This window comes from Amborella trichopoda, chromosome 8 (assembly GCF_054954075.1).
Source record: "Amborella trichopoda isolate Santa Cruz 75 chromosome 8, AtrichopodaSantaCruz75HAP2 v2.0, whole genome shotgun sequence".
Lineage (NCBI taxonomy): Eukaryota > Viridiplantae > Streptophyta > Magnoliopsida > Amborellales > Amborellaceae > Amborella > Amborella trichopoda.
The window spans coordinates 25260569-25382464 of record NC_142343.1 but is presented as its reverse complement, the minus strand read 5'-3'; the positions used below and the strand labels follow the sequence as shown (position 1 = coordinate 25382464).

Below are 121896 nucleotides of genomic sequence, written 5' to 3'. Positions count from 1 at the left end.
GGCCATTTGACTTCTTTGTTTTCTAGGCTTCGAAAATTCCTAAATAAAATTACAAGTACAGTTGCATTCCTCTTTTCATGCAGAAATGCAAATATTAGGTTCCATGTTGCATTTGTTTCTACTAGGGTTCTTGGAGAAGAATGATCACATGCGGTTCTTGGAGATGTTTGATCACATGCAAACACCTTTTGTTTGATTCATTACATCATTTTCTGCATGTTCTTGTTTTGTTGTCTTGCGCAAGTCTGAGCCTCAACTTTCTTCAGTGACAACACTAAGTCTTGTGTTGGTAATCTATCTATGGGAGTGACTTTAAATTCGAGAATGGTTAAGACTTCTGATGGCAATTCCCATATTGGCAGTGCTCCATGAAATTCTGGACTGTATTTTTGGAACATGGACTAGGATAGCTTTTGCCCCCCCCCTTTTTTACTGTGTAAGGTGTGAAGCTCAACTGTGGAGTATGGTCATGAATCCATGATCACAAAACAGGTAACCATAATTTAGAACTCGGAAGCCAGAAACTCTTAGTTATTAATGGCATGCCTTGTCTGAAACCTCACGTTGTGTGGTTTGGGAGTCGGAAGATGAACACATTTTGTGATTTGTTAAGTCCGATATGGTATTATTTCTATACTTGCGCTGAGACAATTATTATGGTATACATAGCATATGTGCGTGTACATGGATATATATAAATTTGTTCTAATGATGTGCTTGATCTCAATCATTTCAATATGTATGTACATCTGAAAGTTGTTAATATAGCAGATGCTCTGCCTTTTTTTGAATATGGAATGTCATTTCCATAAACTAGTTATGTCTTGGAAGATTCAGCTTGATATTTCATTGAAATAGTTTCGTTGTAAACAACTGAGTTTGGTAGATTCATTCACCTGATGACAACCAACATGTATCGTGCCATCACTAGTGCGTACTATCGAGGGGCGGTTGGTGCACTGCTGGTCTATGATGTCACCCGCCACATAACATTTGAGAATGTGGAGAGGTGGCTCAAGGAGCTGCGCAACCACACTGATGCCAACATCGTGATCATGCTCATGGGGAATAAGGCTGACGTTCGCCACCTGAGGGCTGTCTCCACCGAGGAAGGCAAGGCCTTTGCAGAGAGAGAGTCCACATATTTCATGGAGACATCAGCCATGGAATCAACTAATGTTGAGAATGCCTTCACTGAGGTGCTCACACAAACATATCGAGTTGTAAGCAGGAAAGCCCTTGATGTTGGAGAAGATCCTGTGGCTGCGTCATCCTTGAAAGGCCAGACCATCAACATGGGTGGCAAGGATGATGTTTCTGCAATGAAGAATGTGGGCTGCGGCTCAACATAGCATCATTCTTGGCCAGACTAGGTAAGACAGTATGCGTCTTTTAGTGTTTATTACTCGTTTTGCATTGTAGGCCCTCCATACTAGTCTGTTGTGCAGATTTTTAAAATTTCTATGCTTCCACTAATTGGGATCAGACTTCTGTTGGGAACTTCCTTGCAAGAATGTATTTTGCTCCTCACTGATAGTAGTCTAAATTTTATTTCGACGTCTTACTATAGATAGGTCTTCAGATTTCTTTTTTTTTTCGATGTATTATAAAATCCATTGGTACGAGTGCAGTTGAACCCATCGTTGTTTGTCATGAAAGAGAGGCACAGAAGGAAATGTCCATTTTATTTGTCAAATGCTTTTTAGATTTGTTTACCCCCTTTGGCAAGCCTGCTCCCAAGCCAAAATATGGATCCTGTATGATACAAGTGTAAGCATTGCTCCAGTTGCAGACTAGGCTGGGGATGTGTGATAAGGTGAAGGGTTTATTGGATCAATCGATTTTGGCTGGGAAACATATGCCTTTGCGCTGCTGGATGACGATTTTCACATTCCCGTCCGTTCAAATGAAGTCCTCTACATGAATATGTTAATGTAGATTTTCTGCAAGGGCTAGTGAAGGTGCCATGAAGTTTTCCTATGTCGGGAATGCATGGATCCCTATTTTTGGTATTTTGAAGTGGGAAGGCTATACAGGTGGCTCAACCCATAAATAAACTTATGGTTGTTATTCTCGGCTCCGATTTGAATGCACCTTTGAGATAGCTTTAGTCATAATGTCACACGTTAGCCTTTGCGTGTTCGATCTTGAATGGACAATTCATAGTATTTTATTTTTAATTTTTATTTGAGAAATCATTTTGACATTAAAGTTGGGCTCTACCCACATCATTTTGACATATATATATATATATATATATAGAGGTAAAAGCATATGTTAGCCAGCTCGCACACCCCTTTCCTAGGTGCCAACGGCGGTCAGCTTATGTTCGATGGACGGTCTTGAAAGAATTTGCCTAACGTGGCCTTTTCCATTCAAAATAAATAATTTTATAATGTACTCTGACACTTCGTGCACTGAGTACTGACTCAAAATCAGATCTCTCTCTCTCATGAACGACCTTTCTCTTTGCCTCTTATCTCTCACGTTTTATTTACCCAAAAAAAGGGCGTTTATCTCTCCTCTTCTCCAACAGAGAAGAAGCTATGTTCCTGCCTCTTCCACTTCCATGTGCCAAGCTGCTCCTCCCTGTGCCAAAAGAAGGGCTTTTCTCTCTTCCTCTTCCCTGTGCCAACCCTCTCCTCCCTAATATTCCCTTTTTCAACTTCTCGTTGTTCCTTTTTTTTTTTTTTTTTTTTAAGTTTTCTGTCGGGTTTTTAATTTTCCGGTGAGTTAGGGAATATCTGATTTTTATTTTTCTTGTTCTTGATTAGGCGGAGGGATGGAGGTTATTGCAACTTGGCTGAGGCCTCTGGTCTGATTTTGGTTAGTATTTTGAGCTCGATCAAGCTTTTCTGACTACTGTTCGTTCATTTTTCAGACTGCATCTCGTTTTTCGGCTATCATATGTTTATTTTTCAGGATAATAGTACTGTTTTAATCTGTGTATTTAGTTTAATTATGCGAATATTGTCAATCATCCTGTTGATTTTTTGTCTTTTTATGTTATTATTGTTGATTTTACGGCGATTAGTGCAGTTTTATAGTTGTGATTCATTTTTTTAATATAATTGTTTTGTTCTTGATTGATTAGGGTTTATGAAATCTACACGGTAGGGATTTTCTCTGAAACGGTTTTACAAAGTTGATTTCGCAGTCAAAATTGCCGCTTCGTGTTGACAGAGATTGTAGTTCAATTTTAGCAAGTATTTTCATTTTTATCTTACTTTCCCATTTCATTTATCAAAGAGTTCAATCTCCGTTACTTTCAAATTTAATAGTTTATATATTTGTACAGATCCTCTATCTCTCTCTATCACAATGTTTTTTGGGCATGGTTTCACATATCTACCTCTCTACCTCAAAAAAATTTTGGGCTTGATTTTTTCTCTTTTGAGGAATCTATTTGGGGGGAGTTTGGGTATGGTTTTACCAATTTTCCGCTATTTCTCTCTACCTCAAACATATACTCGTTGAATTTCTTAGAAATTACAATCTTTGAGTTCTCAATTTCCATCATCGATTTGGGGGGAGTTTGGGTCTTTTAGTGGAATCCCAAACAATTTTGGTGGAATCCACCAAGATTTTTTTTCTCGCTTTACCTCTGATGGTTTTTAGGGCATATTTGTACAGATCCTCTATCTCTCTCTATCTCAATGTTTTTTGAGCATGGTTTCACATATGTACCTCTCTACCTCGAAAATTTTTAGGGCATGATTTTATATTTGCATTGGAATATAATTTATCGGTTGAGGTTTTGCCATTATATAAATGGGTTGGTCTGTTAAAGTGGCTCTCAATTTCTGAAGCCTGGGCTTTGTAGTTGATGATATTTGTTTCCTTCATGAGAGTGAATTATAGGAGTGAGGCCATAACAAAGCTACTTATTATACCTATTATATACCTATTATGGAGAAGGTTGTGTTATATTTTGCATACACAAACACAATGAATTGGTGTGACTGGATATTTGTGAGTGCAGGGCAAGTAACTTGGATAGATACTGTGTAATTAAATTTTTTCTTTCTCAGTTGTAAATCTCTTGCATAGACCACTGCTTTCAATAGTGCTTTGGTTTTTCATGCATTTGATATATTTGTTATTGTTGAAATACGAAAAGGTTAACAAAAAGCATTGTGTTTGGGAAACTCCAACACAACATGGAGAAAGAAATAGGTTGGATTCAATTGTGAGTTTTTCTTATGGGGTTTGAAAGGGTGCTTGCGTTTATGAAATTTACAAAAACAAGAAAATTGATTTCAGTGTCAAATTCTAATCTGACTATTGATTGTTATGTCTGAATCGAACTTGTTGAGTTCAACAAACCATTGACGAGGTCACTTCTATGTGCCTTGTTTTTTATTTTCCTCATTACTGTTATTATAGTGCTTTTGTTTTCATGCATTTGATATATTTGTTATTGTTGAAATACTAAAAAGCTAACAAAAAGCATTGTGTTTGGGAAAGTCCAACATGTGCTCCACGATATGGAGAAAGAAACAGGTTAGGTTCAATTGTGAGTTTTTTTTATGGGGTTTGAAAGGGAACTTGCGTTTATGAAATTTACAAAAACAACAAAGCAATCTCAGTGTCAAATTCTAATATGACTATTGATTGTTATGTCTGATTCTATTCTGATCAGGCAGCCCATATTTCCAAAGAGAATTCAAATATGAATTGCTCATCAAGATATTCTGACTCATTAGATTTAGGGGGTCATAGAATTGATGAACCACACAAGAGTAAAGGGCAGATATTCTGATGCTCTGCTGCCTCAGCACCTTTGTCTAGCAATGGCTATTGGGAAAACCACTCTCGTGGCTTGGTCTTGAATAATAAGCTCCCATATCAACTCTCAAACCAGTTCTCTTTTATCATCGTTACTGGCAAATAATTATCTTGAGCCAGTCACCTGCAGGCTCCACTCTCACATTCATAGGCACTGACTGTGAGGGTGATCACACAAATTAGAAGAGCTACCCTCTGATGCTCCGTTCATTTCTATCAGCCTTTTACATGGCTTTGCACGTTGCCAGAGACCAACCCTGGAGGGGCACAAAAATTCCTAATCCAGGAATTTTTCCACCCAGCCATCATTCCAAAGGAATTTCCTTTTTTTCAGGGAAAGAGAAACCCCCCATTTCTTTACTCATACTTTATCATTCTCATGTGGTACCCTAAGGAATGCAGTTGAAAGTTGAAAATAGCAATAACCATCAGAGTTTCCCGATTTCGAGCTGTAACCAATCTTCCAGGCCATAGTTTCCCACAAGCTGAGCTTCCACCTCCACCAAGACAACAGGAAGATATTGGCCTAATGAACAGGGTCGTCGTTCTTCTCTTATTGACACCATATCTCCTACATTGTAACAACATTTAGATTTTGGGACATTTCGTGTTTGCTTGAATTCACCTCAACCTATGTGGTTCTTGCTTACTATCTTCTAGTCCCCTTGTCTGCCTAACAACAACTATTTTTGTAACAAGTAAATGTAAGAAGCCCCACAAAAAATACCCAAAGTTTTACTTTTATCAATATTTCTATATTGATTGTCGTTTTTTTAGGGAGAACATCTGTGTGAATGGTTTTATCTATTGTTTACTTTCTAGAAATTTTAATGGTTTGGAGATAGGCATAACATATACTCGTTGAAATTCTTCGAGAACCAATTGGGGCAATGTGGAACCCTTATTCATTAATTTAGAAGTTTGTTTTTTATTTGGTGTCTTACGCTCATTTTCTTAATCTTTCCTTCTTCCTGATGAATTTAATTATATCTATGAGGTTCGTCATTGTTAACCATCTTAGATAAATGGATTAAGAATGGTTGTGATGATTTTTTTAATATATTCGTTATGATTTCTTTATAGAATGGATCTCGACAACCAATTCCCTCCAAGGATTTGTAAACGCAAACCAGGATGTGGTAGCAAAGAGATCTGTGTGAATGTATGATAACTACAATAGGCATTTCTAAAAATGCTCTAATTGGAAGGTATGTGATTTATTCATTGATATAATAATGTAGAAGTATATTGGTATTATAAGCATATATCTAACACACATTTATCTTATCATATTAATCACCAGAATGAGACTGGATACGGCTATCTAGAGTGGTGTGATGAAATTCTAGGTGAATATAGGAAACATGTGGTTAAAAGGTTCGTGTCTCAGAGGTTAGATGTTTATGTTTCTGATGGAGTAGATGCATCTTTATCTGAAAAAGAGAAGTGCAAATCTGTTGCTATAGTCCATGAGAAAGCAGACCTTCAAAAAATTATTCTCATATGTGTAATTTTATTTTTGATATTTATGTTTGCTCTCCTATTTTTTGTAAAAAGAATGGGTATATGTTTTATGATATCCATATATTTATAATTGTATACACTTATCGTTCTCTATCTTTTATGGAACAACAATGTTCAATTGAGTTTATTTGTACATTAATGTTCAATTTAGATATTTTTAAGTGGTTTGAATCTCTATTTCAAGCATCATATATTCTTAAGTAGTTTGAATATCTCCCTCTCTCTCTCTCACACACACACACAAAAATCAGATATTCTTAATTGGTTTGAATGGTGAAAGCACCAGATAGACCTACAAAGTGACAATGAATATTATTTGGTGATACCACATAAGCAATGCCTTCTTTTCGAGATACTTTGGCATGGCTTCACGTTTCCCTTTTCATTAATTTCAAGTCTCCCTGATGAGAACCAAAGAGTCCCAGAATAAACAAACCTTCACTTTCAAACAAGGTTGGGCGTTCCCACAAAAGATTTACTTTAATAGCGATGCGTGTATGTTGCTGCCATCATTTACATATCCCTTACTTCCATGATTTGCTTTTTGGAAACTTGTTTTCATTATTTATTTGTAGCTTTGATGCGGTATAGAGTTTGGGATTGTCACAACTGTTTGGGCCTGAGTTCATGTACAAACTTTTGAGAGCGAGGGAGAGAGAAAGATTCTAGGCTAGATCTCAGCTAGTGGAGTACTGCTTCTTCTAAAACATTATATTATGAATGTTTTGATCAGGCAATTAGGGTGGTAAAATGCTCACTCCAAATTGTCCACACAAACACACTTGTAAGCCCTATCTTAATAGTAAGAGTGATGTTCTCTCAAAAGTGTAATTCAAATGTGTGCATGTTGGTTCCACAATTTTTGTGATTATAGCAAAAGTATAAGATTGAAAAAGCACTCCAAATTATCCAAATTGTACACAAAAAAGAAAAAATAAAATAAAAGAAAAAGCATAAGTATAAGGCTCTTACTCTCAGACACACATCCTCAGTTATAATTCAACCAGAAAAGCAATGATGGTTACAAAGGTACCAACTGATGATAACTACAATAGGCATTTCTATAAATGCTCTAATTGGAAGGTATGTGATTTATTCATTGATATAATAATGTAGAAGTATATTGGTATTCATTTATAAGCATATATCTAACACACATTTATCTTATCATATTAATCACCAGAATGAGACTGGATACGGCTATCTAGAGTGGCGTGATGAAATTCTAGGTGAATATAAGAAACATGTGGTTAAAAGGTTCGTGTCTCAGAGGTCAAATGTTTATGTTGCTGATGGAGTAGATGCATCTTTATCTGAAAAAGAGAAGTGCAAATCTGTTGCTATGGCCCATGAGAAAGCATACCTTCAAAAAATTATTCTCATATGTGTAATTTTATTTTTGATATTTATGTTTGCTCTCCTATTTTTTGTAAAAAGAATGGGTATATGTTTTATTATATCCATATATTTATAATTGTATACACTTATCGTTCTCTATCTTTTATGGAACAACAATGTTCAGTTTAGTTTATTTGTACATTAATGTTCAATTCAGATATTTTTAAGTGGTTTGAATCTCTATTTCAAGCATCATATATTCTTAAGTAGTTTGAATATCTCTCTCTCTCTCTCACACACACACACAAAAATCAGATAAGCACCAGATAGACCTACAAAGTGACAATGAATATTATTTGGTGATACCACATAAGCAATGCCTTGTTTTGAGATACTTTGGCATGGCTTCATGTTTCCCTTTTCATTAATTTCAAGTCTCCCTGATGAGAACCAAGGAGTCCCAGATTAAACAAACCTTCACTTTCAAACAAGGTTGGGCGTTCTCACAAAAGATTTACTTTAATAGCGATGAGTGTATGTTGCTGCCATCATTTATATATCCCTTACTTCCATGATTTGCTTTTTGGAAACTTGTTTTCAATATTTATTTGTAGCTTTGGTACGGTATAAAGTTCGGGATTGTCACAACTATTTGGGCCTGAGTTCATGTACAAACTTTTGAGAGCGAGCGAGAGAGAAAGGGAGAGAGAGAGATTCTATGCTAGATCTCAGCTAGTGGAGTACTGCTTCTTCTAAAACATTATATTATGAATGTATTGATTAGGCAATTAGGGTGGTAAAATGCTCACTCCAAATTGTCCACACAAACGCACTTGTAAGCCCTATCTTAACAGTAAGAGTGATGTTCTCTCAAAAGTATAATTCAAATGAGTGCATGTTGGTTCCACAATTTTTGTGATTTTAGCAAAAGTATAAGACTGAAAAAGCACTCCAAATTATCCAAATTGTACACAAAAAAGGAAAAAAAAAAAAAGCATAAGTATAAGGCTCTTACTCTCACACACACATCCTCAGTTATAATTCAACCAGAAAATCAATGCTGGTTACGAAGGTACCAACTGATGATAACTACAATAAGCATTTCTATAAATGCTCTAATAGGAAGGTATGTGATTTATTCATTAATATAATAATGTAAAAGTATGTTGGTATTCATTTATAAGCATATATCTAACACACATTTATCTTATCATATTAATCACCAGAATGAGACTGGATACGGCTATGTAGAGTGGTTTGATGAAATTCTAGGTGAATATAGGAAACATGTGGTTAAAAGGTTCGTGTCTCAGAGGTCGGATGCTTATGTTGCTGATGGAGTAGATGCATCTTTATTTGAAAAAGAGAAGTGCAAATCTGTTGCTATGGTCCATGAGAAAGCAGACCTTCAAAAAATTATTCTCATATGTGTAATTTTATTTTTGATATTTATGTTTGCTCTCCTATTTTTTGTAAAAAGAATGGGTATATGTTTTATTATATCCATATATTTATAATTGTATACACTTATCGTTCTCTATCTTTTATGGAAGAACAATGTTCAATTTAGTTTATTTATACATTAATGTTCAATTCAGATATTTTTAAGTGGTTTGAATCTCTATTTCAAGCATCATACATTCTTAAGTAGTTTGAATATCGCTCTCTCTCTCTCTCACACACACACAAAAATCAGATATTCTTAAGTGGTTTGAATGGTGAAAGCACCAGATAGACCTACAAAGTGACAATGAATATTATTTGGTGATACCACATAAGAAATGCCTTCGTTTTGAGATACTTTGGCATGGCTTCACGTTTCCCTTTTTATTAATTTCAAGTCTCCCTGATGAGAACCAAGGAGTCCCAGATTAAACGAACCTTCACTTTCAAACAAGGTTGGGCGTTCCCACAAAAGATTTACTTTAATAGCGATGAGTGTATGTTGCTGCCATCATTTACATATCCCTTACTTCCATGATTTGCTTTTTGGAAACTTGTTTTCATTATTTATTTGTAGCTTTGGTGCGGTATAGAGTTTGGGATTGTCACAACTGTTTGGGCCTGAGTTCATATACAAACTTTTGAGAGCGAGGGAGAGAGAGAGATTCTAGGCTAGATCTCAGCTAGTGGAATACTGCTTCTTCTAAAACATTATATTATGAATGTATTGATCAGGCAATTAGGGTGGTAAAATGCTCACTCCAAATTGTCCCCACAAACACACTTGTAAGTCCTATCTTAACAGTAAGAGTGATGTTCTCTCAAAAGTATTATTCAAATGAGTGCATGTTGGTTCCACAATTTTTGTGATTATAGCAAAAGTATAAGACTAAAAAAGCACTCCAAAGTATCCAAATTGTACACAAAAAAGAAAAAATAAAATAAAAGAAAAAGCATAAGTATAAGGCTTTTACTCTCACACACACATCCTCAGTTATAATTCAACCAGAAAATCAATGCTGGTTACAATGGTACCTACTGATGATTGGGCACAAAATGTTTTTCAAGGCAAATAATTTACACAGCAATAGCATTCTCTCCAATACATTGAAAATAACTAATAACATTTAGAGAATCTTATCATATGCCACTCAATTCTGAGGTGGAGTTGCAATCCAGGTTGGGATAAACAAAAGTCATTCTACATAATTTCAAAACAACTAATAACATTTAAAGCATCTTCATATGTGAGAAAGTTCGAGCAACTTTCACAGGTTCTCATAATACGTTTAGAAGCTTTCCATTTTAGCAGAGCTTTTCCAAAGCCAAGTTTTCATCCCCTCCACAGTTTTCTAATGCAGTGCACGTGGCTCTCTAGAAACCCATCTCTACCAACTTTTAAACCTGTTCAATAACCCACATCATGCTTACAATGAAATAGAATGTTTCATGATTATATGTTAACGTATTCTGCCTTGTGAAAAAGATCAACCAAGATTAGACAGATGAAAAAAATTGAGAGAGAGAGAGTCTGATATTACCATAGGCAGCTAGAAAAGTACAAACATTAAGGTAATTTTGGGCATCTCACATTGTAAAAAGTTTGCCCAATCAATTTGCTTAGCAAAAAAACTGATAATTATTCCGACCTCATGGAAATGCTCATAAAATACAATATTAATCCCCTAAGTTGCCATGAATGAAATAATATTATTTCAGTTTCACTGCAATGACTGATACAATTATGATTCATTAATCCCCTAGTTTACCAAAAACCATTTGTTTCTTCCATTTATCATAATAAAGACAGTAATAACGCAATGATTGTTATGCAAAATGATATATATATATATATATATATATATATATATATATATATATAGAGAGAGAGAGAGAGAGAGAGATGTATCTCAGTTAGAATTTTATATACACATACAATGTCTGAGACATAAAATTTGTATCCCTACAGCAACATTGCCCCCTTCTTTGAAGTACTCTATATGAATTTTTCCGCTCTGTCAGAGATATAAAATGCATTATGAGTGATAATAGTGTTCCAAATGAAATTACCAATAAGAACTAACATGCATATAAAAATGTTTCAAATTGAATTTAAAAAGATGAACATTGTAGTACATCTATTGCCTTCTTATGGGGCCAAAGATTACGATATGTTTTGTCCTTAGCCTTGTAAGAAGAACATAAATTCATATGTTAGCATTTCAATTAAAGCAGTTGTCCTTAGCCCTGTAAAAGTATGCAGTTGTACCTATCACAAACAAACGTTAGACAGTTCCTTTTGTCATGACTATTGCCATTGTAGACTACACATTTCTTTTGCTTTCTGTTCAACGTCCATCCCTCAGAACGAGCTTTCAATCTTTTAGTGGTTGGTCGTCCCTTTGTCCGTGCTCGTGTAGGTTCAAGGACGTTGTGGCAATGGTTACTTCCACTTGGTGTGTTACTACAATTAGCAGAATTGTCATCTTCATTGACATGGCTCATTGCATTATCCTGTGGACCTTTATTGCACACAAACTTTTCATCAAACTAACGAATTCCATTTTGTATTATGGACATTACAAACTCATAACCCTCTGTACTATGTGAAGCACGCTCAGCAAAGGAGCGACTTGCCTACATAACCTCATTATATCTAATGGAGTGTGGTAGTTTAGATGTTACTTGAATTTGTTCCCCAATGTCATCAAGAAAAACTCCCTTCTTTCCATCCTTGGTCCAATGCTTCATTGTATATTGTGGAGGGATTTCAAACACATCTTTCACCATAAAAATATTCAATACATGCCTACAAAGAAGGCCCTTTCCCTCAAAGAAGTGACAACTGCAAGAAACGGAATTGTTATGACAATAGAATTTCACTAAGTATGGTCTAGATCCGTTCCCCGAGACTGCCACCTTAAAGGTAGCAAGCTATCCATTGTCTTCAACTGTCTCCCTCTTAAAATTAAAGCAATTAGCCACCTCTTCACCAAATATCTTTAAAATCTTTTTAGTATAGATTTTTTATGCATGTGACTCAATGAAAGTAGTTGTTCGCAAAATATATTTCAAGTCATTTTTCCTCTCTTTTCACACCTTCTTATCATTGACTTTTGCAACTACTTCTAATAACGTGTGCAACCTTGTTGTGGGTGTCAAGTACGTCTTGAAGTGACAATTCATCCCTTCACTCCTTTTAGCCATTCATTGTTTTCCAGGTTATAATTATCAATCATTGATTTCCAAGCCAATTCAAATTCGTCAATAGTTGGGCTAGCCACACACTTTCGAAAGGTATCCGAATAAGAAGGATGCATACGCAAAACATGACACATTTTTTCTTTGATCTTTGCAAATATGTGCCACTTATAATAATGATGCTTACTTTGGTAAAGTACTTGCCTCACTACATATGAAATTGCAGGATCTTGATCAGTGAGAATAACACCTGGTTCTCGTCCACCTATGGCTTCCAACCAGTTTTCAAATACCCATATAAATAATTCTATCTTCTTGTCAAACATGAGTGCAAATCCAAAGAAAGTTGTACTGAAATGGTGATTTACACCAAATATAGGTGCAAAGGGCATACCAAACGCATTTGTCTTGTATATGGTGTCAAAGGTAACCACATCAGAAAAGCACTGGTAGGAAACTCTAGATGTATAATTTACCCATAAAATATTGCGAATGCGATCCTCATCATCTAATCTCAATTTATAGAAAAATGATGGGTTTGATTGCTTCTCTTTATAGAGCCATTGCAAAATTAAATTGCCATCTTCTCCTCTAAGTTTTCTTCTAGTGTTTTCTATTTCATTTTGAATATCCTTTTATGTACAAGGGACATTGTCTATCCCTCCAGCCTGCTCTATGAATATGTCATGAATATGTCTAAGCTTAACCATTGTCGAGCTCATTGAGTATATCAATGACTTTGTAACACTCGACATTGATCGATACGTACGAATTAGACGAGCTTTTCTTGGACTAACTAGAACATGATTATGATCATTAACAACGCTAGTCACATTCTACTCGCCGTCTTCTTAACAACTTATGCACATCCTAACTTTGCACCCACACCTTAATTCAGGGTAAACCTTTCCACTTTTATTAGGTCTATCTTGTTTAACCCCTTCCTTCGAGCACACATAAACCCTATCGATCCATTTACCTTCCTTGTTATGAGTAGTCCCCTTGCGAATACCAAAACCTTTGGTTAATGCATAAGACTTATAGAACTCATATGCATCATCCTTTGATTCAAACATCATTCCTATACATGGTTCTTCTATTTCTTGGCTTATCTTTGGTGAGCCACAACCACCATCTAGGATTTCTTCAATGCTAGCTACCTTTGGGCATGTGCTAGATGTCACACAGACTGAATTAGTGGCATCCATCTCTGTTTTTTAACTTAAACTACAAAAATAGATGTATTCAAACCTTCATGTTAAGAATAGCAATTATATTTTTTTCAACCCACCTTGCCACATGCAAAAACTGTAACAAATAAATACTACATACTTTTAATATAAACTGAATGCAGCAGGGGCAAAAAAACCCAAATAAAAAAAAAAAGGCAGCAAAAAAGCAAAAAGGGAAAAAAATGGGGGAGAAACACACAATTGTAAAAATAAATAAATTTTTACAATAGAGGTATTCTAATTTCTATGATTCAGTGATTTACTATATGGTGCATCAGATGCCACATGAAGATATTGGACTTGGACACAATATATGATATATCAAAATGTATACAAATAAACATAACAGAGCTCAAGAAATTTGTAAGCTCTCTTGCGTAGAACATAGTTCTTAGTAGATACATAAACCAAATTCCTTAAACTTAACATCCAATCTATTCATCATCATGAATATCTCTTTCTTTCTTGGGTCAACAACCATAGGGATTGAAGCATAAAGTATGTTCAATCTACAATAACAGCAATGAGGAAACATAAAGCATGCTCAATCTATAATAACAATAATGAGAAAAATAAAAAACAAGGCTTATCATAACGAGGCGCATAGAAGTGACCTCGTCAATGGTTTGTTGAACTCAAAAAAATTCGACTCAGACACAACAATCAATAATCATATTATAATTTGACACTGAAATCGCTTTTGTTGTTTTTTGTAAATTTCATAAACGCAAGTTCCCTTTCAAACCCCATAAAAAAAACTCACAATTGACTTCAACCTGTTTCTTTCTCCATAGCGTGGAACACATGCTGGACTTTCCCAAACACAATGTTTTTTATTAACTTTTTCGTATGTCAACCATAACAACTATATCAAATGCATGAAAAACAAAAGCACTATAATAACAGTAATGAGGAAAATAAAAAACAAGACTAATCATAACAAGGCACATATAAGTGACCCCGTCAATGATTTGTTGAACTCAAAAAGTTCGACTCAGACAAAACAATCAATAGTCAAATTAGAATTCGACACTAAAATCACTTTTCTTGTATTTTTAAATTTCATAAGCACAAGTACCCTTTCAAACCCCATAAAAAAAAACTCGCAATTGAATCCAACTTGTTTCTTTGTCCATATCATGGCGCACATGTTGGACTTTCCCAAACACAATGCTTTTTGTTAACCTTTTCGTATTTCAACAATAACAAATATATCAAATACATGAAAAACAAAAGCACTATTGAAAGTAGTGGTCTATGCAAGAGATTTATAAAGTGAGAAAGAAAAAATTTAATTACACAATATCTAACCAAGTTACTTGCCCTGCACTCACAAATATACAATCACACCAATTCATTGTGTTTGTGTATGCAAAATATAACACAATCTTCTCCATAATAAGTATATATTAGGCATAATAAGTAGCTTTGTTATGGCCTCACTCCTCCTATAATTCACTCTCATGAAGGAAACAAATATCATCAACTACAAAGCCCAGGCTTCAGAAATTGAGAGCCACTTTAACAGACCAACCCATTTATATAATGGCAAAACCTCAATCGATAAATTTTGTTCCAATGCAAATATAAAATCATGCCCTAAAAATTTTCGAGGTAGAGAGGTAGCTATGTGAAACCATGCCCAAAAAACATTGAGATAGAGAGAGATAGAGAATCTGTACAAATATGCCCTAAAAATATCAAAGGTAAAAAGAGAAAAAAAATCTTGGTGGATTCCACCAAAATTTTTTGGGATTCCACTAAAAAACCCAAACTCCCCCCAAATCGATGATGGAAATTGAGAACTCAGAGATTGTAATTTCTAATAATTTCAACGATGATATGTTTGAGATAGAGAGAGATAGAGGAAAATTGGCGATGCCTCAGCCTTCATAATCTACAACATGAAGATCAAGCAAATACACCTGAAATTTGAACTCGAGTCACATACTTAAGTTTCAACCCTCAAGCAATATAATAAGGTCACACTATATTTCAATTCTCAAGCAATATAATAAGAGCTTTCACTATGAATAGAGAAGAAGAGATGCACATTGCTTCATGGACAAGTACAATAACTCACACATCAAACTCGGAGGACAGTAACTCACACCTCAAACTTGGAGTACACTATCCAGGCACATTGCTTCATGGGCTTGCCCACAAATGAGATTCATTAACTTAATAGAAACATGTGTAACAAATGCATAGGTTCACTTGATGAAAACGATGCATACAAATCCATGAATATATGAAATCACGCAGGCCAAGGTTGTAACAATCTTAAAATTTCAAAAAAAAAAAAAAAAAAAAAAAAAGGAGAAAAGATGCTTTTAAGTAGGTGATGGTCTGTTTGAGTATGATGGTCCTTGGGGACCATCACTATTTTCAAAAACTTTTACTTGGTTTAAAACTTTTGCTGCAGCTTTTGTTTGCAGCCTTTGCAGTTGCTGCTTACAGCTGGCAACGTCCTTTAGCGGACGTGGTTTACGTATGTTAAAAGCAGACTCTTGACGCGACACCTCAGGTATGAGGTAGAGCGTAATAAAATAATATAATAATACGTTATAAAAATTTAAATAAGGGAGGTGAGCACTCCCACCCTAAACAAAACATTTTGAGATCTCTCTCTCTGTGGTCGAAACACAGTGAACTCCTCTCTCGAACCGAATTTTTTATCGGAAGCTCCCTCTCAAACATTTGTGGGTAACTGACATCGTCTTTCTAAAAAATAGTCTACTTTTAATAAATAGTGATATTTCCGTCCAGGATCTTTATTTTATAAGTTTTGTGTGTAAGTGACCCCATTGTCTCGAAAAATAATCCATTCTTTTTAAAAATGAAATGAAATAATTATTTCTACTTATTATCATGAATTTTAGGCGCGATAAATTTTATGCGCACGTGACCTCATTATCTTGAAAAATAATCTTTTTAATAAAAATTGTGATATTTTATCTATGCTAGAAATTTTGAATGCTGTAAATTAGAAAAATAAATTTATTTATTTTTCTTGTTTATTGTTAGAAATAAATGTGATATTTCTGCTTTTAGTAAAATTGTGATATTTCTTTCTACTGTTTTGAATATTTAGACATTGTAAAATTCTTGTGCAAATGACTGCCTTATTATTTAAAAAAATTGACATTTTTGCAATTGATTATAGTATTGTTGTGAAATGTTTATTTGTGAATTGATATCCCATAAATTGTGATAATTCCGTATTCTTGAATTTCTATAAGAGTTTTTCTATATATATTAAATTGGCAATTATGCTAGAGCATCTTTACGAACTGCTACCTTTCTAAATTTGAGCCCAAAATATTTGATTGGTTATTTTAGAAATGTTATTGAAAGTGACTGTTATTAATGGTTTCAGTGAAATTCATATTAATGATTTCAGTGATATATTGAGTACATGATATTGCTACTTTCGAATGTTTAAAGAGATTTAGAAATAATTTAAGTATGCAAGTGGACTCATCCGGTTCGTCGGTGAGGTATAAGTGGACCTATCTGGGACGCCGGTAGGGATTAAGTGGACTCATCCGGTACGCCGGTGAGGTATAAATGGACCTGCAGGGATTAAGTGGACCTATCTGGGACGCCGATAGGGATTAAGTGGACCCATCAGAACGCTGATGGGGTATATAGGTGACCTACTTGGGACGCTAGTAGGGTATTTTGTGAAATCCTTTGAATTATGTACTGTCGTTAAAAGTGTTATAAGCATTTCAATTACTCGGATTATACTTAATTATGCATTTATTGTAAGTGAAACTGTTGATGCATTTCTGTTAATAGATCTCATTTTGGAAAATATTGATATCTTTCAATCATAATTATTTTTAGAACTATGATGATCACTTACTGAGTAGCCAAACTCATCAAACTATGGTAAACATTTTTTCAGGATAACTGCGGATTCATTTTGAGTGCTAGTCAAGATCAACCTTGAAAGATATTGTTGTTGTGCTAGCTTTCTTTATTTACTTTGTAAGACCTCGCCACTGTAAATTTATCCTATCAATAGATGTATATATGTTTTGTCTGTCACATCTCAGGAATAACAGTATTGTAAATTTTTGGGGTGTGACAATTATGGTATCAAAGCAATAGGTTTAAGATCCTTAGGAAATTTAAAAAGAATGTACTTAAAAATCACATTTATTGTGTGTACTGATCGGGCTAAAGTCAAGATCCAGAATAGCTGAAGCCAATATGGAAGGAATTCACAAAGCCTTGAAAAATATGGTTGCTCTAATGCAACATCAGATGGAAAACAACAATCCACCCCGGCAGTCAGTTACAGGAAATGGTGGGAGCAATATCGAACAATTTAAGAAATTAAACCCACCTTCTTTTAAGGGTGCTGTAAACCCACTGGAAGCCGAGGGATGGATTATGCAATTGGAAAAAATATTCGAGGTTATGGAATGTCCTGATGATAGGAAGGTGGCCTTGGCAGTTTTTATGTTAGAAGGTGAGGCACAACACTGGTGGCGAATGGCAAAAGGAGTATTGGTCAAAGAAAATAAAACCTTGACTTGGGAAGTATTTCTAGAGGCATTTAATGAAAAATATTTCCCAGCTTTTATTCGAGACCAAAAAGAAATGGAATTTCTAGAATTAATCCAAGGAAATAGGACAGTAGCACAGTACGAGGCCAAGTTTACTGAATTGGCCAGGTTTGCACCACATATGATTAACAATGAGGCAAGAAAGGTGAAGAAATTTGAAAGGGGTCTCAGGCCAGCTATTAGAAGCAGAATATCAGTCTTGAAATTAAGAACTTATGCTGAAATAGTGGATCGTGCCCAAATTATCGAAAAAGATTTTGAAGATTACCAAAAGACGAAAAATCAGAACAGTCATGTTAGACTTACATCATCTAATCGACAATAGTTTGAAAGGCCAAACAAGAAGCCAAGGCCCTAGCCATTTCAAAACCCAATAGAACCATGTAGAAAATGTGGGAAAAATCATGGATCAAGCCCTTGTTATTGGAATACCGGAGCCTGCTTTAAATGTGGAAAATTGGGACACCAAATTAAATAATGTCCTAGCTTACAGACACAACAGCTTCCAAATCAGGGAAAGATAGCTCCAAAGCCTCAGATGAAGGGAAGAGTATTTGCGATTACCGAGCAAGACGCTCAGGCCTCAAAATCAGTGATCCAAGGTACTCTTACTATCTTCCAAAAAGTAGCTCATGTTTTGATTGATCCTGGATCTACTCATTCATTTGTGTTACAACACTTTGCATGCCACTTAAAGGTAGAACCAGAACAATTAGAATACATTCTAGAGGTAGCCACACCGATGGGAGATTCAATTAACATCAATATAAAGTACAAATCATGTGTAGTAAAGATAGAAGAAAAGGAACTGTTGGTTGATTTAATACTCCTAGAAATTCAAGATTTTGATGTAATCTTAGGCATGGATTGACTTTCTGCATACCATGCAAGTATTGATTGTTCTAAGAAAATTGTTACCTTTAGTATTCCGAATCAACCAGTATTTTACTTCAATGGTGTCAAAGAAGACTCCCCATCATATTTAATCTCTTGTATTCGAGCTAATCGCCTCCTTCGAAAAGGGTGTCAAGGCTTTCTTGCCTATATCAAAGAAGATAGGAAGGAAGAAATAAATTTGGATACCACTCCGGTTATCCGAGAATTTCTCGACGTTTTTCCTGAAGAATTGCCAGGATTACCGCCTGACAGGGAAATTGAATTCTCCATTGAATTAGTGTCAGGGGTAGCACCAATTTCTAAGGCACCTTACAGAATGGCTCTTGCAGAACTTAAAGAACTGAAACAACAATTGGAAGAATTATTAGATAAAGGTTTTATCAGGCCCAGTGTGTCACCTTGAGGTGCTCCAATACTGTTTGTCAAAAAGGAGATGGGACTATGAGATTGTGTATTGATTATAGACAGTTGAACCAAGCGACAGTGAAAAATAAGTATCCATTACCTAGAATTGATGATTTATTTGATCAATTACAAGGATCACAAGTGTTTTAAAAAATTGATCTTAGATCTGGATACCATCAGCTTAAGATTAAAAGTGAAGATGTACTCAAGACAGCTTTCAGAACAAGGTATGGCCATTATGAATTTTTAGTCATGCCTTTTGGATTAACCAATGCACCAGCTGCATTTATGGATTTGATGAATCGGATCTTTAAGCCCTTTTTGGATAAATTTATTATGGTATTCATCGATGATATTTTAATTTATTCTAAGAATTAGAAGGAACATGAGCAGCATGTAAGAATAGTATTGCAAATATTAAGAGAGAAGAAATTGTATGCCAAACTTAGTAAATGTGAATTTTGGCTTGAATAAGTGGCATTTTTAGGACATGTCATATCAAAAGAAGGTCTATCAGTTGATCCTTCAAAGGTTGAAGCCGTTGTTAATTGGAAACAACCAAGCAATGTGACTGAAGTTCGAAGCTTTTTGGGATTGGTAGGATATTACAGAAAATTTGTAGAAGGATTTTCTTGAATCGCAATCCCATTGACTCGATTGACACAGAAAAATGTCAAATTTGAGTGGACAAGTGAATGTGAGGAGAGTTTTCAAGAACTAAAAGTTCGATTAACTCCAGCACCTATTTTAACTATTCCTGAGGGGAGTGGGGGATTTGTGATTTATAGTGATGCTTCACATAAAGGTTTGAGCTGTGTATTAATGCAATATGGGAAAGTAGTGGCATATGCATTCAGACAGTTGAAAGAATATGAGAAAAAATATCCAATTCATGATTTGGAGCTAGCTGCAATAGTATTCGCTTTGAAAATATGGAGGCATTATCTATATGGTGAGCAATTCGTAATATACACGGATCATAAGAGTTTGAAATACCTTTTCTCTCAGAAGGATTTAAATATGCGGCAGATAAGATGGAAGGATTTCTTAAAAGATTATGATTATACAATCCATTATCATTCAGGAAAAGCTAACATTGTGGTCGACGCTCTAAGTAGAAAATCTACGGGAGTCTTAGCTCATCTAATGATCAAAGAAATGCGATTGTTAGAGGAAATAGTGGATTGGCATCCAACTCCGTCCATTAATGGTGTGGTAAGTATGATTGCCAATATTAAGGCGGAACCCCAATTAATCCAACAGATTCGATTGGCACAAAAGAAAGACCCTTAGCTTATAACAATTATAGAAGAGGTGAAGCAAGGAAAGAGAGATGAATTCTCTATATGTAGTGAGGATTTGCTAAGATTCAAAGGTCGGGTTTGTGTCCTGAATGATAAGAGTGTAAAGAAAGCTATCTTAGAAGAAGCACATCATTCTCGTTATACGATACATCCCGGAAGTATTAAAATGTATCAGGACCTGAAGAAAACCTTTTGGTGGAATAATATGAAAAAAGAGGTAGCACTATTTGTGTCTAAATGCCTAACATGCCAGCAAGTAAAAGTTGAACATCAAAGGCCCGCTGGGTTGTTGCAGCCTTTACCCGTGCCAGAATGGAAGTGGGAGCACATCTCTATGGATTTTGTCTCTGGCTTGCCTAGAACAAATTCAGGACATGATAGCATTTGGGTCATTGTGGACCGGTTGACCAAAGCTGCCCACTTTCTACCGATTCGCACGACGTACACTTTGGATCGACTGGCTCAGTTGTACATTAAGGAAATAGTGCGATTGCATGGAGTTCCTGCCAGTATTGTATCGGACAGGGATACTCGGTTTACTTCTAAATTTTGGGCTAGACCACAGTCAGCCATGGGGACGAGACTCACCTTTAGTACTGCCTTTCACCCCCAAACTGATGGACAATCGAAGAGGACCATCCAAACCTTGGAAGATATGCTGAGGGCTTGTGTTATTGACCTTACAGGAAGCTAGGATGACCATTTACCCCTGATTGAGTTTGCTTATAATAATAGCTTCCAAGCCAGTATTCAGATGGCACCATATGAAGCCCTGTATGGAAGGAAATGCAGGTCACCCATATGTTGGGACGAGGTTGGTGAAAGAAAGATTTGGGGGCCAGAAATTGTCCAGATAACCACAGATAAAATAACAATAATTCGTGAAAGGCTCAGGACAGCTCAGTGTCGGCAAAAGAGTTATGTCGATAACCGAAGGAGAGATCTTGAATTTGAGGAAAGTGATCGAGTTTTCCTAAAAATCTCACCAATAAAGGGCATTATGAGATTCGGCAAGAAAGGAAAGTTGAGCCCAAGTTACATCGGACCATTTGAAATCCTGGAAAGAATCGGAGGTGTCGCTTATAGACTTGCCTTACCACCCGAATTGGCAAATGTCCATAATGTCTTTCATGTATCTTCACTACGAAAATATCAGCCCGACCCATCCCATATCTTAAAATATGAACCTTTACGGATCAGGAAGGACCTATCCTTCATTGAGCAGCCAATTTTGATACTGGATAGAAGGGTGCAAGTGTTGCGTAATAAGGAGATTCCTTTGGTCCGTGTATTATGGCAGTACCATTCAAGAGAAGAGTCGACTTGGGAACGAGAAGACGAAATCAGAGAAAAATACCCCTATCTTTTTCAGTAATCAGGTACACAAATTTAGAGGACTAAATTTCTTTAAGGGGGGAAGAATGCAACAATCCTAAAATTTCAAAAAAAAAAAAAAAAAAGAAGGAGAAAAGATGCTTTTAAATAGGTGATGGTCTTTTTGAGTATGATGGTCCTTGGGAACCATCACTATTTTCAAAAACTTTTACTTGGTTTAAAACTTTTGCTGCTGCTTTTGTTTGCAGCCTTTGCAGTTGCTGCTTGCAGCTGGCAATGTCCTTTAGCAAACGTGGTTTTCGTATGTTAAAAGCAGACTCTTAACGCGACACCTCAGGTATGAGGTAGAGCGTAATAAAATAATATAATAATACGTTATAAGAATTTAAATAGGGGAGGTGAGCACTCCCACCCTAAAAAAAAAATTTCGAGATCTCTCTCTCTCTGGTCGAAACACAGTGAACTCCTCTCTTGAACCGAATTTTTTATCGGAAGCTCCCTCTCAAACATTTGTGGGTAAGTGACATCGTCTTTTTGAAAAATAGTCTATTTTTAATAAATAGTGATATTTCCGTCTAGGATCTTTATTTTATAAGTTTTGTGTGTAAGTGACCCCATTGTCTCGAAAAATAATCCATTCTTTTTAAAAATGAAATGAAATAATTATTTCTGCTTATTATCAAGAATTTTAGGCGCGATAAATTTTATGTGCACGTGACCTCATTATCTTGAAAAATAATCTTTTTAATAAAAATTGTGATATTTTATCTATGTTAGAAATTTTGAATGCTGTAAATTAGAAAAATAAATTTATTTATTTTTCTTGTTTATTGTTAGAAATAAATGTGATATTTCTGCTTTTAGTAAAATTGTGATATTTCTTTCTACTGTTTTGAATATTTAGACATTGTAAAATTCATGTGCAAATGACTGCCTTATTATTTAAAAAAATTGACATTTTTGCAATTGATTATAGTATTGTTGTGAAATGTTTATTTGTGAATTGATATCCCATAAATTGTGATAATTCCGTATTCTTGAATTTCTATAAGAGTTTTTCTATATATATTAAATTGGCAATTATGCTAGAACGTCTTTACGAACTGCTACCTTTCTAAATTTGAGCCCAAAATATTTGATTGGTTATTTTAGAAATGTTATTGAAAGTGACTGTTATTAATGGTTTCAGTGAAATTCATATTAATGATTTCAGTGATATATTGAGTACATGATATTGCTGCTTTCGAATGTTTAAAGAGATTTAGAAATAATTTAAGTATGCAAGTGGGCTCATCCGGTTCGCCGGTGAGGTATAAGTGGACCTATCTGGGACGCCGGTAGGGATTAAGTGGACTCATCCGATACGCCGGTGAGGTATAAGTGGACCTGCAGGGATTAAGTGGACCTATCTGGGACGCCGATAGGGATTAAGTGGACCCATCAGGACACTGATGGGGTATATAGGTGACCTACTTGGGACGTCGGTAGGGTATTTTGTGAAATCCTTTGAATTATGTACTGCCGTTAAAAGTGTTATAAGCATTTCAATTACTCGGATTATACTTAATTATGCATTTATTGAAAGTGAAACTGTAGATGCATTTCTGTTAATAGATCTCATTTTGGAAAATATTGATATCTTTCAATCATAATTATTTTTAGAATTATGATGATCACTTACTGAGTAGCCAAACTCATCAAACTATGGTAAACATTTTTTCAGAATAACTGCGGATTCATTTTGAGTGCTCGTCAAGATCAACCTTGAAAGATACTGTTGTTGTGCTAGCTTTCTTTATTTACTTTGTAAGACCTCGCCACTGTAAATTTATCCTATCAATAGATGTATATATGTTTTGTCTGTCACATCTCAGGAATAACAGTATTGTAAATTTTTAGGGTGTGACAAAGGTATATAAATCATAGAACACAAAAGTTACCCTTTGCATGATGTCTTAATTAAGAAAATCAACAATAATGAACAAGAAGAGGAAACTTTGAGGGGAAAAAAGAGCTTAAAGAGAAAAATAAGATAAGAGTAGACAAGATAAAATCTAAAAGAACCCGCATCAAATAATCAAGTTACATTGTCAAAAAAAATATACAATCTCCAAAAAAAAAAAAAAATGTCACTTTCTCTGCCTCAATGCTTTTATTGGCCAACTAAGGAGACTCTTTCCGCTCACATCAAGTTCCTTGTCGGCACTCCCATCTCTTCGCGACTGCAAATTCCACCTTGATTCCTCTTGCAATGCCGGCGCTTGAAAGGGATCAGCTTTTTTCTTTGTTCTTCTCTCATTTTCATGCTCACCATCACCATCATTATTGCCTTCAACATCCTCTGCATCATCATCCTATTCTCCATCATCATCCTCTTCTCCATCATCATCCTCTTCTCCTTCATCTTCTTCTTCTTCGTCATCATAGTCTTCTTCTCTTTCACTTTCATTTTGCACTTCTCCCCTCATAGTCCGCGTTATGTCCTCGGCACCTGTCTCTACAGAAGTGCTATTCAATAGCAGATCATGAGCCACCTATACATAACACCTGGATTCCTAGGCTAATACTTCATTATTAAGTGTAGCTTGTAGCAACTCTATACAGGTATATCGCTGCAAGTAGAGAATAAAAAAAAACAAAATTGACCATTAGATATCTTTTTCATAATTTTAATATATATTAAGATGATAAAATAAGAATAAATAGTATACCAATATATGATCCTGGGATTGGCCTGCTGAGGCTTGTACATGGGATTGGCCTGCGGAAGTTGGTACATGAGATTGCGACTGCGAAGAGGGGCGAAATGGGGTTTTTCTTCCTTGTGTAAACATGTTGTACCAGGCCATGTACTCTGCTGTTGGTACTCCATCAAATTTATCCACGGCTCCCTTAACAACATTAAGTTATCGTGCTTTCCAATCTTTTATTTGCGTATCCAATTCTACAGTCCAATTTGTAGGGTGTAAACCGACCTTCTCTCTCATATCCCACTTGGGTGGCATAACACGAATACCTTGCAACTTTCCAAATTGTCACAATACGCGATCTGACATATAGTACTCTGTAATATTGAAACTATGAGGTATCATCGACAGATGAAGTACTCTGCAATTTCATGTGATGCCTTATATGGTTGCCAGGTCACCTACAAAAGTAAGCATGATACGTTATCAAATAACTAACCACAGATTGATTAACTACTAGATTATAAGCACATAAGCCAATAACTAACCATGTTAAACTATATGTTATCAAATGAGATGTTTTTATGGCGTGCTTGTTTCTTCCACATGCAACCCTTAGGCATTCCTGGGCTTATGACTAATGTAGGCTTGGTGGCTAGAGCTTGAAGATCCAACACTGTAAAAGAAGTAAAAAGTAAGAAATTGTAATATTCCAAAATTAAATAATAAAGAGAGTGAGAAATACCTGTAGTAAGGTCGTTGACCCACTAAAATGAATATTTTCCCCAACGGCACCGACGACCTTAGGCAACGAACGATACAAAAAAGATAGTGCCGCCGCACCCCATGCATACTTCCATGCCTCATCAAAATCTCGAAACAATTGCAAGTATATTGCAAGGGTCAATCCTTTAGAAGAGTCGGCAAATATAGTTGTGCCGACTAAATAAAGGAGATATGCTCATGTGTGTTGCGTGAGTTGTAATTTGGTCGGATTTTTTGGTAGGTGGGCGAATCGACTCCTCAACCATGTATGTTTGAGATGCATCGGGGTGATGTCTTTAGGGCAATCTCCCAGATACTTCTTAACGAACACAACGTAGTCTTCAGGCCTGACGTCAGTTATAGGCTCATCTGTCACTGGTATCCTTAATATCTGTCACACATCGTATAGTATTGGAGTCATTTCACCCATGCTTGGAAATGCAGTATTCGTGTCCTTGCACCATTTTCCTATAAATGCCATCACTAGATTGCAATCGATATGCGATACCCTAATATCCATCAATGGGCTCAACCCGGCCTTTTGAATTAGAGGTATCCGTCGTTGATCTATCTTCCATTTTACTAGGACTTGAGTTGATTCGTCAATATGAAGTACATTTCTCTCCTAAAATGAATAATAACAAGAAATTGTAATAGTCAATAACATGAGAAATACCTAATCAATGTAAATCATTAACTAAAACAAATAGATCACCATACCTCTTGCCTTTGATCTGATGAAGAGGATGGCTCCCTTGTGTCTCTTAATTGTTCCGGGTCTTGCATTGCTAATTCTATTTTCATAAGTGACATAAGAAAATAACTAAAGTAGCATATCCAATAAAAAAAGAGATAGGACAGTTGTATATCCAATATATGTACGGTAATCTCTCAAAATGAATTAAAGTGGAACAAACACTAAAAACAAATCAGTAGCATATCCAACAAAAAAGAGAGAGAAAAGTGGCATATCCAATATATGTACTGGCAAAAAAATATGTAATGGTAAAATTTTCCACAAGTGGGTGCTACAATTTAAAAAGACAGAACAAAGAAGATAACTACAAAAACTAGCAAAAATATATGTAATGACAAAATTTTCCACAAGTGGGTGCTACAATTTAAAAAGACAGTACATAGAAGATAACAAAAAAAAATGCTTTCAAGTGAGTGCTTTACAAGTTGCCCTGTTGTGACCAGTTCCTTTGCACCTACTACAGTGAATAGGTCGTACTGGTGCTTCTTGTGACTCGATGCGCTTCTTTTTAAGTCTGCCAGGGGGCCGTCTTGAGTGAGGTGGAAGTACTATTATTCCATCTAGAGGAAATTGTCCATGCATACGCCCAGATAGATCGATCAAGGTAACTAGCATGATAGGTTCAAAATATGTTTCACCAAATTTTGCAACCATGAAATACTTTTAACAATAATCAATGGGATCCTTATTCATCCATTGAGGGATTTTACAAGCATGTTTGCAGGGCAAGCCAGTTATTTGCCAACCCTGTCATTCACATTCTCGTGCAATTACCGTCATTCACATTCTCGTGCAATTATATCTACCTTATAATTCATGCGAGCACCCATTGCTTCAACTACTGCTCCACTTGATACAGTGACGTTAACAGAAAGTGATTGCTTTATAATCAATCTGAGTTCATTTTGCAAATGCGAGGTAAGTGTTGTAGTCCATGTTTCAGCTTCCAAGTTACGGGTGGCCATTAGTTTCATGATTTGTCTTCTAATCAAGTCAACACACTGGAGATTTGGCATGTCTCGTGCTGCTATAATCCAGCTGTTATATGACAGCCACATTGGTTGTTACTTGATTATATTGTTTACCCCTGAAGAGTGATGTGGCCTAACGTTGGTGGTGCTTCCATTAACCACTTGAATGCGTCCTCAGAAATTGACCTAATTTCACTCATCTTCTCAAAATACTCTTGCGGCCTATATGCTCTACATGCTCCGACAAAATATTTAATAACTGTCTTCTTAATATCATTAGGTATGTCTTTTGCTTCCTTTTTGAAATTCTCCACTAAATGATGCTCACAGAAGGCATGATGGGCATTCTCAAAAACTTGACAAATAGTATCCACTAGGTCAAAATGTCTATCAGACAACAAAGTAATTTCACGATCTGTCCCAATAGCAATCTTTAGAAATTCCATAAATCATACCCAGTTGTCGGTACTTTCGGCATCCTCAATAGTGAATGCAACAGGAAACACTTGTTCTTCCCCATCTATTGAGTTGGCAGCAAGTAAAGTTCCAAGGTATCGTACCTTCAGTAATGTCCCATCAAGAAATATAAGTAGTCGACATCCACTTCTAAAGCCATGAATTGAGCCATAAAAGCTTATGAACATTCGACGAAATCTGCCATCTTGCCATACTTGTTTTGTCGCATAACTACCAGGATTCGTCTTCATCACACGGTTTACATATACGGGTGACTGGTTGTATGCCTCCTCTTGCGAACCATGTATGTCTTTGATGGCCATTTCTTTCCCTCGTCATCCCTTACAATATGGTATTTGTAGCTCATAATCTTGAGACAAATCATTCATGATTTCTTTAGCCTTATAATGCGCAGTGTCACTTATTTTATCCTTGATTAAAGATGCAATAAATTTTTGTGACACTCTTCTCTGTACATCATTGCTTGCCCCAATATTACATGTTCTCTTTTTCATGTTTTGATGCTAAAAAAATTCGTCCTGCCTAATTTCGAAGCATATATTTTCCATTTGCATCCATCACCCTTGCATTTTGCCCTTATGCGGTACCCCTCATTTTTATTTGAAATGATGTGCAATAGCAAACTTGCTAAGGCCTTCTCGAAAGTCATCTAGAGACTCAAATTGTTGCCCTATACCGTTAAGTGCATCCTCCTATGAACTAAGCAACCTCAGTGAATTGCTTTATTTAGAACCAAAAAGCAACAAATTAGATCTAAGAGGGGGTTTAACCTCTTCGAATACACTATTATTACGTGAAGTACTTCCACCCCTTTGTTCACTCCCATCAAATACATAAACGAAGAGATTATTCTCTCTTTCATGTGCATTCAACATCCTCTCAATATCATCGTCAATGAATACATTCACGAAAAATCTTCTATTTCCCGGGACAAAATACCTCAATGATACCAACTGTATATCTAGCGAGAAACGCTCTGCTACATATTTTCGCAGGTCATCTAACCTAGTTCTACTTTCAATCATAAATGTACATGCATCACCACCAATATAATCCAAAGTCCCATCGACATTTGATTGGACTTCTCCACCAAAATTACAATAAATCAATCTGCTATCGCTTTTTTTTTTCCTGCACAAGATTTGTAATAATTTACACTCCACAGATAAACAAACCCAATTATTATCTGACTACAAAACTAATGACATTGGGACAAACTTAGTATATATCATGAAGATAAAGGAAACTGAGAAAGGTTACAACATTTGAGGTTACAATTTTATGGATCTCCATCCCCAAATAAGTCTGGCGATGCAAATTGCTCAGATAAATGATTAACATGATAAGGGACCAATTGTGGAAAATAGAAACCAACAAAGAACAAGTGGGTTATCATTAAATTGGATGTTTTTTACTACCCAATTGTTTCTTCACCATGCACTCAATGTTAACATCCCAATACAAACACAATGCACACAAAGCATGAACATGATATATCAAACAAAAGAACTTGAATAAAGGATAAATATCCAAAGGTAGCAAGTAACAATCAACCAGAAAATATAGCAGGTTTAAGTATAAGAAGCACAACAATAAAATTTACAAATAAATGAACAATGCTACCTTACAATAAATCAATAACATGATGATTTAGACATAACATGTACAATAGAAATAAATATTCATTTCCAAATGGATGAGATTTTAGGTTCCAACATTGACATGCCTTTGCAGAATTCAGATTTCCAGCCCTCCATTTAAATAAAATAAAATTTATAGATATATCAATATGCAACTATAAAATAGCCCAAAAAATGTAAGTAATTTGACCTAAATCATTTTGATGAAGTATGAAATGCTAGAACATATAATAATAGAAGCAACAAACCCATTAAAAAATGCTTAGATTGGTGAACCTGAAGAAAAGGAGATCAATCAAAATAATACATCAACAAACGAGATAAATAAACAGTGTATCAAGAATTTGAAGCCAGAACATGAGGCAATTTCACATGTACAATGCAGCAAAACATTGAGATAAAACCTAATTGTACTTGACAAATCCCAATAAAAAGGGAAAAATTGAAAAAAATCATAAAAATATCCACAACAATATGTTAATTTAGATGGAAAGGCCAAACTGAGCTACATTCATCATACAAGAAATCATTCTGATTTTTAATTTCTTTTTAGAAGATATTGAGCTAATACTGATATGGGATTGCACAAAATAATAAGATGCAAAAAAAAAAAAAAAGAAATCAAGAGAGAGAATGAGGAACAGTCATGTACTTGAAAAAGGCAAAACCCCCACAAATCAGGCCTTTACAGAGAACCCAGAGTTTCGTGGTCTCTTTTGTAAAGAGAGGGAGAGAGCTAAGGCCTTCTCTCTGTGTGGTAGAGAGGTTGCCCCAATGTTCCTTCGAAGAGAGAGAGAGAGGGACAAAGAGATGGAGAGGGAACATGAGAGGTGGGAGATAGGGCCGCAGAGAGATCGAGAGGGACCTCATGCTGGAGAGAGAGTGAGAGATGGGCTGTAGGTGAGAACAAACCTTGGGTAAAAAGCCCTTTTTTCTTGCGTGGGTAAAAAGAAAGGCAAACCGGAGAAAGAGAGAGAGAGAGAGAGAGAGAGAGAGAGAGAGAGAGAGAGAGAGAGAGAGAGAGAAACGGGGTAAATAAAAAATGGGAATTAAGAGAGAGAAGCCGTGTGAGAGGAAAAGAGGGTATTTTAGTCTTATTTGACGGTTGGGGGGATTTTTAAGAGAAAAGGTTATTTGAAAGAAAAACGTGTGAGAAAAAATTGGGGTGGGGGTAATTTACATAGATAGTTCATTTGAAGGGGTTTTTTATAATTTTCCTAAGACTTTTCCATATATATATATATATATATATATATATATATATATATATATATATATATATATATATATATATATATATATATATATATATATATATATATATATATATATATATATATATATATATATAGAGAGAGAGAGAGAGAGAGAGAGAGAGAGCAATGATTTCATGCAACGGTTGTATCATAGTATAATGCAACCACATTTCTAGAAAACCATGTTTTTGGCATTTGTATGACTTCAAATTTTACATACACATTCTCTTCATCCGCATTACAATCATATGGGAAGAAAAAAAAGTCAATTTGCACCCTAAATATGGTAAAAATGAGTACCATCTAACAATAAATCTCGACCGTCCATTCGGTGAATTTCAATATCTAGGCCTTGACAAATTCAAAATCATTTTTGTCTTTTTTAATATTGTTAATCTAATGATGATAACACTATATAAAAATTTTAGGAATAAAAAAGTCCTTTTGAGGCATATATCTAACCTTCTCACTAAAATGGATGGCTTATATTAATTGGGTTAGAAAAACACTTTTTAGGGCTTTTTTTTTCAAAATTTCCTTTTTTGTGATTATTCTTTAGAATGAAAATAATATACATCTAAAAAATTGCGTCAAACAAATATCTCTAACATGGTCTTTTAATGTGGTTGCATTATATTATTATACAACCATTGCATGAAATTTCTTACTACAAAATGCCTATAGGCCTAAATGAATAGTGATTTCGCCTACCCTCATCACTATCCAAACTTCATCGCACAGTCACAGTTGTCCGGTAGTATTTTAATTTTCACTTTTTTTTACTAATCGGAATATTCTGAAATTTGGAGCGTGTGTACATTTTAGTGAGGCGCACCTAATAAAAATATGAAAATAATAATTCGTTAAAAATAATTCACTAAAAAAATAATTTTCATTACGTTTTTCATATTTTTATTTGGTGCGCCTCACTAAGATGTACATATGCTTCAATTTTCATGTAATTTGGATTTGTAGAAAAAAAATGAAAATTGAAACACTACCGGACAATTGTGACCGTGCGAAGAAGTTTTGATGGTAAGGAGGGTAGGCGAAATCACTGTTCATTTTTGCCTATAGGCATTGGGAAGAGTTTTGCATAAATAAATAAATAAATATATATATATATATATATATATATATATATATATATATATATATATATATATATATATATATATATATATATATATATATATATATATATATATATATATATATATATATATGGGAAAAGATTGGATTAGCCCACTAGCTCATATGAACATATGAGCCCAACGGCCCAGATTGAATCTAGGCCGATCTGACGATCACAGATGTCCAGTAGTACTTAAATTTTATTGTTTTGTCTACAAATCCAAATCACTTAAAATTTTAGATGTGTGTTCTTCTCATCAATGCGCACCTAATAAAAATATAAAAAAAAATTATTCGTGAAAAAATTAATCTCCAAAATACCTCTTGAATCTTTTCAGGGGTATTTTGGTCAAATTATTTCATGTAAAATATTTTTTTGATATTTTTAAAAATTTACCTATTTTTGATGAACAGACTTCTAATATTTTAAGTAATTTGGATTTGTAGAAAAAAAACTAAAATTTAAATACTACTAGACATCTGTAATCGTCAGATCGACCTAGATTCAATATGAGACGTTGGATTCATATATTCATATGAGTTAGTGGGTTAATCCCATCTTTTATATATATATATATATATATATATATATATATATATATATATATATAAAGTCCAATTTTGTCCTAAATGTTATGTAGACGTTCTACTTCTTTAGATCCTTATTTTCCAAATTTACATCCCGATTTGAAAAGTTGAAAGTCCGAAGCACATGGGCAATCTGAGGTCACCACTTTTAAACTAGCCCCTTCTGTCCAAAGGGGTCTTGTTGGCCCTATTTTTGGATTTTTAATTTAAGAAGAATAGAGAAGTCAAAGCAAAAGACCACAAAGAACAGATAAAGAAGCTTTTCATTTTTATTTTTATTTTTATTTTTATTTTTATTTTTATTTTTATATATTCAATAAAGGAGGTTGTCTGGCTTCTCCGTGATGAGAATCTTAGACAATTATGAATGTCCATAAGGAGAACCCCTTAAAGCTTATTCAACTTCCCGATGTCGATCCGCTTTCGAAGTAGTTTGCACTCAATTAAATCTAGGATAATTGCTATCCAGATTAATGAATTGAATCTAAAATAATTGCTATCCAGATTAATGAATTGGAACCAGGTTCGACGATATCACTAAGAACAATCGAGTAGAATAGAATAGCTACCCATGCTTGCATAAGCAAAATTGTTCTTCTTAATTGCACTAAATGTGTTTGTTTATTTTGAACTGGAACATAATGAAGGGTTGAATGAATTTCTGACCCAATTCTCAAAAGAATGCTCCACAACATTTTTTCAAAGCTTTTGTAACTTCTTAATGTTTAACAAATGAGAACAAACTTTTAGATTCATGCCCATGATCTGCTTTATTATTTTATATTCACGTGTTCTCTTTCTCATTTAAGTATTGTTCATGACTTTTATAGTAGAAAGATTTCCTTGCAATTTATTTATTCCCATCTTAAAGGATGGAGGAATTCGGGGTACATTTTTTTTTTTTTTATAGGAAAATGATGGAAACTTTCCTTAGACTCGACTTTCTTTGCAACTTCTCTACAACAACCTTTTCGATCTTAACTTTTACCTAAAACCTAACTTTTATAGCAAAGATTACCTAAGTAACCGAAGTAAAAAAGGCATAGTTTGGAAGACGAAAATACCCTTGCTCGTACATGAAGGCGCCACATTTATGTAGACACTCAATCACCAAAGACGGTCTGGTACCTATTATTGCCAGATGGAACCCATACCACAATAATTGCCGAATTACAGCAACAATATGTCGGACCGCATGCAACTTATTACGAACCGAGGCATCATAGCGTCGGATCGACAAAACTGTCAGACCGTAGCAACAATCTAGACCGCATTGGCAAGTATCGGATCAAGGCAGCATAATTGCCAAACCACATTTACAAGTGCCGGATCGACGGCATTCAATGATCAAGGGAAGGGCATTTTGGTCTAAAGAACTATGACTTTTTGACTTGGGGGTATTTGCTATAAATGTTTGTTTTGGAGTAAAAATTGTGATAAAAAAGTTGGTTGGGGGAGGTTGCAAAGAAAGTTGAACCAAGGAGATTTTTGTAATTTTAGGTTCTTTTTTTTCTCTTTGTACAGTAAAATCAACATATCATTTAAAATAGTACAAGGGCTAATTTCATAAAGCCCTTTTTGGTTCATTAGAAATGAGTCTTTGGGAGGCCCGTTTCTATTGTCCTCCTAGGGCCGGTTTGACTCCCCCGGTCTCTAAGAGACTCATTTCTATAGAAACAGGCCATAAATGCTCTTTGGATCCTCTCCTAGAGCAAGAGTCCCATTTCTGCATGGACACTAATTCCATGTCTTAAGCCTATTTTTGTGGAAATGTCATTCCATCAAAATAAGTGGAAATAACATTTCCAGGGCATTCAAGGAGAGCTGCGGGCTCCAAATATTTGTGGTATGCTATATTTTATAGAGTGGGATGAGGGCATTATAAAAAGAGACCTCAAACCCTAGAGTAGTAACAATTATAATAATTATTGATATAAATAGAGGGAAAAGTTTATATAAAGTTGCAATCTTAAAATGTACAATTATAGATGCACCTCTAAAATCTATCGGAAAGGTTATTTTAACGTTGAAAAACCTTCTATTTGATCATCTCGACATCGAGATGTATGAATATAAAAAAAAAAAGTTTTTGAATATAAAAAATAGTGCATCTTGCAACACATTATCTAGGCCGTCTATTTTCAAGATTTTTATATGTTTATAAATCTCCTTGGTTTTAACTATTTTTGGCATTTAAAATCTTCTAATTAGATATGAAAATAGATTTTACGATAATCTCAAGAATTTTTTACAACAAAATTACATGTTATGATTAAATTTGGAGGTATGCCTTAATTGGATTGTTTAAAGTTGCAACCTTATAGAGACCGCCCATAATAGATAACATATACTATGAATTAATGTGTCAAATATATAATTAACATGGTAATTATATGTAATAATTATATAGTTATGATTTAATATATATATAAAAAAAAATAAAAAAAATGTGACAAGTAGTTCGGAATAATTACAAACTAATATACATCAAATACGTGGCATTCAAGATATACGTTAGCAGCTTCGGACATGTGGTACGGCTCAAGGAAAAATCAGAAAATAGCAAGTTGCGTGCCGTTTGTTTAGAGCCGAGGCTCTAAACAATCAAATTAGAACGCACCATCAAATAGTATCGAGAAATATAGTTTTAATATTGAAATTTTTTGTAATAGCCTTGAAATATATATATTTTTTTAATTATAAAATTTAAAGCTTAAAAAATAGTGTAGATCAAGAATATCTATGAAAATACGAAAATCTTGAAAATTGACGGTCAAAATGTGCATTACAAGATGAACTATTTCCGAAACTTGAAATCCATTTTCTTCTTATCTCCATGCATCTTGATATCAAGATGATCAATTTGATGAAATTTAATCATCAAAACAACCTATTCTAATGAAATTTTTTAGGTAGGTTCTAATTTGATTGTTTAGAGCTTAGGCTCTATATAAACTTTTCCCTAGCAAGTTCGGGTGAGAAGTGGGGTAGGGTGCAGTTTGTATGGAGCCGAGGCTCGAGCCGAGGCTCCAAACAATCAGAGTAAAGTGTACTTTCAAATAATGTCGAGAAATATGGTTTCAATACTAAAAATCTTTGTGATAGCCTTAAAATATATTGTCATATTTAATTATAAAATTAAAAGCTTCAAAAATAGTGTAGATAGAGCAGATCTATGAAAACTTGAAAATCTTGAAAATTGTCGGTCCAAAAATACATTATAAGATGCACTATTTTCAAAACTTGAAATCTATTTTTTTTTTTTTTTTATGTCCATGCATCTTGATATCGAGATGATCAATTTGAGTATATTGACGCATCAAAATAATCTCTTCTAAAAAAAAATTTGAGATGGGCTCTAATTTAATGGTTTAGAGCGTTGGCTCCGTATAAAATTTCTTCTTTAAAGTATATTGCGTGACCCACTCTTTCTCTCTTTTTGTCAGTTATCTTCTAGTGAATCCAACTATCTGCTCTCTCTCTCTCTCTCTCGCCCCTTTTTCCAGCAAATCCGACTCTCCCTAAACTGTATCACACCATAATTTGCTAATAAATAAATAAACTCTCACCATAAAAGTTTATATTGATACTATCTTACTCTCTAGAGAGGGCAAGCATTGTGTTGTTGCCATTGATGCAAAAACAGCATGTCAGGATCGTCCTTTCTACAATGTAAGTAGGGCTTTTATATAGAGGCTTTTGTTAAACAAAATCTTAATTCATCTCAAATTAGTGGTTCACTCCGAAATCACCTTTTGTAAAATCAGGGTTATATTAGAGATTATGGTTTTTTCTTAAAGTTAGAGTTTGCTTTGAATTAAGTTTTTGTTAGGTTTCTCCTATGAAATAATGGTTTTTTATGAAATTAAGTTTTTATAGAGTTAGAAATTAGGATTTTACAGAACGAACGTTTAAACATTTATAAATTTTTCTGGGATTTTTTCTACGATTCTAAAATTTGCAATATTTTGTCCTAAGAAAATTTCCGTTCAGTTTTTTCTTTGAAATTACGGTTTTCTAGGGTTTTATAAAGCTAGAAACTACGATCTTAACAAAAAAAATTTAAAAAAAGTGTCCACACATTTATAATTTAGGGGTTTTCTCTAAATTTTAAAATTTATAGTATTTTGTCTCATTTTAACAAAATTTCCACACATTTGGCGTGAATAACCTAATTTAGGGTATTTTAGGATTTCTCTCCGAAATTAAAGTAACTCAAATGTACACTAATGACATGAACATCGATTTTGGGGGGCTTTAAAAAAACTGAAATGGTTTTTCAGGTTTCCCAGCAGGTGTGTGCATGGAGTGTAGAAAGAAGCACACTGAAGTGGGTGTAAGAGTTGTAGCAACACAATAAAACATGCAACAGATATCTTATTCAACTAAAATATAACAAGTTAAATTTTCTACTAAAAATAAAAATATAACAGTAAACACAAAACAAGCAATTATAATAGAAAATAAAAAAAAGAAATTTGCTACCTAATTTTTTATATATATTTTTTTTAATGAAATCCAAATATAAAAAGAAATTATACAACAAAATAAAGAGGAAAGTGACGATTTTTTTTTTACATTTTTTTTAATATTTCAAAAAATTAAAAAACAAAAAGTAGAAGAGGAGCTGCCAATTGGATACTACATGGCCCACTGGAGAATTTTAGGGTTTCCTACTAACAACGAAGTGCCTTGCAAGAGCAACTTGCATGAGAGAGGTGAACTGCGCTACTGCCTCTATGCAGGGCGCAAAAGCTTGAACAATCCAATGGACTTTGAGGCCTTGACTTGCTTTCGTAAGCCACTCTTAGGTAGGTTTCAGAATTGTACGAGAAAGCTAGTTGTAGGCTTAGGCCTCACAATGACCTAGAGTCAAGGGTTTGGGACATGCCAAATGCAAATGCTTTCCGATTGCCCTTGAAATAGGAGTGCTGGTGACAGGCGAAACAAGTATACAAATCAACCGAAAGAAAATAAAAGATCGAGATCAGACACATGTAGGTCCCTGAACCTTGGATTAGGGAACTCTCGATGTTGGTAGACTACGGTGACGCCTATTGCATCATAGGTAGCAACTACTCCAATGCCATGCTAATCAGTTTACAGAAATTTGAGCTTAACGGGGGCCATATGGTGGTGCCAAACTATCCACACATGAAATCTAAGATGAAGTAGACTACTTAAAGTCCAACCCAACCCACTTTGCATGAAAACTTGTTACTTAATACTTTGTAGAGACGGTTATTGTCAAAATTTGATATATGAGAAATCGACCATGAAGGAAACCGCTCTCTCATAGATCGTCGACCAAAGATTGGCTCAGATTTGTGTAAAACTCAAAAAAGATATCAAAAGAGTAGGGAAAATAAGAGAGCAAGTATTGAAAGAGGTTTTTGAAATAGTGAAAGGTAGGGAAAATAAGAGAGCAAGTTTTGAATGAGATTTTGAAATAGAGAAGACAAATAACAAGAACTAAAAACAAATGCAACAAAGAAATGTAACTGGAGGCGGGGCACTCAGGCCTAGCACCCAGAGTTGAGGCTTGGATTAGACTGATGGGGCAAGTCTTTATCCCTTTCTCATTCAAGAATTCTAATCTATAAATTTTTTCGAAATCTGAGGAGAGATTTGTACCTAAGAATGTTCCTCTAGGGATTACTGGCTAGTAGGGATGTTTTTATCAAATTTGTATTAGATTTTGGGTTTAACTGGATCTAGCGTTCTCTGAAATTTCGAAGTTGTAGTGGGTTTACAGCTTATTGTGGATTTCTAGGGTTTTCTCAGGATTTTCTGGAATAGGCTGAAGACTAGGGATGGATTGGGCTCAGAGTCCACGGTTTACGCTCTCTCGATCTTTTAAGGCTCTAAATGGCTTTTCCCTGCTCAAAAGAGCCCGAAATAGGCCTTTTATAGACATTTCTACGTGTCCAAAAAATGTCATTGGGATCAACTCATGTTTTTATCCCGTAAAACTAGAGATGACCGATCAAAAAGGGAAATGCAACGCATTTTGCGATGTCTCGAGGGCCATGCGACACATTCACAGATAATTCTTGGTGGACAAAAATCAATTTTTTTTGCGAACAAATATGTTCAAGCAATAACTTTCAAACATGTTGAATTTGAGAGATTCTTAAATTGTTAGAAAGCTTGTGATCTCCTCAACAATTTGGAATCAAATTTTGATCCAATTTGAGTAAGTTTTGATTGGTCACTAGGACTATAGGATGTCGGTTTTTATGCTTCTAGGTGTCAAACTAATGTTTGAGTTAATTTCTATATTTATTATGAGGGAAAATTTCTTACAGTCCTAATTCCCTATCATATTTCACGGTAGACCCTCATTCTATTTTTCTTTCAAGTGGCATAAAAAAACCCTTAAGTATTTCATCGTACCCCCTCATCTCTTATCTCTCAGGTTTATTTACTTTTGATCATAAAAATTAGCCCAAACAAGTTGTTTTATTCCATCTCAATCCAAAAACTTTTTAAAAAAGTGCAAAATAGGGTTAAAAAGGTTTTTGGATTGAGATGAAATAAAACAATTTGTTGGGTTAATTTTTGTGGCCAAATTGAATAAATGTGGGAGATAAGATATGAAAGGGTACGGTGAAATATTCGAAGGTTTTTTTATGCCGCTTGAAAGAAAAAAAAGAGAGTCTAACATGAAATAAGATGGTGAATTAGAAGTCTGTACAATATTTTCCCTTATTATGATCAAGGGTCTAGGATGATTAGTTTGGAATATTGGGTCGGTTTTCAGGGAGTTTTTAGGGATTTTATGTACAATTAGATTATGATTTGTTGGTCCAATGGAGTACATGGTGCACTGGCTTGCTTGCTTTTTTTTTGGTCTCCCTGCGTGTCTTTTAGGATGATTAGTTTGGAATATTGGGTCGGTTTTCAGGGAGTTTTTAGGGATTTTATGTACAATTAGATTATGATTTGTTGGTCCAATGGAGTACATGGTGCACTGGCTTGCTTGCTTTTTTTTTTGGTCTCCCTGCGTGTCTTTTTGTTCTTGGCCTCCTGTTTGTCTTTTTTCCACTCTATGTGATTGGGTACTTCCACTGGTGTGACACTTTCTCATTGGGACCAAACCTATAGAAATTTTTCAATTTACACGAAGGTCTATTTTTTATTTTTTTCAAAATTGCCCTTAGTTCAACCTTCAACAGTCGAATTACAATTATTTCACGTTTTCTTTTTTTTGTTTGCTCTCTTTGAAGGGTCGAACTAAATTTTAGCTTTTTTTCGAGAAATGTAAGCACAGATCCCTTCAAATTCATGTTATTGAAAGTATCCCTTCCAAATTTTTATTTTTTATGTTCACACCCATTTTTTATTTTTAATTTTTTAATTAAATTACTCCTACTTCAGACCTTGAATGTTCGAAATTTAGCTCTCAAAACCAAACTTCTCTAAAGTTCCTAAATTAACTCTATCCCAAAAGCAAGGGAATGTTTTTATTTTTTTTGGCTAATTTTTTGGGAACTTAAACTTTGAGCCTTCAATATTGAAAGTAGGATAGTTTGGTAAGAATTTTTTAAAAAGAGGGCATTTTTTAAGGGAAAAGTTTATATAGAGAGGATCTAAACGATCAAATTGGAGCCTACCACAAAAATTTCACTAGAAGAAGTTGTTTTTTTATGCCCAAATATCCTCAAATTGATCATCTCGACATCAAGATGTATGGACATTAGAAAAAATGGATTTCAATTTTTGGAAACATTGTATTTTATAACACATTTTTGGACTATTAATTTTCAAGATTTTTCATATTTTCATAGATCTATCGATCTACCCTTTTTTGAAGCTTTAAACTTTATAAATAAAGATGAAAATATATTTTAAGACGATAATAAAGATTTCCAGTATTGAAACCACATTTCTCGATATTATTTGAAGGTAGGCTCTAATTTGATTGTTTAGAGCAACCTCACCCATTTTTTAATATGAAGAATTTGATACATACACGTGAATTTCCTCTTTTTTCCTTAAGAAGTAGTTCAACGCATTAATGCCAAAACTACATTTCTTCACTTTCACATATAGTTTGAAGTTGACCCTCAAGGGCCAAGCTAACTAACGTCGGTCAAACTAGGAGAAACCAAAAACTAGTTTGATCCTTCAATGGTCGAATTCGTTTTTGGCAGGGTAGTTCGACCAAGGATCGAACTAGAAGCTTGGTTCAACTACATGTGGTTAAACTAGAAGTGGGTTCAATGCTTGCAGCTGGACCGATGTTAATTGATCCTTGAAGGTTTGTTTAGCATAGTTCGACTTACAAGGGCAATTAAAAGAAAAAAATGCAATTCGACCCCTTAAAAGGAAAAAAGAGAGGAGAATATATAGTTTGAGCCTTCAACTTCATCCACTTTTGAATTGTAAAATCCTAAATGTCTTAGATCTCAAACGTTTTTTTTTATCTTAAACTTTATATCCAAGAAATCAATCTTGTGCTCTAAGAAATACAAGTACATTATACTCCCACAGGAGTACCATTCTAAGCACCCTTTGGGCTTTCTATTCGTTTTCCTTTCTCAAATTTCAAATGGTTTGGTATATCACCATCTTTTCTAATTGCTTTGGTATATCACCATCTTTTCTAATTGCTATGTATGATAAGGAGAGAGAGAGTTTTGAAAGAAGTTAAGCGGAGAGAGTGAGGACTACAAAACTTAGAGACAATATGTCACTTGGTTTTGCCACTCCAACGGTTAGTTTCCACCCACCATTACGTTCGAAATAGTTTTAGCTTTACCCCGTGTCGACCGTTGGATGAAACAAAATTCAACGGCCAAAATTGATGACCGTTTAACGAGTTCTTCGTCTCATTTGGAACCCAAAGTCTGCGCGCTGAGAGAGAGAGAGAGGGGAGCCCCTCTTCTCACTGTGGTGAATGCTGATTTTGAACACCCCCTTTGAGAAGTCGCTTCCAATTTTGGATTCCACTTGAGAGTCTTAGAGTTGTTGCTTTTGTGCAAAATCCGGAAGTGGAGATGGCAGCGGCCAGGATTGATTTTCCCAAACCAGAGGTAATAAACAATTTGAGGGTTTATTTTATTTTATGATGAATGCTTCTCGGAAATTTTAGTTGCTTGGTCATCGGATTTACTTCGTTTATTTTATTTTATTTTTATTTTTATTTTTTTATTTCTTATGGTTTTAAGATGATAAGAAATTACTGTCTTGCTATGCAGTGTTATAGGGGATTGCCAAAGTAATTTATTAGTACATGAGTACTCTGGTGAGCAGGTTTCTTCGATAATATCATTATTTGGCGAGCAACTATCTTTCATATGTTTTCCTGTTAACTCTGTGGGTTTTTGTAGTGTTTGAGCGATAGAGAATGCATTTGAGTGAAGGAGAATGAATGTCTAGTTCTTGTCTAGTGATTTGGGTGGTTTAGTTTGTATATGGAAACCAAATGGTTGAAAGGTTTATATGGGATTTAAGAGGATTATTTATGTTGGCAGGACCTAATTTGTGAGGTTTTAGATATTTATGTTGGCAAGACCTAATTTGTGCGGTTTTCCTGAATGTTTAAAGGCCTACTAAACTGTCAGGAAAGATGGGTTTCTTTTATGAAAATTTAGCTTTTCTCATATTTGCCGTTATACTTTTCTCCAAATTAGTTTCCTTGAGCTGAACAGTGAACTCAAAATGCTGCATTGTAGGGAAGTAATGTATAGGACTGTTTCTTCTATAGCGCTATTTAATCTTATTTCTTAGAATATACATCTAGCAGTATTACATGGACAATTTAAAGTCTGTTAACAAAATAAAATATAGAGTACCATGAAATTTGAAAAATGCTATGAATGTTATATAGGCTATGAACTCAAAATGCTGCATTGTAGGGAGGTAATGTATAGGACTGTTTCTTCTATAGCGCTATTTAATCTTATTTCTTAGAATATACATCTAGCAGTATTACATGGACAATTTAAAGTCTGTTAACAAAATAAAATATAGAGTACCATGAAATTTGAAAAATGCTATGAATGTTATATAGGCTTTCCACATTTTGTGATTTTATATTATTGCAACATGTTATGTTTGCATCTATTTAACATTTTAATTGTCTAGCTGTAAGTCATATTTTTTAAAATAATTGAAGTTTTAAATTTTGTGTACTGTCTATTTGTCAAAAAAGGGTATCATTTTGAGCTTTCTTCTATTACAAATTTGATTTTCACCATGCATATAATCCGTCTCTCCATTGGCAAAACTATATACGCCAAAAGCCATTGGAAATCCACATTGGAGAATCCATGTCCCTTGAAAAGAATGGCCCCGCAAGTGTAATCTCTGTGCATACGACACGATCAAGCATAAAAATTAAAAAAATCCCCAGTAAATCGTATGGCCTAATGATCCAGTGTATCTCTCGTCATCTCCTGCTCAACCTCATAAATTACACTAAGGATGGGGCAAGTTTCCTATCACACAAATTTTTGCAAACTCACATTGTATATTTTTTTCTTTTCAATCTTGTTAATTAATTGTTTATGTGCCCATATGCAATGTTACAAAATTTCACACAGTAGTACAAATTTTGCTTATCAAAACAATAATGATCCATTTTCTGTCACAACTCTATGAATAGATAATGTCTTCCAAGATGAAAGTTATACTAGTGAAGAACATGACATTCTTAGGACTAAGGAAAGATCAAAAGTTTTCTCCAAGAATTTTGACAAAAATGGTAATTTAAAGAGCAATAAGACAACGGTCTGCAGCCCATTTGAAGAGGGTGAAAATAAGATTTGACTTCCAATGGTTAGGAACCAGATAATTTATGAAAATGCAGTGATTTGGAAGGCTGCGAGGAGGATGTACAATAAAGTTTCTCTGTTCGAGTTATCTAGTATAATGTTTTTGATGTAAATTAGAGAGGAATAGACTAGGCATTTTACTTCCAAAGAAAATACAAAGGGAAAGGTTGAGAAGTGGGTTTCTAGTAATCCCATTTTTTTCTTTTAAAGATTACTACAGATAGAAACCCATCATTTAAGAGCGACATAAATAAATGAATGGAACTGATTTTCCGGAGGTTACGTATAATAAGTGGAATGGTACTGATGAGAACCATTTTCTTACAGAGATTGGGAGTAATCATTGAATCATATCCTCGTAACTTCAATCCACGATTGAGTTAGGTACTTCAATTTTCTATTATGTTATCTTTATTTTTCCTTGTATTCTATGTCAAGTTGTTGGCGATATTAGTTTTTCTAATGCTGAAAATAATCTCATGTAGGAATACTTGACTCAGTTGGAGGAAGCGAAGAAGAAATATGACCACATAAAGTACTTGAACAAAATCAAGAGCTTTTCTTTTTCCATCCTCTCAGGTAATCTCTTTGAAGTTGCAGTTGCTCCTGTTCCATCCTTGTAAGGATTGAATGTTTGTTCCAATCTTCTTTTGCTTCAAGCTAACTTTTGGTGGATGGCTCATATGGAAAATGGATTTTTACATTATTATCAGGTTGTCAAGGTTTGCTTGTGTCAGTCGTCTTTGTTTGTCATTCTCTTATAGTAAGTTGTTGACCATGAAATATGCTTTTTTGCATTTGAGTCTTGGAAGTTGTTTCTTCTTGCCACATGGTACTAGAATATATAACAAATTGATGGAATTCATACAAAATTAATATATATATATATATATATATATATATATATATATATATATAGAGAGAGAGAGAGAGAGAGAGAGAGAGAGAGAGAGAGAGAGAGAGAGGTTATCATGAGGTTATTCTCGAATTGGGAATAAAACCTTATGACAGTTTTTCTGGTTTTATCACCAAACATATACAACATTAGGGCATGCTACGAATATGAAGGAAAACATGTTTATTTTTTAGGTCAATTTTTCATTTGTTCTAGTCAAATTCTAGTGGTATACATTTTTTTTTATTTTTATTGTATAGATTTTTTGTGGTAAGGTTATTGTTTTGCCCCAAATGTATTCCTATGAGAATGATAAAGGCAAGAATAGAAAGATGACAAAACAAAATAACTTCAACCAAAACAAGAGCATAAGGATACAAATAGGAAAATGAGTCCAAATTTTATTAGAACATGAATTGGGGTTCGGGAAGAGTTCCAGATTTCTAGATGATCATCAAAGTTCAGTTACAGAGAACACCCTAGATAAACTAGCTCGACAAGAAAGAAAGAGATGATATATATATATATATATGCATGGGCCAATTTAGTGTTTGAGGACCCTTCTCATGAAATATGGAAAGAGTAGATTGTCACTGTGGCCAATCCAGAGTAGAAGTTTCACTCTTTTTCCTTACTGTAACTGGACACTTGTCGCAATGATGTAAGACTCAAGAGTGATCCTCCTCCCCTAGCCCTACTGTCCGAAGTTCTTTACATAACCATTTTTGGGCAGGAAGATTTGTTGTAACCTGATCTTTTCTAGCTTTGAGTAGATGACACTTTCCCTTTTATCTGGTCAACGCCATCCCAGTGTTTCAAAAAGCGTTAGGCGATCTTAGGTGGCCTTGGGGGGTCCAGTTCACTTATAGCCTAGGCTCTATAGTAGAAACAAAAAAGGGCTCTATAGTCTCTAATAATATAAATATAACTGTATATTGTATATAATATAACAATTAGTTATTTAGGGCTGTTTGAACACATTTTTCAGCACCTTGGTCCCTGATGCAGAAAAAAGAGGAAGCCGGTCAATAAAGCTTGACAAAATAGTGGAAATTAAAACAGTCTCAGAATGGTCCCAGAATTGGTCAAGATCTTCATAAGAACTCCAAAAGGTCACCTGCCAAGTTTTGTCGCAATTCAACATGTCTAAGGCATTGGACACAAAGAAACAATTTTAGAAAAATCGGCCTCTAGCACACTGAAACGGACCCTGTAACTAGAACTTTTGGTGCATCAAATTGCTGTGGGACCACCGCCATTTGATCCGGCACGGTCGAAAACCCGTATGGGTCAAGTTTCGGCTTAATCGGGCGCTCCAAGACAAAGTTATGAGTAAAATACTGAGAAGAAGTAGGCCTCACACTAATTCCCGTGCGGCCTCACTGCACTAAATCACCATTAATGGTGACTATTTTCACAATTTCGGACAGTGACTTCAAAAACACATATCTCACTCGTTTCGAGTCAGATCGCGCTCAAATTTTGTAAGTGTGTTCGTTTTGTTGAGACGAGCGTTTCGATATATGGCACGCCCCGTGATGACACCTAAGCAAGGAGAAAAGCTAGAGAGAAATTGCTGATCCGTAAAGAAAGATGCAGGAAAATCAGTAGCGACACGCCTCGCTCGAGCGGCCAAATCACGGTGTTTGCGCATCAGATTGATGCGAGAGCAGTTCCATCGTGCGCGTAAGGTCTTCGGTTCAAACCCCCCTATATAATGAACGGTCGAATTTCGCACACCAGGTTGCTAAAGTGACTGTAAATTCCGGTCGCCGGATTTTAGAGTCCGGCCAAACCCAAAAGTTGCGAAATCTTCATTCGGGCTCCAAATCGTGTCCGGTTAATTGCCATGCGTTCGTGACGGCATGCTCAGTGCACTACGACGAAGAAATCATGGAAAAACCTCAAGGATCGAGCGTGCTATTGATCCAAAATTTTCAAGATTCATCCAAATTTCAAGTCGCATGATCGTGGCTTAAAAACACGATTCATGGCTCGAACTTAGTATCAAATCGATCGTCATGTCGAGCCCTCCAAGAAAACAATCATCTTTCGATAAAACAGGCATCAGAGCAACCTTGGATCAGTCATGGAAGATCACGCAAGTTCTTCGGGCAGCAGCAAGGACCGTTTTGAAATTTTACATATTGTTAGACAGGGGCAAAATAGTCCTTTTGTACCTATTTTTAGAATATCTTTAATTTAATTAAATTGTAATTATCTTCAATTTAGGTAGTTTTTGGGCATCCACCCATGTTTAGGCCCAAGTTTATATAAACATGCTAAACCTAATTGTAAAGGGACCTTTGTGGGTACGTCTTGGAGAGAGAGAGAGGAGAGAGAAGAAAAGAGCCGATACCCTTGATAAAGTGATTTTCTTTCTCCTCTTTTCTCTCTCATCTCTCATTTCTCTTATCTCTTTCTCTTATATTTCTCTTTTCTCTTTCTCTCTCTCTTCCTTCTCATGATTGAGATGATGGTTCGAGCCCCTCCCAAGCGATGGGCCCCGTAGTCCACACAAGTGGTAGGGCCAGCCATCACCTTTGCCTTCCTCATCTCTCTCCTCTCTCTTTCTCTCTCCTCTTTCACAGACGGCAGACCCCCATTGCCATCAGTGTTTTTCTCCTTCTCTTCTTTCATATTTCCTTCCCTTGTGGTCTCGCATGACCACGACCCTCCTCATCTCTCGTCCCTGTGGTCCCATTGCCGTCTGTGTTTTTCTCCTTCTCTTCTTTCATATTTCGTTCCCTTGTGGTCTCGCATGACCACGACCCTCCTCATCTCTCGTCCCTATGGTCCCTCAGGACCGCAACTTTCTCCTCTCCTTCATTGTGGTCTAGCAAGACCACAATTCCCCCTCTTTTCTCATTCTTTTATCCCCTGCAAGTCCACCAGCTCCATGTGCACTCTCGGGTCTACCTCCTCTATCATTTCCTGGTTGTCCCTCACGTTTACCTCCCTTTCTCTTCTTTTTCTGTGATCCTTCATATTACCCCTCTTGGTGCACCTTCGCGTCCCTTCTTTCCCTCTTATGTTCCATGGTCCTGCGTGACCACCATTTCTAAAAACTCTTTACCTCAGCGCCATATGTGCAAAACATACCTTAGCATCGCCTGTGCAAAATATAACCTAGCGCCGTTTGTGCAATTTTCTTCCCATTGCCGCCCGTGTTAACCAAAACCTATTGCCGCCCGTGTTAACCAAAATCTATTGCCGCCTGTGAAAACTCAATCCTATTGCCATCTCACCTCACCCCACTTCATTCTCTTCCATGTTTTGTCTTATTATCCAACACACTTCTCTTTCATTTATATAAAATCCAATGATTCCCTTTTTTAATACTATTTTATGTTACCCTCTTTCAAGTATCAAATCCTCCCTCTCTTCCTCTTAACCAAATCATTACCCTTGTTTTTATTATTATTATACTTCCTTCAGCCCATTCCAATAACCAATCTATTTGTTTATTTTATTCTATTAAAACATTTTCTCTCTCCTAACTTACTAATTTACTAGTCTTATTTTATTAGAACATCCTTCTCTCTCTCTTAACAACTTTATCCATTTCTTTCATCTCACATTATCCTCTTTCATACACGTAAAACTCAATACCCTTCCCTCTTTCTCTATCATCCATTAACCCAAGAAAAATCTCTCTTTAAATTTTAAAAACCCATTACGCAACACAAAACGTTATCTCTCTTTATTCATATAATACCCAAATAGTTTAATAGTAAACCTTCCCTCTTCCTTTATTAATTTACCGTTTTTTTTTTTTTATTTTATTTTTTCCTTAATCTCATCTATCCCATCATCTTTGTTTATTTTGTTACGTTTGTATATTCATTTTATTTTATTTTTCCTCATCATAGGTGCCTTGATCTTGCCCTCCGGGTCGGGTTGACCTGTTGACGTGGTTCCGGGTTCGAGATGGACTCGGGACCTGAGATTGCTCTCTCGGGAACCACGTAAAGAAGACGTGGGCAGGAGTTCCAACCGGTGAGAGAGGAATTATGGTCATGAAGTGGGACTTACCTCACGTGGGTCCGTGACACGCTCGAGCTGGCTCGTGTGGGTGCCCTCTTAGATCACATTGGAATGCCCCCCGGCCTATGGGCGGTTTGGAATCGCCTGCCTTGACCTATTTCTCTGTTCCTGCAAACACACATTAGAAGTACCGACAAGTGGGGCAAGGTCCTCACCTTGTTACAGGATGAAATAAAAATGCGAGAGATGAATTAAAATAAAAATGAAATAAAATTAGAAGATGGAATTGGGATTGAAATGGAATGAAGTGAAGTGAAATGAATAAAATGAAGTAAAATAAAATAAAAGGGATGGAAGAAAATAAAATAAGATGAGATAATTAAAATAAAATAAATGAAAAAAAAATAGAGTAAGGGATAGTGGAATAAAATAAAAAAATAAAATAAAATGGAATAAAAGAAAATGAAATAAAGTGAACGAGGTGAGAAAAATAAAATAAAATAAATCAGGTAAATAAAATAAAGAAGATGAAGATAAATTAAAATAAAATAAGTGGGGTAAATGGAATGTAAGGGAATAAATTAAAATAAAGTAAGGTAAGATAGAATAAATGAAATGACTAAAATAAAATGGGGTGATGGAAATAATATAAAAAGAGATAAATTGAATAGTAAAATAAAATAAAGTAAGTAAAAATAAAATATGGTGACAGACAATAAAATAAAATGAATGTAAAAACATAATAAAATAAACTAAGATGATGGGATAATCAAAAAATAAGTAAAGTGGGATAACGTTAAATTAATAAAGGGAGAGGAAAGGTTTACTATTACACTATTTGGGTATTATTATACAAGTAAAGAGGGATAACGTTTTGATAGAATAAAGGGGTAGGTTAGTTGAGAGAGAAAAAAAGCTTGTGTTGGGTTAATGGGTTTTTAAAATTTAAAAAGAGAGCTTTTTATTGGGTTAATGGATGAGAGAGAAAGAGTGAAGGGTATTGAGTTTTACGTGTATGAAAGAGGATAATATGAGATGAAAGAAATGGGTAAAGTTGTTAAGAGAGAGAAGGATGTTCTAATAAAATAAGACTAGCGAATTAGTTAGTTAGGAGAGAGAGAATGTTTTAATAGAATAAAAATAAGCAAATGGATTGGTTATTGGAATGGGCTGAAGGATAATAATAAAAACAAAGGGTAATGATTTGGTTAAGAGAGGGAGGATTTGACACTTGGAAGTGGGTAACATAAAATAGTATTAAAAAAAGAATCATTGGGTTTTATATAAATGAAAGAGGAATGTGTTGAATAATAGGACAAAACGTGGAAGAGAATGAAGTGGGGTGAGGTGAAACGGCAATAGGATAGTTGAGAGAGAGAAAGCTTGTGTTGGGTTAATGGCTGAGAGAGAAGGGTATTGACTGTTACGTGTATGAAAGAAGATAATGTAATGAAAGAAATGGGTAAAGTTGTTAAGAGAGAGAAGGATGTTATAATAAAATAAGACCAGTGAATTAGTTAGTTAGGAGAGAGAGAGATTTTAATAGAATAAAATAAACAAACTGGTTGGTTATTGGGGTGAGTTTGAAGGAAGTATAATAATAATAAAAACAAAGGGTAATGATTTGGTTAAGAAGAAGAGAGGGAGGATTTGACATTTGGAAGACGGTAACATAAAATAGTATTAAAAAAGGGAATCATTGGGTTCGTGTAAGATAATGAAGTGGGGTGAGGTGCGACGATAATAGGATAGAGTTTTCACAGGCGGCAATGGATTTTGGTTAACATGGGCAGCAATGGGAAGAAAATTGCACAAACGGCGCTAGGTTATATTTTGCATATGCGGCGACATTAAGGTCTGTTTTGCACAGATGATGTTGAGTTAAAGAGTTTTTGGGAATGGTGGTCTCGTGGGACCACGGAACGTGAGAGGGAAAGAAGGGATGCAAGGTGCACTAAGAGGGGTAATGTGAAGGATCACATAAAAAGAAGAGAAAGGGAGGTAGATGCGAGGGACCATCGGAACAAGATAGAAGAGGTAGATTCGAGGGTACACATGGAGCTGGTAGACTTGCAGGGGATAAAAGAATGAGAAAAGAGGGGAATTGTGGTCTTGCTAGACCACAAGGAAAGAGAGGAGAAAGTTGTGGTCATGAGGGACCACATGGGTGAGAGAAGAGGCGGGTCGTGGTCATGCGAGATCACAAGGGAAGGAATTATGAAAGAAGAAAAGGAGAAAAACACCGACGGCGATAGGTGTTCGCCGTCTGTGAAAGAGGCGAGAGAAAGAGAGAGGAGAGAGATGAGGAAGACAAAGGTGATGGCTGGCCATACCACCTGGGAGGGGCTCGGACCATCATCTCCGTCATGAGAAGGAAGAGAGAGAAAGAGAAGAGAGAGAAAAGAGAAATAAAAGAGAGAGAAAGAGATAGGAGAGATGAGAGAGAAAAGAGGACAGAGAAAATCACCTTATCGAGGGGTACCGACTCTTTTCTTCTCTCTCCTCTCTCTCTCTCTCTCCAAGACGTACCCACAAACTTAAACCAAAAATTGAAATTTTATTGAATGATCGAAGGTCCTTTTACAATTGGTTTAGCATGTTTATATAGAATTGGGCCCAAACATGGGTGGATGCCCAAAAACTACCTAAATTGAAGATAATTACAATTTAATTGAATTAAAAGAAATTCTAAAAATGGGTGCAAAAGGATTGTTTTGCCCCTGCTTAACAATATGTGAAATTCCAGAACAGTCCTTGCTGCTGCCCCAGAACTTGCGTGATCTTCCATGATTGATCCGGGGTTGCTCTGACGCTTGTATGATTGAAAGATGATTGTTTTCTTGTCGGGCTCGGCATGGCGATCGATTTGATACCAACTTCGAGCCATGAATCGTGTTTTTAAGCTATGATCATGCGACTTGAAATTTGGATGAATCTTGAAAATTTTGGATCGATAGCGTGCTTGTTCTTTGAGGTTTTTCTGTGATTTTTTCCTCATAGTGCACTGAGCATGCCGTCACGATTGCATGGCAATAAACGGGACGCGATTTGGAGCCCGAACAAAGATTTCGCGAGTTTTGGGTTTTGGCCGGAATCTAGAATCCGGCAGCCGAAATTTACAGTCACGTTATCGGCACCGTGACCTTTCATCATGTACGAGGTTTGGACCAGAGATTGCCCTAGACCTGACGCACACTATGGAACTGGTCTCGCAGCGCCGTGATTTGGCCGTTCGAGCGAGGTGTGTTGCTGCTGATTTTCCTGCATCTTTCTTCACGAATTAGCAACTTCTCTCTAGCTTTTCTCCTTGTTCGGGTGTCGTCACGGGGTGTGCCACATATCAAAACGCTCGTCTCGACGAGACGAACACACTCACAAAATTTGAGCGCGATCCGACTCGGAACGAGTGAGATATGGGTCTCCGAAGTTCTTATGAAGATCTTGACTAGTTTTGGGGCCATTCTGAGACTGTCAAAATTTTCACTATTTTGTCAAGCTTTATTGACCGGCTTCCTCTTTATTTCGCATCAGGGATAAATGTGTTCAACAAGGGCATATGAAAATTCAAAAGCATACACTCCATAAGCCTAACCATAATTTGATCCATATCCAGTTAAAACTTAAAATTTCCCGACCAAATTACCAAACCAAAGTTACCAAACAAGCAAATACCAAACCAGTGGTAATACAAATCCGGCCTAGTACATTTTTTTTTGGTTGGTTATCTCTCTCTAAAGTAGCCTCTAATAAGTTTTAGGTTTCAAGTCAACCTTCAAGGAGCGGCATTTCTGCCCCTGGGTGGGGCGCAAGCCTTGAGCGGCCGCCCAGGCGTTGGGCGGTCCGCTTTTTGACACACGGTACAAATCCACTATCCATAGTATACAACCAAAAGGAAGAATACAAAAATGAAAGTAATACTTGAAGACTCAAAAGAATTTTCAATCAATGTTCAAAGTTTAATCATCCTTCATCACTCATCATCAGAAAACATAGGGTCAACTACATTTGCATCATATCCATCTGAGTCGTCACTCAAAAGAATCTTCAATCAATGTTCAAAGTTTAATCATCCTTCATCACTCATCATGAGAAAAAGTACGGTCAAACTACATTTGCATCATATGCATTTGAGTTGTCACCCTCCTCGATATATTGGTCGTTCTTCTTCGTCTCTTTTGAATCTGCCTCTTTTTCCTCCTCCCCCGTCCTTTGTGCAGAAGATCTAGTGGCTCTAGGAGGGTCGGCTTATGTCCTTGAAGCATTCATGACCATGTCCCATGTCAATCTTTCATGCCTCTCGACCTCATCATCATCAACCAACCACTCCATAGCATTGTCTATATTTTTTGATCTGAGGGGGTCTCGCTTATCTCTCTTAGCAAACCTATCCTTCAAGAATCGATTATACTTAACATAGAACTAGGTCATTGAACCTCTTTGATTTAAATCATGTTCCTTTTCTTTTCTATGAATCTAACAAAATCAAATGAAACTAATTAATATAAATATTAAATAATTAATATTATTAAATATATACTAAAGTACTAAATTACTAATAAAATTATACAAATTATCCTTACCCCTTGAAAAGTATTCCAATTGCTCTCACAATCAAATGAGGAAGTGGTTAGGTTTAAGATCCGAATGGCCAACTTTTGTAAATTTGGAGAACTACACCCATGTTGGCTCCACCAATTGGCTGGAAAGATATAGAATAAAATCATAAATAAATAATAAAATTATAGAAATGAAACTTGATTTCTTGAACTTGATGAAGTTAAGAATATTATTTAGATCAATTTTGGTCCTTTGGCTCTTCGCCATTAGACTCTCATCATCATCTAAATTTTGGGCTTTCTCTCTCTTGCTTTTCTCTGTAGCCTCATATATGTAGCCCATAGCCTCATATCAACCATGCAAAGGGACTTTTACAAGAGGAAAAAATACCTTAAGAGCACGCTTTACCATTCACCAAATATCCTTAGAAAGGATAATATCTCTCACCTTCTTCCCAACCTGATCCTTAGACCACTTGCATGTTCTCCAGTCATTCGAGGTAAACGTCTGCCTCAACTGCACTCTTCTTGAATGTATGCTGTATAGGCATAAGTACACCAGGTCACAAATCTCGTGACCCTAGACCTCACAATCACTTTCTTCTTTGTAAATCTACGCATCATGCTGAGGGTGAGATGGTGGCTTTAAATGAATTGTAATTGAATTTGCCTTCTTCACTACACCTAATATCTCGGTTAAATCACTAAGAGCCTCAAGCATGAGGTCTATACAATGTGTTGTGTGTCCAAAAGATTCTAAGATAAACTATACAGTAGAGCAACATTAGGAGCAATATTGTCTATGACAACTTGTACAACAAGATGCTCCCCCAACCTACTTGATTCTCTTCTCTATAACTTGGAATATGTAATGGCATTGTTTTAAAAAGCGCTAGGTGGCACCCAACGCTTAAGCAAGGTGCCTAGTTGAAAAAAAAAAAAACTGACGAGTGATGACTGATAATGATTAATCCATAAGTATTTTGATAATCCATAAGAACATAATCCAAGTTAAAAAAGAGATAGAAGTCGAGAAGAGAATTTTGATAATCTATATTTTCATACAATGATAAAACAGTAAAACCATACAAGCATACACTAATAGTTTGATACACTGTAGACTGTACACAAAAAAGTTAGATAGTAGAACTAGAAACTAGAAAGTAGAAACTAAAAATAAGAAAAAGAAAATATACAAAAATTTAAAATATATACAGTCTCGGACACAATAGTCAACACTCAACAGTCAATACAACAGTCAATAGTCAACAATCAACACCAACAATCTTCACTCTTCAGTCATCATCATCATCATCATTAGAAAGAATAGGGTAAGCTTCATCATATGCATTAGAATCGAGGCCATCATCATCAGAGTCATCCCTCTTCAATATAACGCTCATCGTCTTCCTCCTCCTCTTCTTTTGAATCTTCCTCTTCCTCCTCCTCTTCTTCGACCTCCCTCTTACTATATATGCTGATGAGGCCCTAGGAGTCTTGGCGGCTCTATACTTTTCTATCTTTTTGTGCTTCTCTGAACTCAAATATTGTATAATTTCCTCCCTGATAGCCTTCAGAACATTTTAACATGGAGCAACATCCCCCTTAATACCGGCAAGGTGTTTTTTAAACCTGTAAATGCCCCTATTAGTATCTTTTCCACAATAATTACATTTAATACGATTTTTGGCATTCGGATTCGGGTTATAATTCCAGCCTAGATCACCACTTCTAGAAGAACCTGGAGAATATATTTCCACAGAAAAAAGCTCATTTTCATCATTTTTTGTTTCTTTTAAATTCAGAAGTTGTCTAATCTCATCCTGAATAGCTTCAGAAACCTTTTACAAGAAGCAACATGCCCTTTAATACCGGCAGGATGTTTCTTGAATCGGTTAATACCCCTATTGGTATCCTTTTCGCAAAACTTATACCTTATACAATTTTTATCGTTTTGTTTTGGGTTATAACCATACTTCCAACCCAGATCACTTCTTCTAGAAGTAGCTGAAATGGACCTATTCAAATGACAAGCATTTGGTTCATGTTTTTGTTTTACAGAACTCACTTCTCCTCTTTGATAGGTTCTGGAACCCCTTTACAAGGGGCAACATCCCCCTTAATATCGGCAAGATGTTTTATAAATCGGTTTATGCCCCCTTTCGTATCGTTTTCACAAAAAATTGTTGTTAATGCAATTTTTGTATTTTGGATTCAGGTTATATCCATATTTCCAACCCGGATCTCTCCACTTTGACTATATCCTAAAGAAGACATTTCAAAATTAAACTAGCAATCTAAAAAATAAATTTTTACACTTTGATTGCTCGAACTTCAAACTCCCACATATGAGATTTTTTCTGGTGCTAAAATAATAAAAAAAACACCCGCTAATGGATTTTAAAACTCCAAAACTAAATCAAATCTACCTGAGTGATGTTTGGATCCGTTTTCTGCAACTCTGAGAAACACTTCGATCCAATGAAAGTCACGAAACTTAGTTTTTTTGAGTTTTCTCTCTCTAAAATGGGTTTTTTATGGGTAGTTTTCTTGAGGTTTCTTTCTCTTTCTAAAATGGGTTTTAAATGAACCTAAAACTCATCCTTAAAACCCTTCATGTTTCAAAAAAATCAATACAACGAAAAAAAAAAAAAATTCTGCCCCTTGTCGGGGTGCAGGCCCTAGGCGGCCACCCAATGCTAGGCGCGCCTAGGTGCTGGGTGGTCCGCTTTTTTTAACACTGTGTAGTGGGCATCATAGTTATAATCAAATAAATCAATAGACTTAAAAAAATAACAGTCCCTAAAGGACAATTCACAAGCAAATTCATCTGACTTCTTCCTATCACTCGAAGCGTCAGTCATAATAGAAACTCCATATTGAGCCCATACATTCTTCTTAACTTCAACAACATCGTTCGTGACACTCACAGGCTCTGAAAGCTCATATGGGGTTGGGGGTTTCATCTCAGGCCCAAATTAGCCAATTGCTTCTACCAAGGGATAGAAGCTTTGACAAGCGGTATTGAAAGGAATGCTCGCCTCATAAAACCATGTAGCATTGTAAAAAGTAGCTCTATCTCTTTATTCCTTCTTCATTCTATTTTCAATGGTGGTTTTCTTGTTTGTTTTCTCTCCTGCAACCTCAGGGTCAGAAGAGGCTTAGACAAGTGGTATTGAAAGGAATGCTCGCCCCATGTAGCATTATAAAAAGCAGCTCTATCGTTCTATTCCTTCTTCATTCTATTTTCAATGGTGGTTTTCTTATTTGTTTTCTTTCCTGCAACCTCAGGGTCAGGCCGGGGCAAAAAACTATCTATATGGCCTATAATTTGAGGCTTCTTACTCCTAAAACCAGAAGCAAATACAACTCCCTTTCTTTCCCCTTAATAATGGATTGTTCTACATCTTGACATCCCTCTCCATCCTCATCACTATCATCACCATCATAACTAACCCGAACCCCAGACTTAATCTCTGCTATGGAGGCAAATTTAATATCTTTTTTCATTGTTACCATACTAAAAAAATTAGTTATTTCCTCTTTAACAACATCAGAAGTTTTTTACATGGGGCAACATCCCTCCTGATACCGACAAGATGTTTCTAAAATCGGTTTATGTCCTCCTTTTTGTATCCTTTTCACGAAACTTGAATCTTATGCAATTTTTATCATTAGGATCTAGCTTGTAGCTATATTCCAATCGGGATCACCACTCCCATTAGATCTCGTAGAAAATATCTTAACTTATTATACTTGCAATAAAAAAAAATCACTTAATTTGATTACTCAATCTCCAAACTTCCACCTCAAAGATGCTTCTAAGGACACAAAATATTCTAAAAAACCATCCAATAGATTTATAAAGCGTCAAAAATTAAATCTAATATCAATGGGTGATGTTTTGGTCAATTTCTCATAACTTTGAGAAACCCTTCAACCTATAGAAATCACAAAAAATTAGGTTTTTGGGTTTTTCTCTCTCTAAAATGGTCTCTAATATGTTTTAGGTTGCAAATAAACCTAAAAACAACAAATTTGGCCCTTTTGTATAAAAAAGACAGACAAAAAATGGCCCTACCGAAAGTGTTTTCCGCCTCTGGGTGGGGCGCAGTCCTTGGGCGGCCTCCTAGGTGGGGGTGCCCAGGGATTTTCGCCTTTTTCTAGCTTTTAGGCCTGGGCGATGTGCCAGGCCCCTTTGACCGCGTAGGTAGCTGTCCTGGGCACAGGGCAGTCTGCTTTTTGAAACACTGTGCCATCTTATTCACTTCATTCCCGGTTGAAAGTTGAATTTGAACTTCACCTGTCCCTTCTTCTGGTGGCAATCCCTTATTCATATTTATCCGCTTTAATATTCATGTTGTTTTATATCTTCTGATCTTTATCTTCTTATCTCGTACTCGGTTCGAAATTTGAAGGTCGCTTTTCAATTTGCTGCATTGGGAATCATTTCTCTTGCGGAGATTTTCTTTACCAGTAGCTTTGTCACCCTTCATCTCATCTTCCATTGTATGCCCTTGGCACCTGGTTAAATGTTTTTACCATTACAAAACACAACAAAACAGTTACGTCTTGTGAACAGTATACAATATAGTTACGTTGCGAAATTCCATCTTTGAAACTACTGTTCACCTCACTGTTTTCCTTGAGAGTGGATAGCAGCTGCCCTATTATATACCAAAATAGTTTATGTTTATTATATTCAACCCAATTTAATGTTTTATACATGATTGTGCTTCACATTATCACAATATGATTTATCTGCTAGGAATGCAGTTTGTGGGCACTTTTCCTGGTTGCCTTTAAGAATGTTTTATCCATAAATTGTTTTTGCTTTTGCATTAAAATTGCTCCTTATGTTACATTTTCTTGGTTTCTTATTCTGATCTTGATCTTCATTATGTATTTTGTGTAGGTTGAAAAACAAGGAATATGTTATATACGTGATTGTGCTTCACATTATCACAATATGATTTGTCTGCTAGGAATGCATTTTGTTGGCGCTGTTCCTGGTTGTCTCTAAGGATGTTTTTATCCATTAAAATTTTGCTTTTGCATTAAAATTGCTCCTTAGGTTAAACTTTCTTGGTTTCCTATTCTGATCTTGATCTTCATCATCTATTTTGTTTGGGTTGAAAAACAAGAACTTGCACTATAGCCGATGAACTGCCCTGGGCAATGTCTTATGTTTGAACAAAGAATTCAGTCATTTAGGGGTAGCTTTATTTTTAGCCGTGTAACTTCACATTTCTGGATTCCTAAAATAAATAATTACTTCATGCTTTTGATTTAGCACTTGATTTGAATGCTTTGTTTTGGATCAATGGTTTATGACTATGGGTGCATGTCAGAATCCGACATGGGTATGGACTGTCGGATTCGTCATGCCATGAGGAAGAGGATATTATGAAGAGAACAAATTTTGACAATGTTTACTATCTTATCTAATGATAAGTAGCTTGAAATAGTCAACAAAACTTAATTGGCTGAGTCCATAACTTATTTTAAAATTCCATGGACACTTTCAAAGTTCGCATACCTCTACTCAAATCAAAAAAGAAGAGCAAGTCTCTAAAATTATGTAATAATGTTTAGGGAACGAGTCGAAGCTAGAAGAATCCGTAGTGGGTCAATACGTGTCTAACTTGGGTATGACACCCAAGCAAAAAAAATGCATGAAACATAGTTGTGGAGTGGAATGTTTCGTAGATTGATTATGCATCACTGTTTTAGAAAGAAAAGTGTCAACTTCTTCCTATTAGTGATACTTTGTATAATTCCATTATTAGTATTATTAGTATAAGAATATTTCGTTACTAATATGAGAATATTTCTTTACTAGTATGAGAATTTCACCAACTCATATTGGCCTTGTAAAGCGCATGGCAGATGTTGGTGTTTTGCATCAAATTCACTCAGTGGTGCTCTATTGGTTGGGGTTTTGCATTGGAATGAACTCGTGTTTGGAGGTTCCAACATGTGCATTTCCGTAATCTTTGGTTGACATATCTTATGTGTTTCGTTGCAGATAAGTGCCATAATTGATATAAATATATTAAATTATATTGTTAAGGCCCAATTTGGATGTCAAAGAAAAAAATAATCACATTGAAAAAAAAATGCAATTGTTTCCCTCCTCAATTGAGAAACATTATCGTTTTATTTTATTATGTTGGTAGACTGTTTGGATGTCTATTAAAATATGAGAAGAAACTTTCATTTGCCAGATATGTCTGTTTGGATGCGTTGCAATAAATTCTAAATTTATATTTTTTCTTTGTTTTTCTCATTACATAAAAAAGTTTTGACCAACCTTAAATAACATGCAGTTTGTATGCCTTAGACTCTGGACAGGAATCACATGCCTTAAGCATTATAAAACTGTGAAATAATATGCTTGAGATTGCATGGTTTCAACATGTAAGACTTCAGAATTACATGTTTTAATTATGATCAACCTTTTCTTTTATTGTGCTATAAAACCTTCCAAATATATTTTAACATAGCTTCGAATAAATATCATATTTGGAAACGAATTTCAAAAACTGAAAAAAAGTTGGGAGAAGCCCTTCAAGCATTATTTTTATTAGTCTACTATTGTGGTTACGTTGTGTAATTTTTATTGTATTTTTGTTTGGATTTTATACTATAGTTTTTGTATATATTGATTCCTCTCTCTCTCTAGATCTGCAGTTTATTCCTATAATTGTACAAGACAGAGAGAAGAAGAAGAGCCCAGAAAGCAGGAGTAGGGAGAAGTTCAATATTATTATTGAGAGAGTAACTTGATGGATAGGCAAAAGAGGTGAGACGTCATTTACAAACCTTTCTCTGCAAATGTTTTGAGGTTGTAAAACATCTCCCTCTGCATACTCAGAAAACCACTGCATTAAATTTAGATAGAGAAACTCTATGTTATAGAGAAAAACTTCACTCTCAGACCTGAATAATCACTGTTCTTAGAGATATCGAGCAAAACCCTGAATTTCAAGAGAGTAAGAGAAGGGAATCTAGGAGTATATTTCTAAAGAGAGTAAGAGAAGGGAATCTAGGACTACAACCGCTCTCCGGCAACCCCGTCAAAATGCTAGGGAGAGCTCTGTGAAATTAGGGGTTCGGCTTTCTAGAGAGAGAAAGATGGAAATGTTCATTTTTTAGAGAGAGAAAAGTTGAACTAGTACTGGGAGATGGGATTTGTATAGTTGAAGATGAGAGAAGGAAAGAGCTGTGAGACCTGCTTGAGAGTGGGAGAGAGGCTTTTGTAAGTGTGACTCAAAGCGGGAAGGTTTGGTCGAAAGGCGGGAAGTGAGAAAAATCTGCATACTTGAAGATGAGAGAAGGAAAGAGCTGTGAGTTTTGCTCGAGAGTGGGAGAGAGGCATTGGTAAGTGAGACTCAGAGAGGGAAGGTTTGGGGGAAATGCGCTAAGAGGAAAGCGAAAAAAAATTTGAGTGAAAAAAATTTGACTATAACTCAAATTTTTTTCGTTCACGTTTTTGGGAAAATTTGGCTTAGCGTCATAATTTGTTTTGTTGGGGAATAAAATCTAATGGGGTTATCCAAACGGTTCCCAGTTGCTATTTCAATCCTTTTTTCTTTTTGAAAGTATTGCAATTTGGGTACATCCAAACTGGCCCTAAATTACTGGCTTTTCTTATGGATCCTTTGTATGCACATGTTCCAAAGTTTCCATAGTTCTTGCAAGTCTAATCATCTCAATAATTAAACGAACAGCCAACTCTTTCTTGATTTTGAGGGCACAAGTTTTCACTAGACCTATGTCACAAACTCTTTCTAGTTAATGTTGCAAGGAGATAGCTTGTTTGAGTATTTGAAGGTTGATATGTGAATACCCCTTCTTAGCTAATGTGTCCTTCATAAAAGTTGAATGCTATCTAAAGAGGGGTTAGTTGTTTTCCAACTTTATGAGTAAGTCCATTATTGTGGAACAATGGCTAAACAAATATATCTTTTGAATTGTCTGATGATGTATATGAATTTTTCTCATAAAATATTAGTTTATTTTCTTAATTTTTTTCCAAAGCTAATGTTGCGGCAATATGATTACCTTTATATTCCTTGTTAACTTATTTGGTCCTTGAAATATGATTCATGCTCTGTATTTCAGATGGTCTAAGAGCTTGGCTTTATGTAACAAAGAAACATACCTTCCATATAAAGACCCAACATGATTTACTTATTGTTTGCATGGTGTTTTGGAAGGCCCATTTGACAAGTTGCTAGGGAATGGTAGCTATCTCGGGTTTCAATGCCTTCCTGATTTATCACAGTTTGATTTAGAAGCCCATTTTTAGAATACCCTAGGACCATGGCATTTTGAGGAATCAGATTTTTTTCTTTCATTGAGAGAGAGAGAGAGAGAGAGAGAGAGAGAGAAGGAATCTTCCACGCCCTTGATTTCCACAACCAGCGATCAAAACATTGCATTCTAATGGATCTTTTTGTCATTGTTGGGTGTACTTTTAGTCTTTTTTTTGGGTAACTGGTGTAGTTCTAGTCTTATACAAAGACTAGATACATTTCAATGAACACCTTTAAAATATATTTCTTAGCCCCCATACAAAAACTAAGTACATTGTAAACGAACGCTTGATTGAAGATGTCAAGTATGTAGCAGAGTCGGTAACGGACATGGAAAAAGGTGAGGCCAAGGTTGGTAGATGATGATAATGGGGTAAAGGGATGAAGACTGTGGTATGTCAAGAAAGATGGGGCCCTAAATCATGGATTGAATGAAAAGGATACATGACATAGGGCGACTTAAGTATCTCATTATAAACACCAACATGCCTAGGTGCTCATGGCATGAACACCTTGAAAGAGTGAGGCATAAACAACCCCACAATAGAGTCTGCACCATCAAGCGTGAAAGCCAAATTTTATTTTCAACTCTTAATTGCATTTAGCCACTGGCGTGTATGATGCATATATAGTGGTTTCCCTATCTTGAAACAACTAAAAATAAAGACCCCTGAAGACAGAGATACCAAACCTAAATGCTATTAAAAATTTATAAAAATAACCTATTAACTATAGGAGATCACTTAAATAATACAAAAAAGGACAAAGTGGAGTCCTAATACAACCCTAAAATAGAGTATTCTGGGCACAGAACATCCGATTGAGATCACCATACCTTCTACCATTAGAAGAACCTTTCTTCTTAGCACACTTTTTGAGCCATTAGATTAGAGATCCCTCTAGAAGAACATTATGACATTGAAGTTTTATTAGCTCGATTCTTTGCCTTTTGTCTATCTTGGAGATAGAATATTCTTCCTATGAGGCTCACAATCTCCTTATCTTCCTTCTTGTTCAATGGACCAAAAGTGTCCATATTTCACACTTTGATACCGAGCTGGGCATGTTGGAGTCATCTCATCATAGAGATGCCTGCCAAACCTTTGATTGCACTATTCCACCAAGGAACATGTTCTTTTGGAGCAAGTCAATCGGTTGTAAATAATGTTATATTTGTAGTAGGCAAATGATGTGGCAGATAAATTAGACAAGGAGGGTTCTGGGATTGTTGCCTTTATTGTGAAGGACATCAGCACATTCACTGACTTTATATCCTGTCATACTCTCTCATCCTCCCTCTCTCCCCATCTTCCTCTCCCTTTCTTCTCCCCCGTGGGAATTGTGTTTCTGTTTGTTTGTATCGTGTCAGATATCTTTACATATACCTTCCCTTTGATATATATCCTTTTTAGTAAAATGTTATTCATTGTTGCTTTCATTGTTCCTTTTATGCAGTGTTACCTATTTAAAAATATAAGGGAAAGGAAAACAAAGCTAGTTGCTTATGAACTTAGGATGATCAATTCTTGTATTATTTATCAAAAAATAATCAAGGTTATATTATTGGCCAATGATCTGAACCACATTTTGGATTCCATGTTTGTTCGCTCTAACAAACATATATGCCACATCCTCCATATGAGTAGTTTCGCCAACCTGATCTTGACTATTTATTGGTGCTGAAACATGTGATTGTGAGACTCCTTGGTTACTTACTTCCATCAACTCATACTGTTGATCAAATCTAAAAGCTAGGCCAAATGGGTTACAATTCTTTTTGCATATTTAAATGTAGTCCCTTCATATGTAACAAGGCTCGCATACTCCATCTCTATCCAGAATTCCTCTATTCTATTTGGAGCATTGAGATTGCCTGCTATTGTGACCTGAGAGAAAACATCTACCATCAGTCTTAAGGTAAATAGACCAGACATGCACCAATGAATAGATCACTTTTGTGATCGCGAATTCAATAAATTTCCTCTTTATTGAATTATTAGAGTTAAACTAAGGATTTAAATTACTTCATTTTTCTCAACTACATCTTGAATGTAGTAGTATTGTACCTCTACATTGTATTACTTTAATTGCAGATTGATTACCACAAAATATTTGAATCGGCCTGTCGATTATTTGCATTTTCAAGTCATCTATGAGGAGCTTTCTTCAGACGGTGTAAGTACTTGCAATGTACTGTGCTTCATGTGTGTTCCTAGCAACACACTTTGGCTCTTGCTAGACCAAGAAAAGGTGGACTTACCATTTGATGTGATATAGAGTTCAGGGTGTTCTTTGAGCAAAACCAAAATGACGATACAACTCGAAATTTTTAATAAGCGGTCTTGCTTAAAACAAGTATATAAACAATTACAGCCACTCAAATCAGACGTAAGAACACTTTAAGACATGAATACCACTTAAAAATGACTCTATGACAGTCCCCTTATGGGGCACAATACATATCTTTGCCTACAAATCAAAACTGTCACATAGCATGACATTTTTACAAGAAATATTGAATCAAATGGCATAATATAAATACTTGAAACAAAAATTACAGAACTTTTCTAGACTTATAACAGTGAGTTGAGTGCCAATATTTAGTGGGAAAGCCAATGGATTCGAACCCTCATGCCCGGGTCACAACCGGACCTTTTGAGGACTTAATATTGTCCCAAGGATGAATGCAAGAGGGGTTTTGTAATCACAAGGTGATCAATTTAAATGGGAAGCTTAAAACACTTTTAAAACAACTAATAAAGTCCAATGAGAGAGATTAAATTTATGGAGATCAGTTTGCAAAAGGAATGAGAGAGATCAAACTCAAAACGAGCCAATTATGAACAAACTGCTCCATATGGTCCACTGGTCCACCAATGTTTTTCTCAATGTAAAAACTAAAAAGAGGAACTCTAAATCAACAAATGAACTTTTAAAATGGATATTAATTTTCTAATATTCAAGATTAATAAAGGATGTACTCAAGAAAATTTGGATGGAAAGGATCTATAAGAAACTAGACATGATTCATAAAGCAATCAAGGTATTGAACTCTAAGGGGCATACCTTATAACTCTAGCTTAAAGATCAAGAAAAAGCAATGATAAAAGGAAGTTAAACTTCTGTAAATATGAATTTACAGCATGCTTAGGTCATGAAGAAGTGAAGCAATGAAGGAGAAACTCACAAATAGATGATGCCTTTGTGGTGACATATGATGGACTTGACTTTGTAGAAGGAAGGAGCACTATTAAAGATCATCTTGTGATCAAGAACACGAACCAAAAGGGGCTGAACGTGGAGCTCAAGTTTTGATCTCTTTTCTCTCTTTGATTCATGAAAAGTGTTTTCTTAAGGTTTGAATTTGGGCTTTAAGTGTATTTATATAAAGTGTATGAGTTATGAATTGATCATGACCCTTGATACACTTTATCAATGGCACATGAGAGGCTAATTATCCTAGCCACTCATCCCCATCCAACCGCTAGGATGAAGGGATGAGATTTAAGCATCATATCATCTCATAAACCCTAAATTAAAGTCACATTACTTTATTGTCCTTGTCCACATTTATTAATTCCAATCATATCCAAAAGGGCTTTACATAAAGATCTTTGAATTTTAGTAAATATATAAGTGTAGAGAATGTTCAAGGGTAAGGGCATTTTGGTAAGAGGTGTCAATCATATTGGGAAGGTAAAAAGGGCTTATGACCACCAATAGAATTAGCTCAGCCCACACCCTTCACATGCACCTTACACTCTTCACATGGGTCACACCAATGGGGCACATCCATATGAAATATTCACATGGCATATGTCCCATATGGATAATAATATTTTAAAATATTATTTTATTTTAAAATTGCTTTGTCTCTATACAAGCCAAGCATGTCACATGTGTGACATTTAAACATGTGACTAAAATCCATATTTAAGTCATAACAATATAATATAAGGTTTGAAATAAAAAAAAGGAAAGGTTAGTGACCAAATGCCATAGGGTCTCCCATGCATGAGAATCTTCTCCCAAACAAGGGGGGCCCATCGTGAGGGGTCCATGGTGCCACCTGGCCACCCTATGGCCACTCGGGTGCCATATGGCATCTACATGGATGTCCTCACATAAGCCCGCACAATTTTGAAAATCACATTTTTGGTGATTTAAAAAAATAAAAAAAATTCTCCAAAAATTCCAATAAATATTTAAACATTTTTACATCATTTCTCATTAAAATAAAATTGGACAAAAGGTATGTGAGATCTCAAGGTTTTGATTTTGGGTATCGAGGTACTCCATTAGGCTAGTCTTGAATGATGTTCCACTATGTCTCAAGTTGACCCAATGCACCTATGCTCTACAGTCTATGGCAGGGACACATAATTGGACACATCAAAGTTATTGAGGCAGAGCTTCCCATCATCGGGTTTTCAATAGATTACAGGCGCCCCCTCTGTGGGATGTATTCCTACTTAAATACAGGGGTCCTCTCAAAGCGCATTTGTACTGGCTCTTCTAAGTCGGATAAAACTTAAGAAGAGTGGCTTCCCTTGCGAATGAAAGTGCACATGCTATGAAATGGTATCGTATCAGGTTACGGACTCGTGTCCCATGTGTCTTGACCATCCCATATATGGCCAACTCTCAACAATCACTCGGGTTCTATGCTATTCGATTGGATTGTCCAAGCCCTGGCTAATCACAACTAATCATCAGGCATTCTAATTAAAATTCCTGACTAGGAGGTGACCCTCACACCTCCTTAAGAAATTGATTTCTCAAAATGTAAACTCTCAGTGCCTCAAGTACTCGGGGTATGAGACTCTGAGCCCCAATTCGCAAAGTACCCAGATTCTATCTCTCTCACTCGCTCCCACTAAGAGAAAAACTCTTGCTATTAAGGCCTTGAAAGGCCATATTGCCAACACTATTGTCATTATCCCTAATAAAGTCTGCATCTGAAATTCTAGAACTTCAAGCTTATATGCTGAAAAACATAATATAAGTTGCATTGTTCCCGTGATTTACCTAAGAATCCTTCCTAGATAACTTCACTGCCTTTTCAATAGAAAATAATTTTCCATTTTAAATCTCTTAAGAACAGAGTCAAGATATGTCTCTTGGCTCAAGTATAAAATTTGAGATTTTCTTTATCTAATTATTTTTATGTTTAGGACATAAAAGGCTTCTCCCATATCTTTCATCTCGAATCGAAAAGAAAGCCATGACTTAGTCTTATCAATCATTTCTAAGTCATTTTCAGCAAATAGGAAAGCATCTACATATAATGAGAGTATTGTGAATGGCTAAGTCTTTAGTCATAACTAGCATTTTATCATTTCCCAACAATGGCTAAGTCTTTTGCCATAACTAGCATTTTATTTATGTTCTCCACTACATTATCACCCTCATTCATTTTAAATGAGTTGTATTGCTCCAATAGCAATTGGAGGTGAGTTTCAGATGTTGTGTCATATTTTTCTTTTATTGCATCTAGCATTTTCTTAGATGTTTCATAAAAGTTGGCATTAACGTCTTAGCTATGAGGTCATCTTCTAAGAATTTTTTTAACGTTTTTTTCTTCTTCCATTGATTATCACAAATTACTGGTGGATCTTCTTTTTGTACACATAAAGTTCTTTCTTGGATGAGGAGATATTTCATCTTCTTCTTTCACATGCCAAAATTGGACTTATTCAGTTTTTCTATTTTTGAAAGTTCAACCGTAACAATTCTACTAGTCATGTTGTAACCAATATTTTCTAAGTTATAAACAAATATGATTGTAAAAAAAATAAAATGAGGCACCAAAATTATTTAATATGTGGTCAATTCCTACAAAGAGAGAGCCACAATTACTTGATAACCAATATCAGTTACTAAGAGATAAGTTAAAAAAAAAAATAGGCAAGCTCCCATTCGAGAGTAAATAAGTAAGCACTACATATAGCTACAGTATGAACGAACCATATAAGGGAGAGAGTATATAAGCAAATATATGAGAGCCTTTATATTAAAAGGAAATAATAGTCCAATTGAAATTGGGCTTTCAACCAAATCAAGCAGAAAAATAATAGTAGGCTAAAAACTGACTGCTCTCAAATTTTAGTGGTTAAGAAAAATAATAGTAGATTAAGAACCTTGAAAAAAAAAAAAAAAACTAATATGAAACCAGTTTAGTGTCACTAAAGATGGTGAAGATAGGAAAACTGCAAAAAAAAAAAAAAAAAAAATTCCCGATAAGCTCATGTTGTGGGTTTCCAGTGAGCAAGATTCGAGAGAGAGAGAACAATTTTATTAGTTTTAAAGAGAGAGAGGGAGAAAAAACCCAAAAGTAAATCTATCAGAAACTTGAGATTTTATAGTAAAAAATTAACAAGGCTTCATAAACAAGTAAAATGTTAGGTTTTGTACTTGCATTAAAATCTTTTTCATCTCCATGGGACTCGATCCAAAGATTGATGATACTTGGGTATCCATGAGAGAAAAAGAGAGGAGAAAATTTTCAAAGGATCTTGTTTCTTAGAAAAATATTGAATCGTAAACTGTAATTATTCATGATCAAAAGTGGGAGAAGAGAAAAATTTTAAAGGATTTTTTTTTTTTCAGAAAAAATACTAAATCGTAAATTTTAATTATTCTTTATCGATGGTGGCGATATCGGCATAAAGATTGAGAGAGAAGTTAGTCAGAGTACGAATACAAAGCGAGAATCGTTTTGGGAGAGACCTCGAGAAATTTAAAAGATTACATGAATGCATGTTCTAGAGAGATGATTTTATTACTTTTAGAGAGAGAGGGAGAGAAAACCCAAAAGTAAATCTATCAGAAACATAGGATTTTATAGTAAAAAATTAATAATGTTTCATAAACAAGTAAAATGTTAGGTTTAGTACTTGCATCAAAATCTTTTTCATCTCTATGGGATGTCGATTTAGCGATTATCATAGTTGGGTATCCATGAGAGAAAAAGAGAGGAGAAAAATTTTAAAGGATTTTTTTTCAGAAAAATATTGAATCGTAAACGATAATTATTCATGATTGAAGGCGAGAGAAGAGAAAAATTTTAAAGGATCTTTTTTTTCAGAAAAAATATTAAATTTTAAATCGTAATTATTATTTATCGATGGTGGCGATATCAGCATAAAGCTTGAGAGAGAAGTCGGTCATAGTACGAACAGAAAGCGAGAGTGATTTTGGGGGAGACCTTGGAAAATTTAAAATATTACATGAACGCACGTTTTAGTAACTAAATAACACCTATACTAGGGGATATATCGAGGGTATTCTCATTGTCAATGTGAAAGGCACCTTGAGGCTCATTTCTTCGACAACCCTTCTTGTGATGTTTTTTGGGTAATTCAGTGGGGATGATGCGTCCCTACCCGTTTTTAAAATCATTAGTAATTTGTATTGCATTAGGTGAGAATAGAAGCCTAGATGTTAGCTGGGGCACAAGTGATGCTACCATCATGACCTATAGTTTTTTTTTTTTTTTTTGGGTAATTCTGTGGGGATGACGAGCCCCTACCTGGTTTTTAAATCATTAGTCATTTTTTAATGCGTTAGGTGAGAATGGAAGCCTAGACATTAGCTGGGGCACAAGTGATGTTACCACCACGACCCCAATCCATTCTCAAAAGTAGTAAGTCACTAGGGATTTAGGCCACCCTTTGGTGAGAATGGAGTCAAATACCTCATCATTGGGCTTGGCAATACTACTGCCAAGGCCCCAGGTCATTCCAAAACAAGTGGTAAGTCAGTTGGGATTTGGGTTCCTACCCTTTGGTGAGAATCAAGTCAAATACCTCATCATGGGACTTGTCAATACGTACTGTTAAGCCCTTGCCCATTCTCGAAAAAATGGTAAGTCAGTGAGGATTTGGGCCCCTACCCTTGTGGTCTCTTCAGATTTATTTTCTTAACTTTAGAGAGAGAAAGCATTATAGATCGAGGGATAAAAAACTCAAAAGTAATTATATCTAATGGTAAAGGAACATGCATAGGAATTTATTATAAAAAATAAAAAAGGCTTCTAAAAATTTTAAAGTTTTTCGTATATTAAAAATCCAGAATTATGTTTTTGATCATTTATCATCTAAAAATTTAAGAAAATTTTCCGCGTTAAATTTTCGGGAAATAGTACTATCCTACAAGCATTCTTCTATCGTTCTTTGAGAAATGGAATTTCGAACGGCAAAACCTGATGGTGTTGGTCCATTTACAAGGAAGAAGTACGTGAATCATCCATTTTGACAAATATTTGTTATTTGCTCAAGTTAACTTATTGTTGTCTGTGTTAACATACGGTCTAATGCACCTTTACCTGACCACATAGAGGGCAACCAAGTGGTATTGTCTCAATAGAGAACGAGTTTGAGCTTGTACCGAAGCGTAATATGATGTTTTTGGTCATTCAACAGCTGATAATTTAGCAAAATTTTCTGCGAAATAGTACTATCCTACGAGCATTCCTCTATTGTTCTTTGAGAAATGGAATTTTGAACGGCAAAACCTGATGGTGATGGTCCATCTACAAGAAAGAGGTACGTGAATCATCAATGTTCACAAATATTTGTTATTTGCTCAGGTTAACTTATTATTGTCTGTGTTAACATACGGTCTAATGCACCTTTACTGATAACATAGAGGGCAACCAAGTGGTATTGTCCAAATAGAGAATGAGTTCGAGCTTGTACCATATCCCAATTCCTCTAAATGGCTCTCAATTGGTTCAATATCGTTCATATTACACTCTGGTACGAGCACAAACTCGTTCTCTATTTGGACAATACCACTTGGTTGGCCTCTTTCTGGCCAGGTAAATGTGCATTAGACCGTACGTTAATACAGACAACAATAAGTTAACCTGAGCAAATAACAAATATTTGTAAACATAGATGATTCACGTACCTCTTCCTTGTAGATGGACCATCACCATCAGGTTTTGTCGTTCAAAATTCTGTTTCTCTAAAAATGATAGAGGATTGCCCGTTAGATAGTACTATTTCGCGAAAATTTAGCTCGAAAAATTTTGCTAAATTTACGGATGCTAAATGATCAAAAACATAATTTAGGAGTTTTAATATACGAAAAATATGAAAAATTTAATATACAAAACCTTATACTTGTTTAGAAGCCTTTTTGATTTTTTATAATAAAATCCTATGCATGTTCCTATCCCTCAATCTATATTTCTTTCTCACTCTAAAGTTAAGAAAATAAATCTGAAGAGACCACAAGGGTAGGGGCCCAATTCCTCACTGACTTACCAATTTTTCGAGAATGGCCTTGGGCTTGACGGTAGTATTGACAAGTCTCATGATGAGGTATTTGACTCGATTCTCACCAAAGGGTAGAGACCCAAATCCCCACTGACTTACCACTTGTTTTAGAATGACTTGGGGCCTTGGCGGTAGTATTGCCAAGCCCTATGATGAGGTATCTGACTCCATTCTCACCAAAGGGTAGGGGCCCAAATCCCCACTGACTTACCACTTTTGAGAATGGATTGGGGTCGTGATGGTAGCATCACTTGTGCCCCAGTTAATGTTTAGGATTTTCATTCTCACCTAACGCATTAAAGAACTACTAATGATTTAAAAACTGAATTACCCAAAAAAAAAAGAACTATGGGTCGTGGTGGTAGAATCACTTGTGCCCCAACTAACCATCTAGGCTTCTATTTTCACCTAATGCAACAAAAAAGTACTAATGATTTTAAAGACGGGTAGGGACTCATCATCCCCACTGAATTACCCAAAAAACAACAAAAGAGGGGTTATCGAGGAAATGAGCCTTAAGGTGACTTCGACATTGACAATGAGGATACCCTCGATATATCCCCCAGTTTAGGTGTTATTTAGTTACTAGAACACGCATTCATGTAATCTTTTAAATTTCTCAAGGTCTCCCTTCTAAACCACTCTCGCTTTTTGTTCGTCCTTTGACAAACTTCTCTCTCAAGCTTTGTGCTGATATCGCCATCATTGATAAAGCATAATTACGATTTACGATTCAATATTTTTCTAGAAAAAAGATCTTTTAAAATTTTTCTCTACCCTCTTTTTCTATCATGAATAATTACGGTTTACGATTTAATATTTTTCTGAAAAAAAAGATCCTTTATAGTTTTTCTCCTCTCTCTCTTTTTCTGTCATTGATATCCAAGTATCATTGATCTCGGGATTGGCTTCCCACGAAGATGAAAAAGATTTTGATGCAGGTACAAAACCTAACCTTATACTTGTTTATGAAGAAGCCTTGTTATTTTTTTACTATAAAATCTCATGTTTCTGATACATTTACTTTTGGGTTTTGTCTCCCTCTCTCTCTGAAGGTAATAAAACATTCTCTCTCTAATCTTGCTCATTGGAAACCCACAAACATGAGCTTATCAAGAGTTTTTTTTCTTGTTTTTTTGGGTAGTTTTCCTATCTTCAGTGTCTTTAGTGACACTGCACTGGTTTCATATTCTTTTTTTTTTTTCAAGGTTCTTAACCTACTATTATTTTTCTTATCCACTAAAATTTGAGAGTAGTCATTTTAGCTTGCTATTATTTTGCCGCTTGATTTGGCTGGAAGCCCAATTTCAGTTGGACTATTATTTTCTTTTAATATAAATGCTCTCATAAGTTAACTTTCTCTCAAAAAAATTATAAAGGCTCTCATATATTTACTTCTACGTGTTGTAATACTCTCTTATATGGTTCATTCATATTGCTGATATATGTAGTGCTTACTTATTTACTCTTGATAGGGAGCTTACTTAATTTTTTTTTAAAAACATCGCTTAATAACTGATATTGGTTATCGAGTACTTGTAGCTCTCTCTTTGCAGGAATTGACCACATATTAAATAATTTTGGTGCCTCATTTTTGCTTTTTTTATGATCTTATTTGTTTTGAACTTAGAAAATATTTGGTTGCTCACACATAACTTACCACATGACTAGTGGAATTGTTACAGTTGAACTTTCAAAAATAGAAAAACTGAATAGGTCCAATTTTGACATTTAGAAGAGGAAGATGAAATATCTCCTCATCCAAGATAAAATTTTATTTGTACTAAAAGAAGATCCACCAGTAATTTGTGATAAATCAATTGAAGAAGAAAAACAAAATTAAAAAAATTCTTAGAGGAATGCTAACTTTTATGCAAGATGACCTTATTACGGCGTTTGAATATTATGAAACATATAAGAAAATGCTAGATGCAATAAAAGCAAAATATGACGCTACATTTGAAACTCACTTCCAATTCCTATTGGAGCAATATAACTCATTTAAAATGAAAATGAATGAGGGCGATAATGTAGTGGAGAACGTAAATAAAATGTCAGTTATGGCAAAAGACTTAGCCATTGTTGGGAAATGATAAAATGCTATTATGGCTAAAGACTTAGCCATTCACAATACTCTCAATATATGTAGATGCTTTTCTATTTGTTGGAAATGACTTAGAAATGATTGGTAAGACTAAGTCATGGCTTTCTTTTCGGTTTGAGATGAAAGATATGGGAGAGGCCTCTTACGTCCTTGACATAAAAATAACTAGAGATAGAAAATCTAGAATTTTATACTTGAGCCAAGAGATATATCTTGACTCTGTTCTTAAGAGATTTAAAATGGAAAATTATAAACCACTGTTTACTCCTGTTGAAAAGAGAGTGAAGTTATGTAGGAAGGATTGTCCAATAAAAGGACTAGAAAAACGTAATGGTCCTTGTGCACAAGCTATTGGTAGCGTAGTATATATAGTACGATGTACAATACTAGATTTGAGCTGAGCTGTGCTATAGGTCTTGTAAGTAGATATGAAAGTAATTTAGGCATAGTCTATTGGAAAGCTGTCAAAATTTTTTTAAGGTAAATTAAGGAACAATGCATTTTATATTATGTTTTCTAGAATATTCAGATGCAGGCTTTACTCGGGATAAGAACGATAGTAAGTCCACCTCAGGGCATATTGTCCCCTTTGGAGGTGCAACTGTTTCTTGGTCTAGCAAGAAGCCAGAGTGTGTCATTAGGTACACATATGAAGCAGAGTACATGCATATACTTACGTCGTCTGGAGAAAGCTCTTCATTGATGACTTGAAGCTGCAAATAATTGACAAGCCGATTCAAATATTTTGTGGTAATCAAGCTGCAATTAAACTAATACAAAGTAGATTAGATAGCTCTGAAGGAAGACACATAGAAGTACAATACTACTACATTCAGGATATAATTGAGAAAAATGAAGTACTTCTTAGTTAATTGGCCTCATCTGATATGATGGCCGACCCATTTTTTTTTTTTTTGATAACTGTTAACAATTGTATTGATTTAAGAGGATAGAAACAAGAGAAGAAGGTTCCTCCAAGAGTACCTTAAAGCCGGTAAAAAAATTAGGTCTTCAGACCTTATGCAAAATGGGGTTATAAATTATCCCCTTACACTGTAGTCAGAAAATGTACAAGAGGTAAAGCAAAAATGAACGAACGAGTAGAACAAAAAAGGCCCCGTCCGAGAGGAGAACGAGTAAAGTGCGTGCTTCGTGCTCGACCCAAAAAGAGCTGCGGAAGTGCCTATTCATCTGCGTTGGCCATGGCTCCATCCTTGGCTAGCTGATCGGCGAGCCCGTTTGACATCCTCGAGATATGCGCCCATAAGATTGGCATATATCCTCAATCTCATAAAAAATAGGCACTAGATACCAAGGGAGAGATCGTCCCCAAGACCGATCAAAACACTGTATACCTCTATGGCCGACCCATTGACAAAGGGTCTAAGTGTTAAACTACTTTCTATTGGCACTAACTAATGGGACTTAAAAATGTTCAAGTCAGGTGGATTCCGTGAGTGATAAATCCGCATTAGCATGAAAATCCTTATGATATATATAATGGACATTTGTTATGAGATGCACATCCGTGAAACCGTGAGAAAAACCTCATGAAAAATATTGTGTTAAAGGTTACACTCAATGGTGGGAGTGTACCTATAACTTACTATTTGTGCTCGACAATCATGGCCAAGTGGTAGATGTAGGCACGTGTGGCCATGAGGCCTCAGGTTGCCTCTCCTATTTTTATGGGCCTTATCTATTTTTATGAGAGGAATCCCATGTGTATTTATTTTAATATTTATCTATTGTTAAAGGATTTTGTTAAATGTAATATATAAATAAATAATTATTTTTTCAAGGATTTTTCTGACATTCATGTGAGATGAGGATAAGAATCCCTGAGATCTAGGAGTCTGTTTCTCGAAGGCGCATTGAGAAATAGAATGTTCGGCGCTGTCTTCTTTTCTATAAATATGGAAGAGTAAAAGAAAACAAAAATTTACAATGCTCCTGTGTTAACATAAAGCTTTTATTTTCTTTTCTCTCCAAAGGGTTCCTAAAATAAAATCCGGGCTCTGCGATCACCAGCCTCACGGCACACCCCTTGGAAATCTCGGCTTGTCACTCATCGTCACTCCAAATTTTACTTTCATGGGTGTGACTTTGTATGTTAAAAATGTGAACAAACTCAAGGGCAATTGAAGTGTCAATTTTATTCTCCCCATCCCCTAGTAAGAATGCGACCCTGATAAAGGCGTAAAAGAAATATGTAAATTGGAAGTATTGATTTGTTCCACGCTATCCCACCAGCCAAAGACAAATACCTAATTTTCCATAAATCAAGGTCCATATCTCTAGATGACTCAATCACATACTGATTTCGGGATCTTACACATTGTCAAGGGAGTCCCAGGGAACCCATTTGGGAGTGCGTCAATTCACAACCAACCCACTTTGCTAACCTAGCTACTTCTTCGACTTGGCATTCAAGTGTGGCTTAGTTTTATCCATGTTTTACTTTAAGGCACAAAATCACTTCAAAACAACAAACAAGTAGCTGCAAAATTGCTGATCATCTTTGTTTTGTCCATATTTACTTTAACACACGAAACCACTTCAACACAACGAAAAAATAGCCCCAAATTTTTTCTTCGGCGTCTAATTCTTCATAAAAGTAGGTATCATTAATGTGCTGCAAGCGCAAAACTTTAGTCTATTCTACAGTATTTTGAACCTTTTAGAAGACCTTGATTGTTGACTGACCTAAGTAATAGACTAAAGTATAAGCCACAATTGCGAAGAGGAAAGGGGCAATCGTTCATCTTATCTAATTCTCTTGTGGCATTGAAAAATCCACGTCTTTCCATTTTACGACTGAAAGTTGCATTGATGGAAAACATCCCTCAATCCACTTCATCGTTTTGCAAAACTCATTAGCCCTTGATCTTTAGCAAAAAATTCCAATCCACTTTATCATATACCTTCTCAAGGCCAACCTTATGTGCATCATTCTTGGTCTGTTATCTAATTTTCCCCATGAAGGCATTCTTGGGATATAAACATCTCTTCCATGGTTTTCTTGGACTTCTTTAACATAGGCTTGTTGTGGTCCTATGATCACCAATTGTGAAACTGATCTCATCTTTTTAGCTAGCAGCTTTGCTATTATCTTGTTCAGGTTCATGAGTAAACCTATGTGTCTGATATCATGCATGGATCCATGCTGTCTTTCTTGGGTAGCAATGTGACGAATGCAACGTTAATTGTCTTGTCAATCCTCTCTTTATGGTAAAATTCTTCAAAAAGAAACAAAAGCTCATATTCAATATCCTCGTAGAAGGTCTGAGAGAAGGCAAGTGGGTAGCCACTAGGGTTCATTGCCTTCTATCTTGGTGGAGCAAAAACTGCTAATTTTATTTCTTTTATATTAAAGGGTTTTTCTTGCTCCAAGGACTGCAACATTGAGCAAATGAAAATGCAACCTCTCTGTGGAGGTGATAGGTCGTCTCTTTGCCACGAATTCCCTCTCATACTACATAAATATTTCTCTTTCCAAACCTTTTTTCTCTTTTTCCTCCACCGCTTGAATATGCTGAATACTATTGGTCCTTCTTGCATTGGCTAAAGGATGAAAGTACTTTGTGTTCCCATCACTCCTTGATCCATTTAGTTCGTGATCTTTGGAGCCAATGTATTTCCTCCAACTTGAGCCAATCTTGCAGGGTAGCTTTCAATCGCAATCTTGTTCATACTTCCTCAATGCTTAAACCCCTTTGTTCTTGTTCCCTTTAATCTATTCAAGCTAGTATATTTCTAATCTTTCTTCCAAATCTCCAATGTTCTCCCTCTACCCTCTAAATCTTTCTTTAAGGACTTTCAATTTTAAGGACTTTCAATTTTTCCCTTGCGAGCCTTGAACTTGGGTGGAAGACCGAACCCTTTTAAACAAGCTTGGCAATGATTGTCCTCTAGCCATGCTAATTCAATATGAAATGGGTTGTGCCATATTTTGGTCTCTATGTGTTGAGTAATAAGTGCTTATGGTCCTTAGCCAATTCAGGAATTGCCCTTAATGAGGAGTTTGGAAACATTTATTAGGAGGTGGGTCATAAAAAATGTTCCTAGTTTTGACAATAAAGGGTTTTTCACAACACTTATTTGGCCATATGTAATTAACTCCGGAAACTGGGAGGTCAACTAATTCATGGTTCTGAATGAACTTTGCCTACAATGTGCCATTGTACCAGGATATTAGATTTATTTGGATTATATTTTCCTGCGCCACACCATGGAAGATCACCCACCAAATTATAATCAAACATACCCCCAATATTCCAACAGAATATCTTCATCTTCATGAGGAAATATGACATGTTCTTTTTACTGTGATTGAGCGAAAATGTGCAGACAGGTGCTTATTGTTAGATTACACATCTATGACATGTACTCTGTCATTGTTAATTTGACTCACTAGGCTGTCAGGCTCTTTGTTTCTGTATTTCCTTTGCTTCTTCCATCATGCCTTCTATTGTCATGTCCTCTGTTTTGAGCCATCTCATCTGCCAATAACCTGGAATGCTCCCTCAATCTCTTCCACCTCACACACTACATTCATAGTCATGAACATTTCTCCCATATTGTCTCTAGACATAGAGATCCTCCATTCCTTAGCCGAGTTAGCAAACCACTGGTTGTCATCTTCCACTGTCATCTGCTGGACCATTGAACCCCTCCAATTTAGTCACAGAGACCACTAATAGAGGTTCTACCTCTAACTATTCGATCAACTCCATATTGGAGCAGGTTATAAGTCCTCATGTGATGGAGAAGGGGACGTTTTCTCTTTCTATCTGGAAGGCTTCTACAAGTTATTGAGCACTTCAAAACCCTTGAACACCACTGCTGCAAGCTTGTCTTATCTATAAGAGGAGGGCTGAATGATCCTACTACGACTGTTCTTAGCAAACCCTCCTTCTCTCAAACTACCTCTTTCCGCATATCAAGCATTGTGGTTTTAAGAAAAGATATCCTACTTAAATGTCATCCTCGTATCTATCTCTCCAAAACGACAAAGGGAAAAAAAAAGGAAAGAAGGAAATGAATATCGGTAGTGGGACAAAGATCCCTACTCATATCAAATTAATAAGAAATAAACATGCAAATATCACTATTGAAAGGAGTATGTATCATAACAATGGACATTTCGGTGATTCTATTTACATTAAGATTTACAATAGAATGTGCATGACTCCATTCTGGTTAAAAATTAGCCAACTTCATTAATTTTCGATGGCTTGACCATGTTCGAGCTATAAGCTGGTTGATTATAGTATGATGTGACATTGGACACCATTTCTTGGCCTATTCCAACTTAATTTTTTGGTAAGACGACCTCATCAAATGGCTTAGCGAGGGACTCACCCCACTGTTCCTCACTGGATTTTTTGGAGACATCGTGGGGTCATTGATTGGAAGCTCTCCTTGATGACTCAGGCTTGAAAGGGAAGAATATATTTCTTTCCACCTTGCTGGGCCTGGGTAACTACGGTAGCTGGGGTGAAACTATTGTCTAACTGTGGAATGCGAATGAGTTTGCATTTAGCGCCCTTGTTGTATCTCTACCTTTTGGCGCCTTATCTCCCCCTCACCCTCCTTGAGATTGTGTCTCAAATACAAAACGTATAAATTGTGTTCTTCGGCCCAATCTTGAGACGCTTGATATGGAGATCCTTCTCCTTCAAATCTTGTTCGAGCTCCAATAGGTTGTTAACAATTTAGAGATTACTGAGATTTGAGATTCTTGGGGATGGTGAACGATCGATAGAAATTCGTCACCACCATCAATGGATGAAGAGCTAGTCCCTCCCTTCCTCTTGGAGGAAGGGTGGTGAGTGCTGTTAAAATATCACCTTTAATACTTGATAGAGAAGAACAAGTGGCATGTATAGAGATGGATAGAGAGGAAGCCAAAGGAGAGTGATGTGACCCATTATTCTTTTTTGAGTGAGGGGTTGCTGTAAAAAGATATATGTTTTCTAACTCTAATTAATTGAGGGTTAGATAAGGATACAACTAAATCTTGAAATTACATATTTGTATAATGAAAACAAAACTATAAATACAATAGTAAGCTGTAGAAGTATACAAAATTGCCGATATTTTCTTGGTCACTTATGGTTAAAACTCCCCCTAAAGCGGTACATCGTGTTTTGCCTTGTACAACTTGTCCTTCAAATACAATGTTGCTCCTTTGGTAGCCCTTCTGTAAATATGTCTGTTATTTGATCTTTTGTGCTCAATCTTGCTTCAATTTCTTTGGCTTCAACTCTTTCCAGCATGAAATGATAATCTATCTAAATATATTTAGATCTATCATGAAATATTGGATTTGCTTCCAAGGCTAAGGCACTCTTATTATCACCAAACACTTTGGATTTTTGAGTATTTTTTTCATGCCCAATGTGGTCATCATACTGTGGATCCATAACATCTTTGATATATTAGTTCTTAGTGATAGATATTTAGCTTCAACACTTAGCTAATGTCTTGTATTTCTTACTTCTCCATGATATCACGTTTTTCCCAAGATAAACATAAAATCTAGAGACTGAACTTCTTGAATTGGAGTCACTAGTCCAATCAGCAACCGAGTATCCCATTATTGATTCAATTTGCAAGTTCTTCACGTCATTTTCCTGATAGAATATGCTATGGATTGCTGTTCCGTTAATGTATCAGATTATTCTCTTTAAGGCTTCTATGAAATGAAGGGAGCATATGCATGAATCAATGTACCTGATTCACTACAAGTGATATATTTGGTTGGGTTATTGCGAGATACTGTAAAATCCCTTTAGTACTTCTACTTCTTCGGTTCTCTTAACAATTGCCCTTCTCCCTACTCAGTCTTTTCTTTATGGCATATTAGTCTTTTGTAACAAATCTACAGCATACTTTTGTTGAGATAGCTTAATTTTATTAGCATCTCGATTACCTCTATCCCAAGAAAGTACCTTAGTTCTCCAAATTCTTTCATTTGGAATTTATTGTTTGGAAATCTCCTCACAACAACAATATATACATATGACCTACCTGTAATAGTAATATCATCAGCATACACAAGCACACCTATAATACTAGCATCACATCTTTTGATTAACAGGGAGGGGTCAAGTGCTGCTCTCTTAAATCCTCACTCCTTAAATGCATTTTGAAATCTTTGTAACCAAGTTCTTGAAGCTTGCTTCTATCTGTAAATTGAGTAATTCAATGTTTATACATAATCTGTTTTATCTGCTTCACTAAATCATGGTGGTTGCTCCATGTAAACCTCCTCTCTTCAAGTGTGCACAAACCCCTGTCTATTAGATTTCAAACTACATGATTTTTCTATACAAACACTGAAATGGGGGGATTCGTTACGTCATGGTAAGGTTTTACATACAATGAGAAGACATAGGTCATCTCCCTTTTTGTGTTGCTGAGTTTGGTGACATTCATTGCCATCATTCATTAGATGGCTGTAGAAATTTTCATGGTGATTGGTCACTTTTCCTTTGAACCACTTGATGAGAATACACTTCTTGGCCCTTCTACTTCAGCGCGATCTCTCTCTCTCTCTCTCTCTCTTTCTCTCTCTCTCTTAATATATATATATATATATATATATATATATCAATCTCTTTTGATGCGAGTTTCTTTTCTTGGCAGTCTGGTTTTAGTTTCATTTCTTAGTGTAACGACCTATGAGCAATTTGCCTTGGTTCTTGTGGTTATGTCCATAACTCTTTTGTTGGGTGATCCATTATGTGTAACTCTCCATATGGTTTAGTTTATCAATGTCTGTGTTCTGATTTTTGCATGTCAATCGATATATGTTTTCTTATATTTTTTGGTTTCTTTTATCGTGTACACAGTTTTCATATCCACTTTCAGTAATCTGAAATTAGCGGAGGATGGAAGAGATGAGCAAAGAATCCAATCTCAGGTAATATTATTTTACCCTTCCTTTTTCTTGTTAAGAAATAATTTCGCCCTTTGTAGTTATCTCTTGGTGTTATTTTCATGGAAACATAGAGAAATAAGGAAATTCTAGCCGAGCAATGGGGGAGGTTGACTTGATTCACACACGCGCACACACACACACGTGCACACACACACACACACACTCACACACATATATATATATATATAGAGAGAGATTATGTCATTATCACATTTAAATTTAGTAATTAGGGACTGGTCCAAATTAATGGAAAATTTATGTAGAGGTCCATTTGTTTCTTTTTTCAATTTTCTCTCAGTCCAATATTGGACATCAGATTGCTTTTCTATTTGACTTGTTCTAATCTTTTTAAGGGTACAAACCTGTTAGATGTTTGAAGAATTGGACCAGCCATTATACGGTCTGATGTTGGAGACATTGGTTGAAATTTTCAAACATAAAGCAAATAATGCGATGTGCTATTACATTAAAAAGAAAGTGCGGTGCGATATCTCTAATATTGGACCGGCCTACTACCAACTAATGCCTCCACTAATATCAAATTGTGTTCTAAGTGGTCCTTTGGACCACAAATGTTTCTGAAATTTTTTATTATTTCCTTTATCCCATTAGCACTCTCTTACTCTTCCAAAACAGCAGCTCTTAGACTTCACAAAATTTGACCTAATTTTAATACATTGGGGCTTTTATGGTTTGGCAGACCACCTAGGGCATAAAGGCTTTGAAAAGCTTTTCGTTTGGGGGGGGGAGGGCTTTCCAATATACATGTTTCGGACCCTGCCCTTTGTGCTTTTTTGTTGTTTTTTGTTTTAAATTTCGTCCTTATGTCTTTGATTATGGAGTTCTAAAAAATTATGGAGTTTCCAACATCGGATTGGTCTGTACCTTTTTAAAAAATTAAAAGAATATAACAAAAACTATCTGACGTTTCCAACATCAGACCGAGGGGAAAAATTAGAAAAAATAATAAAGGACTGGAAAAAGCATTGGTAAGATGTAGTAACATCAGACCGGTGTATCTCCGTGTATTTTTTTCTATAAATTTGGATCAGTCCATAATTACCATATTTAAATCTGGTATGGATGTAAATTGTACATATTGTACATATGGAACATATACAAAGCAACCATTTACCTTAGATATAAGGAGGTCACAATCATTCTTGCCTGTTAGATTTAAATCAGGGGTTCGGGAATCTGTTATTGACTAGACTCAAACTTTAAATTTTTTCTTGAACCTCGTGAAATACCTAAACTGTCTATTTTATTATGTAACAGCTAGGGTAATTGTGACCTCCTTATACCAAATATAAATAGGACTTATAGCATATATGTGGAAAAAGATAAAAAGATGCCACAATGTTTTTTCGACAATAGTATTGTGTTCTCATGCACTCTCAACCATCCGATCTTGATTGGACAATTGAGACTCGGTTTCAGTAGTCAAATTTGAAATGTTTTTTGAATCGGATTCGACAATAATTTGGGTCATTTCAAATTATTCAAAATATTGTTTTAGTGTTTTTATTAGATGTATTTCGAAGTGTGACTGCCCCTCATTTCAGCTAAATTGAATTTCTTAAAAAAAGATTCATATTTAGTGGATGGATTACTTCAAACTTTTTTCAAAAGTCAGGGTTTAGCTTTGCTGATTTTATCTTTGTAGCGAGACTTTTCTCCATTGAAGCGTCTGTAGTTTCACTTTTACAGAATCAATTGAATTTCTAGCCCTATTTTCTCTTTAATCTTGTTCATCTATACTTTGTGTTGCATCACTAAATTGGCATATAACAACAGAAAACTGAATGCTAACCTCATTATCAGCACAAAGTAGTCTAATTTACCATACACTGGCAGTTTTTTAGTTGAGAGTAGATTATTTTAATATGAAAGTTTATTTCTGTTTGTGATGTACAGGCTAATGGCATACCCGTCGTTTGGAGACCACCACAAATGGGCTCATTGAAGTTAAATGGAGACGGCTCGTCTAAACGTGGCGGCGTGCGTGCAGGTGGTGGAGGAATCCTTAGGGATCACTTTGGTAGGTGTTTGTTTGTTTTTGCGCACCATTACAAAGGTGTTTCTGCGATATTTGCAGAAACTAGGGCTATGCTAGACGGTTTGACCATTTGTAGGAATCTAGGGTATTCTGATGTCCTCTCAGAAATGGATTCGCTACATTTGGTGCAAGCCATGGTGCGTGGAGCTTCTGATTCGTGGCAATGTGGGCCTTATTGGTTTGCATTGCGCTCAATCTTAGGCAACTTCCCGCGTTGGTATGTGTCACATACATATCACAAGGGAAATTTTGCCGCAGATTCCCTTGCTAATTTGGGATCGATCAACTATGGTGAGCGTTTCTATTGTCTTGGAGGTATTCCTTTGCCTCCTTTAGTTGAAGATTTTGTGCGTAAGAACTCCCTAAGTGTTCTACACTATAGGTTCAGTAAAAAGAAAATAAAGCCTTACAATTTTAAGGGAATAATAAAAAGAAAATAAAAGACTTAAAAGTATAAGGGAATAATTGTTAGGTTGTGTTACCTTTAAAGGCCGTGAGGTCATGTAAATATAATAAGAGGACATCGTAGCGATATTCCGATGCCAAATCTAGACCACACATCTTGATGGCATGAACGTAGATGGTAGGCTTGACTCATGTCTCTTTTTGTTGTCTTTGGTAGATGACATGAAGGGCCGTAATTCATAATCTAGAAGCATCTTCACACTTGAGGCTTGAAAAACTATGAATACCTCCTTGAGTTCATTTAGCACATATGAGGTTCTCACACCTCATTTTCCCCCCAAAGGTGGCATACCCAATTCACTCTCTTCTCTTTCTATTTGGCATGCCCAAAGCTAGCTCTTTCTCTCTCTAAAAGTGATCTTGATATTATGTAAGAGATATACTCCTTCAAGGTCTCATACAACTCCCTTAATGGTGATCCAAAGCTCTAAGCTCAAGCCATAGATGATCTAGACTTCTAGCCTGCAAGAATTGAATAAGGTGTTTTAATTTTCATTGATTTGATTGTCTTATCTCTGTTGTAAATCTTCAATTACAGCAGCATCTCTTTCACTTTGGATGATCATTCTTTTAGTTCCTGGATTTTTGATTCATCTCTCATGATCCATGTTGTTTAAGCCTTCATTTATGAGCAATTTGAAGTAGTTTTCCATGACCTTTGTGAATTGAATATTTCAAATATTTTTGACTGATTTTCCTCGGAGTTTTCAAACTCACATCAGTGATTTAGATCACCTCCTAGCCTCCTTGAATTGTTCATTTTGTAAAGAGAGACTATGTCGAATTTTTATGAGCTACTATGTGAAGAAACTTGAGCCGGTTTTGTGTTTCAAAGTCCTGGATCTCTCCCATGGTTTTCCCACTTGGTTAGAGTTTTGAATCTCTACAAGTCCTTGCATGTTTAAAGTGTGTAACGGTAGATGCTCAGTGTCCCACTATATTAGATAATAAATTGGCCCTGATTTGTGAGATGCCATCGCATGTCACCCATTGGCATATAGTTAAGACCCAAGGCGGAAAACCATGCACCCGAGAGCTCCATGGTCTTGATCCACTTTACACTTGATCATATGCATGTTGTTGTTATGAAGATCATGTTGTGATGAGTTTTATGAGTTCGTTGATATGTGATTTTGTTAGGCAAGTTTGAATGGTGCTGAATTTTTAAATGCATACTATACACACGTAGTTTGATGATCTCTTTTTATAACTTGTTTTGTTCATGAGCAAGGTACCCCACTTGAGTTATATCCTCTCATTTGAGTGTATTTTGAAGTCAATAGCTCGCTGTTATCATAGTGACCTTGCTGTAATTTGTATTTTCAAGTTGTAATTCCAAGTGCATTGTGAATTTTTCAAGTTATATTGGATTGGTTGGACTAAAATGTGGTCCAATTCAAGTATGTTGGTTTTGATACACTCCTGTGATGGATGTTGAGTGGGGAGGTTACAACTCAAAACGTTTGGTAGGACCAATTCTCCTCCATCACATTTCAACCCATTGATGATGGTGATAACCTCATGGTCATGTTGTTCATAGGACTGTATTGATGAACCTAAATAGAATGTTCTGTAAGCTCTTTCTCAATTAAAGAATGAGTTTTGAGGTCTCTCTCTCTCTCTCTCTGACTTGGCCCCATTGATGATGGTGATAACCTCATGGTCATGTTGTTATTAGGACTGTATTGGTGGCCCTAAATAGAATGTTCTGTGAGCTCTCTCCCTTAAAGAATGAGTTTGAGGACTCTCTCTCTCTCTCTCTCTCTCTCTCACTCTCACTCTCTCTCTCTCTCTCTCTCTCTCTCTCTCTCTCTCTCTCTAACTTGGCAATATGAAATGAACTACAGACAAATTCTTATGTGTCATTTTCTATCTCATTAAGATGAAATTAATTAAAACCAAATTCTTTCCCCACTCTCTCTCTCTTGGGGTATGACAAATGAATTGAAACCAAATTTTATCCATTTTTTAAAGAATATTTTTGCGAAGAAAGCACTATCTCTTAAGGGGTGCTTGTTTGCAAAGAAAGCTTTCAAGGCATTTTCCCTTGACATATTTTCCCTCTTTTGTTTCAAGGGGAAATGCCCTTGGATTGTACGGAGAGTCGACATTCCCTTCTAGGAGAGGTATACCCCTTCAGCCTTACCAATGTGCATATCTCTCGTGTTTCGCTTTCATTTTACTGGTGGAACAATATCTCTTTCAAGCTCATCCCATTTTTGAAGTCGCATCTCTTTCTCTTTCTTTTATCTTTGATCGCTCTATCTCTCTTATGTTACAGGGAAGAACCGTTGAAAGATCTTTCTCTCAATCTCTACTCTGCATCAATCTCTCCCATCTCACTAGAATCGTGGATGCCTAGTATGGTGCTCCCCTCTGCCTCTCTCTCTCTCTCTCTCTCTCACTCAATTGACATAGTAAATTTTTCTATTGGGTTTACTGCCAAGCTATTTTATATAGTAATCAAAATTTAAATAAAATTTTTTTGGTGTCACAAAGTAAATCTATAGATCAAGCTTTTACCCATTTATAGAGTAAATCTTTAAACCGAGCTTTCTCTCATATGCAGATTTACTTGTTAAACCAAGCTTTCCCCCTTGATTTACTGTATAGTGGCTCCTCTCTCTCGTGATTGACTTTTGTAATTTTTTCTACTGAGTTTACTGTAAAGCTATATTTTTACATAGTGATCAAGCTTTATATAGTTATTTTACAGAGTTACGACGTAAATATACAAATCAAGCTTCCACCATTTTATGCAGTAAATCTCTAAATTAAACTTTCTCTCATGTTCAAATTTACTTGGTAAATGAAACTTTCCTCTTGTACCCTGAGTTAATGGATTTGAATACTCTCTTGCCTTTCTATATTCTGTATATCAAACCTGTTTTTCAAGCATATACATTGTTGTATACTAGTTGTCAATCTAGATTTGAAACCATGTAATTCAAATTAAATATGCATTATTTGCCTGCATATTTGGATAGTTTTATGGATTTTCTCTTTGAAATTTTATGGGGACAGTTTACACTTTATTATGGTTGTGTTGCAAAACTTTTTCTATTTATTTGGGTTTTCAAGAGAAATTTCACAATGGATTGGATTTTTAATGTCCATGTTTCAATTTTACCGTGTTTTAGATTTCCTTGTGGGATTTAGACCGAGTGAGAAAAGTAGGGATCTTTTGATTCATGAGTTCGGGTGGTGAATGTTGATGTAAAGTTCATCATATATCGAAGGTCTGTTAATTTTTCATAAGGAAATTGGTTTGTTCTTTTATCTAACTAAGAAAAAGGAAATTCCCTTTTTGATTATTATCATTAGCCCAAGTCAAGGTTAATACAGCTGATGTCATCAATATAATGCAATTAGTGATCATATGTTTTGCTTCATTTTGTAGAGAATGAAGCTGATGTCTCCTTTATGGACTTTTCTCGTTTTGTTCTCATGACTGTTTTCTATTTATAAATGAATCTCGTTTCACTTTGATGTTGCTCGTGATTGTTTAGGCTGGTTTTCTTGTTGCTCGTATTTTCTATGTTTCTTACTTTAATCTATATTTTATATTTGAAGTTCTTGATCGTGTAACATAGTGCCTTGAAAAGCTGGATTATGTCAAGACTATATCACCAGTAGTCAATTGAAGTACTCCATCAATGCTTTTAGGGCCTGGGTTGCTCTTAGAACTCCCATGGGTCACTTTGATGGCTCCCATTATTGGTCATAGCCAATTCGATGGGTGTGTATTTTGGGCATATTCCAGGCAATTGATTGCCACTGTCCAGTGAAATCTGCCATCAGGCAAGCCAATATCATCATTTTTTTTTTTGAACCGATTCGTAATGGTCATTGAGTTTGTGGCCAAGCTGGGGAAGATTTGACGGTTTCTCCTCTTCCATAGAGTCCATTAAATGCCACCATTTATGGTCTCCACAATAGTAGGCCCTTTTTAGGTGTCAATGGTAAAAACCATTGCTGAAATAGGGTCTTCTCTTGATAATCGGAACAGATTGAGGAAGATATTTTGAAGTTACTGAGCAGGCGATTGACAGCCCCCTTATCCCTCTTGCACATTATACACTAATTTGTGTTTTGTAGGACTTGATGTTTCAAATGATGTATAGCTAGCACTTTACTTAATAAATCAATAGACAAACAAAGGCCTGGGCCCTAGGTGGGGCTGATCAAATCCAAGCTCCACTTGATGTTGCAGCTAATGAGGGACAGGCTATTAGGCTGAGGTAGATTGATTTTACAATAAGTCACCATCACTATTTGGGTTCTCTAAATTATTATGTCCTCTTCGTTGTTAGTTGCTAGTGTTTTCCTGCAAAGAAGATGGCAATATGGATGCCTCACTGAGGTCCTCATCTTTCAAATCTCATTGGACCAACCCATTAAGCCCTGGCTTTTGGAGGATGTCTCGAATGGTGGATTAACATTGGAGGCAATGTCAGCTAAGGTGAGTTTGCCAGTTTGCTTGTTTGTTTGCATCTTGTATATTTACCATCTCCCAGGCGGAATCTAGTATGTCTCCAAAAATTTTCTTGTATCATACTTATAGTTTTCCATGCTTCCGATGACTGATTCCTGCTGTGTTTTTTTTATCTGTTCAACCCAAATTTCTATTCCATAGCTTGCCCAATATGTGGTGAGGGCAAGAGAATCAAATGATATATACATTTACTAGGATTTGTTGTGGGAATCTGATCTAATAATATTTCCAGGAATCACAATTTCCTAAGAGATGCGAGTGGCTTGCCATGTCGTTTTTGTGTTAATGTCACCTAGCATCTTGGATCAGCCTACTCAATTTCTCATGAAGATGATGACCAGAGTCAAATGTTTGTGTGTTGTTGATAAACTCTTTTGAAGTGATTTTTTTTGTACCTAAATAGAACTTTAATTTTAGGTAGTACAAGATGCTGGATTGGGATAACAAAAAGGATATTCTAGTTTTTATTTTATTTTATTATTATTACTTATGTCAATATTGGAGTGTTGTTGATTTTCAGTTGCAGCTGCATAATTCTATGTGGTTGCATCAAAGTGGTGCGGCCTTTCGCTGCACCATATATAGCTGACTAGATTTTGCAAGATTCGCCAGCCGAGGTGGTGCATAGCCCTCATAAGTGGGCACATAATGCCATGTGATACGCCCCATATGTGGCCTCTAGTCGTTTGAAAACTGAAAATTTTTCTTTGATTTTGAAAATTACAGACCTTTTAGGTTTTTAGTGCAAAACATCCAGTTGATTTTGTGCTATCTTTTGAAGTATTTTGGACAAATATTTTTCGGTTCATCGAGGGTACTAAGAGGCAAGAAGAATAAACCAAGAAATCAAAATTTCTTCCTGTTTTGGGTTTGAGATTGCAACCAAAATCAATTTTCTTGGTATGTCTCATTACTACTTATTTACAAACAATGTCTTCATATTCTTCGAGTGACAAAGATCTGACACAAACACATGTGAAACTTCCCTATTGTGGAGACCGAAATAGAGTTTATTGTACACTTCGGAAAACCTTATACGTGGGAATTTATTGGCAAATGGAACATCTTGCTAGTATATGCATGCCTAAAGAGAGTGATGAAATTAGAAGAAAGATCCAAAAACAAACAAAAGTGAGCAATGAAGCATCAAGTGTTGTATGAAGTCTGAATATGAGTTGTATGAAGTCTAAATATTTTTTGTGAAAATAAAGATGATGATGAAGTTGCATCTTGGTCGTAGGAGTTATAAGAGGGAGAGGATGACTGACATTGGCAGTATTGGGCAAAAGCGACCCCATTCGAAGAAAGATCCAAAATCAAACAAAAGAGAGCAATGAAGCATCAAGAGTTGTATGAAGTCTGAATATTTTTTGTGAAAATAAAGATGATGATGAACTTGCATCTGGTTGTAGGAGTTATAAGAGAGACAGAGGATGACTGACATTGGCAGTACTGGGCAAAAGCGACCCCATTAGAAGGGGCTTGCAGTTGGGTGCATTTTTCACCTAGTACCCTGTGGTTGTTGTGGAAGGAAAAGTAATTGTACACGCTACAATTAAAAATCGATAAAAAAGGAAGAAAGGAACAATGTTTTTAAGCACATTGCCAAACAGTTTTACCAAACCTGTGTTCAACTCAATATCATTTGTGTTGATAACTTGAAGTTTATGATAGGCAATTGGACAGTTTGGTCATAGTGGTCTTACATCTAAGAAGCTTAGGGATCCCTTATTGAGAGACATAGTGAAGGACATTAAAAAGATTTTGAATTCCCATAGTGGTGTGGAACAAGTATGGCATCACAATTATGCATGATGATTTGGTTCGGTAGAAGGACGAGCTCAATTATTAATTATTTGGGCAGCAATTAGAATTTTTCTTGAAATTTGATTATATATCGGACCATTCACATGATGCAAATTACTTGTTCAACTTGTTGGATTAGATTGTTGATGAGGTGGGGGAAGAGTATGTGGTACAAATTTTTAAAGACAATGCTGCCAATTGTATACTCTGTATTGGCATCTGTTGGCATTGACGAGAACATAGTTGTTGGAGACGGTAGCAGGATCGGTTCGGGATTCTTCGAACCACCCTATAGTGGAAGCTCCCTGGGGTTAGGATCGGCGTCCGTGCAATGATCAAGACAAGTAACAAGAAATTTGGGTTTATCGTAGTGCGATCCCATGTCAATGGGTTCGATGTTTTGACTAGCAGGAATCTAAGCTCCACTATACATAAAAATGGGGTTGTCAAGAATAACTAGTATGAGTTTCCTTGGTTAAGGAATCGAGGTTTAAGTATGTCATACAACAAGGTTCCTCTTGTTCTGATATCGAGATTTTCAACTATGTTTGGCATATGTTTTAAGTCTTAAGTATCACTCTCGGGATGTGAGTACTCTCTGGGAAAGGGCCAACCACATGAAGATCTTGATTTTGGGAGGGGGGGCAAAGGATGCCCAGGCCTAAGCAGCGACCGCAGTAGGAGCTAGAGTGAAGGTTGGGGGAAGAGATAAACTACGAAAGAATGAGGAAAACTGAGAAGGTCCCAATTGGTGACGGAGACCAAATAATATGATCATGACCCAAGGGGGGTAGGACACAAGCTTGAAGTTCTGCCGCTAAGGTGGCGAAATTTTCAATTTCTATTTCCGTAAGAGCCCTTCTGAAAGTAGGATTCCACGAATAGATAGGTCCAGCCAAGAGCATTTCTTGAGCTATTGTAGCCTCTTGATCTCTAGCCAGAGAGAAGAGATCGGGGAATTTGTCTCTGAAAGGAGTGTGACCTAGCCAAAGGTCATGCCAGAAGAGGATGTGATTTCCCACCCTCGGATGAAATCTGATGTGGAATTTGAAGGTATTGAATGTTGAGCAGATTGACCTCCAAGTACCGAAGGACCTCCGGTTGGACTTGCAATTTTGCGGCCAAGGAGAGGTCGGGAGACGATATTTTTGTTTAAGTATGTCAATCCACTGCTGGTTACTTAAAGTCGACATTCGCCAACTCCATTCACCTAGGCAGCGCCAAATTTTGAGTTCTAAGGTTCTTAATTCCTAGACCTCCCCTTTTTTTGGTCTGGCAAAGTTGGTCCCAAGCAATCAAATGGAATTTGTTACTTGAGTCATCTCTCGACCAGAAGAACCTTCTCATTAACTGTTCGATTCTAGAGCTGACCAGTGCGAGCATGTGAAAAATGGACATTTGGTAGACCGGAATATTGGCAAGAGCGCGTGCCTTTGATTAGAGTTAACCTTCCTCCTAGAGAGAGAAAATGCCCTTTCCAACTGGCAAGTGTGCGATCCACTTTGTCTACAATATGAGACCAAAGTCGTTGTTTAGGTTTGCCTATGCAAAGAGGAAGCCCTAGGTATTTCGACCCCGCAGCCCTAACTATTAATTAGCAAAGTTCGAGAGAGTGGTTGAGTCTACATTGACCCCCATCATTTTGGTTTTGTCGAAGTTAACTTAGAAGCCGGGTGCGTAGTCAAAGCACCTTAGAAATAGAAAGGGGTTGCGAATTTCTTCGAGGTTAGCATTGCAGAAGCACTTTAGAAATAGAAAGAAGTTGCAAAAATCTTCAGGGTTAGCATTGTAGAATATCAAGGTGTCGTCTACGTATTGTAGGTGGGAAATTGTGGGGCCCCGAGGACTGACGGAAAAGCCATGCAGGTGTCCACCGGAGTACATCCTGGACCAGTGGATTACATCTTGGAAATGAACCTACTGAATACCTTGGCTGCAATTGCGAAGAGAAAGGGGGAAAGGGGATCGCCCTGTCTAATGCCTCTTGTTGAAGGAAAATATCCTTTGGGGGTTCCATTAATGAGGATGGAGAAGTGAGGCTGAGAGTAACACGCTCTCATCCAAGTTCTCCACCTAATACCAAAACCCATCCTAGATTGAGTTTTTTCAAGGATGTCCCAGTGTACATGGTCATAAGCCTTTTCCCGGTCGAGTTTGACTACAATACCAAGGACACCGGCTAAGTGTCTAGAGTGAATACATTCATGGGCCACGAGTATTAGCGCGTCACTTGTTCTTAAGGCTAGCGTTTTGCTGGCTGCCATTTGGGAACATGTGGTTCACAAAATGCAATAGGCTGGGGCCAATATAACTCAACTCATAGCCTCCCACTAGTCTGTAATTTTCCCCTCGATCAGATCTTTGTCCTGTGAGGTCAATTCTTTTGGATCACTAAGGCTACAATGGCATGATTGTACCACATGCTGCTTTGATGTTTAAATTCTTCATTTCTTGATTTAAATGACCATCAACTAATTTCTTATTCTTTGAAAAAGTTACTGGAAAAGACTCTGATTTATATTGGTGAAGTTCTTTATGTGACAGCTAGTTCACTCTTTCAAATATAGTGGGTAGAAAGGAGGATATGCTGCATTAGTACTGATGCCTGCTCCTTTTGTTTTTTTGTTATCATCTGCAACATTCTAGGGGTTTCTGGGAAGTGATATACGCTCCAGAATGTCTTTCTTGAATAGTTACATAAATAATTCTTTTGTGAAGGCGCTACCAAAAGGGTATTCGTCTTGACCCGGAACCCAGTGGACTGAAGAAGGCATATTTTGGATTGAAAATTTTTATAAAGAAGACAAAGTGTAAGGTTCATAATTAATTTTCAAGATGCATTCTAAGAGCTGGTCGCAGAGTCCAAACATGTTCTGGAATTAACAGTGTGGTTCATTTGTTTTCCTCAGGCTGTAGAGAATCTAGCTACGCGTAAGTTGCGATTAGCAATACTGCATACCATGTCCATCTTGCTTATCAGATAGCTTTGGGTCTGGCCAGTGAACATTTTAGACCTTCTCTCTTGAGCTGTTGTTGCGCATTTTGAATCTTAACACCTCCAACTTCGCACCCATTTGTAATGGCAATGGAATGGGGAGTAGCAGAGGCTGTTGCTTCATGATAGATAGTGAAAAGAATAGCCAAACTACCATCACATGGGAAGATTGAATATCTCGCAAGCATATTGGTGGTTTAGTTACATGTATTCAAAATTTCTTGTATAGCTTAACACTTCAGTATATTTATTCACTGATTTACAGAATGAACTTACTATAAATTGGATATTAACTCTGTTTACAGTGTATTAAAGCATATATTAACTGATTTACATTATATTGAAATATTGATTTAGGTGGTCATCATGCTGATGGAATGAAACAATCTATCTAAATTAACTAAAGTGTGCATAGCCAGAGCAGCATTTGATTTGGTAACACTCGAATACTATGCTGGCACCTAGATCACTAATTTATTTGCATTTGTTCGGTGGTCACTCTTTGAAACTTCAGACTCAAATTTAGAAGAGTATTTACTATCGCTGTCTATGCGTTGACCTGCAGTGTCAAACATGTTTGCATGCTTATGTTGTGAAGGCACATAATCTCCTGGAAACTTAGAAACCTAGTTTCGAGGGAATGCTTCAATTTGCCACACTATTTTGCCAATGAGAATCTAGAACACCCAATCTTCCACACGTACGTCAATTTTGTGTCTCTTCTGGATTTGCTTTCTCAGAACTCTCCCTGTTTGTTTTTTGATTGATTCTGAATATTTGGTCCGGTTAGTGTCTTGCCTTTATAGGACAATGAACATCTACTTGACAGATAGTGCAAATTTATAAATGTAAATTTCATATTTTATTTGCTTAAAAGATCAATGAATTCTTGCAATTTTAACTGGCTTACCTCTTTTAGCATCTCTCTTAAGGTGCTGAGGGGTGGGTCTCTTCCTTTCTCTACAGTTGCTGAACATGTACACTGGGAGAAGGAACTATTCCATCTCATTCTCATGATAGTCTTTATTCTACTAGTGGTTGGTTTTAGTTATTTCTCTATTTTTTGTTCTTCTAATCAAGAAAATTTTGTTGATATTTTATCAGCATATGAGATCATGATTGATGAACAAAACAAAATTCAAATAATCACGTGAGGGAAGGGAGTTGCAAAGGTGCTTTGCAGATTATAAGGGAGTTAGTTGAGAGATGAAACTGAAATATTACATTAAGCTTCCTAGAATATTACTTGCAGCGATTATTTAATTTAATTTTTGAAAATTTGGTAATATTCATTGTTTCTTCTATAGAAAATATCAAAACTCATAATTGTTGCAATTACATGTAATCTAGTAATAACCATGATATAACTTTCAATTATCTGATTTGCATTCTTGTTCCAGGCTTGTCTAATAATCTAGTAATAACCATTCAATTTGAATAACCATTCAATTTGAACCATAGATATGGTTAAAATGAATCCTCCCCAACAACGAATCATGACCATTCATTTAGTGAATTTCAAAATCTTAGCCTTTACAAACTGAAAATTATTATTATTTTTTTTAATATTATTTATTTAATGCTAATAAAGCCATATAAAAAATTGGAAAAGAAAAAATCTTTCTAAGGCGTAGATCGAAGCATCTTATCAAAATGGATGGCCTATGTTAATTGGGCTTAAAAAATACTTTCTAGGTTCCAGTTTCAATTTTTTTTTTTTTTTTTATTGTTCATTACAATGAAAAGAGAGTATATTTACAAATTTGAATCAAACAAATGGCTCTAGCATGGTTTTTGAAGCCGTTGAATGAAATCACTGTTTTATATACATATATATATATATGGGAAAAGCTTTCTATGTTCCCTTACAACATAGAAGTTCTATCCTCATACTCACCATTTGATCTTAGATCCGTCGTTTGAAAGTATTCTATTTTTAGTTTTTTTAATACAATTTTTCTGAATATGAAATTTGGTACTTGTCTTCTCATTGGGGCGCACTTATAAAAAATATTAACAATAATTTTTTGATAAAAAATAATGATCTAAATACCCCTTGAATCTTTCAGGGGTATTTTGGTCATTTTATTTTATTGAAAATATATTTTTTTATATTTTTTGTCATTGCGAGTTTAATAGAGGAATGGATGTCAAAAATTTGGTGTCAAAACAGTTATAGGAAAAAAAGTTAAAAATAAAACAGTGTAGAGACGTGACATTGTGATTGGGGCAATCTTAGCCTTCCATTAAAAAATGGGAAGTTGGATAAAGGGAGGATAAAATATCTATATTGTAGGGGAACATAGAAGGCTTTCCTTTTTTCGCCTACTCCCATCACTGTCCAAAGTTCATCGCGTGGTCTCGATTGTCTGGTAGTGTTTTATTTTTCATTTATTTTCTACAAATCGGAATAGCCTTAAATTTTGGAGTGTGTATTCATCACAAATAGATGAATCTTCAAAAATTATCAAACGCATATTTTACAAGAAAAAAATTGATCAAAATACCCTCGAAATGTTTTGGGGGTATTTTGGTCAATTTATTTTTCTCAGATAATTTTTTTTATATTTTTATTAGATGCGTTTCATTAAGATGTACATACTTTTCAAATTTCAGATCCTTTCGATTTGTAAAAACAAAATGAAAAATAAAATATTACCAGACAATCATGATCGCACGATAAAATTTGGACGGTGATGAGAGTAGGCAAAATCATTATTTATTTTCGCCTATAGGCATTGGAAAGACTTTTCCATATATATATGAAAAGAGTGTATGTTTCAAAATTTGAATCAAACAAATGGCTCTAACATGGTTTTTGAAGTCGTTAAATAAAATCACTTATATATATATATATATATATATATATGAAAAAGTGTTTCCAACGTCTATAGGCGAAAAATAAATAGTGATTTTGCCTACCCTCATCACTGTCCAAATTTCATCGCACGGTCACGATTATCCAGTAGTGTTTTATTTTTCTTTTTTTTTTCTACAGATCGGACTAACCTGAAATTTGGAGGGTATGTACATCTTACTGAGGCGCATCTAATAAAAATATAAAAAATATTATCCGTGGAAAATAGATTGATCAAAATACCCCCAAAATTTTTCGAGGGTATTTTAATCAATGTTTTTCATGAAAGTATTTTTTTTATAAGTTTTGAAAATTCCCCTATTTTTGATGAATTCACGTTCCAAATTTCAGGTCATTCCGATTTATAGAAAACAAATGAAACACTACTGAACAATCGTGATCGTGCGATGAACTTTGGACGATGCTAGGGGTAGGCGAAATCACTGTTCATTTTCGCCTATAAGCGTTGCATAGTATTTTCCTATATATATATATATATATATATATATATATATATATATATATATATATATATATATTATTTCTTGATTTTGTTCATTCCTGGCAGTCTATTGTCTTGTATATTAGGAAATGGTATCTTCAAACCTTTCAACCAAGATTAATAGAATTATTCCATAAAAAATACAACAAATTTCTCAAGAAAGAAAGGGAAACAAAAGGATTTTTTATATGGTTAAAAGAAATATGTCTCCACTATAAAATAAATATTCCTTCATTCGATAATCTTCAAACTCTAGAAGAAAAGACATATAACAGTACGGACGGTACTACTACTGCTAGTACACATCCTCCGAAAAAGAGTATAATACTCAAAGGAGTAACCCCATCAAGTAAAGGAGAACCACCACAATCATTATATGATATAATTGCCAAACCATATAAATTCTTACCCAAAGAAATCGGTAAGAAACAAGAACTTATTCCCCATATTGTGGAACAAAACAATTATACCAATCTATATATGCAGTCTTTAAAAAAACAAGCAGAAAGAATAGTATCAAAGGAGGTGACTCCTTCCCTTCCTAAAGCAGTCCTGTTCAAACTACCTCCAGAACTTAATAAAAATAAATTTCATATTGGTGACAATAATAAAACCTTAATGGATCAGTTAATAGCCAAACTAGCTCAATTAGACATTAAAGGAATTCCTTCTCCCAAACTCAGTATTCCTATGCCAAATATACCTGTTCCATTACCAGAATCTTCAGATAAAGGAAAATAAAAAATACCAGAGCATGAAACAATAATGCTCCAGGAAGAAGAACCAATTATTGAAGATACCATACAAAACCAAGAAAATGCTTTTATGGATACTACACCTATTGATATAAATAGAATAACCTATGGTAAAACTTGGAAACCAATTACTGCTTTACCATATTATAAAAGACCTACACCTGTTGACGTCCAACTTGAAGAAGATGCCATACAACAAGTTGTTTCCTATTCAGGAAGATCAATATTTAATTGGACAATAGATGGTTTATCTGAATTAAAAATATTAGATGTCATGAGACACATGACAATGTTTGCCTCTGCAAACAAAATGGCAGGCAACCCAGACCAAGAAGTTGCTAAAGCAATAGTCAATGGTTTCACTGGCTGGTTAAGAGGATGGTGGGATTTTTATGTAGATGATGAAACAAAAAATAGAATCCTTACAAATACAAGACAATGGACTGCCAGGAATGAATAAAATCAAGAAATAATTTATACTGAAAGTGATGCTGTAAACACTTTAATAAATACCATTACACTTCATTTTGTAGGCAGTACAGCATTATTAGTAGCAAGATCAGAAGATTTGCTATCTAATCTTCATTGTCCTACATTATCCCGTTATAAATGGTATAAGGATGTATTTTTCTCAAGATTATTAATACGAGAAGATTGTCAATTAGACCACTGGAAAGAAAAGTTTATTGCTGGTCTACCCTACTTATTTGCAGAAAAAGTCAAAGACAGACTTAGAAAGAAACATAATGGAGTTATAATATATTCAGCCTATACACTTAGAGAACTCTCAGCAGAAATATGTGCTGAAAGATTAGCTTTATGTACTGATTTTAAACTCAAAAGACAGTTAGGTAAACAACAAATTACCAAGCGTAAAGAACTTGGTGATTTCTGTGAACAATTTGGATACCATATAGATAGGAAAAATATGCCTGAAAAGTTATATAAGAAAAAGAAAAAATGTAAAAAAGGCAAATATAAGTCCAAATCAAATAAAGTATATAAACAACATAAAAAGCCTGAACAAAAATTTATAAACAAATTTTCTCCTAATACAAAAAATAAAAAGAAGCTTCCAATATGTTATAAATGTGGAAAAGTTGGTCATTATAAACACCAATGCAAATTAAAAAAGAAAATAGGATCTTTACATTTAGATGATTCAATCAAAGCAAAATTATATAATATAATCAATTATGATTCAATATCTTCAGATTCCACTGACTCACAAAATAGACCATATTCAAGAAAATGACCTTTTATGGACAGAATCATATGATTCTTCAGATTCTTCAACAAACACAGGATCATCCAATTCACTGAAAGACACTAATTGTACTTGCCCTATACCTACACATAATCTTCATATGCTTACTCAAGAAGATAATTTAATATTAGATATTATTGAGAAAATTACAGATCCAGAAGAAAAAAGATCTGTAATCACTAAATTTATTATATTAACTAAAACAAAAGCAAAAACACCTCTAATTAGTAAAACACCTGATGAATACAATTTTGCTTCCATTATGAAAAGAGTAAGTGAACAACATACTTCTCAACATAAAGAACCTTCTATTTCAGACTTAAAGCACGAAATCAAAGAAGTTAAAAAAGAAGTATATCAATTAAAAAATAGAATTAAGACTTTAGAATTACAAAATCTATCTCAACCAGAGACATATAAAGATGAACTAGAATTCGATCAGCTTATGACATATGATCCTGATCCACCAGAAGACATACCAGAAACTTCAGAAGCCAAACCTCATCTGGTAACAATTCCCTCTGTTAATTTAATAGATAAAATTATGATTCAAAAATGGTTTGTTCAAGTAAAGACTTTCAAACTTCAGCCTTAATAGATTCAGGGGCTGACCTTAATTGCATCAATGAAGGTTTAGTACCTTCCAAATATTTTTACAAAACAACTCAAATCTTAAATACAGCAGACGTGAGTAGACTCTTTATCAATTACAAATTACTTAATGCTTCTGTCTGTAATAACCACCAATATATTAATACACCATTTATTATGGTCAAAGGATTAAGTCAAGCAGTTATACTTGGGGTTCCATTCCTTACACTTCTATATCCTTTATCAATAGATCAAACAGGAATATCTTCGAAATATCAAAATGTACCAATACACTTTGATTTTATTCATAAACCAAAACTAAAGGAAATTAATAATGTCAAAAGTCAGTTACAAAATAAAGAAAAATTTCTTTGTACTTTAAAATAAGAAATTAAATATAAGTATATAGAAGAACAAATACAAGATCCTTTGATCCAACAAAAGATTCAATCAATTCAACAACAGATAGAAACCTCTATATGTAATGAGCATCCCAATGCTTTTTGGGAAAGAAAAAAGCATAGTATTAGTCTACCATATGAACAAGGATTTGATGAAAAACAAATACCTACAAAAGCTAGACCAATACAAATGAATACTACTTTATTAGACATGTGTAGAAAAAAAAATTAATGACCTTCAAACAAAAAAGCTAATAAGGCCAAGCTCATCACCTTGGAGTTGTGCAGCTTTTTATGTCAATAAAAATGCTGAAAAAGAACGGGGAGTCCCTCGATTAGTTATTAACTATAAACCTCTTAATAAAGTTTTAAGATGGATTAGATATCCTATCCCCAATAAAAAAGATTTATTAGATAAAGTAGCCAATGCTTGTATCTTTTCCAAATTCGTTATGAAATCTGGATATTGGCAAATACAAATTCAAGAACAAGATAAATATAAAACATCATTTAATGTATCATTCGGACAATATGAATGGAATGTAATGCCATTTGGTTTAAAAAATGCTCCATCAGAATTTCAGAAAATAATGAATGATGTGTTTAATGCTTATTATCAATTTATGATAGTCTATATTGATGATGTCCTGATCTTTTCTGAATCCATAGATCATCATATCAAACATATTAATACTTTTCTTCATGCAGTTCAGAATGCTGGATTAGTTGTATCAGCAAAAAAGATAGGTTTATTTAAAACCAATATTAGGTTTTTAGGACATATGATTCATCATGGCACCATTATTCTCATAGATCGATCCATACAATTTGCTGATAAATTCCTTGATCAGATACTCGATAAGAAAGAACTTCAAAGGTTCTTAGGATGTTTAAACTATGTAAGTGATTTCTATCATAATCTTGCCATAGATGCTAAACCTTTGCATGATAGATTAAAAAAACATCCTCTACCATGGACAAATATCCATGCTAAAGGAGTTCAACTAATTAAACGAAAGGTAAAAACCTTTGTTTGCCTTTCTCTACCTCATCCTACTGCTTTCAAGATATTAGAATGTGATGCCTCCGACATAGGCTTGGGAGGTATTCTCAAGCAACGCATTGATAATCAAGAACAATTACTCAGGTATACCTCTAAAGCTTGAAACCCAACCCAGAAAAACTATTCTATGGTTAAAAAGGAATTACTAGCCATTGTTCATTGTGTTACCAAATTTCAGAGTGATATTCTCAACCAACAATTTCTTATACGAACTGATTGCAAAGCAGCTAAAGATATTCTGCAAAAAGATGTTCAAAATCTTGTTGCTAAACAAATCTTTGCCCGCTGGCAGGCTATCCTGTCCGCCTTTGATTTTACTATTGAACATCTTCCCGGGTCTTCCAATTCTCTTCTTGATTTTCTTACCCGTGAATTTTTGCAGGGGGGCAACAGTGACGCCAACGACGAAGAATCACCACTATCACTTGCACTACAGCTCTTTGTAGCTAATAGAAATAATACTACTCCATCACATCCACCTACTATCATGGGTTCTCGTAGCAATTCTCGCAACGAAAAAAGTCCACTGAATATAATACCATTTGAAGGTGAATTCCCGCCTTTGGCAACCCTTTCACCTTCCAATTCTCCTATTCATCAAATTACTTACCCAGAAGCTAATACTCGACTCCTGCTTATTCTCAAGCACAGTCCAAATCCAATCAGAAGCCTAATTTTCCTTGGTCTTTATACATTGAAAGAGTCTACCTTATGGATATCACTATTGATGATCACCATATAAATATGGACCCCATCAAACTTGCTCCATTATACTTAATAAACCATTTGAACTTAACCAATGGAGTCAAAACCAGAGAATATTATGAAGCAATTCTCATGGAAACAGGATCCATCTCTGTTGTCTATTACTACCAACAAAATACTAGAGTCATTGCTTACTCCAAAATCCAAATTAAGAAATTACTCTCTTATGATGAGTGGGGTTGCAATCCTGCTTAAGAAAATTACATAATCCTGATTTTTCATACAAATATTATAAATATGCCGAATATATAGAAGCCTGGCATAAAATGTTTTATTATCAAAATCCAAACAATACTCATAGCTGGTATATCCAGTTCAGATTACCTATTTTCGAACGATCCCTAACTGGTTTAAAAATTGGTTTTTAGTCTGGGAATCAACTACTTCAATTTTACCTCCTGCTTTCCAAAAAGTGCAGGAACAATTTGTGCAGTTCAATAATAGTGATAATAATACTGACCATCACCTATACTTTGTGGCACTATACCAACTCCCATGGATTATGAAATAGGAATATACCATCTCTGTTAATAATACAGCCGACCATACCTATATTCCCAGACTGGGAAAACCATTTCAGTTAAATGGTGGGATATCTTTAATATGGATCCCACAACTATAGTTCCCAAAAGAATACCTCCAAAAAAACCTATATATAATCTAAGTCCAAGTGACCATAATACAGCCAATACTTCATTCGACTTTCCCACATATTTAAGAAATATGCTCCAATCAAACCCGAATGCTTCCAAAGAAATGCTAGAACAACAAATGAAAGAGATCTTTGCAGAAGCAGGAAGAAAATCGGTCTCATCAGATGAAACCGTACAATCTTCACCATTACACACCAATAAATACTTCCCACTTGAAGAAACTGATCCCGAAGAAGAAGAGGATGATCCAGAAGAACGCAGCCAAAGACCATGATTATGATGCACCAACAAGACTCATACCTGCCAAACAAATCACTATCCACACCGATGCATAAGATGAAAAGAAGCCGACAATCTCCTGTAGCCACCGACAGATGAGACAAACAAGTTACTATTCCCACTGATATACAAGACAAAAAAGCAACTGTAGTACACAGGAAACGACAAAGCCACCGACACAAGACGACAAAAGAAATACTATTCCCAGATGTCGTTTTGTCCTCACTCCCGACCAATGGAATATTCTTTTTCCTTTTTACGTTTGTCTTTTTTTTTTATGTCATATCCCTCTACTCTATGTCTCTTCACACTCTTTTCCTTCACCCTTACCTTCGCGACGAAGGCACCTCCCTTAGCTTATAAAATGCAGCCTCCTTCCTCCAAAACCTCTCAGGTCTCTCCTAGCTTCTTCCCTTACTCCGCTCTACTCTCCCTCTTCTCCACTTCTCTACTTCTCTGCTTCTCTGCTCTCTCTCTCTCTCTCTCTCTCTCTCTCTCTCCGAAGATACTCTGCTCTACAACAGCTATCTTGACCTCATAGCTCATGAATACCAGGTCACAATAGTTCACTTTGATTTCCAAGTTCTATCTTTCCTCCTTTTTCATTATACCTAGCATGTGTGATTGTAATCTTCACTCTCTTCCTTCCTATTGCCCTCAACACTGGAAGCATTCGGGTTATCGAATGAAGGAATATTTATTTTATAGTGGAGACATATTTCTTTTAACCATATAAAAAATCCTTTTGTTTCCCTTTCTTTCTTGAGAAATTTGTTGTAATTTTTATGGAATAATTCTATTAATGATAGTGGTGATTCTTCGTCGTTGGCGTCAGTGTTGCCGCCTGCAAAAATTCACGGGTAAGAAAATCAAGAAGAGAATTGGAAGACCCGGGAAGATGTTCAATAGTAAAATCAAAGGCAGACAGGATAGCCTGCCAGCGGGCAAAGATTTGTTTCGCAACAAGATTTTAAACATCTTTTTACAGAATATCTTTAGCTGCTTTGCAATCAGTTCGTATAAGAAATTGTTGGTTGAGAATATCACTCTGAAATTTGGTAACACAATGAACAATGGCTAGTAATTCCTTTTTAACCATAGAATAGTTTTTCTGGGTTGGGTTTCAAGCTTTAGAGGTATACCTGAGTAGTTGTTCTTGATTATCAATGCGTTGCTTGAGAATACCTCCCAAGCCTATGTCGGAGGCATCACATTCTATTATCTTGAAAGCAGTAGGATGAGGTAGAGAAAGGCAAACAAGGGTTTTTACCTTTGGTTTAATTAGTTGAACTGCTTTAGTATGGATATTTGTCCATGGAAGAGGATGTTTTTTTAATCTATCATGCAAAGGTTTAGCATCTATGGCAAGATTATGATATAAATCACTTACATAGTTTAAACATCCTAAGAACCTTTGAAGTTCTTTCTTATCGAGTATCTGATCAGGGAATTTAACAGCAAATTGTATGGATCGATCTATGGGAATAGTGGTGCCATGATGAATCATATGTCCTAAAAACCTAATATTGGTTTTAAATAAAGTTATCTTTTTTGCTGATACAACTAATCCAGCATTCTGAACTGCATGAAGAAAAGTATTAATATGTTTGATATGTTGATCTATGGATTCAGAAAAGATCAGGACATCATCAATATAGACTATCATAAATTGATAATAAGCATTAAAAACATCATTCATTATTTTCTGAAATTCTGATGGAGCATTTTTTAAACCAAATGGCATTACATTCCATTCATATTGTCCGAGTGGTACATTAAATGCTGTTTTATATTTATCTTGTTCTTGAATTTGTATTTGCCAATATCCAGATTTCATATCGAATTTGGAAAAGATACAAGCATTGGCTACTTTATCTAATAAATCTTTTTTATTGGGGATAGGATATCTAATCCATCTTAAAACTTTATTAAAAGGTTTATAGTTAATAACTAATCGAGGGACTCCCCGTTCTTTTTCAGCATTTTTATTGACATAGAACGCTGCACAACTCCAAGGTGATAAGCTTGACCTTATTAGCTTTTTTGTTTGGAGGTCATTAATTTTTTTTCTACACATGTCTAATAAAGTAGTATTCATTTGTATTGGTCTAGCTTTTGTAGGTATTTGTTTTTCATCAAATCCTTGTTCATATGGTAGACTAATACTATGCTTTTTCCTTTCCCAAAAAGCATTGGGATGCTCACTACATATAGAGGTTTTTATCTGTTGTTGAATTGATTGAATCTTTTGTTGGATCAAAGGATCTTGTATTTGTTCTTCTATATACTTATATTTAATTTCTTGTTTTAAAGTACAAAGAAATTTTTCTTCATTTTGTAACTGACTTTTGACATTATTAATTTCCTTTAGTTTTGGTTTATGAATAAAATCAAAGTGTATTGGTACATTTTGATATTTCGAAGATATTCCTGTTTGATCTATTGATAAAAGATATAGAAGTGTAAGGAATGAGACCCCAAGTATAACTGCTTGACTTAATCCTTTGACCATAATAAATGGTGTATTAATACATTGGTGGTTATTACAGACAGAAGCATTAGATAATTTGTAATTGATAAAGAGTCTACTTCCGTCTGTTGTATTTAAGATTTGAGTTGTTTTGTCAAAATATTTGGAAGGTACTAAACCTTCATTGATGCAATTAAGGTCAGCCCCTGAATCTATTAAGGCTGAAGTTTGAAAGCTATAATCTTTTGCTACAATTATCTTTACTTGAACAAACCATTTTTGAATCATAATTTTATCTATTAAATTAACAGAGGGAATTGTTACCAGATGAGGGTTGGCTTCTGAAGTTTCTGGTATGTCTTCTGGTGGATCAGGATCATATGTCATAAGCTGATCGAATTCTAGTTCATATGTATCTGTCTCTGGTTGAGATAGATTTTGTAATTCTAAAGTCTTAATTCTATTTTTTAATTGATATACTTCTTTTTTAACTTCTTTGATATCTTGTTTTAAGTCGGAAATAGAAGGTTCTTTATGTTGAGAAGTATGTTTTTCACTTACTCTTTTCCTAATGGAAGCAAAATTGTATTCATTAGGTGTTTAACTAATTGGAGGTGTTTTTGCTTTTGTTTTAGTTATTGTAATAAATTTAGTGATTACAGATCTTTTTTCTTCTGGATCTGTAATTTTCTCAATAATATCTAATATTAAATTATCTTCTTGAGTAAGTATATGAAGATTATGTGTAGGTATAGGGCAAGTACAATTAGTGTCTTTCATTGAATTGGATGTTCCTGTGTTTGTTGAAGAATCTGGAGAATCAGATGATTCTGTCCGTAAAAGGTCATCCTCTTGAATATGGTCTATTTGTGAGTCAGTGGAATCTGAAGATATTGAATCATAATTGATTATATTATATAATTTTGCTTTGATTGAATCATCTAAATGTAATGATTCTATTTTCTTTTCTAATTTGCATTGGTGTTTATAATGACCAACTTTTCCACGTTTATAACATACTGGAAGTTTCTTTTTATTTTTTTTATTTGGAGAAAATTTGTTTATAAATTTTTGTTTAGACTTTTTATATTGTTTATATACTTTATTTGATTTGGATTTATATTTGTCTTTTTTATATTTTTTCTTTTTCTTATATAACTTTTCAAGCATATTTTTCCTATCTATATGGTATCAAAATTGTTCACAGAAATCACCAAGTTCTTTACGCTTGGTAATTTGTTATTTATCTAACTGTCTTTTGAGTTTAAAATCAATACATAAAGCTAATCCTTCAGCACATATTTCTGTTGAGAGTTCTCCAAGTGTATAGGCTGAATATACTATAATTCCATTATGTTTCTTTCTAAGTCTGTCTTTGACTTTTTCTGCAAATAAGTAGGGTAGATCAGCAATAAACTTTTCTTTCCAGTGGTTTAATTGACAATCTTCTCGTATTAATAATCTTGAGAAAAAGACATCCTTATACCATTTATAATGGGATAATGTAGGACAACGAAGATTAGATAGCAGATCTTCTGATCTTGCTGCTAATAATGCTGTACTGCCTACAAAATGAAGTGTAATGGTATATATTAAAGTGTTTACAGCATCACTTTCAGTATAAATTATTTCTTGATTTTGTTCATTCCTGGCAGTCCATTGTCTTGTATTTGTAAGGATTCTATTTTTGGTTTCATCATCTACATAGAAATCCCACCATCCTCTTAACCAGCCAGTGAAACCATTGACTATTGCTTTAGCAACTTCTTGGTCTGAGTTGCTTGCCATTTTGTTTGCAGAGGCAAACATTGTCATGTGTCACATGACATCTAATATTTTTAATTCAGATAAACCATTTATTGTCCAATTAACTATTGATCTTCCTGAATAGGAAACAACTTGTTGTATGGCATCTTCTTCAAGTTGGACGTCAACAGGTGTAGGTTTTTTATAATATGGTAAAGCAGTAATTGGTTTCCAAGTTTTACCATAGGTTGTTCTATTTATATCAATAGGTGCAGTATGCATAAAAGCGTTTTCTTGGTTTTGTATGGTATCTTCAATAATTGGTTCTTCTTCCTGGAGCATTATTGTTTCATGCTCTGGTATTTTTTATTTTCCTTTATCTGAAGATTCTGGTAATGGAACAGGTATATTTGGCATAGGAATACTGAGTTTGGGAGAAGGAATTCCTTTAATGTCTAATTGAGCTAGTTTGGCTATTAACTGATCCATTAAGGTTTTATTATTGTCACCAATATGAAATTTATTTTTATTAAGTTCTGGAGGTGGTTTGAACAGGATTGCTTTAAGAAGGGAAGGAGTCACCTCCTTTGATACTATTCTTTCTGCTTGTTTTCCTAGAGACTGTATATATAGATTGGTATAATTGTTTTGTTCCACAATATGGGGAATAAGTTCTTGTTTCTTATCGATTTCTTTGGGTAAGAATTTATATGGTGTGGCAATTATATCATATAATGATTGTGGTGGTTCTCCTTTACTTGATGGGGTTACTCCTTTGAGTATTATACTCGTTTCCGGAGGATGTGTACTAGCAGTAGTAGTATCGTTCGTACTGATATATGTTTTTTCTTCTAGAGTTTGAAGATTATCGAATGAAGGAATATTTATTTTATAGTGGAGACGTATTTCTTTTAACCATATAAAAAATCCTTTTGTTTCCCTTTCTTTCTTGAGAAATTTGTTGTATTTTTTATGGAATAATTCTATTAATCTTGGTTGAAAGGTTTGAAGATATCATTTCCTAATATTTTGGTTTTCTAAAGAAAGATAATCTTTTTTAAGATAATCAATATTAATTTTCTTCTTTTTTCTTTCTAATTTAGCGGCTAAATATGCTGCTATATATTCATCATCATATGTGTTATTAATATTTATCTCTTCTTTTGTATCATCTTCTATTTGTAATGTAAGTATTTGGAATTCCTCTATATTAGGTTCAGGAATATATGTAGGAAGAACTACATGATCAGCCGTTCTTCTTACTCCTTGTAGTTTTGAAATCTGAAGATGGTATAGGTTGTGAAGTAGAAGGAAGTATGATGACATCAGGAGTAGTATGACATGATTTTCTAGCAGGTATTAATGGTTTTTTATTTCTTTTCCTATTAATATCAATATCATCATTGACTCTAGATTGTTGGAATTTTATTTCAATATTTCCATCTGGATGTTCAATTATTTGGTTTGGAATATTATTTCTAGGTGCTTCTTGAGGTTGGTTTGCATGTTGTAATGCCCAAGATCGAGGTAAAATAATATCGGACCAGGTAATTGTTTTGGGTACAATTGTATGTGATTTTTCTATATTTGTTTGAAATAATATAGTTTGATCTTTTTTATCCACTTGCATAATATTAGGACAAAGGGTATTCATTACTTTATAATAAATTCTATATACTATTGCTAAATTTTGAGAACCATGTATCATATTGAATCCATGAGTTTTCAAATTTATAGATAATATATTTAATATGTTTGGGTCTGTTAAAGAAATAGAAAAATTTGGAAAGCAATTAAAATATATTGGTCCACTACATAGGCTGGATTCTACCATACCTAGGAGTGAATCTGCGAAGTTATTGTGTCTTGTATCTCTTAGGCATACAAGCACAGAAGTGTTTAACCCTAGCCGGGTTAAAGGTTTAATGGCTATTTTGATTAACCTAATGTGTAAATATTTATAATTATTCTCATTATGTTTTTCAATAATTTTTCTTGATAATAGTTGAAAGTCTTCTTGGTTTTGAGTTACGGATAGACTTTCTTCTACGGTTTTTATAACATAACCTAATTTGAATTTAAATGATCTTTTTTGATAAATATCTTTTATTGGTACCTTAGGAATATTCCAATTTTGGATATGATCTTCAATATCATTAATAATAATCTGTTCTTTATTTTTAACCCTTAATGTCTGAGGTTGAGTTGCAGTATTACCTTTAAGATTCCTAATTAAATTTGCCATCTGTAGGTTGCGGATAATGACAATCTGGACGATCAAGGGTCCAGCGTGTTCCCCTAAGCGGCTCTTCCTGGCCTTGGCGGGTACTTTGCATAAACTTGTCCTTTCGTCTCTTGCCTTAACTCTCGGACCAACTTTCTTAGATGTAAATTTAAATAGGTTTCTACAGTAATATTGTAACTTTTTCTCTAAACAGTGTACTATTGGCTTTGATATAGTGAATTTGAACCAACTATTTTATAACAGGTAGGCAAATAACATACCATTGTATTTTATTAATTCTTGTAATATTCTGATATAATTAAGGCAAAATAAAATTATTATAATAAAGGGGATAACGGAAATATCAATAACAAACCACGAAGTGTGTGTATGTTCACCTATTTTAATACTAAAGACAAGTTTAAACTGCATTAAATCATAAGATCTTATATATGTATCAACAGTATGTATCACGGATTACAAACCATAAACAAACTTATAATCAAACCAACTGACAAACTGTAAAAACAAACACTTAAACTGACTGAAACAAACTGTAAAACGAACACTTACTGTTTACAGATACAATAACTGGAAAATAACTTCCAGTGTTGAGGGCAATAGGAAGGAAGAGAGTGAAGATTATAATCACACATGCTAGGTATAATGAAAAAGGAGGACAGATAGAACCTGGAAATCAAAGTGAACTATTGTGACCTTTTATTCATGAGTAATGAGGTCAGGATAGCTGTTGTAGAGCAGAGTATCTTCGGAGGGAGAGAGAGAGAGAGAGAGAGAGAGAGAGCAGAGAAGTAGAGAAGTGGAGAAGAGGGAGAGTAGAGCGGAGTAAGGGAAGAAGCTAGGAGAGACCTGAGAGGTTTTGGAGGTAGGAGGCTGCCTTTTATAAGCTAAGGGAGGTGCCTTCGTCGCGAAGGTAAGGGTGAAGGAAAAGAGCGTGAAGAGACATAAAGTAGAGGGATATGACATAAAAGAAAAAGACAAATATAAAAAGGAAAAAGAATATTCCATTGGTCGGGAGTGAGGACAAAACGGCATCTGGGAATAGTATTTCTTTTGTCGTCTTGTGTCGGTGGCTTTGTCGTTTCCTGTGTACTACAGTTGCTTTTTTGTCTTGTATATCAGTGGGAATAGTAACTTGTTTGTCTCATCTGTCGGTGGCTACAGGAGATTGTCGGCTTCTTTTCGTCCTATGCATCGGTGTGGATAGTGATTTGTTCGGCAGGTATGAGTCTTGTCGGTGCATCATAATCATGGTCTTTGGCTGCATTCTTCTCGATCATCCTCTCCGTCTTCGGGATCAGTTTCTTCAAGTGGGAAGTATTTATTGGTGTGTAATGGTGAAGATTGTACGGTTTCATCTGATGAGACCGGTTTTCTTCCTGCTTCTGCAAAGATCTCTTTCATTTGTTGTTCTAGCATTTCTTTGAAAGCATTCGGGTTTGATTGGAGCATATTTTTTAAATATGTGGGAAAGTCGAATGAAGTATTGACTGTATTATTAACAGAGATGGTATTTTCCCATTTCATAATCCATGGGAGTTAGTATAGTGCCACAAAGTATATGTGATTGTCAGTATTATTATCACTATTATTGAACTGCACAAATTGTTCCTGCACTTTTTGGAAAGCAGGAGGTAAAATTGAAGTAGTTGATCCCCAGACTAAAAACCAATTTTTAAACCAGTTAGGGAATCGTTCGAAAATAGGTAATCTGAACTGGATATACCAGCTATGAGTATTGTTTGGATTTTGATAATAAAACATTTTATGCCAGGCTTTTATATATTCGGCATATTTATAATATTTGTATGAAAAATCAAGATTATGTAATTTCTTTCCTTGAGCAGGATTGCAACCCCACTCATCATAAGAGAGTAATTTCTTAATCTGGATTTTGGAGTAAGCAATGACTCTAGTATTTTGTTGGTAGTAATGGACAACAGAGATGGATCCTATTTCCATGAGAATTGCTTCATAATATTATCTGGTTTTGACTCCATTGGTTGGGTTCAAATGGTTTATTAAGTATAATGGAGCAAGTTTGATGGGTCCATATTTATATGGTGATCATCAATAGTGATATCCATAAGGTAGGCTATTTCAATGTATGAAGACCTAGGAAAATTAGGCTTCTGATTGGATTTGGACTGTGCTTGAGAATAAGCAGGAGTCGATGTATTAGCTTCTGGGTAAGTAATTTGGTGAATAGGTGATTTTTCTATATTTGTTTGAAATAATATAGTTTGATCTTTTTTATCCACTTGCATAATATTAGGACAAAGGGTATTTATGACTTTATAATAAATTCTATATACAATTGTACCAAAACAATTACCTGGTCCGATATTATTTTACCTCAGTCTTGGGCATTACAACATGCAAACCAACCCCAAGAAGCACCTAGATAATATTCCAAACCAAATAATTGAACATCCAGATGGAAATATTGAAATAAAATTCCAACAATCTAGAGTCAAGGATGATATTGATATTAATAGGAAAAGAAATAAAAAACTATTAATACCTGCTAGAAAATCATGTCATACTACTCCTGATGTCATCATACTTCCTTCTACTTCAGAACCTACACCTTCTTCAGATTTCCAACTACAAGGAGTAAGAAGAACGGCTGATCATGTAGTTCTTCCTACAAATATTCCTGAACCTAATATAGGAATTCCAAATACTTACATTACAAATAGAATATGATATAGAAGAAGAGATAAATACTAATAACACATATGATGATGAATATATAGCAGCATATTTAGCCGCTAAATTAGAAAGAAAAAAGAAGAAAATTGATATTGATTATCTTAAAAAAGATTATCTTTCTTTAAAAAACCAAAATTTTAGAAAATGGTATCTTCAAACCTTTCAACCAAGATTAATAGAATTATTCCACAAAAAATACAACAAATTTCTCAAGAAAGAAAGAGAAAAAAAAGGATTTTTTATATGGTTAAAAGAAATATGTCTCCACTATAAAATAAATATTCCTTCATTCGATAATCTTCAAACTCTAGAAGAAAAAACATATATCAGTACGGACGGTACTACTACTGCTAGTACACATCCTCTGGAAAAGAGTATAATACTAAAAGGAGTAACCCCATCAAGTAAAGGAGAACCACCACAATCATTATATGATATAATTGCCACACCATATAAAGTCTTACCCAAAGAAATCGGTAAGAAACAAGAACTTATTCCCCATATTGTGGAACAAAACAATTATACCAATCTATATATGCAGTCTTTAGGAAAACAAGCAGAACGAATAGAAAGAATAGTATCAAAGGAGGTGACTCCTTCCCTTCCTAAAGCAGTCCTGTTCAAACCACCTCCAGAACTTAATAAAAATAAATTTCATATTGGTGACAATAATAAAACCTTAATGGATCAGTTAATAGCCAAACTAGCTCAATTAGACATTAAAGGAATTCCTTTTCCCAAACTCAGTATTCCTATGCCAAATATACCTGTTCCATTACCAGAATCTTCAGATAAAGGAAAATAAAAAATACCAGAGCATGAAACAATGATGCTCCAGGAAGAAGAACCAATTATTGAAGATACCATACAAAACCAAGAAAATGCTTTTATGGATACTACACCTATTGATATAAATAGAATAACCTAGGGTAAAACTTGGAAACCAATTACTGTTTTACCATATTATAAAAGATCTACACCTGTTGACGTCCAACTTGAAGAAGATGCCATACAACAAGTTGTTTCCTATTCAGGAAGATCAATAGTTAATTGGAATATAGATGGTTTATCTGAATTAAAAATATTAGATGTCATGAGACACATGACAATGTTTGCCTCTGCAAACAAAATGGCAGGCAACACAGACCAAGAAGTTGCTAAAGCAATAGTCAATGGTTTCACTGGCTGGTTAAGAGGATGGTGGGATTTCTATGTAGATGATGAAACCAAAAATAGAATCCTTACAAATACAAGACAATGGACTGCCAGGAATGAACAAAATCAAGAAATAATTTATACTGAAAGTGATGCTGTAAACACTTTAATATATACCATTACACTTCATTTTGTCGGCAGTACAGCATTATTAGCAGCAAGATCAGAAGATCTGCTGTCTAATCTTCGTTGTCCTACATTATCCCATTATAAATGGTATAAGGATGTCTTTTTCTCAAGATTATTAATACGAGAAGATTGTCAATTAGACCACTGGAAAGAAAAGTTTATTGCAGGTCTACCCTACTTATTTGCAGAAAAAGTCAAAGACAGACTTAGAAAGAAACATAATGGAATTATAGTATATTCAGCCTATACACTTAGAGAACTCTCAGCAGAAATATGTGCTGAAGGATTAGCTTTATGTACTGATTTTAAACTCAAAAGACAGTTAGATAAACAACAAATTACCAAGCGTAAAGAACTTGGTGATTTCTATGAACAATTTGGATACCATATAGATAGGAATAATATGCCTGAAAAGTTATATAAGAAAAAGAAAAAATATTAAAAAGACAAATATAAATCCAAATCAAATAAAGTATATAAACAATATAAAAAGTCTAAACAAAAATTTATAAACAAATTTTCTCCAAATACAAAAAATAAAAAGAAGCTTCCAGTATGTTATAAATGTGGAAAAGTTGGTCATTATAAACACCAATGCAAATTAAAAAAGAAAATAAAATCATTACATTTAGATGATTCAATCAAAACAAAATTATATAATATAATCAATTATTATTCAATATCTTCAGATTCCACTGACTCACAAATAGACCATATTCAAGAGGATGACCTTTTATGGACAGAATCATCTGATTCTTCAGATTCTTCAACAAACACAGGATCATCCAATTCAATGAAAGACACTAATTGTACTTGCCCTATACCTACACATAATCTTCATATGCTTACTCAAGAAGATAATTTAATATTAGATATTATTGAAAAAATTACAGATCCAGAAGAAAAAGACCTGTAATCACTAAATTTATTACATTAACTAAAACAAAAGCAAAAACACCTCTAATTAGTAAAACACCTAATGAATACAATTTTGCTTCCATTAGGAAAAGAGTAAGTGAACAACATACTTCTCAACATAAAGAACCTTCTATTTCAGACTTAAAGCAAGAAATCAAAGAAGTTAAAAAAGAAGTATATCAATTAAAAAATAGAATTAAGACTTTAGAATTACAAAATCTATCTCAACCAGAGACAGATACATATGAACTAGAATTCGATCAGCTTATGACATATGATCCTGATCCACCAGAAGATATACCAGAAACTTCAGAAGCCAAACCTCATCTGGTAACAATTCCCTCTGTTAATTTAATAGATAAAATTATGATTCAAAAATGGTTTGTTCAAGTAAAGATAATTGTAGCAAAAGATTATAGCTTTCAAACTTCAGCCTTAATAGATTCAGGGGCTGACCTTAATTGCATCAATGAAGGTTTAGTACCTTCCAAATATTTTGATAAAACAACTTAAATCTTAAATACAGCAGATGGGAGTAGACTCTTTATCAATTACAAAATATCTAATGCTTCTGTCTGTAATAACCACCAATGTATTAATACACCATTTATTATGGTCAAAGGATTAAGTCAAGCAGTTATATTTGGGGTCCCATTCCTTACACTTCTATATCCTTTATCAATAGATCAAACAGGAATATCTTCGAAATATCAAAATGTACCAATACACTTTGATTTTATTCATAAACCAAAACTAAATGAAATTAATAATGTCAAAAGTCAGTTACAAAATAAAGAAAAATTTCTTTGTACTTTAAAACAAGAAATTAATATAAGTATATAGAAGAACAAATACAAGATCTTTTGATCCAACAAAAGATTCAATCAATTCAACAACAGATAGAAACCTCTATATGTAGTGAGCATCCCAATGCTTTTTGGGAAAGAAAAAAGCATAGTATTAGTCTACCATATGAACAAGGATTTGATGAAAAACAAATACCTACAAAAGCTAGACCAATACAAATGAATACTACTTTATTAGACATGTGTAGAAAAGAAATTAATGACCTCCAAACAAAAAAGCTAATAAGGCCAAGCTCATCACCTTGGAGTTGTGCAATTTTCTATGTCAATAAAAATGCTGAAAAAGAACGGGGAGTCCCTCGATTAGTTATTAACTATAAACCTCTTAATAAAGTTTTAAGATGGATTAGATATCCTATCCCCAATAAAAAAGATTTATTAGATAAAGTAGCCAATGCTTGTATCTTTTCCAAATTCGATATGAAATCTGGATATTGGCAAATACAAATTCAAGAACAAGATAAATATAAAACAGCATTTAATGTACCATTTGGACAATATGAATGGAATGTAATGCCATTTGGTTTAAAAAATGCTCCATCAGAATTTCAGAATATAATGAATGATGTTTTTAATGCTTATTATCAATTTATGATAGTCTATATTGATGATGTCCTGATCTTTTCTGAATCCATAGATCAACATATCAAACATATTTGTACTTTTCTTCATGCAGTTCAGAATGCTGGATTAGTTGTATCAGCAAAAAAGATAACTTTATTTAAAACCAATATTAGGTTTTTAGGACATATGATTCATCATGGCACCATTATTCCCATAGATCGATCCTTACAATTTGCTGATAAATTCCCTGATCAGATACTCGATAAGAAAGAACTTCAAAGGTTCTTAGGATGCTTAAACCATGTAAGTGATTTCTATCATAATCTTGCCATAGATGCTAAACCTTTGCATGATAGATTAAAAAAATATCCTCTACCATGGACAAATATCCATACTAAAGCAGTTCAACTAATTAAACAAAAGGTAAAAACCCTTGTTTGCCTCTCTACCTCATCCTACTGCTATCAAGATAATAGAATGTGATGCCTCCGACATAGGCTTGGGAGGTATTCTCAAGCAACGCATTGATAATTAAGAACAACTACTCAGGTATACCTCTAAAGCTTGAAACCCAACCCAGAAAAACTATTCTATGATTAAAAAGGAATTACTAGCCATTGTTCATTGTGTTACCAAATTTCAGAGTGATATTCTCAACCAACAATTTCTTATACGAACTGATTGCAAAGCAGCTAAAGATATTATGCAAAAAGATGTTCAAAATCTTGTTGCTAAACAAATCTTTGCTCGCTGGCAGGCTATCCTGTCCGCCTTTGATTTTACTATTGAACATCTTCCCGGGTCTTCCAATTCTCTTCCTGATTTTCTTACCTGTGAATTTTTGCAGGGGGGCAACACTGACGCCAACGACGAAGAATCACCACTATCATTAATAGAATTATTCCATAAAAATTACAACAAATTTCTCAAGAAAGAAAGGGAAGCAAAAGGAGTTTTTATATGGTTAAAAGAAATATGTCTCCACTATAAAATAAATATTCCTTCATTCGATAATCTTCAAACTCTAGAAGAAAAAACATATATCAATATGGACGGTATTACTACTGCTAGTACACATCCTCCGGAAAAGAGTATTTGGACAATATATATATATATATATATATATAGTCTTCCCAATGCCTATAGGCGATATGGAACCATGATTTTGTTGGTGGTATAAGACCAATAGGTTAGAAATGCAATCTTTTAAAAATTTTCCATTGTATAAAAATTCAGGGGTTTAAATGCATGAGTATCTCAATACAAAACCATAATGCATATATTCCAGCCTACAAACATGGTTTATACACATTTGAATAGTAAAATTCAACCCTAATATGTCCCTTACAAATCCCTTACGCAAAAGTACAATTAGCTCAATACAATTTTGAAATATTTACACTGTACTTCTCTACAACATATTGTATGACTCGCACTCGCAATTCCTCATGATATCAAAATTATGATAATTTCATATTCATTCTTCATCCTTATCATATATTATAATGTCTCATACACATTATACACTAGATCATAATAATTCGATAGGATTTCAATTCGCATAAACAATAATGATAGCATTAAAGTTCATATCGCAAGATTAAAGAACAATTTCAATATACACACAACATACTCAATTTAATCAATCATGAATCTATTTAATAACTGTAAATATATTAAAATAACATGTAAATAAACATGGGGGAACTATGGTTCGAACCCCTTGTGCTCGGGCCACGAAAGGGCCTTTTGAGGACTTAATTTTGTCTCATTGTCTAAGGCACGGCTGATAATAATAATTCAAGAAGATCAATCCAATGGGAAGTAAACGATCACTTTTATTTCACTTAATGATGATCAAATCATGAGAGATACATGTATTAAAATAGCCCCTCAAAGTTAGAGAGAGATACTACACAAAATAAGGAAGTTATGATGAAACTACACCATGTGATCCATAAGGGATCACACAAACTTTTCAACATTAAAAAAAAAGAACTCAAGAATGTATTTCTTATGCTCAAATATGATGAAATAAACCTCTCATCAGTTGTATATTCTTAGTAAAAATTTCAGAAAAATAAAATCAAGAAAATCAAGTTGAAACTACTCAAGATCATGGAGTAAGCAAGCTAGTCTACACATACTATATGTATCGACTACATTATTGCTTTGGGATTCTTCAAATATCAAGTTTTCATGACCAAAAAATGAAGAAAGCTACTGTAAATTAAGAGTTACAGCAAGCTTTGATAATGGAAATAAGGTAAGAATTAACAATATACGAAAAAAAATCAATACCTTAATAAAGCAATAGTATAAGCTTGATCATATAAATGAGGGACTACTTCATGGAAGGGTTTCAAAATGAAAGTTCAAGGAAGAAGATAGTTTCATGGGTGGCCACATTTTTGTCAAGGGGGCTCTCTCTCTCTTTGAAGTGAATACTTAAGTTGGGGTTATAATTAATCCCATAAGTTACTTTTATACTTAAATCATAAAGATGGACTTGATCTTGATCCTTGATGCCTTAGATCAATGGCACATGAGAGGTTTTTATTCAAGCCACTCATCCATATCTTATCATAAAGAACAATTGATGAGCTTTTGACGCTCTTCACTCCTCAAAACCTAGGTTTTACCTTGAAGCTCTTAGCTCCATATTTTATTTCCCATTAAGTCCAAATTCATATTTACACTTATGCCCATGATTTTTGAATAATTTGTGAGAATCAATAAAATATAAGGACATAGACATAAGTAATATGGGACATCCACATATGTGAATAAAATATCTTATGATACCACCAATATGATTTTAACTATACTAAATTTTCACCTAGGTCAAGCCCATAAAGTGATACCACATAAGATATACCCACATGCTACAAAATCATATATGGATAATAATATGAATTAAATTAATTATCAAGATCTTATGACTTCATACATGCAAAAAATGACACATATGAGCAAAAAAAACATATGACTTAAATCAAACTTAAGTCATAACAATATATAACACTTTAAATAACAAGATAACATGTTATAACATAATACCAAAAAAATAATTACTGACAAATAGGTCCCCACATGGATATGACATCAGCATGATGTCATCCATGAGTGGGGAGGTGGGGTGCCACGTGGCATCCCTATGGCCATTTGGGATCCATGTGGCATCCTCATAGAATGTCCTTGTTTGGTATTTACGTCAAACAAATTTGAAAATCATATTTTTATTGTATAAAAAAATCTAAAAACTTCTTCAAAAATCTAAAAAAATGTCTAAATGATTTCTCAATATTATTACACAATTTCTCATCAATATAAAATCTTTTCTCATCAGTTTTAGATTAATTTGTGCTAAAGTCAAATTATATCTCTAGGCTTATAACACTAGTCAGAGTCTTCTATTGGGCTAACCAAAATGATATTCCACCGGTGTCTCAAACCGACTCAGTAGACCTATGCTCCAGAGTTTATGGCAGGGATACATAATTGGTCACATCAAAATCGCTGACCAAGAGCTTCCCATCATCGGGGGTTAAATGGATTACTGGTACACCCCAGTGGGACATGTTCCTACTCAAATACAGGGTCCTCTCAAAACAAATGTGCACTAGCTCTTCTAAGTCGGATAATACTATAGAAGAGTGGCTTCCCCATACGACTGTGGGTGAACATGTAATGGAACGATCTTGTGTCAATATATAGGCTCATGTCCCATGAGCCGACCATTCCATACAGGGTCAATACTCTTTTAAATACTTGGGTTCTATTATTCTCGATTGGATTCTCTAAGCCCTGGCTAATCATATCAACTGTGAGGCATTCTAATCAATATAGTCCTGATTGCAAGGTGTCCCTCACACCTCCTCGAGAGTTCACACTCTCAAAACTCTCTCTAACTCTCATTGAGCGTAATATTATTGGCTTTAAGGCTTTGAAAGGCCACATAACTAATAGATTTCACCTCTCTATTATCCATCGCCTATTTCAATTTAATGAAATGTAGGGCGGTGATCGAACAAAACCCCCACTTGAGAGCAAAAAATATTGGTCCAGAAGCTTCAAACCCAAATTTATTTCAACTCATACCCCTCTCTTTCGCTATCTCTCTTCTCTGCCACAGACGAACCCGTACCCCTCTCTTCTGCTTGCTCTCTCTTGCCACATACACCCTTCTTCTCTCCTACTGCCAAAGGCACCCCCGAAACTCTCTCAATCTTCCTGACTGTCAAAGACGACACCAAACCCCTCTTGACCTTCCTGGCAGCCACAGAAGTTGGAGCTCCGCCACGAAAAGTTCTTTCGCATCAATTCAGGTGAGTGCACCTCAAATCTTATCCTTATTTATGTTTTTTTTCTTTTTTGCTTAAATCGAACCCACAATTTCTGAATAAACTCCAACCCTAAATCAAGAATAAAACCCAATTTTCTTTTCCAAAAACCAACCCAATTTTTTTTGGTAGATCCCAAAATCATATATTCAAATAAAACCCTACGTTTTTTCAAAATAAATCACCAAAAGAAGGAGCATAAATCACAGTGACAAAATGAAAATGGAAGACAAAACTATATATGGGATAGGAAATTTTGGGTTTGGTTAAAAAACATTTAAGTGATTACAGTTTATCATAGTTTAAATCGTATCTTTATCACCAATAAACACCAATATTGTTCTTTGATGTCTAAAACAAAGATGTAGTTTGTAATTATATCCAAAAAATGAAATTTGTGAATAATGCTCATTCTTTTGTGCTTTCTACTTGTTGATAGAAATTGATTTTTTTTATTATATTATTATTTTTTTAATTTTGGTTTGATTTTTGTGATTTTTTACTTATCATTCATTGGGTCAAATCGGTGGTTTTAGTTCCTTTCTCTTTTGTTTTTTGTTTTTTTTCATTTTTGATATAGTCCTGAAGTGATTGTAGCGCGAAATTTTGAAGTGGTTTTTTTGTTTTTCTTTTGCAGATCGATTGCTTGTTTTTTGTTTTTTTTTTAGAAAATTTAGAAGTACCATTTTAACACAAGTTTTTTGCTTTTTGCTTTGGAACATTCACAATGAGTTCTATGATTTGATGTCGCTTCGGGTCGGGTTCTCAATAACAGGCAAGTTATCAAAGTATTCTAGCAATGATTGATTCTCTATTATGCCTTTTAGTGAGTTGAGTACAGGGACGTGCCTCTTAACTCTATAAGAGCCCTACAGTGATCATAGGATAGTCACAATACCATGTTTCTATTATTCTTTTTTTCTCTTTTTACCATATCTCATAACTTGAGTTTGCAACAAGCTTCTCTTCTCTGACACACTCCATTCATGGCCTCTAGGTAGCAACAAAACTTGCATGCAAGCCTATACAAAATCAGTGTGTTTCTTCTATGATTTTGTTCCATTTTTTATTGCAAATATTATTTGCAATTCGGAAAATGTTCCATGAGCAAGGAGAGAACTAGGGTCATCTCATTTGGCTCGAAACCTGTGTTTGATAAAAGAGTTCTTTGGCTTAATGGGGTTGTTTGTTATGTACATAACCAGAGATCATTGAAGTCCATGAGCATAGATTTCTTTGATTAGGGATACTACCAAATGTAAGCTTTGAACTTTTGATATCCTTGCATTTGTAGTACATAGATAGTAATGCATTGATTAGAGGGAGATTGAATTCCAGTCTAGTTTTGAGTACATATACATGAACCCATATGCCTCGGTTTAGAAGTTTGAGCTCGCACAAGCACTAGAAAAACTCACAAGGGTTATAGGGTCAGGATTTATAGGTATAAGAAGCATTTGGTCAAAGGTCTCCAAGGCTTCTTTGCAAAATCCAGTTTGTGCACATCTAACTATAACCGTGTTTTGTGAAACCACATCTCGCACAAAAATATCCTCAAACATTGATAACCCAGATTCTAAATCTCCACAGTTTATGTACATGAAGACGGTGGCATTTTGGGTAGCTACAATTTACGAAAAACTCGATTTGATTTCTCAAGAGTGGATTAATCTCCCAAATGCAAGTGACTCTAAATAGTCACAAGAAAAAAGAACAACTATTAGAGTAGCTAGGTTGCATCTCTAACTAGAATTCAGTAAATCTCGAAAAAGAATCACAGTATCTCTTGAAAAGCCAATATCTGAATACCCCGCAATCATGGTGTTCCATGTGATCAAATCTCTCTCATCCATCTTTCCAAGAAGCAACCTTGCTGATCTTATATCAAAACATTTTGTGTACATGCCTATCAAACTATTAATCACAGTCAAATCCAAACCCAATTCTCTTCGAATCACAAATCCATGTATAAACTGGCCATGGTCCAACAGTTTGATTTTGAGCAAGCTGAAATTAGAGTCACCACAATAACTGAATCAGGCTTGAAACTATCTAATTCCATCTCCTCCAAAAGGCCAAAAGCTTTTGAAAGTCTTTCATTCTCTATGAAAGCATTGATCATTGAATTCCAAGAGACCAAGTCCCTAATAACCAGTCCTTCAAAGACCTTACAAGCATATTCAATATCATTGATTTGCGAGTAAAATGAAATAAGCGAATTACACTGTGAAATATGAGCATTCCCAAACCCTCTTCTGAATCCCCAACAATGAACAAACTTTCCAATGTTTGGGTTCCCTAAATCATGTAGGCTGAAATTATGACTGATAGAGTTATTGAATCTGACATGCTATTGGATAATACCATTTTTCTAAAATACCTAATGGAATTTTTTTCGAGTCACAAATCCATGTATAAACTGGCCATGCTCCAACAGTTTTGATTTTGAGAAAGCTGAAATTAGAGTCACCACAATAACCGAATTAGGCTTGAAACCATCTAATTCCATCTCGTCTAAAAGTCCAAAAGCTTTTGAAAGTCTTTCATTCTCTATGAAAGCATTGATTATTGAATTCCAAGAGACCAAGTCCCTAATAACCAGTCCTTCAAAGACCTCACAAGCATATTCAATATCATTGATTTTCGAGTAAAATGAAATGAGTGAATTACACAGAGAAATATGAGCATTCCCAAACCCTCTTTTGAATCCCCAACAATGAATAGACTTTCCAATGTTTGGGTTCCCTAAATCATGGCAGGCTGAAATTATGACTGATAGAGTTATTGAATCTGGCTTGGCATTGGATAATACCAATTTACTAAAATACCCAATGGAACTTTCAGGATTTTGGCAACGTAAACACCCCCAAATCATCGTATTCCAAGCATCAATTTCTCTAAAATGCATCGATGTAGAACGTTTGTGATTCTGAGTTGATATTATTATTACTATCATTAGTACTATTTTCTCTCTCTCTCTCTCTCTCTCTCTCTCTCGCAAATAGTACTCTCTTTGTTGGTTCCTAAAAACAAAACACTCTTTGTTGGTATGCATGTGATACTTTTTTCTCTTCCTAAATTTAGAAATTTTGACTTCAATAAATAGTTTCTAGGTTTTGATTGCTATAATTAGTTTCATTTGTAAGCTTTTAGCTACTTTTTGAACATATGATCTTGGATTTGTTTCTAATGTATATTACAATTGTTAGGAAAATTACTTTCTCAAAAAAATTTCTTAAGCAAATTAACTTGGATTTAGAATAACATGATTTTCTAGCCTCATTTTATGTATAAAAGTAAAATGAACTTATTTTTTGAATGTTACACTTTTTGAAGTGCAGCCTCCTAATATAGGCGAGTTCTATTATCTTCTGGTGAGATTAGCAGGGTTGGACAAGACCCTTACTCATGCGTTTAGAAGGGTTGGGCAGACCAACTAAGGACTCCAAAATATAATCATCGAGGTTACCAAGGTGAAGACAATGTGATAGATCACCCACACCACATCCCATCATTAATGCTGAATTGCTGTAG

General features: G+C 35.0%; 3 protein-coding genes and 3 long non-coding RNA genes across 32 annotated transcripts in view; 4 read left to right on the top strand and 2 right to left on the bottom strand.

Annotated features, from left to right (window-relative positions):
* The first annotated feature begins 911 nt into the window (after nucleotides 1–911).
* Nucleotides 912–1352, top strand: LOC18427384 (ras-related protein RABA1f). The gene has a single exon (XM_006836436.2). It carries the CDS (start codon nucleotides 912–914, stop codon nucleotides 1350–1352), a length of 441 nt encoding a protein of 146 aa, XP_006836499.2.
* Nucleotides 1353–24102: 22750 nt separating this feature from the next.
* LOC148780970 (uncharacterized) lies at nucleotides 24103–26299 on the bottom strand. Its single transcript, XR_016060081.1, has 5 exons — nucleotides 26220–26299; nucleotides 25480–26124; nucleotides 25283–25410; nucleotides 24759–25195; nucleotides 24103–24659 (listed from the first exon to the last, which is right to left on the bottom strand). It is a non-coding gene; the product is annotated as an uncharacterized LOC148780970 (long non-coding RNA).
* Nucleotides 26300–27032: 733 nt separating this feature from the next.
* LOC105420124 (uncharacterized) lies at nucleotides 27033–28006 on the bottom strand. The gene is made up of 3 exons (XM_011622541.2): nucleotides 27697–28006; nucleotides 27387–27642; nucleotides 27033–27294 (listed from the first exon to the last, which is right to left on the bottom strand). Exons 1-3 carry the CDS (start codon nucleotides 28004–28006, stop codon nucleotides 27033–27035), a joined length of 828 nt encoding a protein of 275 aa, XP_011620843.2.
* Nucleotides 28007–40921: 12915 nt separating this feature from the next.
* Nucleotides 40922–92382, top strand: LOC110006677 (putative ribonuclease H protein At1g65750). 26 transcript variants are annotated; one of them, XR_016039705.1, is made up of 9 exons: nucleotides 40922–41360; nucleotides 43589–43682; nucleotides 80110–80180; nucleotides 82116–82239; nucleotides 84799–84848; nucleotides 85004–85083; nucleotides 87036–87184; nucleotides 91742–91838; nucleotides 91933–92382. XR_016039705.1 is itself a non-coding variant. In XM_020663081.2 (7 exons), coding segments are annotated over exons 1-7 (456 nt in total). In that variant the 5' UTR covers nucleotides 40922–41324; the 3' UTR covers nucleotides 91934–92382. The 26 variants fall into 26 exon arrangements, 8 of the variants coding, with proteins under 8 accessions (XP_020518740.1, XP_088701748.1, XP_020518741.1 ...); XR_016039703.1 differs by having other exon boundaries at nucleotides 91670–91833; XR_016039704.1 differs by having other exon boundaries at nucleotides 91670–91838.
* Nucleotides 92383–104725: 12343 nt separating this feature from the next.
* On the top strand, nucleotides 104726–109157 carry LOC148780969 (uncharacterized). Of its 2 annotated transcripts, none has more exons than XR_016039699.1 (4): nucleotides 104726–106723; nucleotides 106850–106894; nucleotides 107619–107692; nucleotides 108777–109157. It is a non-coding gene; the product is annotated as an uncharacterized LOC148780969 (long non-coding RNA). The 2 variants fall into 2 exon arrangements; XR_016039698.1 differs by having other exon boundaries at nucleotides 106850–106914.
* An 8023-nt stretch (nucleotides 109158–117180) lies between these two features.
* The window catches only part of LOC110006686 (uncharacterized), a 5315-nt gene continuing 599 nt past the window's right edge, over nucleotides 117181–121896 (top strand). The window contains exons 1-2 of the long non-coding RNA XR_002279839.2: nucleotides 117181–118347; nucleotides 121704–121835. This is a non-coding gene — a long non-coding RNA (uncharacterized LOC110006686). The remainder of the gene's footprint in view (nucleotides 118348–121703; nucleotides 121836–121896) is intronic.

Coding starts and splice junctions, on each gene's coding strand:
- LOC18427384 (XM_006836436.2), top strand. CDS start 912: ATGTATCGTGCCATCACTAGTGCGTACTATCGAGGGGCGGTTGGTGCA.
- LOC105420124 (XM_011622541.2), bottom strand. CDS start 28,006: ATGGCCATCAAAGACATACATGGTTCGCAAGAGGAGGCATACAACCAG. Junction 27,643..27,696: donor CACTATTGAGGATGCCGAAA/GTACCGACAACT, acceptor CTATTGGGACAG/ATCGTGAAATTACTTTGTTG. Junction 27,295..27,386: donor TCTGAGGACGCATTCAAGTG/GTTAATGGAAGC, acceptor GTCATATAACAG/CTGGATTATAGCAGCACGAG.
- LOC110006677 (XM_088845617.1), top strand. CDS start 41,325: ATGGCAGCGGCCAGGATTGATTTTCCCAAACCAGAG. Junction 41,361..43,588: donor TTGATTTTCCCAAACCAGAG/GTAATAAACAAT, acceptor AATCTCATGTAG/GAATACTTGACTCAGTTGGA. Junction 43,683..80,109: donor TTCTTTTTCCATCCTCTCAG/GTAATCTCTTTG, acceptor TCGTGTACACAG/TTTTCATATCCACTTTCAGT.